At 41.5% G+C, this 144,179-nt stretch overlaps 2 protein-coding genes and 2 long non-coding RNA genes across 5 annotated transcripts; 1 reads left to right on the forward strand and 3 right to left on the reverse strand.

Annotated features, from left to right (window-relative positions):
• Positions 1-33,493: 33,493 nt before the first annotated feature.
• On the reverse strand, positions 33,494-38,622 carry LOC134447367 (ADP-ribosylation factor-like protein 6-interacting protein 4). 2 transcript variants are annotated; one of them, XM_063196815.1, is made up of 9 exons: positions 38,355-38,622; positions 37,626-37,674; positions 36,552-36,621; positions 36,259-36,363; positions 35,731-35,809; positions 35,517-35,626; positions 35,129-35,233; positions 34,270-34,535; positions 33,494-33,840 (listed from the first exon to the last, which is right to left on the reverse strand). In XM_063196815.1, exons 6-9 carry the CDS (start codon positions 35,518-35,520, stop codon positions 33,664-33,666), a joined length of 552 nt encoding a protein of 183 aa, XP_063052885.1. In that variant the 5' UTR covers positions 35,521-35,626; positions 35,731-35,809; positions 36,259-36,363; positions 36,552-36,621; positions 37,626-37,674; positions 38,355-38,622; the 3' UTR covers positions 33,494-33,663. The 2 variants fall into 2 exon arrangements, with proteins under 2 accessions (XP_063052885.1, XP_063052884.1); XM_063196814.1 differs by lacking the exon at positions 37,626-37,674.
• Positions 38,623-40,259: 1,637 nt separating this feature from the next.
• LOC134447368 (uncharacterized) lies at positions 40,260-76,889 on the reverse strand. The gene is made up of 12 exons (XM_063196816.1): positions 76,813-76,889; positions 76,586-76,696; positions 57,491-57,623; positions 51,168-51,268; positions 50,394-50,562; positions 48,718-48,840; positions 48,139-48,261; positions 47,559-47,681; positions 46,978-47,100; positions 42,707-42,816; positions 42,143-42,248; positions 40,260-41,610 (listed from the first exon to the last, which is right to left on the reverse strand). The coding sequence occupies exons 2-12, from the start codon at positions 76,640-76,642 to the stop codon at positions 41,543-41,545; spliced, it is 1,236 nt and encodes a 411-aa protein (XP_063052886.1). The 5' UTR covers positions 76,643-76,696; positions 76,813-76,889; the 3' UTR covers positions 40,260-41,542.
• Positions 76,890-76,920: 31 nt separating this feature from the next.
• On the reverse strand, positions 76,921-94,303 carry LOC134446734 (uncharacterized). Its single transcript, XR_010034470.1, has 3 exons — positions 94,264-94,303; positions 94,072-94,105; positions 76,921-76,987 (listed from the first exon to the last, which is right to left on the reverse strand). It is a non-coding gene; the product is annotated as an uncharacterized LOC134446734 (long non-coding RNA).
• A 12,574-nt stretch (positions 94,304-106,877) lies between these two features.
• On the forward strand, positions 106,878-108,852 carry LOC134446733 (uncharacterized). Its single transcript, XR_010034469.1, has 2 exons — positions 106,878-107,274; positions 108,393-108,852. It is a non-coding gene; the product is annotated as an uncharacterized LOC134446733 (long non-coding RNA).
• Positions 108,853-144,179: the final 35,327 nt, after the last annotated feature.

The raw sequence follows: 144,179 nt of genomic DNA on the forward strand, positions 1-144,179 counted from the left end.
GATTGGCCTTGTGCATTTCTGAAAAGCCAAGACCTTTGTCTACGAGGATATACCATATTATTTTGTAATTCACTTCGGTTTTTTCTTTCAAGATTACAACCTGTTTTAGCCACTTTCTCAAGAATCAGTGATGGTATTTTAACTTGGCTAAGGAACACTGCATATGATATAATTTTGAAAATCAACATGGCATGGGTGGGGTTCGAACCCTCAACCTCCATATCTCTAATCCATCAGCATGCATTCCCATTAAGCCAAGCAGCTACCTGTTATGCACAGTCCAGCAAGACTATATTACATTGCATTGCAGAGCTGAACAATAGACTTCTAGAATGGTTGCTCGCACCTGCTCGTTAAGAATAGAATCTTGAGACAGTGACAGTTGAAATGGAACCCTTCATTGACTGCACCTGTTCTGAATGACAGTTAGTATTGTGCTGTTAACAGGGGAGAGAATGAGAATGAGTTTTTTGTCTTTACAACATCGTTGTAAAAAAAACTAAAAGGAGTTGGCACGTGTCCTTTTCACAGATCGGAGTCATGCATGTGATCTCTCTAACAGTCTTTGAATGAAGTTTATAGGTTAAACGGTTCAGGCACAAATGGACCTCTTGTGGGACATGCGCTGACCTCTTGAAAAAGGCACTTTTGAGAAGACTGGGATTCTCCATAGACCCAGGCCTGTTTTTTTACAAACCTGCCATTTAAAAAGTATTGGGAGTTGGGAGATGAAACTTTGACAATTTGGAGACATCCCATAGAGCTCGCTAACAACGCGTCAACTAAACTTCTAGGTGAAAGTGTTGATGTTTTATGACCGAAAAAGCCTCCTACACTCTAATCTTTAGAGTGGCGGAACTTTGGGTCATGGAGGTTCCACCACTGTTTTCAATGGGGACCCAGGCTTTCACAAAATCGCCAAAAACGGGAAAACGACAAGAGACACGGAAAAGCCTATAACCATACGCGATCTCCAAGCCGAGCCGGTCGTTTTAGTGTTTGAACGGTGTCTCTATCTCGAAAGGCCTAGGAGGAGATCCATTTTCTATTTTACTGCCCGACACAAGAGAACCAATAATAAGTAATAATAATAACTAGAAATGCACTCACAGAAAATGCTGGAAGCGGGCTTGCCTTTTGGGGCAGAGATGAAACAAAGTACTATTGAGAAAACAAAGCTAAAAGAAATCTTGGAAAAACTCCATCCACCCAGTCAGAAGTTATGGGCCAAACAATTCCTCCAACCCCCATATCCCTAATTCAGCACATTTGCCATTCATACTAAATGACATACAAGCCGAGCCGGTCGTTTTAGTGTTTGAACGGTGTCTCTATCTCGAAAGGCCTAGGAGGAGATCCATTTTCTATTTTTACTGCCCCTGCACAAGACCAATAAATAATAAAAGAAACAGGACTTAGAGATTACTATAATCGGGCCTTGCTCTGCAAGGGCCATGCTCTGCATGGTCCTTGCTCCGCAAGCCCGCTTAATAATAATAACTAGAAATGCATTCTCACAGAAAATGCTGGAAGCGGGCTTGCCTTTTGGGGCAGAGATGAAACAAAGTACTATTGAGAAAACAAAGCTAAAAGAAATCTTGGAAAAACTCCATCCACCCAGTCAGAAGTTATGGGCCAAACAATTCAGCCATCTTGGATTCAGCCATCTTGAAAGTGTTGTAGCTCTGCGTTTTGGGGGTATACTAAATGACATAGATGGTATTTTAAGTTGGCTAAGGAACACTGCATATGATATAATTTTGAAAATCAACATGGCTTCGAGCGGGATTCGAACTCACAACCTCCATATCTGTAATCCAGCCCCTTTGCCATTGATATTAAATGACATACAATACATGATATTTGAAGTTGGCTAAGGAACACTGCATATGATATCATTTTGAAAATCAACATGGCTTAGACTGGGGTTCGAACCCCCAACCTCAATATCTGTAATTCAGCACATTTGCCATCCATACTAATTGACATACATGGCATTTTAAGTTGGCCAAGGAACAGTGCATATGATATAATTTTGAAAATCAACATGGCTTCGACTGGGGTTCGAACCCCGAACCTCCATATCTGTAATTCAGCACATTTGCCATTCATACTAAATGACATACATGGCATTTTAAGTTGGCCAAGGAACACTGCATATCATATAATTTTGAAAATCAACATGGCTTCGACTGGGGTTCGAACCCTGAACCTCCATATCTGTAATTCAGCACATTTGTCATTCATACTAAATGACATACATGGCATTTTAAGTTGGCCAAGGAACACTGCATATGATATAATTTTGAAAATCAACATGGCTTCGGGTGGGGTTCGAACCCTCAACCTCCATATCTCTAATCCAGCAGCATGCATTCCCATTATGCCAAGCAGCTAGCTGTCATGCACAGTCCAGCAAGACTATATCACATTGCATTGAAGAGCTGAACAATAGACTTCTAGAATGGCTGCTCACACCTGCTCGTTAAGAATAGAATCTTGAGACAGTGGCAGTTAAGATGGAACCCTTCATTGGGAGCACCTGTTCTGATACTAACTGACAGTTAGTATTGAGCCTTAAACAGGGGAGAGAATGAGAATGAGTTTTTTGTCTTTACAACATCGTTGTAAAAAAACTAAAAGGAGTTGGCACATGTCCTTTTCACAGATCGGAGTCATGCTTGTGATCTCTCTAACAGTCTTTGAATGAAGTTTATAGGTTAAAGGGTTCAGGCACAAATGGACCTCCGTGTGGGACATGCGCTGATCTCTTGAAAAATGCATTTTTGGAAAGACTGGGATTCTCCATAGACCTAGGCCTGTTTTTTTTTACAAACCTGCCATTTAAAAAGTATTGGGAGTTGGGAGATGAAACTTTGACAATTTGGAGACATCACATAGAGCTTGCTAACAATGCTCCAACTAAACTTCTAGGTGAAAGTGTTGATGTTTTATGACCGAAAAAGCCTCCTACACTCTAATCTTTAGAGTGGCGGAACTTTGGTTCATGGAGGTTCCACCACTGTTTTCAATGGGGACCCAAGCTTGTACAAAATCGCCAAAAACGGGAAAACGACAAGAGACACAGAAAAGCCTATCACTATACGCGATCTCCAAGCCGAGCCGGTCGTTTTAGTGTTTGAACGGTGTCTCTATCTCGAAAGGCCTAGGAGGAGATCCATTTTCTATTTTTACTGCCCCTGCACAAGACCAAGCTATAATAATAAGAAACAGGACTTAGAGATTACTATAATCGGGCCTTGCTCTGCAAGCCCGCTTAATAAAAGAAACAGGACTTAGAGATTACTATAATCGGGCCTTGCTCTGCAAGCCCGCTTAAATAATCAGTAAGGAAAGAAACAGGACTTAGAGATTGCTAGAATCGGGTCTTGCTCTGCAAGGGCCATGCTCTGCAAGCCCGCTCCGCAAGCCCGCTTAAATAACTAAACAGGACTTAGAGATTACTAATAATCGGGCCTTGCTCTGCATGGTCCTTGCTCCGCAAACCCCCTTAAACTAGATTGAACGGTGTCTCTATCTCGAAAGGCCTAGGAGGAGATCCATTTTCTATTTTACTGCCCGACACAAGAACGATAAATAAAGAGATAAATAGATAAACAAAGAAACAGGACTTAGAGATTACTAGAATCGGGCCTTGCTCTGCTTATTTTAAACCTCCCCTTGAGTTAAATAATAGGATTTTACCGTTCTCCTGTACTTTCAACCGTTCTCGGGTTTACCTCCATGCTAGCAGTTAACATTGAGTCCTATGAGACCAGCTCGCGGCTAACTGGTCTCATAGGACTCAATGTTAACTGTTAGCTTGGAGCCAAAATGTGCACTGTCATAACTAGAAAACAGTTGAAAGTACAGGAGAACGATAAAACCCTATTATTTAACTCAAGGGAAGGTGTAAAATAAGCTTATTTCCAAAAATGGGACAGTATCACTTTAAGGATTACTATAATCGGGCCTTGCCCGCTTAATAATAGGCTAATTACCAATTTCAAACAGATGATTGCATGACTAGGCCACTGAGGGAATTTCGCCCCCAGAAATTATTTAGACTTCAACTGTTAAACCCAGCAGCACATGTTCGTTGAGGTCGGACCACATAGACAGGGTTCAAATGACTTTTCTTTTATTGTCTTACACTTTCTTTTTAAAATTTACAAACAGTTGAAATAGATTAGGCCTAACGGCTATTGGACACCCGCACCCCCCACATGGGCCAAGGAGGCCAAGGTTTTTCCCACTAGTAGTACACAGCACTGCAAACCAAAGTTAAGTAATGAAATGAAAATACAAAGCACGGCAAACCCACACCGATACCACTGCACACTTGTGTTTTACGCACAGCAAACGAGATATATTTAGGGGTAACCCGCATGCACGCTGGGCGGCCCAAGTGGTGTGAGGTGAACCAAAAATAAACAAAAGAAAGATACAAATAAACAAAACAACAAACAGAGAGCTCTCACTTTCTCCTAAATCACACAGAATAAGAACTGAAAGCAAAGGGGGAAACGTCACACACTCACGCACACACACACAGTCACTCTCCAATATAAACAGCAGCCCGCAGACAGACCAACAGGTGGATCCACAGGTACCACGGACAGCGACCGACTGTCTCGAAGTCGCCGGGCAAAGTGCGCAGCGCAAAAAGCCTGGTTCCTATAACGGCAAGTACGAAGTTGGCTTAGTGAACCAATGTGGCCGCGCTTACAGTCGCATCCCCGTCATAGACCAAACTCCATGAAATTGTCCCTCTCTCGTGAAGCGAGGCTCTACACGGGCTCGACTCCCCAGCGGCACCACACACATAAACCAAAGGCATAATTGCCACAAGCACACAAACAATCTGACGGTTCCCTCCGACTCCGAGCAGATTGTGCCAACCTTTTAAAAGCGTGCCAAGTTTTGCCAATTGGTGCCTACTGATCACATGGCGCACCAACGCACGACAGACTTAATGATGCGGCTTAAGCTGGGCTTACATTGTGCGACTTTTGCCCCGATTTTACCCCGATTTGGCACTCGCACGACTTTTTGAGAGTCGGGCCGATTTCTTGCTCAATCACAGGTCAATCGTGAGTCTCGCATCGTGCAGTGTACATGGGGTAACGACAAGCGATTTCGCCTCACGATCGTGCAATCGCAGGGTCACAAGAAAATCAAAACGGTTTGAAATTCTGGTCGTGGCTCGTGCGTAAATCGCACAGTTAAAGCAGTGCTACGACCCGATTTGACACTTCACATGCACAAATTAATTGGGCCGTGCAATTCGCTGTTGAGCGCGACCTCTTCTTCACCTCAGGTGCGCATGTTCCCTCCTCTGCAGACCGGGGAAACATGCCTGTCGCGTCATATGGTGGAAGCATTTCGCTCGCATCCGACTGTCGGCTCGTGTAGTGTGAGGACGTGAGTCCTGAGTTGTGAACTTTTAAACAGTGAAATTCCATCATGCAGTGTGAGAAGAAGCTTAATACCCACAAGTGAAAACATCGCACAGTGTATGCCCGGCTTTAAAGGTACACATCCCATCATGTTCACCTACACTACAAGACACTAGTGTGCCGTCAGAGATCATCTGGTGTGCCATGGAAAATTAAATGGCTGTAGGCCTACCTTTATAGACAATACGGTTGTATTTTCAGTTAACATTTTCATTGGTGGTGTGCCTTGGAATTTCCCTTGATAAAAGGTGTGTCTTTGCTCAAAAAAGGTTGAAAACCAGTGGTAAACGGAGTGAAATTCTCACGTATTGATGTGCATTGGTGTAGAATGGTGGATGAGGTGCATGTGTGTGTGCGCGCGCGTGTGTGCTGGGGGGAGCGCCAGTATGGGTCATACTGGTAGAGCAGTAGTTCTCAACCATTTTTTGAACAAAAGCCCCCTGAACCTCATCATAAGCATCCCAATCCCCCCTTGATCCCTCCCAGCGCCCCTTGGTTTTAAAAATACAGTGGTGCTCATATGTTTACATACCCCAGCAGAATATACGCTTTCTTGGCAATATTTCACGAAATATGACGGATTACACAAAACGTTTTTTTTCACTCATTGCTAGTGACTGGCTTAAGATATTTATTAGCAATATTCTGTGTTTACTCTTTCAAAAGTATGATCACAACCCAAACTACCCAAATGACCCTGTTCAAAAGTTTACATACCCTAGTTTCTGATGCTGAATATGGCCCTTTTTAACATCAAGGACCGCTCTAAATTGTTTGTGGTAGTTGTGGATAAGGCTCTTAATGTTCTCAGATGACAAAACAGCACATTCTTCCTGGCAGAATGGTTGTTCCCTATACTATCTTTGGGTGTCTTGCTGGAACCTCACATTTGAGGTTTCCCCTGAATGGCTCAATGATATTGAGATCAGGAGAGTGAGATGGTCGCTCAAAAACCTTCATTTTATTCTTTCTGAAGCTAATGATGGGTTGATTTGGCTTTCTGTGTCGAAATATTGTCATGTTGGCACTGTTGGAATTTCAATTCAGAAATGCAATATGAGGGGCTTGGTTGGAATCAAGCCATTGGGCAAGGGAATCATTGCATTGCAATGATCATTGCAAGGGAAATTGTTCAGGAGGCATAGGACAACCAAAAAAATAACTTCAGGTGAAATGTAGGACAACATGAAAACATGTTTTAAACTGTACAGGAAAGAGGCACTTGAGGAAAGATGGGCTGTTGGGGGTTGCCAGGAGAAAGCCATTACTACAAAAATGCAAACATGTTATTTTGCATATGATACACCAAATAGCATAGTGAGAAGCATCAGAATGCATCTGACAAAGTAATTTGGAAAAATTAGATCAATATGGAACTTTTTTCAGCCACTATTAACAGTACCATTTGGAGAACAGTCAACGGAGCCTATGATGAAAGTTACACCATCCCTTCTGTGAAACATGGTTATGGACCACTGATGTCATGGGGACATTTGAGTTACAAATGCACTACACTTTTGGTCCATACTCACAGAATGATGAATACATTGCCCCGTGAAAAATACTGGAGGAAACTTGACACTCATCAGCCTTGAATCTGCACATGGTTCATTGTTGGACATGCCAACATGACAATATTTCAGCACAGAAAGCCAAATCAACCCGTCATTAGCTTCAGAAAGAATAAAATGAAGTTTTTGTGCGACCGTCTCACTCTTCTGATCTCAACATCATTGAGCCACTCAGGGGAAACCTCAAAGCAAGCTTCCATCAAGACACCCAAAGGTATTATAGGAAACAACCATTCTGCCAGGAAGAATGTGCTGTTTTGTCATCAGAGAACATTAAGAGCCTTATCCACAACTACCACAAACAATTTAGAGCGGCCCCTGATGTTAAACAGGGCCATATTCAGCATCAGAAACTAGGGTATGTAAACTTTTGAACAGGGTCATTTGGGTAGTTTGGGTTGTGATCATGCTTTTGAAAGAGTAAACACAGAATACTGCTAATAAATATCTTAAGCCAGTCACTAGCAATGAGTGAAAAAAAGGTTTTGTGTAATCCTTCATATTTTGAGAGAAATCGCCAAGAAAGCGTATATTCTGCTGGGGTATGTAAACATATGAGCACCACTGTATATAATGGACTAATTACCCCCGATGGCAATAAGCACCAACTCTATCACCTATCCTTCTCAACTAGGGCTGTCCAAAGAGGTTATAGCGCTAATGTGGAGAAATATTAGGGAGCGTGAACGGGGTGGGCATAGGGGGATATAAGGTGATCAATGAAGGGGTGGAATGGGAGGGCTATGACGTGTGTGTGTGTGTGCTGTGTCCCGCCACACCTCGGAAAAACTGTCCTGTCAATGTTTTAATTTGCGCAAGGTTGCATTAGGCTACAGCCCTTTACACCCGTTACGCTATGATTTTGGACTGCTTACAGCAAAGCCAGATCATCAATGCCAGTGCACTATCACCCTTCTGCCAAACTTGACACTTCTCTTTTGACAGTTGTTAGTCATCTCTGTGAGCTCTGCGTTAGATTTCAGCGATATCTCGTAGTGCTACAGAGTCGGAAACCATGGCACCATGGGCAGGGCCGGATTAACACTTTCTGAGGCCCGGGGCTAATTACCCGGATGGGGCCCTTAACTCATTGGCTGCCTTCGACGTCGCTATGACGTCATTTCGAATAGTGACGCCCCCTGCCTTCGACGTCGTTCGCCGATAATTGCGTTTTTTTACAGCCAGGCGTCGAGGACGGTCTGACCTATCTTCTGTATAAATTTCAAGCCTCTAGGCATTTTCTAACTGTTCCTGTAGGTGGCAGAAGTGTCCTTAGGAACAGTCAAGGCAGGGCTTTAGTTCAGAGCAAGATGAAATGTCAAGACAAAAAGACCCCTTTTTTACTATTATAATATAATCTCAAAAGTAGCATAGCAAAATTATTTTTGAAAGTAAAGCACCTGTGACAGTAGTCTACTTTCTTGCCCTCTGATTTTAACACAGGTAGGCTACTGATTTTAGTGTCAGAGCCTGTCCAAAAAAACCTTCCTCTCATGGCCAAAATACAACCCCCTGTTGCTATCTAGCTAGAAGGCATTGTAGCTAACTTGCCCAAAATACACCATGAGATGATCTGTGTGGCAACCTTTCATTTTGGATAATGTGATCAGCCTACACAACATCAGGATGATGCTTACAAAATATAATCTAACAGGAGAATGCACGGGACTAGTGGTGATGTGTCACCTCAGTTGGGAACTTGGGTATAAAGTTTGCTACGCTAGCTAGCTAGCTAGCTAGCACGAAATCGCTAACAACTTACAACTAAGCCTAAATAAAGGAGCCTTGGTAAGTCAACTATTTTTTACTCATTCTACAGTTATTTTTATGGATCTGTATAGTATGATCAGCTTACTGTATCGTCAAAAAAGACAGGGGGGTTGCAGATTCTTGGAACAGAGTAGCCTTTGTGTCTGGTCAGATGCATTCAGCTCACATTAGAAAGCATTGCACTTAGCCTCAGACCAGCTAGCATTCACCACTCCAATCGGCTTGTGAAATGTTGGATATGTGATCAGTACTTTATCAAAAGAAAATTCATTGAACAATATATGACAAGATCACTATAGCAGAACCATGATGACAGTAATCATCGATCTGCAAATTGTCCGCTCTGCCAAAGAAGCTGCAGTAAGCTACGCTAAGCGGTGCTGACTGCCTACCTGCCTCCCTCCCCACAAGACACAACACGGTACTATTTCTGGAGGAAATAAACCAGCTGTGATTCGTTCTCCAACGAGGGGAGAGAGAGGGCACAATCAGAGGGAGAGGGAGAGGGAGAGGGAGGGAGTTACCGGAGTTAGGGGCACCTGCTGTCATGATCCATGCTGTGCGCCAGCAACTAAACCAAAACACCCTTGTTTTCGAGTCCACCCCCGTTATATTTCAGTATATTAGGTTGAAAAGGTCATACAAACGATCTTTTTGTTCAGGCTACAGATGACAGAAGACTCTGTAATAGCAGCTGATAGGTTTGGAGTTGTTAGGACGATGCCATTACGGGCAAAAACGTTTGCAGTTATAGTTCTACTTCAAATGGCGTTTTCTCAGCTTTTTGGCTAGAAAGCAGCATTTTGGCGAATTCCACTTAATTTCAACAGATGATTATGAAAGAACGGAAAGGGGTAGAGAGACACTGTTTTTTTCTGATGACAGATGAGCGTCTAATCTGTGTTTTGATAGGTATGGTGTTGACATAGACACAGAACTCAATTTTCTGTGAGCCTCCAAAAAACGCCCAAAATGCTGAAAAATCTCTGGCACTCCGAGGTACTCTTTTATGAAAATGGCTGGCAGCCAATGAGTTAATATCATGTTCTGACGCATGACGTCACACAAACCCACTGACACATCAGCGTACACAGTAGGCCTACCAATCTATGACAGATACCGTTTAAAGTTAACTGGTGATATTATTTCTAGGGGTGGGCAAACATGAAAATCTTTAATCACATTAACTCAATGACTTTCTGTGATTAATCGCGATTAATCGCATAGCGCGCAAAACCCAAAAATAATAATAAATCATAAATAAAATAAATAATAAATAAAATACAAATATTTTTTAAATTAATAAAATAAAATAATTAGTAATAATTTGCATATGTACTGTGTAGATAACCTATGTAGGTCTAATATAATATTCCACAATGGAAATGTAGGCTATTTGCCAACCTATCTGTCTAAATGTAGTAGGCTATATGCCTATCCAATGTAGGCCTACTAATGAAACAAATTATTGCATACAATATTACACTAGGGCTATTTAAGATTGTAGGCTACTGAAACTGATATATTAGAAATTATAAACTCAAATTAGGATGGTCTACATGGGCCTACAAGAAAAAAAAAAACTTGTCACTTAAAAAAACTATATGTTAAAACGGCTTGCCATAGGCGTGCGTCTGTGAGATATGTCCCGCCTTCTCTCACTGTCAAAGACTCCCACCTTCTCTCTTATCTGTCGCTATTTTTAAGGTGTTCAGCGACTAGAAACTAATTGACTGTCTGTTGGCATTGACAGCAATTACATCTTTCAAAACAATAATGTTGACATGACTAACACTATCTTAAATGCTGACGAAGTTGCCGATGTCGCGAAATCATAGCCTACCATGTTGATGCAGCCTACTATGCACGCGCAGCGCCATGTAGATACCAAAACGTTGCGTGAGGAATGTAATATCTCGCTTTTTGATCAGGGCTTTAGTAAGTCCGCGTGGCGTTATTGACAGCTGATCGACAGCCAGCACAACAGTACCCTTTTCATGCTGACCGTACAATAGACTAACCTTGCGAGCTGCAAAGGCGAGCCACATGCTGCTCGAGAGTTGCGCAAGGAGGACCAGAACTGTGTACCGAAAAAATCTTTGCTGGTGGTAGCCGCTACAGCAGGCTGACTACTCCACAGGTTGGTTAATTTGGGTGTTTTCTGTAATAATTCTTTGGCTCTTTCCTTTTTTATTTCTACTAATTTTCGTTTTTTTGCTCCGCTCTCCTGTTTCCAATGGCTCGACATTTTCGCTCGTTTTCTTTTTTTTTGTTCTATTATTTTTTGTCATTTGACATTCCGCGACCGGAGGCCCCCCCTAGTGGTGATGCCCGGGGCTGCAGCCCGTTCAGCCCATTCTATAGAGACGGCCCTGACCATGGGGCACGTGGCGGTACGAGTTACATCCAAAAGTAATTTGTGTTCGCTAAAAGCCATCACTGTAAAACTGGTCAACAATTAAAAGCAAATAACTATTTGATTTCCTCCATTTACCTAAGACCCGATGTCATGTAGGCCTATAACAGGAGGAATTTTCTACCATGTCGCTTTCTATTCATTGAGCTACTGCGTGAAGTTCCGTGATCTGCCATCATGTCATGCGTTAAGAAACATTAATCCAAGTCTGACCGAGAAAACTATTAACCAATGCCCACTTTGGATAGTTCCAAATGTCGGAGTTGTTACAAGTCTAAGCTCTCTGCATGGCTAAGCAGTGATAGTGTAGTGGGCGAGACCGTTACAGGAGGTAGTTCGACTACGCCACCCCCGGGGGTGGAGCCCCCGGAGGAAATGAATTAGGGGTAGTTACAGATACCCCGGACCAACACACAATGTACCCGCACAATAGATTACCAGGCAAACACAGGTTCGTGCACAATGGAGGCAGAGACAGTGGTGACAATTAATAATTCAAATCTTTATTATTCTTTGCGTTATAAAAATATCTTTTTCTCACTCTTTGTAATAAAATATAAAAAAGGTACTCACAATTCACAAAGTGCAGTGGGGTGGGTGTGCTGTCGCAATCACCCGCAGATCGATAAACACTTGCCCCAAAGTATGTTCACGTTCACAGTAAAGTGCGGAGGGGTGGGTGTGCTGCCACCACACCCGCGGATCTGTAAACACCTGCCCCAAAGTATGTTCACGTTAACAGTAAAGTGCAGGGGTGGGTGTGCTGCCACCACACCCGCGGATCTGTAAACACCTGCCCCAAAGTATGTTCACTAATTCACAATAAACAACACACCTGGTAGGCCTAAGGCCTTAGAACCCCCACTCAGGTTGTCAGACTTTGCCACTAGGGGCTGGCACGGCTAACACAATAGGGCGAATGGAACACCTCAGGATTAACAAAAGAAAAAGTAAAGAAATAGTTCACAACAAACAGAAATAATTCACGGCAAACAGAAACAACAAGAAATCACAGCAAACCATGCAAAATAAATCAAAATCCAGTAAACACATGCAGTTAAATAAGAAATTAGATAATTGAATGAAATAATGAAAAAAAAGAAAATTAGGCACAGCAAACGAAAGAAAACGAAAATCAAACATGAGGTAAACCAACCCCAGAGGCTCAGCTCAGTGCAGTCCCCTAGGTATCCCCACACTCACTCGTCACTACCTACACACACACTCACACGCACCAACGTACGCACACGCACACACACTGTGGAATGGCTCACACACCAGCTCACACCGAGCCGAGCGCCCACACACACACACACACACACACACACTGAACTAAAGCGCGCCAACGCACACACACACACGAATGTCCAATTTCCCGAGGCCGGAGCAGCAGCCGAGATACGGGTTCCCGGCGTCCAGAGGCACCACACAACCGGGGCTAAAAGTCGCCGCTCGTGCACCTAAACGCGTGGTGTGTCTGACCACGGCCACACGGATACAACCCGGAGATGAGGGTGCACCGATGCGCAATTCTCACAGTCGGAGTGCCAATACAGAGGTACACGGCCGAGGCGCCGGTAGCGACCACACGCGGCGTGCAGGAGACGGGAAAAGCGCAAGGTAACCGTTGGTATTGTCCACCGAAGTCCTTGCCAGTGGAGAAGCAAGAGATCACTCTAGCCAAGTAAGAGACGCCAAGTTGGAATCACAACGAGGACAAGAAATGGTCCACATCTCCTAGATCTGAACTGGACACCGCACTCCTCTCGACGACGAGGGGAGAAGCAACCACAGCATTCGCCGGTGGCGATGAAACGCGCAAAGGGGGACTTGCAGGCTTCCGAATACTAGCCACTGGCAGTATTTATGAAGAGACTTCCCATAAGCCTCTACGAGCGGCGTGGTGACGTGTGCCGCAGCGTCAGACTTTCCCTTAAAGGAGCAGCGCTCCACTACAATAGCCTACTTGATTTAGCCAATTATAAATTAAAAGGGGAGAATCGCAACAAACAACACATTTCGTTGAAAGTTTCAAGAAAAAGAAAGAAAGAATACAGCGTGCTGCCTCAACGTCGAGGCCTATGTTAAAATTAGGCCTACATAATTCACATGTGGGTCTTGATATGACAAAATGATTTTCATAAACTTCTCATCATCTTTGAAAATAACCGTAGAGTAAACAGTTGTCCCGTCTGCCTTCCTTAATTCTGTCATACAGAGCTTCTGCATTGCAGACACGTGTCGTCCAACAAATCCTATATTTCCCCTTCTGTCCGTTCGCAAAGCAAGGTGCTACGGTGTCTCTCAAAATCTGTTGTTTATTTAACATAAAACAATGGATAAAATAAAATATCCTTGCACGTCCTTCCAGTGGTAGTAGTCTAATGTTTTTGACTGTCAGCATCCCTCTCGCTGTTATCCAACAACAGTGGTGGTTGAATTGAATAGCCTACCCCTACAACTGTGGCGTGTCAAAGCCGTACACGTGTTGGTTCAGACTGCCCCCCCCGTGACCAAAAAGTGTGCTGCAAATCAAAGTGGTGAACCCGCAGATGTAAGTTTTAATTTGCGTTATCTCGCAAAAGATTTGCGTTATCTCGCAAATGGTTTGCGTTATCTCGCAAAAGATTTGCGTTATCTCGCAAAATATTTGCGTTATCTCGCAAAGGTGTTAGTCTCCAGTGCACACATTTCCCACCCCCAAAAAAGTCCCTCCATGTCACCTCTGGGCCTCCCGTATTAAACAGATAGAGTAGTAATGTTGCAACAATTTCAGTACATTTGTGGTGGTTGGTCTATAGAATTAAAAGAAATGAGATACCCAATGCTTATCCGGCCCAATTTAGCTGATGGCCCAATTTACCTGAATACACCCTACTTAAGCCTAAGTAGTACTTAGGCTTACCTGACTATCTATGACTTATGCTAGACACAGCCACTATGGACCTTTCGCCTCTAAGAATCCTGGTCCTAACCTACGTTGACCTTCTATCTCTTCTTCCTCTGCCTTCCTGCTATTTCTGCCTCTCCTCTCTATCTCTCCTTTTAGGCTTTCCATTGCTAGACACCCAGTCATACTTTTGAATGGTCGTGCAACACTCTCTCGATTCCCCCTGAGACAGGAGAAATCCGTATTCACCTCTTAACACTTCCTCCTACAATGATGTAAAACAAAGAAGGTGGATCTAACAAGAAGCGTCATTTTATTTATTTTCCGGTATCCACTTTATGTCGGGTGAACGCTCCTTTAGGAGACCTTCGGTTAGGAGACCTTCGGAGTCCTCAGGTTGAGAATAAATCAAGTCCCCTTAGCGCTGTAGATGGCAGTAGCGCACGTCTTGCGCAAACGCCTCAAAAAGAGAAGAAGAAGGAGGGGACAACGCCCCCTTAGGAGACCCAACTTGAGCACACGCTTTTGCATTGAGTGGGCGTGTTTTACGCTATCTTTCTCTTATCCAGTATTTTTGTGTAAAACTCGTAATTTTGCATCATTGTAGGAGGAAGTGTAAGAGTGGTGGATTTCTGTTGAGACTACAAGCCTTTTTCCCACCCTTTCAACCCGGCCCATAGGGGGTTGGACCTAATGTGCTAACAGACTTATCACAGATCTGTGTGCCGGTGCTTTTGAAATCACTGGCATTGAGGCTCCAGTAAGTCACTGCAGAGACAGTCTCATACGAGACGGATCACTCATAAAACCTTCCATAGGAATGAACGAGAGCATTTGGCTACGCGAACATGGCGTTTGCCGGCGTCACTCTCACCTGTCCGGTAACGAGAGCCAATTGCTTGCTGAGCTGCGCTGTCACTTATCCAATCATCTCGACGCAAGTGCAAACGTAAACCTTTACGACTGCTCGTACCTAATCGGTTTGTTTGCTGGCGGCCATGTGGTTTGTTTGCCGGCAGCCATGTGGTTTGTTTGCCGTCCGTGGAAACTTGAAGTCTTTGAGTGCGTCTTAATATGCGACCTTGCCTCCTCCACTTGCGCTTGTCTCCTCGTCCCGCCTCCTGGCCCCTCCACCGTGGAGAAAACGATAAAGTTTCCCAGCTGTCAGCCTAGCCACAACAACTTTTGAGGGACTGTTTTTCATTCACCATCCCAATTGCAAATGAGAAAAAGACACTACAATTGAGCTTTTGCAAGATATTGAAATATAATGCTGTTGTCAGTGATGTCATCATGACGAGAAGCAAGTGGAGGAGGCAAGGTCGCATATTGCAACGCACTCTTTGTGAATTGGGCAGAGAGCGCAAATCGACCATTAATCACCTTTCTGCGCCCATCCAAAATGCAGGTGCAGGACAAAGGGACAGATAATCACGGAAACAAAAACGGCCGTGTGCATAGGCCCTACATGTGCACACCCGTTATGGTTTTTCTTATGGTTGAAAACAAACAAGTAAGAAAAAGCAAAACGGGAGCAAGTCTGCAAGACATTAAACTTTGATCCGTTTTGCTTTTTCTCTTATAGGCCTATTTTTCACCGTTGGTCATAGCTATTAGACCTATCAGTTTATAGGCAACAACATGATATCACAATTCAAAACACCAATTTTGAAGTAGGCTAATTTATTAATTTACTCAATAGCCTATTTTTTATTATTATTTATGAGCAGGGACGACCATTGTGCTTACTGCTTAGGCTATCAGAAAATAAATCCAGTGTTCTTTTCTGTACAATGACCGAAGAATGGATGCCCGTTTGACAGCCGGCCGGAAGAGGTGAAGTCGACGCAACTTGCTCCCACCGGCCGCAAAACGGAACGTTGTCGGGGAATGTTGCGCATGCGCAGTTCAAAAATAGCATAAAGGAAAACACTGTTTTAAGTGTTTCTTTCATGTATGCGGTCATTCTAAGACTGCCATTAGAACCAGTTTTTCATTGTGATTCCAGCCATATGAGTCGTGTATCGCTGTGTTGTCCTATTGTCACACACATTATTTCCCCCATTCATCCTGATATACCCCATCACTGACTAATCTCAAATAGTCAGTTTGAGGCGTAGCCAAGATGGCCGCCGAGTGATGGGACTTATGGGAACAGACTTTGGTCACTGGCAGAGCTGTCTGGGTGTGGTCTGTGGAACTTGAGCATTGCAATGCATTATGGGGATTGTTGTCACAGATCCACAAGCAATAAAAAGTCATTTTCTGCCTTTTCTCGGCCAAGAAGGCACCAAATTAGAAATCTATGCTACTATTCTACTATACATATGACCCATTTTCAATACATATTCATGTCTCCACCGGTGGAATGCCCCTTTAAGTATGAGGGGCCGCCTAGGCAATATACCACATCACTAAAAGTTTATGCATACAATCATTTTATAGGTCTACATACAATATTTTTTTCTCGCACATGCAAATAAAATGGTTGCGCCAAGTGCATGTGTGAGGTAAAATAGTGTATGTATAAACTTTAAGTGATGATGTGAGACCTATTTTTGATATATTGCCTAGGCGGCCTCTCATACTTAAGTACAATTTAAGAGTTTTTTTGGGAAACGCAGGGAGGGTCAGGTGCCCAAGGCACAGGGTACAGAATTGGGTCCTACTGACATTACATACTTTGTCCCCAGGCTCAGGTGAGCTGCTGCTACTGGCCCTGCATGCACTCAACTTGAGTCGCACGCTGTTCCTCATGCTGCAAGCTGATTACCTGCAGACTTGTGAGCTCTTCTAAATGTTTTGGATCTATAATCACGCTGGACTTGAATGGAGTTGGACTATGCTGATGTGAGGAAACCATTTATTTCCTTAAGTTTCTGTACGTGAGGAATAAGCCGGTTTTAAACTGAATGGAATGCAATGGCAATGCATTCGGTTTGGGCACTTATGTGGCTGTGTTACGAGAATATCCCTGTCAGAACTTCACACTACGCCTAATTGCTGGTCTGATGTGATGCTTGCAATAATTAGCAAAGCCATTTAACTGGCGAAACTAGGCCTATTGTCTTTTTTAGCATGTAACAGACTGCATCTTGATAGCTACTGTGGATTAATGGTATGAATGTTCACGCGAAGTCTGAGACTATTTACGCTACTGTCACTGGTGTAAAACTCAAGACTTATCTTTTTTCGTTGGGTACAATTATGGACAGTGCAATGAACTGCCTTTTGTGACTTTCTGACGCTTAGTAAAATTAACAAAAGTGTCCCACTGCCGCATGGTTTAGCCTACTGTTTTGACGAGCATGCTGATGAACTGAATGGCGTGGAACTGAACTGTTCGACGTTGCTTTGATTGTTTGAGACGAGCTTGAACGAAACTACTTTATTGTCTGTTGTTGATATGTCTGACAAGGAGGCCCATACAGAGCCCAGTAGCTCCTACATGACAATCACTGATGAAGGCAGATGCAGGTTACTGAATCGGAGACACAACCGGAGCCAGAGCCGTCATTTAAATCGCTGAGTGCAACGCGACGCGGCAAACTTGCCCATTGAACTCGCAAAATTAATGAAATGAAAAATATGATGAATGAGAATGCTGATCTTGCTGTTGTGAAGACTGAGTTGCTTACGTTTCAGATCATACTTGGTGACTTGAATTGTCTGAAATTAGGCTACTTATGCGATGTGTAGGTAGCCTAATCATGGTGACCTTAAATAAGTGTTCTTCTCATCAAACATATTTTCCGATAATGCCAACACAACGCAGTGATGTCATGAAATCAAATAGCGTTTGACTGACGAATATGATGCATGATATGTGCCCAGCACCACCCCCCCCCACCCCCCACCCGAGTCTTTTGGTGGAAGACTCGCCCATGCATGGAGGTGCATTGTGTTCTGTTGGTGTTCCCTATATTTTCGTTGGGCAGTGTACATTGTGTATACAGCATACTTACTAGGTGCAGGAGCGGCCTGAGACTTTCCAAACATCCTCCTCAATCCTCCAAGACTCCAGGTATCTTGTTGAAAAAAGTACAATAATGATAATAACAAGAAACAGTACAACAATACTACAGCTCCAGGCCACATTATTAGAATATCATGATTTTAAAAATGTATTTTCCTAATTCCATCAATAATGTTAAACTTGCATGGATTATAGATTCATTGCCCACATTTGAACTACTCCAATCATTCTTTTGTTTAAAAAAAACATATTTTGGCCTTCCAGCTTAAAAAAAACATGAAATGAGGATTTCACATTATTGGAATATTGTAATAAAATCACCATTTTCTTCTTGAAAAGAAGACATCAGCATCAAATCAGTTTAAATCTTTCCACAGCAATGGCAGCTCTCATGGAGCCTCACAGAGTGTTTTACATGTAAATCACCATTAACTTTAGTTCCTATAGAAATAGTTACTTAGTTCAGGAGGTGGCCGTAGAACACAGAAAGTGTGGTAAAGGTAAATGTAATTTGTTTGTAAGTAATCTTTGTTTGTACATGTAATGGTTCTGTGTTAGTCTCCAGCAGCAATCAGAAAGTTGCTGTTTAGAAATATTTTAATCTACGTGAATCATATCACCAACCAAGTTCCTGGTCCCCGAATGTCACAACTCTTTTATTAGACGCCTCTGGTTTTCAGTATCCACAAGCACACCTATATACTTTATACCCACACACACCTACACTGATATCATGTTAAGCGAATTTGGCTGTCTTGAAAGTATTCCACTTTCACTTTGACAAGTAAGGTTAGCGTGCATGTTAATTCTGTTAATATTAACTTAGTGCTGTCAAAATTATTGTGTTAATGCCGCGTTAACTCAACCCCTTTTTAGCTGCGATTTTTGTATCGCGAGATAAATGCTAAATGTGACCCTGTGACGTTTTTTTCATAAACTGACCGACCGCGGGTTGCAGCGATAGCTTAACTACAATTCCCAGCATGCCCGCTTACAGAAGACACTAGCAGAGCCCTGTGCACCCCTGCTCCTCCCCCTCCCCTTCCCCTTGTCTCTCCCTACTCGGCTTCCTCCTTCGAGTGCTTTCAGTCTGTGTGTGAGGTAGTCAACACAGACGAGACGGTATCAGTCACAGGGCTCCGAACCGGTTCAAGGAACGAAAACGAAAACCGAAAACGAACGAAATTTTATGGAATTTTACAAGGAACGGAAACGGAAACGAAAACGAAATGGTCTTCAAGTGTTCCGGAACAAAAACGTTATTCTGAAATCCACAAACCGGTTAATAACGTTTTTTTTTCCGTTCTCTATATTTCATACAAGTGCACGATTTTGTTTGAGGAGTAACCATGGCGACAGTCTTTTAGTTCGGCTACTGACGTGTATGAGGGGAAACATGCATACAGCAACAGCATTTTGCTTCACCTGAGCTCTTGCCGCCGATTGATTAAATATTGAGGAGCATTGGCCAATCAGAGTGCGACTGTGCATTGTATGGAGAAACTTCCTGGGTAAATTTTAGGATGTGCTTTTGATAGGAAACTAGAACTAAACCGTCTCTGTTCTCCTGGCTTTCTCGTAGTGATTGGAAGTTGGCTCTAATAAACCCGCCCTAAAGTTGTTGACCACCAATATCAAATAAGTTTTTGTAAGAGAAATGACACTTTACCCGCGCTGTTCTTCAGTCTCATTCACGGACAGTAGGCCTACAGAGTTTTATATTGACACCATGGAGAGCAAAAGAGAACATGTCTTGAGATCGGTGTTGGGATTCCTACAGGGACAGAGTATTTGGACCATACAGTCTATGATTTGCAAAGGAATTGGATAGGCGATTTGATGAACCTAATTCGCAGAGTGCTCTCGAGAGGCAACTGGTGGGTAAGTCATGTTTAGCTTACTACTTGTAATGGCACCGCCGAGTGCCTCGATGCGGTTATGGCAAATTATGTTGTCGTAAAGTTACTGAAGTACCTTTGTTGTGCGCAGCGTATCCCACTGTCGGTTGTAGAGAAGAGAGGTGAGAGCTGGTGTTTTATGTGCTGTAATCAAGGACGTCTTATTTATCTGTTGTTGTGGTCAATGCGGGATAAAGTCATTCGTGGCAGATGGACAGACGCTAGCTGACGTTAGCTGGCCCGCTCAATGTTTCGATGGTTTCCTAGTATTGCGCAATATTTCCTGGCTGTCATCACGAATAACAGTAGGTCGCGTGTGACAACAAGCAGGGATAGAGAAAGACAGCGCATTTGTTGTTGTTTAAGTTATTATTCTCTTCTGTCGTGCAGAGGGCTGGGCTGATGGGATGGACTACGTGGAAACTCTTACTATTTTGTGACGCTTGTCTGTTAGGCTACAAAAGGTCTCCGGTTTTGTGGTGATGGACTTGCACTGGAATGGTTGGTAGCCGATATCTGAGAGCATATCCGAGGTTTCAGACTATGCAACCTGTCCCTTCTCTAGTGAACTAGTGACCCCTTGCATCGTGCACATCTCAAAACAGTTTGGGATTTTTTTGTGGAGCAAACTGTGTCCCTTTTACTTACACGTTTCACTTGCTGCAAACCTCATCATGGCCTATTAAATAGAGCTAGGCAAGAACTGAAATCCATGCCTATCGACACCTCTTATTATGCTGACGTTTACCTGCGCTATTCCAGAGATTTTTTTAGGAACTCTCTCTGGCTATTCTGTATTGTGCCTCCCTAATCAACATCCACCCACCGCTACTGGGCTGGCATAGGCTACTTTTGATAAGAATTATAGGCATCTGGTTAAATCTGCCAGGATGGATAGCCCATCTGAGTGTTTTTGGGTGTGTTATTATTTTTGAGAATAGCTGTGTAAATCAAGGGGAAATAATGAGTACGTCTATTCTAAGATAAAGTCCACGAAAATAGACTTAATATGGCCGTTAAACACTGCAGGAACGTTAAGAACGAACGTTATTTTTCGTTCCGAACCGGTTCGGGAACGATATTTTTGTGGGGGAACGATTGCAGGAACGAAAACGTTAAACTGAAACTTGCCTGAACCGTTCGGAACGGAACGTTTGAAAAATAATTTCGTTTTCAAGCCCTGATAATGATAAATACTATGGGGAACATAATTTTTTCCTGCATTCAAAAAGCAAACAGAAGACCATAGCTAACATTTATTCCAATACTTCACTCTACAATAACTGACAGAGAACAGATGCAAAAACAGTCAGTGGTCAGTCTTAGAAATTGCATGTGCACTTGCACAGAGGTGTGCACTGCCTTCATGCACTTGCACCGAAATCTGGCAGGTCTATTTGTACAAGTATTAGTACAGCTGCACTTCACCTCTAGTTGGAATACATCTTTGGCAACTGCATTTTTGGTAGTGTAGTCCAAATCTGGGAACTGTTCATTTGTTACCAGATTGGCAGGCATTTCTGGCAAATGCAGATAATAAGAACAGTTTCCATTCCTGTCAACTATGCTGGTAACAAATGGAAAGTTCCTAGATGACAGATATGTCCTCATGACAGAAGATGATTGTGTCTACCATGAAATAGTTCTATAGTATTATTTAGTATGCTTGCCAAAGGCCTCTGCTTGCCCCCAGCAAGCATACTAATTATTCTCCAACAGTTGAATTAGTATGCTTGCGGGAAAGCATACTAATTGTTCATTGACAATTAATTATTATTCTACATTTTTCCATTCACCTCGGCCTATGGGAATCACCATTCATTAGTGCGGCGGCTTTGAATCGTTTCATCATTCAAGATAGAGACACGGTTCGAGTGCCAAAACGAACGGCTCGAAAAGGGCTCAGGGTGGTGTATTTTTCGCTGGCCTACCCCCTTTCATTCGTTCACCAGACTTGTTTTTCCTCAGTTTTTTCTCTATTTTGCCCCTCATTGAAATTAATGGTATAATGGTCAAGATGATGATGTCACAAACTGTGGCAGTTAGAGTGAGAAGTGAGGTGAGGTGAGAGTGAGAGGTCCTTTTTAACTGGGTATCAAGTAGGTAAATGCATTGTCAGAGAGGTACTGGCTCTGAGTACAAACTGTGTGAAGATCATAAGCCAAGTCTTAAAAATGTTTCAGAGAGAGCAGTTTTAAAATCCATGATGTGACCCCATTCACTTACAAAAAAATATGTGAACAGCTCAGCGCATAGGCCTGAATATGTCATTTTTTGACTGGACCATTTGGCGAAGAAAAGTGATCTCAGCTTTGACATGAGGAGCAGGTTTGTGCCATTTGTGTGTCAATATCATCTGACAACTTGCAAAACTTTTGGAGATATGACAGCGTAAAAATAAGGCTGCACATATTACTCAGCTATTGACTGCCAAACTGTCACCTTTAGAATCTTCATTCATACACACACACACACACACACACACACACACACACACACACACACACACACACACACACACACACACACACACACACACACACACACACACACACACACACACACACACACACGCAGCCTTGTAGAACTTTAGACCTCTGCTGTCACCTGGGCAACCGTGGCCTAATATGCTGCTGTGGCCACTCTATACAGTAAGTGGCAGTGGCCTACTGGGTAGGGTGTTGGTCTGTCAGAGGGTTGCAGGTTCGAATCCCACCCTTACCTCTCCCTACCCTTCCATTGCTGAAAGGCACCTGAAGCATCTCCATACACACACACACACACACGCACATACACACATGCACACAGCTCTCTCTCGCTCACAGATAGACAGACACACACACACACACACACACACACACACACACACACACACACACACACACACACACACACACACACACTCAGACCTCTATCTCTTTCCCTCGTGTTTCTGTGTGTGTATACAACAGCTCTGTGTGTGTGTGTGCATAAGCCGCAAGCATACTAATAGCATTGTCTCTCCGGAAATGCAGTCTTATTATTATTATTATTGATTTATTTTCTTCCAGATATAACGTTTTTTGTGATTTTATGTGTGAATAGAATATGGCTTGATTGAAAGAAAGATACTATTGAAAAAAATGATACTCATGATCCTACATTCATAAACTCAAAGTTGCAAGTTGGGTCCTAAATATCACATAGGCTTTATGCAGCCATATTTGCGTATAGGTATCCTAGGTATCTTTGTGCTTCAGGGATATTCTGAACAAATCAAGTTGAATGATATCCCAGGCTTTATTTACAATAACTTGTAACAATACATGATGTTTCATTGCAACTTGGAGGGCATGTCCACCCTTTATCTTAAAAAAAACCTTGAATTTTGCTGTCCATGGGCTAAAAGTGTGTTTATGATATAGTGTGTCTTTCATCCGGTAACCAAATACTTAGCTCACCAGCTCCTCCTCTTAATGCCGAATCCATGCATACCTCATATGTTAAATTTGGTTGAACTAATCAAAAGTTATAGCAGTTTATATATTTTAGAGCGCCCCCCGCAGGCCATTTTGTTATCTGTGTGTTTGACACTCGAACCCAAATTGTTCTATAGACCCTAAACTTCAACTTGGAAGTGAAAACCAAACTTTAACACCAATTTGAAATGACTGAGAAAAATTGCACATGCCTACGATCCCACTATTAGAATTCCTGGTAGGATTCCGGCCTATTCAAAAAAAAATCTGGTAGCTAGAGGGTTAAGCAACTTCAAGAGTTACCTATACAAAAATAACATAACATAACAGAGCATCAAATGTGCCGTTTTCTTTTTGACAAAAAAGGGTGTCGTCACAGCCCCTTCCTTGAAAATCCGTGGTGTCGTCTCCTCCCTGCGTCCACTACACTTGTAACTTCTCATTATGATTGTCAGAGCTGCTCAGCTGTCATAAGTAGGCTAACGTTCTAGCTTTGTTTGAAAAGTGTTATCCCCAGGCTTATTGGTTTCTCACTAAGAAATAAATCTTTATTAATGTAGGCTAGTAGTCTGCAGGTTATCAGATAATGTCATTTAGCCTTAAAACAAATGCCAAGGAGACCAAGGCACAATCCCTACTTCTCCAGGAAAATGTAGCCCTGCCGTATGAGGCACATTTTCTCCCCTCCTTTCACTGGAAACTAAATATCTGCTGTGTGTGTGCTTTGTGCAAAGGCCAATTTATGACTTATTTATTTTTTGGTGATTATTATTTTCTCCCCCTTTATTTGTTTAATATCATATGCCATTATGGCAGATGTCAGTGTCTAACACTCATTGTTTTCAGAGTATTTGCACAAAACTCTCCAATTTCATTTTTGTTGGCCTGCAAGTATTACAATGATATTCTATGAGACATAATTATGCGATTAAAATACGATTAATCGCGAGTTAACTATGGAATTTATGCAATTAATCGCGATTAAAAAATGTAATCGATTGACAGCACTAGTTAATATATATTTCATAATAAGCTAAACAGCTCATAATAATAATAATAATACAAATAATTAAAGTGGCAAGCGGCAATGACGGGCCCTCGAACCTACGTTGCAGGGTTGGGGCATGCCACCCATGCCCAAATCAATAGTTTTGTTTGTCTAAGAGAGATACACACAACTTACCAAAAGTATGAGGGCGTATCTTCAACTAGTATACGCCCACATTAGCACTAAGTCTAGCATTAACATAAGCCTTAGCCTGACTGGCATGACCTTACAAGAATGGAGAAATGGAGTTTGTACCTTTTATGAGATATTTGAAAAAAAAATAATTGGCATTCATTTGCATTAGTAATTAGCATTAGCATGACTGGCGTGACCTTACAACACCTCAAAACAAAAATGGAGTCTGTACAACCTTTGGTTTACGAGATACTGAACAAAAACAAATTAGCATGAATAAGTATTAGCAATCATCATTAACTTAACAGAGTCTCTACGAGGTTCGGGCAACAAGATATAAAAAATATTAAAGAATTCCATTTTCCCTGCAGTTCCTTTGCCTACTACGTGGTGGCGCTACACCAGATTGCCATTTCAGGCATATAGGAAAGTTAGTATTCATTGTATGCATACACATGTACGTTTACTTTGTTTAAAAACATTGGAAACTGAAATGGGGGCCAACTTCCTTTTTTAAAATCATATACCTAAATTCATCGAGCCGCCATCTTGTCAAACTTTAAGTTTTGCACAATCCATAACCGTCTATGTCTTGAGATCATTTACGACAAAAATTAGGCAGTTCTGGTGTGTGGTTTCCGACGAGTGTTTCAAAATCCAACGTATGAAAAATGCAAAAAAGTCCAATTATCTCACTTCCTGTTGGGCGTGGCCATATAGTTATATTTACCTTTTTTGTTCGCCCTTAGTGAGATACACACAGCAAAAAACTCCCGAGTTCGTAGCTTCAACTATTTGCCGGCCCCGAACATCTCTGTGCTAGGGGGTGCCTTCGGTGCTCGGGCCCTAATAATAATAATAACTTTGTTTTATATAGCGCCTTTCAAAACACTCAAGGTCGCTTAACATAATATCAGTGTGAGTGTTTGCAAGTATGTAGGTGCATACTTATGGACACTAGAAGCCCAAAAGCCTCCAAAAAGAGATGGGTTTAAGGTGTTGTTCACTGTAAAGATGACCAGTGAATGGGGCATTTTGAATGGGGCTGGGTAGGTTGTTCCAGAGGAGTAGGGCAGCTACATGAAAGGCTCTGTCACTGGTGGCCTTGAGTCTGGTGTGACGGATGGCAAGCTGGCCCTTGGAAGAGGACTGCAGTAATCTTAAGGGGGTATAGGAGTGGAGGAGGTCTGTGAGGTAGTGGGGTGCCAGACCTTTGAGGGACTTGAAGGTGATACGAGATTTGACGGGGAGCCAGTGTAGCTGTCTGAGTAGTGGGGTGATGTGCTGCTAGGGCCAAGTGCCTGTAAGAATCCTGGCAGCAGAGTTCTGGACATATTGCAGGTTGTCTATGGCCGTATTGGGCAGACCAAGCAGGATGGCATAGCAATAGTCTAGACAAGAGGCTTGCGTGAGGGTCTCTGCAACTGTTTTAGAAAGTGAGGACTGGAGTCTTGGGATGTTCAGGTTATACTGTGTTCCTAGCTACGTTAAGGGGAACGTACCTATGTTCCCGGGTCCTATGTTCCCTGGTCTTGGTATGTGACCGGTGAACTTAGGAACTTTTTTCTAAATAGGGTTCTATGTTCCCCGCATTGTATCTAACCCTTACCAAAACGATCCCTAAAGATAGCCTGTCAGTAATGCAATGTTTCTGGGTTGTACATTTGTGCTCGGACCCTAACCACCCCTAAACCTAACCTGTCACAGGTGCAACAACAACCTGTGCTTTGCCATGCGGCAACTGTCTATTTGGAAGCAGCGGGGAATATAGGACCCGGGGAACATAGGACCCAGGGAACATAGGGATGACCCCAAGTTAAGATAGCTATTTTTGGTAACACTTTATTTTAGGGACACATCTATTAGCACTAATACATACAATATTAATGCCTGTGTAAGTAACTTGTAAGGCATGTACTAAGCAAAATAAGACAGTTGTTAAGCATGTATTCACAAATGTCTTGTTCATGCCCAATTAGGGATTTATTACTAATATAACTTTTGTAATTCCAGTAAGCCTAGATTTCTATTAATTAGTAAGCCATAAGTGTCAGGATACAATGTGTTTAATCTCCCGTCCCGACACTGTGTGAACAAACACTGAACAGTGTGAAACAGATGCAGAATAAGGGTCCCTATTCTAAAGTGATGCATTGGTCAGCCCAGATGGCTCAGGGCCTCTGCACTACCAAAGTCCTAGGGCCCCCACACCACCCAGGCCTGCACTACCTAGCCCCCCCCCCACCCCCCGGATCTACAAAGTGTAAGGGAATATCAAATAATTAATACTTATCCAGCCAGGTCATCTAGTTTTCTCTTGTTCATATCAATGAGAGGGAGGTAACAAGAGCCTATATATAGCAAGGATTGAACGTACACTTGTCAATGGCGGTGGGTTGGTGAGATGTAATTTTTTTCATGTACCACTGAGTTTTAATTGTAAAAAAAAAAACAAAATAAATGCAGAAAATTAGAATAATAGTTTTGAAGCAAAACTAAACTACTCTTTTGTGATAATTAAGTGAATGTTTGAGAACATTAGCTTCAAGAAGTGCAGTGCATGATGGGTACGCAATCTAGGCCAACAGACAACCTACCCAGCTCTGAGCCTACGTCCTTAGCTCCTCCCCTCACTTGTGAAATGTAGTTGCTATCCAAACAATTTGCCATGTACGTAACAACATAAATATTATCATTGCTGCATTGGCCATGCATTGCATTTCTGACTAAGGGCGTACCCATCATGCACTGCACTTCTTGTAGCTAAGTTTCTCAAACATTAACTTATTTATCAGAAAGGAATAGCTTAGTTTCGCTTCCAAACTATTACTCATTGTTATATTCTGCATTTATTGCAGGGTTTTTACAATTAAAACTAATTGGTGTATGAAAAAATGACATCTCACCACCCACCGTCATTGATAACTTTACGTCCAATCCTTGCTATATAATGCTTCCAATTACTCATGAATGTAATGAGTAAGATAAGTGAGATCTTCATACCAACTGAGGATGATGTAGAATCTGAAATGTTCTTACACTTTGCTTCCCGGGGGGAGACGTAGAGTGGGGGCCCTAGGTAGTGTGAGGGCCCTAAGCCATCTGGGCTGAGCACCGCATCACTTTAGAATAGGGACCCTTATTCCACATCTGTTACATACCTGCCAACCTTTAAAAAAAATTTTGAGTAGCAACTTATCGCGGCGCGGCAATTCACGGCGCAACAACTTGGCATGGCAAAGCAACGGGGTCGCCAGCGGGCCCATCTGAGAGGCTACTTTGTTTTGCATAGTCTGCCCTACACCTAGGGTTGCCAAATGTCAACAGGGAAGATATGAGACACTTCATTCAGGCAGGGGGGTCCTCCCCTAGAAAAAAATGCTTTTCTTAGATGCAATTTCCTGCATTTTAATGCATTTTAGCCTAACATCCCGTGTATCTGGCAAATAGTTTATCTTGCTCTTCACAGTACTTTGAACTACCATAATTTAATAAACTTTCATGAAAGATGTTTTTTTTTTGTTTCACACCATAACACCAATAAAATGCTATGATATAGTGTGCTGGAATTCAGGCCTCTAAATTAACTTTATTGATCACCAGCCAATATGGCTGTTAATCTTACTAGTCAAACATACCACCAGTCTGGCTAGTAGGCCTAGGCCTAAGTGGCTATGTACCAGCCAAACAGAGCATTTGGTCACTTGGGGGGTGTTAAGGAGCTGGAATTGAGTATGAAATTGAAGCATTTGCTGATTACTTTTTTTGGCTGTAGAAGGTACATGTAGGAAAATGTATAATTTGATTATAAAATACAGAGGCATTTCAGTGATTTTTATGAACAAAAAGTTGAATTGTGATGATTCTTACATCATCTCCCCCAATATTAATAAATGGTGATGTTGTCGCCTTCTGTGAAGAAGCATCAGCAGTAGAGAAAAAGATAAAGACAAGTGTTATCTAAGCTAGGATAATATCAGGTTAATATTATTACCTTGGGGGCTAACATCAAAATCACACTTTCAGCATTCATTCAGTACAAAATGCGTCATGTAGTGGCTCTACTGAGGGACGGGGGCTAATGGCCAATGCTCTTGGAACTTCCACGGTAACTTGAGGGGCATCGCTTCTTTTTTTTCACTTCTCTGCATAATAGTAGGCCTATCTACCCTCATCTGCCGTCATGAGTTGGCTATTGTTCACTGTTCGGCACATATATGATGATAGGAGAATTGATTTTAATAATAGATTGCCATACGTGATTACGGATAGTAGTCGTGGAGTGATATTTGGTATGACGCACGACCTGTTACACCTGTTCATAGAATGGGCCATGACTCAGGGGGGAACAGTATTCCTATACGGTGTCATGGTAGGTTACGGATGTAGACCTACTCCGAGCCCAACCGTTAGAACTATCGCTTTATTTTCCCGAGTTAAAATGATCCGGCGCAAAGGGAAACCGAATTTAGTTTGCTGCTAATCTGCTAATTTATAGCGCGGTCACCGACACATTTTCTCAGTAATCTCGTTTCGGTCCAATATCAAAACAAGCAACAACATATTGCCGTCAACTACGGCGAAACATTGGGTGAATCATTACGACAGACCTCGGCCTAATGCAGAATTTGAAATGTTCTTACACTTTGCTTCCGGGGGGGAGGCTGAGGGGTAGAGTGTGGGCCCTAGGCAGTGTGGGGGCCCTAAGCCATCTGGGCTGAGCAATGCATCACTTTAGAATAGGGACCCTTATTCCACATCTGTTACATACCTGCCAACCTTTAAAAAAAATTTTGAGTAGCAACTTATCGCGGCGCGGCAATTCACGGCGCAACAACTTGGCATGGCAAAGCAACGGGGTCGCCAGCGGGCCCATCTGAGAGGCTACTTTGTTTTGCATAGTCTGCCCTACACCTAGGGTTGCCAAATGTCAACAGGGAAGATATGAGACACTTCATTCAGGCAGGGGGGTCCTCCCCTAGAAAAAAATGCTTTTCTTAGATGCAATTTCCTGCATTTTAATGCATTTTAGCCTAACATCCCGTGTATCTGGCAAATAGTTTATCTTGCTCTTCACAGTACTTTGAACTACCATAATTTAATAAACTTTCATGAAAGATGTTTTTTTTTTGTTTCACACCATAACACCAATAAAATGCTATGATATAGTGTGCTGGAATTCAGGCCTCTAAATTAACTTTATTGATCACCAGCCAATATGGCTGTTAATCTTACTAGTCAAACATACCACCAGTCTGGCTAGTAGGCCTAGGCCTAAGTGGCTATGTACCAGCCAAACAGAGCATTTGGTCACTTGGGGGGTGTTAAGGAGCTGGAATTGAGTATGAAATTGAAGCATTTGCTGATTACTTTTTTTGGCTGTAGAAGGTACATGTAGGAAAATGTATAATTTGATTATAAAATACAGAGGCATTTCAGTGATTTTTATGAACAAAAAGTTGAATTGTGATGATTCTTACATCATCTCCCCCAATATTAATAAATGGTGATGTTGTCACCTACTGTGAAGAAGCATCAGCAGTAGAGAAAAAGATAAAGACAAGTGTTATCTAAGCTAGGATAATATCAGGTTAATATTATTACCTTGGGGGCTAACATCAAAATCACACTTTCAGCATTCATTCAGTACAAAATGCGTCATGTAGTGGCTCTACTGAGGGACGGGGGCTAATGGCCAATGCTCTTGGAACTTCCACGGTAACTTGAGGGGCATCGCTTCTTTTTTTTTCACTTCTCTGCATAATAGTAGGCCTATCTACCCTCATCTGCCGTCATGAGTTGGCTATTGTTCACTGTTCGGCACATATATGATGATAGGAGAATTGATTTTAATAATAGATTGCCATACGTGATTACGGATAGTAGTCGTGGAGTGATATTTGGTATGACGCACGACCTGTTACACCTGTTCATAGAATGGGCCATGACTCAGGGGGGAACAGTATTCCTATACGGTGTCATGGTAGGTTACGGATGTAGACCTACTCCGAGCCCAACCGTTAGAACTATCGCTTTATTTTCCCGAGTTAAAATGATCCGGCGCAAAGGGAAACCGAATTTAGTTTGCTGCTAATCTGCTAATTTATAGCGCGGTCACCGACACATTTTCTCAGTAATCTCGTTTCGGTCCAATATCAAAACAAGCAACAACATATTGCCGTCAACTACGGCGAAACATTGGGTGAATCATTACGACAGACCTCGGCCTTTATTTATTTTCATAAGTTTAGGGATTTAGCAACTGGACGCAATTCACTATTCTCAAAGTCCATTTACCTTTGAAACGGTGATTTTGACGGTGCTCACTTGTAAAACTACAGCGACAGTACCAAGATGGATAATACATGATGACAGGAGGAGGATACTTGTTTCAGAGATTATAGGAGTACATTAACCAGTCTCTCTGCTTGTGTGATTTCGAAGCAAACTTTCTATCGGCAGCTGATGCCTCGACTCGAGAGGAGCGCAGCCACTGAGTATTCAAGTCAGTGAGCGCAGTACAACAAATGAAGACATCCAAACTAGCGCTCTGATTGGTCAATATTCCCCCCCACACGTTGCTGGCCAATGGAAAGGCCAGCGCGAGACAATTGCAAGCAGAGCCATGTCTACGGCTCTGTCTGGTTGCAAGTCTACAGAGCAATTTATAAGGGCCCATGAACACACTTTGCTATTGGTTTTTCCCGTATTTTGAAGTGACAGCGCCGTAGTTTGATGTCAAAATCCGTATCTGCTACACAAAATGCGTAATGGTCGGCAGGTATGCTGTTTTCACACTGTTCAGGGTTTGTTCACACAGTGTACCAGGAGCTTATACACATTGTATTCTAGCCCTTACTGCTTACACATAAATAGAAATCTAGGTCTACTAGGTCCTTACTAAGGTTATATTGGTAATAAATCCCTTATTGTGCATGAACAAGACATTTGTGAATACATGCTTAACAACTGTCGGTAACACTTTACAATAATGGTGCATGAATTATAACGGAATAATGTTGGAAGTAATGTATGATTTATGGTGAATTAACACATGATTTATGTACATAGTGATATTTAATCTATCATTAGTTAATAAGGAGTCATGACATGAGTGATGAGGACTTACCATTAAGTAAATGTGGTAGATCAAAGGGAAATTCGTGGTGTGAATTACAAGGTTAACATATCATGTATTAACATGACTGATGAAAATCCTGTCAGATCAACCCAGTCATACATGAATCCAACCTTAGTTAATGTTGCCTCCAGCAATAATGGAATAATGTTGTAGTCATTAAATGACACTCGGGATAAAGGTGGTAGCCTAGGCCAGCGGTTCCCAAACTTCCCCGCGCACCCCCTTGTACATTTCATTGTGGCTCGCGCACCCCCTTAGCGAATATTTTGGTGTGCTGATGGCCACGCAAGTATGGATTCACTGTACATTCACTGCACATTATGCACAGTTTTGAATAATCCTCTTTTCCAAGTCTTGGAGTTAAACTGCACTTCAAATGGACCCTTCCAGCATACAATTCACCGTACAATTAAAAACTACTTAAAGTTCATTGATGCTGTATAAAAACTCTCACCATTGCTCTATTCAGCTCGCGCACCACCTTATGGCAGGCTGCGCAACCCCAGGGGTGCACGGACCACAGTTTGGAAAACCCTGGCCTAGCCTACATTTAGGCTACTAGTGTGGATTTCTATGATGACCAGCCGAAATAATCAGCCCATTGCCAATGTGCATAACAATCCTCGCCGTGTGGAGCCAGTCATCTCAACCAGACCTTATGGCAATGGGCAACTTCAGAGAAGCTACAGAGCATTGTCAGGAACAGCGGCTGTGGCGTTCGTAGCTGGGGGTTCGACACTTCCTTCGTCACCTGCGGACTTGAAGCAACCTCTCCAGGCCATCATAGTAGCCTACACCCCCTTCCCGCAAACACAGGGAGTCACGTTTCATTCTAATTATACCTGCTCCCGTCTTAATGTAACGTTTCGTTTCCCACTATCTGCATTCTTTTAGCGGCTTATTTAGGGTGTCTCTCGTTCCGATGTGTGGTCATTAGCCAGCCATCACCAACGCCCTGAAGGGAGCCAGCCGAAGGAGTTTCTGTGGCGCTGCAGCGACGACTTCCACATTTAGTCAGTTTTTTTTTTTTTCACGATTTCAATGACCTTACTTCTTTATAATGTATAAACGTATTTCAGTTCAAACCATAACCAAATATAGGCTAGGCTATTATATTAATAGGCCCTTGTGGTAGGCCAAACGCCAAGTCACCACTTCTCAAAACTGATAATCATACTTAGACTACCCAGTGACGTGATTGTGCCCACACATGCATCTGATACCTTCTGGTTATATCAGCCAATGACCAGCCTAATGTTTAGCCTAATATATTACATATCATTGACATCGTAGTATACTATGAATTCATGTTGTCTTTGCCACCCCAAGTAAAGTCATTACATGATCATGTGTGCTCATGATTACTACAATATTCATTCACGTTTTCTTGGCCACCTTAAGTAAAGCCATGACATTATGATAGGTTAACACACTTGTTTTCAGTATAGTAATCATGTGTTAACTTAACACATGATTACTATACTGAAAACAAGTGTGTAATCAACCATTTCTATACAGTCAACTAATCAATCATTAACAACCTTCCCAATCATTAACTCCCCCGCCAAGTGAAGTCACAGCATTATAACACATAACTCATTACATAGGCCTATTTTGATGTAGTGTATTTTCTGAACTTTTAAATACAATCAAAGCACCAGACAGAGAGCAATAACTTTTTATTATTATGAAAGCAAGTCATAGACCTTCACATATTGTAACTAACACACACACACACACACACACACACACACACACACACACAATAAGTGTGGCAGTAACCCCTCTCAAGGTGCTGTGTATGGGCCCCACTGTTTGGATCAACAAACCATCTTGAATGGTTAACAGTGAAGTGAGTGTAGCCAATGGCAGCTAATGCGCCTCTGTATGCTCGCCACTCATCACTGATCAGGGTGGCTCCTGGACGCACATGCTTGACCACAATTGGGATAAGATTCTCCCGTCCTCTTCTCCTCACCAGCCACAGGATGGGACACCTCCGCTCGTTTCTTATCCCTAAAATGCCAAAGATCTATTTTTTTTCTTCGCCATGTAGCAGAGGCCCTTCCGCGGTGATACTGTAAAATATACAAACAAAATACAGATATTTTACAGACAGCTCCCGCTAGCCCCCCGCTATATGGAGGTGGTCAGGCTGGTGAGAAAGGGTTTAAGCAAGACGGCGGCGTACGAAAAAATTCCGATCGACAGAAATACCATCTGCAACCAAGCCCCTATTGCGGAGCTTGCAACGGTCAGCCCTGATGATTACATGGAAATTAGGGAGACATATCTTCCTGGTGATAGTTTATTTAACTTCACCAAGGACTGTGCCACACAGTGTGAATCAGGTGGGCACATGCAGGAGATACAGCAACTGAAAAGAAAGGGGGACCTGCTAGATATTTCAAAAAGATGAAAAAAAAAAAGGTAAGCAGGCAGTCCTTGTTCAGGTTCTAAAAATCGTTGTTAATCATTAAGCTGTTCAATTTTCTGCATGTGCCCACCTGAAGGCGAGCTCCGCAATAGGGTGCAAGTGTTCGCAAGTTCTCTCCTTCTGTCTGTCTGTGCTTGTCCTTCCTCTTCTTCTTCTCTCTCTTTTTCCTGTCTCTCTTGTTCCTCTTCTTTCTCTTCCTCTCTGGCTCCGAGTCACTTGAAGAGGAGGTGGAGGAGCTGGAGGTGGAGGAATCGGAGGGTCGAGCTTGTTGGGCAGCTGCTGCGCTGGTGGCGGTTGCAGCCGCTCCCTCCATAGCGGTGGCCTTAAGTTTTAAAGCTGCAAAAAGAGAGGAGCTACTAAATACACAATCCTGAGACATGACCTGACAGCTGATACAGTCGTCAATTCCAATCTCATTTTTTGTCAATTACAGACAGAACATGACACAATACTTTCAATAGCTTTGATATAGCCCCCAACGCAATGTTGCGTAAAATAGGGCGATATTGCCCCCGCCTGCGTTTCTCATCTCCAATTGGCCAATCAGAACTGAGCCATATGGGAGCTGCTGTGGCCAACTGGAGACGAGAAACGCTATACTATACTGTTAAACTAGATAATGAAAACACAGACCAAAATGAAATGCACATTCATGCATGTAAATACTCCATATATGTGAAAAATGGTGGACTGTTCCTTTAACATTAACACTCAACACTTACATATTAACAATTCAGGGAAGCTGAAGAAGGTGGTGTTTGTTTAAATGTGGCTGCCTTCAATATAGGTCTAAAGTGAAGGGGAAAATCCTGGTTTGTGTTCATAGTACGGCCCTTGGAGAACTTTTACGGCCCCTCGGATGAATTTGAATTGGCCCTTCGAATGAGAAAGGTTCCCCACCACTGACGTAGGCTATAGGTTAAGCTTACCCTCTTTCACTCTTCTGTGGTGAGACTGTGCCCATTTTGGGTTGACCTCCACACGCGTCTGTAGCACAGCACACAGGATTGCAGGACACAGCATCCTGCAGGACACTACAAAAAAAACAAAAAAACAAACAAGGGGAATGAATAAATTACCTGACCAGTTATTAAACAAATGAAAATTGATGTGCCAGAGCTGTGGTAAAAGTAACCTTGGGTCCAAATCATCTAGGCCTAGGGTGTGTGTGTGTGTGTGTGTGTGTGTGTGTGTGTGTGTGTGTGTGTGTGTGTGTGTGTGTGTGTGTGTGTGTGTGTGTGTGGTAAATCCAGTGTTCACATTATTCAGATATGAGAATTAATTCATTCATTCATTTTAACTGACATTAGTACATACCCATATCAGTGCCATTTCACCCTGCCAAGACACTGGACCTGGGTCTATTGGAGCTCTCTGCTCAGGGTGTCCTCATTATACTGCAGCAGGCACTGTTGTTTCTATAGTTCCTAGAAGCGAGACAAATAAATAAATACTTAACCATGCACCTCATATTGACATAGCAAATATGTCAATAAGCAAGACCTATTGAGCCCAACAGGGATAATCTTACACTATATCAGTTTTCTGTGGTCTCTTGTAAGATTGGCCCATCACCATTCTGCAGGACTCTACCGTCTCCCTGCCAGGATCTGTAGGATGTAAGAAAATAAATCAAAACATAGCAATGCACAGCATTGATTACTTATCTATAAAGTAGCACAAGTCATATTGACAATGTAGGCCAGGGGTGGGGAACCTATGTCTCTAGGGCCGTTTGCGACCCTTGAGGCAGTTTTATCTGGCCCCCCGATATAATTTTAATGCTATTCAGCTTCACATGAAATATGACATATTTTGTAATGGAATCTTAGAAAATACATTTGCAATACAATGAAGTTATATTCAGGGAACCTGAAGAAGGTGGTGTTTGTTTAAATGTGGCTGCCTTCAATATAGGCCTAAAGTGAAAGGGAAAATCCTGGTTTGTGTTCATAGTACGGCCCTTGGAGGACTTTTACGGCCCCTCGGATGAATTTGAAGCGGCCCTTCGAATGAGAAACGTTCCCCGACCCTGACGTAGGCTATAGGTTAAGCTTACCCTCTTTCACTCTTCTGCGGTGAGACTGTGCCCATTTTGGGTTGACCTCCACATGCGTCTGTAGCACAGTACACAGGATTGCAGGACACAGCATCCTGCAGGACACTTCAAAAACAAGGATAACGAATAAATGACCTGTCCAGTTCTATAAAAAAGAATACCCTGAAAAAGAACACCCTGTTGTTTCTACAGCTCCTAGAAGCGAGACAAATAAATTAAATACTTTGCCATGCACCTCATATTGACATGTATCAATGAGCAAGTCATATTGGTCACAAAGAAGTTAATCTTACATTCTTTCAGTCTTCTATGGCGAGTTAGGCCTTCAGGTGACTCGTCTTCGCCATATTATGAGACAGCAGCCTGTGAAAACATGGTAAATAGAATAACCCATTAACCTTGGGTCCTAATATAATACATGGACATAAACTAGCCTACATTATTTAGACAAGGTCAGTAGACCTCCACGTGAAACAATAAGAAAAAGTGACCATACATAATTTCAATTTCTTGAAGAGGCCATCTGAAAAAGTGAAAGTGAAAGTGAAAGCCCATTGGGAAACTCCAACTCCCATTGTCATTGTGACACAGCACTCCACAGCACACAAGTGAACTCTGCACACTGCACACAACGAAATTGCATTTATGCCTCACCCGTGCAAGGGGGCAGCCCTCAGTGGCGCCCCATGGGGAGCAGTGCGGTGGGACGGTACCATGCTCAGGGTACCTCAGTCATGGAGGAGGATGGGGGAGAGCACTGGTTGATTACTCCCCCCACCAACCTGGCGGGTCGGGAGTCGAACCGACAACCTCTGGGATGCAAGTCTGACGCCCTAACCGCTCACCCATGACTGCCCATACTACACATATTTGTGCAACAAGTGCTGTTTTGAGGACCCATACTTTTTAAGGACAGGTTGCCTACTGTTTGCAAATGGCAGGGTATTTCACATTGATTTCGGGGTGGCGTGCTCAACTTGACCACTCTGGTCGACATTGAGCTCGCGCTGATACATTGGGCTCGCGTTACTGAGAACGATTCCCTGATTGACGCTCCCAACGCAGGACGCTCCCCTGTCGGCTCGCTCCCACTAGCCAGACTATCGGTCCCACCGCATTTATAACGGAGCTAGTTATCTTTTTGATGTTAGTTTTTTGTTTCTAACCCTAACCCTAACCTTGACCCTAAACCTAACCCTAAATTGCTTGTATGTGGCAGTGTATGATAATACGTGAAATATAATCGGGTGGGACTACACGTCCGGGAGTGATAGAAACACCTGGGACTGCACGTCCGGGAGCGATCTCAGTTGGGAGTGTCCATCTACCACCGTTTCAAAGTAGCATGGAACTAAATTATATCCCACCTTTGACTTGATTTTACGCCGGTGGGTCTTGGAACCCCTGTGTGACTGCCTAGGTTTCAGGATAGAGAAAGTAAAACAAAAATCATTGAGTAAAATCGATGGGGGACAAAAACGTCGCTACTTGAGGAAAAATAGCATTACTACAGGGATGTTAGCTACTCGATACATAGTAGTGACGCTACGACCAAGCTACTAGAGAATGTAATTAAATTAGTCGCTTCGCTACTGCCCAGCACTGAAAACCAACATACCCAGACGGCACACCAGTCTTTCCAACGTCGCCTATGCATTTTTGCCGCTGTAAAATACATTGGCAAGGCGTCTAAGCGTTAGTTCATCAGCGAAATACCGGGCAGACGTGAAAAATGAGCAGTGCCCAGAATCTAGTTGATGAGCTAACGCAATAGCATGCTAACGGTAGCCTTTGTCTATCTTTAGGCAGGGGAAAGGCAACTGAGAACGAGCAATGTCAAACAATTTACCATCAACAAGTATACTTAACATATTCACCGTTTCACCACAGCATTTTGTCATTACGATGCTCGCAAGTCATCAGAATTTACTAGCGTACAGCAGCAACTAGTGTAGTCACATTGAGGGGACTTGAGCTACCAGCTATGTAAAACGGCTGTGCCATAACTTAGCAATGGCGGATCTGTGTTCAGAGGAGCTATTCAATCGCTCTTGAGTACTGAAACTTTAAACCACAGTTGAGTAAAATGTACTTACATGTATATGACGCCCATTTTCCGTTGGTATGTGAGGAACTTTTCCCCCATATCGCCAAGAAACTTGTAAACCACACAGACAACGCGTGGTTCTGTCGTTCTGTTCAATCAGGAAGGTGATGTTGACCGCGGCTGATGGCTTCTTTGTGGCTTGTGTGTGGAATTCGCATTGTGCCAATTAGTTTTACTGCCACCTAAAGGCTTGGTGTAGAACTAATTTAACCAGAGACGGTCTATTTTCAACTAACTTGAACAATCCTTGCTTTAGTTCAGAATACCATTTTAAAAAAAAACAGAGTGGCCAAGCACATTGATGTTTTTCCTCAAAAGCAGCAGAGGAACCTTTTTAATTCGAAGGGTCACTTCAAAATGTAGGCCTATGTCCAAGAAAGATCATTCAGATGATTCTATTTTGATAGCCTATTCTGTAGGTTCATTTAAATGTTTATAGCACAGATCGAATTGTTTGATCAACTTAATTTCTGAGCTTATAGTATCATAATAAAATGTACTGACAGCAAAGCTGTGGCTAGTAGAAAGGTTTATGCAGGGGTGGGGAACCTTTTTCATTCGAGGGGCCACTTCAAATTCCTACCATGGTCATAAAATCCTCCGGGGGCCGTACTATGAACACAAATCAGGATTTCCCCATAAAATTTAGGCCTATATAGACACCTTTAGGCCTATATAGACATATAGACATCTTTAAAGGTAGACACCTTTAAAACAGTCCCCACCTTTTCTAGGTCCCCTGAATATAACTTAATTGCATTGGAAATGTAATTTCTAAGATTCCTTTAGGCCTGCAAAATATGTCATAGGCCTATTTCATGTGAAGTTGCAAAACATTATAATGATATCAGGGGCCGGATAAAACCGCCTCAAGGGCCCTCGAGACATAGGTTCCCTACCCCTGGTTTAATGGTTAGTGATTCTGAAAAACACCACTGGGCAGCGTGAAAAAACATACACACACACAGACACACACATTTTAGTAAAAGGCCAAAAAATGCCCTTGGGCCCCCAACAATCCCGTTGCCTAGGGACCCCAAAATCCTAGAAACAGGCCTGCCGACCCCCCACTCCCTCCCACCCACCTGACCTCACCCCACCCCACCCCACTTGAAATTGACTGGGGCAGCTCCCGACCTGATCACTGGCATTTACATATTAAAGGCTCTTCTAAGAAAGGGATGGGAGGGGGGCATGGGGGAGCCGCAAATGCTGTGGCTTGAGGTATGAGGCAATTTAAGGTGCAAAACTCATCCACAAATTCCTCTTTTCATGCAGTGTCCCATATCAGCCAAAAAGTTAATCATAATTTACATAGTTACTCATAAATTGAACAGAATAACTATGCAGTTGTTATTTATTTAGTAAGGTGCCATTTCCACGTAGCAGGATAATTTTACATGTGGATATTTTGTTCTCCTTTTTAAGCGGAAACACGACAAAATTGTTTTTTTTTTTTAGGCAGGTTTTTTGATATGGCTACATGGAGATAGAAGGCCAATACCAATGCTTTTTCAGAAATAGTACAATACGTGGAAGCGGTTTCTAAATTCCTTTTTAAGCGGAAACACGACAAAATTGATTTTTTTTTAGGCAGGTTTTTTGATATGGCTACGTGGAGATAGAAGGCCAATACCAATGCTTTTTCAGAAATAGTACAATACGTGGAAGCGGTTTCTAAATTCATCCTCACTGTTGTCCTAGTTTTCTAGGCTCATTGGTGGTGTTAATGTGCATAGGCATGGTGTGATGTGACGGTGGAAAAAGGAATGGATTGGGGGGGGGGGGATCAGTTTATTTTCTCGTTGAGGACCCAGTGGCAGCAGAGGGGTTGAAGTACAGGGGTAGTAATGTCAGCATCTGAAACAGCACAGAAACAAGAGACAAACAGTACATAAAATGTAAAAAAAAAAAAAAAAACAAAAAAAAACAAAGCGACACTGCATACCAACCATTGACACACAGCTGCACATATATTATAAAAGTATCCAGTGAGGCTCATGAACTGACCTGTGGTGAGAGTGAGTGTCAAATGTTTATGTTAAAAAGCATCATGAGATTAACTTACAGTTTGAGGATCTCTTCTGACCCCTGTAACGGTAGATTCTTCTCAGGCCCATGACCTGAAGACGTGGGCTCATGGACTGACCTGTGACAAGAGCTAGAAAGTCAAATGTCTGAAGTGTCACCGTCTACAGGCTCTTCCTACAGCAGGGGTGGGGAACCTATGTCTCAAGGGCCGTTTCACCGGGCCCCCCGACATAATTTCAATGTTATGCAGCTTCACATGAAATAAAACACATTTTGTAAATGAATCTTAGGAATGACATTTGCAATACAATTAAGTTATATTCAGGTGACAAAGAGAAGGTGGGGTCTGTTTTGAAGCTGGCTGCCTTCAATATAGGCCTTACCTGCCTGTGGATGAAAAGTCTATCATCTATATTGACCCTTTTAATTTAAAAGTGTACTCGCTACTCTGTGGTATTTTTTATACAGTCAAGGATAAGTGGGGCAGTCATTGGTAAGCGGTTAGGGTGTCCTGTAGCCCAGGGCTGAACAACCCAAAGGTTGCTGGTTCATCTCCCAGCCCGCCAGGTTGGTGGAGGGAGTAATTAACCAGTGCTCTCTCCACCATCCTCCATGACTGAGGTACCCCAAGTATGGTACCTTCCCGCCACACTGCAACATACTGCTCCCTTGGGATGCCAATGTAGGCTGCACCCTTGCACAGGTGAGGCATAAAATGCAATTTCGTTGTGTGCAGTGTATACTTGTGTGCTGTGTCACAATGGCAAAGGTGGGCTTTCACTTATATACACCTAGAGATTTTTTCCCCTGAGTCCAATGTTTTTAAAACAGTTGAAACATGAACATTTCCAGTCAATATTTACAATGGAATAGTAGACCTCTGTGTCATATTCCCAAGGAATGGTAGCATCGCATCTGCTGTGCTGTGCTGAGTCAAAGTAATTCATAAGCCTACTGGTTGTGTTTTCCCTGCCCATTCACAACTTTGATGGCCTGCAATTTATTCAGATGTGTTCTACAACTTTTTGATGAAACTTCCATTTTACATTTGATACCACAAACTAGGCTTACTTGTTGTGCTGTGTGGATTTTTGTTGAGCAGGGATCTCACTTACCAATTAGCATGTTTTCCTCTTGTTACCAGCATCAGTCTGAACCTGACTGGACACCTGTGCACTTCACCATATGTGAACTCTGAGGGCAAGTGTAGAAGCCTGGCAAATAAAGACAGGAATAAGTCGGTCTCAGTATCACTGTGCAACTACATTCACAATGTAATATGTTGGTTGAATTCTGTCCATCACAATTTAATATTATGGTTTACATTTCGGCATACAACTTTCACAATGCCATATTAGTTACATTTAGCTAGCTAGTGTCCTATTTGGTAAGGACATGTACAAGTGATGTAGGCTGTACAGCAGGGGTGGGCAACTTTCATTATAAGGTGGGCCAACATTTTTAATTACCACAATCAGTGGGCCACATCACCACGCACTTGAATTTACAAAAGGATACTTCACTTTTTCTTTATTTATACCTGAATGCTTACACTATTGATTTATAGGGGGTTAAAAACTGTCCTGCGCCCGAGCCTCCAGTTGCCCATCCCTGCTGTACAGTATCCTAACAGCAAGGCTCTCGTAGTATTTCAAATAATGGTCTATATAAAAACTGGTTATAATAGGTACAGTGCAGCATAAACAGGGTTTGAGGGGGTGGTTTCTTTTATTTCGTTGTACCTACCGAGTAGTTTAGCCAATGTCTGTGTGACACGTTCATGCTGCCACCTCCACAGCATCCTCTTCACAACCGCAGGGGCAAAGCATCCTTTTTCAGTCCAAGATATAGACTAGAAAATGAGTGACAGCATCACAATCAGGTATGCAAGTGTAGTGGACCCCCCATTTTTGTCTTTTTGTTATTCCCTTATTCTCACTCCCTGTCTTTTTGTTGTCCTGTCAGAAGTTGTCTTTTAGTTTAATTATGCTGTTGCACGTTTTCGCCAATAGATGGCATCATAGGACCAGCAATGAGTGCAGAGACCCTCTCTGGTGCAGTAGCCAGTGACTTCGGTCACATAAGAAGAACGAAACGTGGAAGTGACAGGCTTTGTTATGATACAGAAGGCAGTGGTGTCAGCTGTACAGTTATGCTGAGGAAAATGTAAATAAATAACGAACTCTACACACTTGAGGATCTTATTTATTAAGTGTTCAACATAAGCATTCACGCAATAATGCCACCAGGTCACATTTAAGATTTAACTAGGAGTATTTTGTTATGGATCTTATGTAGTGATAGACTTACCATTTCTTGTTCTGGCATATCTGGCCTATTCCCAAGAGAAGGCTGATGTCCCTGTCTGTTGATCTGATTTTGACGTCGGCAAGATGCTTCGTGCTGTCTGGGTTTCAAACCTAGTGGTGAAATGACAAGGGATTTTATGTAAACAAAATGCGTATTTCTGTACATACAGTAAACAGATCTAAGAAGTTCCCAGAGCACCCTACGATAGCTGGCATGGTTGGCACAAAGACCCAAAGAGCAAAATTGTCCCAAGATTGTCTTCCAAACAATTCCACTCCAAACATTTTCCTTCTGAAATAAACAATGTCCATATCCAATCAAACCTCAGTAGGCAGCTATCTCGTCAGGTCGGCCTTACCATAGACACATCTAAGCTTATGGGCCTTACGAGTGGCCCGTAAATTTACAATCTCAAACGTCATCACCGTATAAGCCATGGCACAACACAAGCGTTTTTTTGAGAATACAATATATCTTGGCACGTTTGCGCTAGTTATCTGAACACTGATCGTTAACGAATGGCCGAAATAGTGTAGAGCTAGCTGTCATTTATGTTGTGCTAGCTAGGGTCAAGTCGTCTCATCCAAACTAGCCACAGTAGGGGGGGGGATTACGCTTCAAATGAACGTGAATGACTCAAAACTTAAGAAATATGTTGTTAGAATGTACCGTATACAAGGTTAGTCTATGAGGTTAAATAGTTTTCTAACATATACATATTTTATATCCCAGTTACGTACCTTATCTTCTGCACGAATCGAGGCCTCCTGTTTCATTGGGCACAATCACGTCACTGGGTAGTCTAAGTATGATTATCAGTTTTGAGAAGTGGTGACTTGGCGTTTGGCCTACCACAAGGGTCTTATCATTCTCTAATTGTAAGCTAGCCTATTAATATAATAGCCTATATTTGGTTACGGTTTGAACTGAAATACGTTTATACATTATAAAGAAGTAAGGTCATTGAAATCGTGAAAAAAAAACTGACTAAATGTGGAAGTCGTCGCTGCAGCGCCACAGAAACTCCTTCGGCTGGCTCCAGGGCGTTGGTGATGGCTGGCTAATGACCACACATCGGAACGAGAGACACCTTAAATAAGCCGCTAAAAGAATGCTATGGTGGGAAACGAAACGTTACATTAAGACGGGAGCAGGTAATAAGAATGAAACGTGACTCCCTGTGTTTGCGGGGAGGGGGTGTAGGCTACTATGATGGCCTGGGGAGGTTGCTTCAAGGCGCAGTCTGCAGGTGACGAAGGAAGTGTCGAACGCCACAGCCGCTGTTCCTGACAATGCCTTCTCTGAAGTTGCCCATTGCCTGGTTGAGATGACTGGCTCCACGAGGATTGTTATGCACATTGGCAATGGGCTGATTATTTCGGCTGGTCATAGAAATCCACACTAGTAGCCTAAACATAGGCTAGGCCAGGGTTTCCCAAACTGTGGTCCGTGCACCCCTGGGGTTGCGCAGCCTGCCATAAGGGGGTGCGCGAGCTGAATAGAGCAATGGTGAGAGTTTTTTATACAGCATCAATGAACTTTAAGTAGTTTTTAATTGTATGCTGGAAGGGTCCATTTGAAGTGCAGTTTAACTCCAGAACTTGGAAAAGAGGATTATTCAAAACTGTGCATAATGTGCATGAATGCACAGTGAATCCATACTTGCGTGGCCATCAGCACACCAAAATATTCGCTAAGGGGGTGCGCGAGCCACAATGAAATGTACAAGGGGGTGCGCGGGGAAAAAGTTTGGGAACCGCTTAGCCTGAGTGTCATTTAATGACTACAACATTATTCCATTATTGCTGGAAAGGCAACATTAACTAAGGTTGGATTCATGTATGACTGGGTTGATCTGACAGGATTTTCATACATGATATGTTAACCTTGTAATTCACACCACGAATTTCCCTCTGATATACCACATTTACTTAATGGTGAGTCCTCATCACTCATGTCATGACTCCTTATTAACTAATGATAGATTAAATATCACTATGTACATAAATCATGTGTTAATTCACCATAAATCATACATTACTTCCAACATTATTCCGTTATAATTCATGCACCATTATTGTAAAGTGTTACCCAACTGTCTTATTTTACTTAGTACATGCCTTACAAGTTACTTACACATGCATTAATATTTTATGTATTAGTGCTAATAGATGTGTCCCTAAAATAAAGTGTTACCCTATTTTTTCCTAAACCTTCTAACCTCTGGCCCAAAGGGCAAGCCCCCTGTATGCATTTTCTGTGAGAATGCAGACTAGATTAGGTTTGTCCTCCAAATTACACACTCTACCATGCCAGGAGACAAAATAAAAAAGGCAGTGGTTTAGCTATAATCGTGCCTTAACCCTTCTGTTGTGTTCGGGTCATTTTTGACCCGTTTTCAAGTTTTAGTGTGAAAAAAACACACTTTCCTTTATTTTCTTGGAATGGAGGGTTCATCTAATCCTCAGTCATAATCATTTACAGTAAACACAACAAAAATATGTTTTATCATTTTAGTAAATTTTAAAGGTCTAAAAAAAAAAAAGCTACATCTGTGGTGTTCGGGTCAAAATTGACCCAGCATAGATTTTTGTTTTTTGTATGCATTTCTGAAAAGCTGTTGGTTGCCCTTTGGTGATTCATGGTGAGGAAAATATATTTCTTGCCTGAAAAATTTTTTGCCAGCTTTTTCATATTACAAATCCAATATGGCCGCCCGACAGTCCCATACACTACAATACGTCATATCTCCTTTTGTGAAAGGAGTACAGATGTATTTCTGGTGTCTACTCATATGTTTTCATGGTCAGGGAATCCATTTCTGCATTATATAATGAGATTTTTTGCACATTTGTTTGCAAAATACATTTTTGCACATTATTTTTTCCAAAAAACGTATAAAAAATTCATAATGGCACCCAAACATGTGAACTGGTATTATACTTTCCATGAAGTTGATGTGGCACTGAGGTAATGGCCCATGTTCATAGCATAGTGGATTCATATGAATAGTGAGACTTTTTTCATGTTCACTGAGGTGTTCATTTCCTATATCTTTGCATTAGATTGGCGGAATAGCTGTGACTCTGACAGAATTGTTATTTTGTATATTTGCCACACTAAAATCATATAAATATTGAAAAACACCAAGTCAACATATTTAAACATTGATTTTATGCACTGAAAAACTAATTTAGTTGACATTTGGTCTTTATCTTGCTATAAATGTCTTTGGGTTGATTTGGACCCAAACACCATAAATGTCCCTATTGATGATATTTTTCAACATTAGAGAAAAACTAATAAAATAAATGTGGGGGTTGTTGTACTCACATATCAGCTGTAATATATGGACAACATAATCACTAATTGTATCACTTTAGGAGGTATTAATAGTGAATTTATGCAGATTTTGATAGTTTTGGTCATCAAAAACGATTTGCATAATGTAAGATAAAAGACCTGTAAAGTCAAAAAGATGAATACATAAAGTAATATTTTCATGGATATGAATACATACCAAGTTAGCCATGAGATGAAAAACAATATTTGATGATAACTAGTGTTTTTAGGTATTTTATGGCTGAGTTTTGTTATCACGGGTCAAAAATGACCCAAACACCACAGGTGTATGCAGCTTATGAACACAACACAAGGGTTAAGACAAGCCTAGGTTCATTCTCTTCATTTGAATACATGGAAATGAAGGTCCATGCAGACCATAGATTAATCCTTATTGTACTGTACTGTCCACCTAAAACTTTCCTCTCTGAATTTTCCACTCTCCTGTCTGAAGTACCCAAATTATGATAAAGCTATTGTTGCAGGAGATTTCAATATTCATGTAAACAAGTCAGATAAAACAAGCTGCCAAAGATTTTAAATAATTTAGATGCTTTTGACTTAGTCCAGAATGTGACAGAACCAGCTCATTGCAGAGGAAATTACTTTCGATTAAAATCACTGAGCACAACAAATCTGGCGACCTCGTAGGGGCCCATGTGACCCATTACGTTACTGATGTTAAGGGTTAAAAAAAGAGACATAAATGAAGCTAGTCCCATTCAAATACGGCTTAATAGACAAAATACACTCAGATATTCATGGAACCTGAACCCCGTTTCTCAAAAGTGTCATTGGCAACCAATGGGCAGATAGACAATTCCATTGCAATCAAATAAGTTGGTAAAATAGTTAGTAATGATGCGTTCAAGAAAGACAGCCCTGCGTGTTACAGCACAAAGAGAAAAGACAGAAAGGCGTCAACTCACTTTCTTCTGGACGTGTTTGAGACCCTTCTGGAACTTGATGGCCTCTAGCAGCAGCGCGATTAGATCCAGCCACTGAAAAAGATGGTCCAGAGGAGCCACCTTGGCCATCATGACTCATCATAACTGTGTCACAATATGAGAAGCACAGGAAATAATGGTTAATAATCTTCTTCAATCACAAGACAATTTGTCAAATAGTCAACGGAGATTGGGCACATGCAACACTGTAAAACCTCTGCATCATCTATACACATAAACATTCGGTAACACTTTATTTTAGTGTGACATCTACTAGCACTAATACATACAAAGAGCTTATATAAAGTAACTTGTAAGGCATGTAATAAGCAAAGTCAAACATTTGTCAGGCATGTATTCGCAAATGTCTTGTTCATGCACAATAAGGGATTTATTACCAATTTAACCTTAGTAAGGACTGAGTAGGCCTTAGCATTTGCTTAGTGCATGCCTTACAAGTTATTTATGCAGGCATTGGTAAAATAGTTAGTAATGATGCGTTCAAGAAAGACAGCCCTGCGTGTTACAGCACAAAGAGAAAAGACAGACAGGCGTCAACTCACCTTCTTCTGGACGTGTTTGAGACCCTTCTGGAACTTGATGGCCTCTAGCAGCAGCGCGATTAGATCCAGCCACTGAAAAAGATGGTCCAGAGGAGCCACCTTGGCCATCATGACTCATCATAACTGTGTCACAATATGAGAAGCACAGGAAATAATGGTTAATAATCTTCTTCAATCAAAAGACAATTTGTAATATAGTCAACGGAGATAGGGCACATGCAACACTGTAAAACCTCTGCATCATGTATACACAAAAACATTCGTTAACACTTTATTTTAGGGTTACACCTTTTAGCACTAATACATACAAAGAGCTTATATAAAGAACTTGTAAGGCATGTACTAAGCAAAATCAAACATTTGTCAGGCATGTATTTGCAAATGTCTTGTTCATGCACAATAAGGGATTTATTACCAATATAACCTGAACAAGGACCTAGTAGGCCTTAGCATTTGCTTAGTGCATGCCTTACAAGTTATTTATGCAGGCATTGGTTAAATAGTTAGTAATGATGCGTTCAAGAAAGACAGCCCTGCGTGTTACAGCACAAAGAGAAAAGACAGACAGGCGTCAACTCACCTTCTTCTGGACGTGTTTGAGACCCTTCTGGAACTTGATGGCCTCTAGCAGCAGCGCGATTAGATCCAGCCACTGAAAAAGATGGTCCAGAGGAGCCACCTTGGCCATCATGACTCATCATAACTGTGTCACAATATGAGAAGCACAGGAAATAATGGTTAATAATCTTCTTCAATCACAAGACAATTTGTCAAATAGTCAACGGAGATTGGGCACATGCAACACTGTAAAACCTCTGCATCATCTATACACAAAAACATTCGTTAACACTTTATTTTAGGGTTACACCTATTAGCACTAATACATACAAAGAGCTTATATAAGTAACTTGTAGGCATGTACTAAGCAAAATCATACATTTGTTAGGCATGTATTCGCAAATGTCTTGTTCATGCACAATAATGGATTTATTACCAATTTAACCTTAGTAAGGACTGAGTAGGCCTTAGCATTTGCTTAGTGCATGCCTTACAAGTTATTTATGCAGGCATTGGTAAAATAGTTAGTAATGATGCGTTCAAGAAAGACAGCCCTGCGTGTTACAGCACAAAGAGAAAAGACAGACAGGCGTCAACTCACCTTCTTCTGGACGTGTTTGAGACCCTTCTGGAACTTGATGGCCTCTAGCAGCAGCGCGATTAGATCCAGCCACTGAAAAAGATGGTCCAGAGGAGCCACCTTGGCCATCATGACTCATCATAACTGTGTCGCAATATGAGAAGCACAGGAAATAATGGTTAATAATCTTCTTCAATCACAAGACAATTTGTCAAATAGTCAACGGAGATTGGGCACATGCAACACTGTAAAACCTCTGCATCATCTATACACAAAAACATTCGTTAACACTTTATTTTAGCGTTAAACCTATTAGCACTAATACATACAAAGAGCTTATATAAGTAACTTGTAAGGCATGTACTAAGCAAAATCAAACATTTGTCAGGCATGTATTCGCAAATGTCTTGTTCATGCACAATAAGGGATTTATTACCAATTTAACCTTAGTAAGGACCTAGTAGGCCTTAGCATTTGCTAAGTACATGCCTTACAAGTTACTTATGCAGGCATTGACATTGTATGTGTTAGTGCTAATATATGTAACCCTAAAATAAAGTGTTACCCATTGGTCTCGCACATTGCTTTCCGTTAGGAGACTATGTAAAGACCGTTGTCTGCTACAGCCTGGGAAGGCACAACACCGTATGCCTAGCCGCCACTGCTCGTCTTCCAGTGGTAAATGTGAGGGTTGGCAGGCACAATTTCGAAGGGGCGTTTCAAAGGGGGTTTCTGTGGCTGCGGGTATGGGGGGGCTGTTTGCACCAGCACGACGTCATTTTGGTGTAAAAACGGGATTGGCCGATTTTTTGGCACTAATTCAAAAAAGGGGAAGTACTTGAAACAGAGGTTCTGACCATTTCTGGCACTTTGTGTGTACTCCCCACTGTGGGGAGACTCTGACCTAACAGTTAAAACGCAAAAAATATGATTTTGATTCTCCATCCCCTTTAATAATTGAATCACAGTTAACATTTTATGTAAAAACTGAATAATTCATCCCTCCAAATCTTTCTGAGTGACTCAGTTTCTCTGTGATGATCTTATATGTATTATAGGGTACATTAATATTGGCAGTTGGTACAACTAATTTTCAAATTTTCCTTCTTGTAACATTTTAGTCTTATTATATATTTGTTGTCTTTTACTGACCCACGAAAAAAGAAAATAAATGACAAAATAGACCAATATTCATGGAACCTGAACCCTGTTTCTCAATAGTGTCATTGGCAACCAATGGGCAGATAGATAATTGCATTGCAATCAACTAAGCTGGTAAAATAGTTAACTTAATGATGCGTTCAAGAAAAACAGCCATGCGTGTTGATGCAAAACGCAATTTTGCCTTTATATTCTGTTGAAGCCGGGTGAGGATTTGATCCTCACACGACTCCTCCTACACTAATTTAAATCCTTTTTCTTGGCTTTTTAAGGAACAGGGATATTTTCAGAATATTTTGAGACGCAACTGTGTTGAGATTTGTTGACATGGAATTACCCTTCTTGTACTTTTGTCTAAAGAACTTTGCCCATCATAATTGACACTGAGATTTATACAAATCGAAAGATGTTACAAGTTGTGATCTCTAGGACTTAGACTATGCATTTAAAACTATAATAAGGACATTATTGGCTTGATCATGATAGCACTACAAACCATGCTAGCTAGACAACACAAAATAACATCAGAGACTTACATTTTGGCTCCATGTGTTTCACATGGTTGTCAGCACATTTGATGATGTGTTGGAGAGCAGACAGAAGCAGAATGTCAACATTGTTATTCAGATCACTCTCATCATGGTAGTTCTTCACTGGGAAAACATAATCTGTGTGGTCACCTAGCTCGCTGGTGCACTTATCCACCTGAAAATATCCACGCACCCACACACAGAGAATATCTTAGGTTTCTGACCTAGTTTTATCCATCCAATTCAACCAGGTGATCATTCAACCTGCCTGGTTGAATTACACAGGTAAAGCCAGGGCATTTGGAAGATGGATAGACATCTCAATGCACAATACACAAAACACAATAGACAAACACAGACCCCACCCTCTCAAGGACAAAAAGACAGGTTGACAAAAAGCTCAACTTAACTACAGTACAATGCTAAAGTGCCGTTATCCAGAACAAGAGTGCAATGTATTACTCAGGAACAGTCTAACTGGAAGGTACTAGTGGGTGTGAATGATCTGCGGGCTCTATTTGTCTGAAATGAAGGCAGCCTGAACCTCCTGCCTGAAGGCATCAACTCATATGAATGATGTAAGGTTTCGTCTCCAAATCGGACCCTGGGGGCCAGATCTGGCCCAGGCATGGCAAACATGGCAAACATTTGGCCCGCCATGAGGTTGGAACCAATGAAAACAGATAGTATGTGCCTTCTTTACCACTAGATTTTTACTAATGAATGCAGGTTTCCCATCACCAGGTTGTCAATAACTTTGGATGTAGAAAAAAGGCATACATTTCTTTTAATTGTCTTGCTCCAGTAGATCATCTCCAGGTCATTCTTGACCGCAGGACAGGCTTCATCCACCTTTGTAATAACAACGACGTGAGGGATTTCTAAAAGAAGTAAGGTAAAAGTTATTAAACATGTTCAGTTAAATTGGGGTAAAGTTTGTTTTAAAGGTGCACAATGTAAGATTTTTAGTTGTTTATTTCCAGAATTCATGCTACCACCCATTCACTACTGTTACCTTTTTCATGAATACTTACCACCACCCAATTCTAAGTAGGCCTATTCATTATGACGGGAAATTGCACCTTTCATACAATTTCCAGAAATAGCCATTTTTAGCTGCAAAAATGACTGCACTTGGGCCGTATTAGAAAATATTAGTTTATTACTTAGTAAAATTTCATGAAAAGATAAAAATTGGCAACCCAGTTTCAATGAGCAGCATAGTTGCAGTACCTTTTTTGACCATTTCCTGCACAGTGTACCTTTAAGGGTGTCCATTCACAAACATTTTTTTTATTTCAAGTGTTCATTAAGACTGGGAAAATGACACATGGTGTAGGGTAGATGCCCGTCATTTTGAATTTCCAGTAATATACATCTAAAGCTGTGAAACGGATACAGTTCAAACCATAAGTTTACACAGACTGTATGTAATGTACAGTATAAAGACACACAATATTATTTTCCCCAAACCTGTCCAGGTTAAGGTTTAGGCTTATTGAAATTATATCCAAATGCCAGATTTATTTCCTATTCAAATAAGGGAGATAATTTTACTCCACATTTGTATTATTTTTCCTCAAAAGTCAAATGTTGCATTTGATCAAAATGCCTTTCAAACTGTATCAATTAGGTCTTTCCTTGTTTTATGTGACAAACAAAGTGAACGGTCTACTGGTTTATGACCGACAAACACTACTGAACATTCGGTCAAATTATGAAGACCTGTTGCGCTGTGGCTTTGCTGAACACAACCGCCCTCCCCCTCCACTGCTGTCGGATGTACCTGCGTGCATAGTCCGCGGCCCTGTTCCCGAACATCGGACCCGGAGGCGCAAACGTCGGGGGAAGCGCAGTGGCCGACTGGTGAAGCTAAAGTTGCATCTATCGACGACTCCAGGGATCAAGGCCCGGGAAAGCCGTCGCGATCGCTGCAGCTTCATCTCCTGGCGCTGGCGTGAACCGGCGTACACCTGGCTGAGAACTGTCATCTCTCCCCCGGAGGCCGCCTGCCACACCCAACGCCCTCGCACTCTCCGGCTCCACAGACGAGGAGTGAATCATTAGGCTCAGATGACTTTGATGCTGTCAATCGATGTAGACAAAGCATGTGAGCGAGAACTTGTCACGATGTGGGTGGTATTAAATACAGCGCATTTAAAGTCGGCCACAAATATGCACGAGACGATGAGCTCGCACCAGTTTGATCTACTAACACACCACATGTGAGGTGTGGGGGAACAGGTGTAGAGGAGGAGCTGAAGTGGGGAGCAGTGCAAAGTTATGTAGGGGTGTGAGACAAGACTCGTATACACATGTGAGTGAGTTGTTGAGCAACCAGTTCATGGGAGCGTGACCTCGGAGGCGGTCTGCAGACGAGCATCGACGGGGATAAGCAACTGCAGGGGTTGCAAGATCCAACTGCAGTCGCATTCATCCCGCGATAGTTTGACACCATGTGACATGTCACCTCGTCGACGCAACATGACTGAAATTGGTAAGTTGGACAGGAAATCTAACCATCATGCAGCATTTTCATCCAGAGTGCATTGCTGTCTACATGCAGCCGTTGATAGAAAATCTAATGAGCCATCTCCGGCCAGTAGGTCGGGCTCCTCGGAAGGAGTGCGAGCTACCCACAGTCAGGTTTGCATTGGTGAATGCATGTTCAGTGGGTAACAAGACCTTCATCCTCAACGACTTTTTCGAAACGCACCAATTGGAGGTGTTATGCATCACAGAAACCTGGCTGCGTCCTGGCGATCTGAGCCCCAGGGCTAGACTGGATATCTGGCGTACCGCGTCTTTCGGGCCCTCGAGGGCCTGAAATAATAATACAAAATTAGATACATTACTTTTTTATGTCTGTGACGGTAAAAAAATGACACATCGTGGCTCATTGGATGCTTCTCTTGAGGCACATTGGCCTAGTCCAATGATTTTTTTCTCGAAGGCCCGGCCCGCCCCTCCCTGCAGGCCCTAGCTCGACCCAACTAGTCTGTCAGCATCATCCATCATTTGAAGTTTCGTTGACTTGGATTGTGGCTATTAGGTTAATAAAAACTCTGGTGGTGGAGTGGAGGATACAGTGGAGTGGAGGATACAGGACGTGATACAGAGAAAGAAAGGACTGGCTATGGACTGGCTATGAAAAGGTCATGGAAAAGCGAAAGCAAAAACCAAAAGAAGATGGAGCAAAATGTGCTTACTGACTTTATTGACTTGTTCAACGCTATAAAGCACCACCAGCTCAAGCTACGGACAGATAGCTCTCGTGTGGCCGTGGGAGGTGGTGAATCACACAGCTCGACCTCAGGTTGGGACAGTGGGGCCGCCGGTGCATCAACGGCTGCAAGGTGCAGAATGAGGCGGAGGAGGAGGCGGCGGGGGGAGATGGTTCGAGCAGGGGAGGTAGAGACGGATACGAGACGTGACCCAGAGAGAGCGCATTGAAATGGTGACAGTCGAGGTTTGGACGAGACTCTCCCTTTGATGATTGAGTTATGATCTGTCATTGCGCACGGTGGGGATTGAACGCGGGCCTCTCAACTGGAATGCGGTTCCGTTACCGCTCACCTACAAATGCTCGCATCACATCATTGATAAAGACTTGATTTGACAAGGCATGCCCCAGTCTACAACATGATCGCATTTTCGACAATCGTTGATATGGACTTCCCCTGTACACCGTGCACGAGCGCAACGCCAGCTCTGATGAGCGCGGCTGAAGTGAAACTAGCCAAGGCGCAGCTGATCTTCTGTGGTGGAACGGTGTCAGAAGCCGTTGTTAATTGAAACTCGGCTTTTGCGCGTAAGCGCCGCTGAATTCAGCGCCAATGATGGAATGGTCCCCTGGTAAGCACTATGACTGTTGTTTAACAATAGGCTGTATTGACAAATCGTTCAGGTGTGTAGTTTTACAGCAGGTTAGAAGATTTCAACCTGTACTCGCTAGCATCGCGCTAATGTTTATGGGTTTGGCCCCATAAAAATTGAGTTTTGATACCCAGTATATAATAATCCAGTGGCGCAAAATAATCGAAACGCTACTCAAATGAGGTCTTATTATTTCTAGCTTCTAACTTAATATTAATATTTCAGGACAAAAAATTATAAAAAATCACAAAAATTATAATGGTAGAAAACTCCATTGACACCCATTCATTTTGTGGTTAGGGTTAGCCAGTTGTGGCTAGTAGCTAGTTCCGAGAGTGAACACCCCCTGAGACTACAAGCCTTTTTCCCCACCCTTTCAACCCCGCCCATAGGGGGTTGGACCTAATGCTCTAACAGACCTATCACAGATCAGTGTCCCAGTGCTTTTGAAATCACTGGCATTGAGGCTCCAGTAAGCAGTGTTGCCAGATTGGGCTGTTTCCCGCCCAATTCGGCTGCTTGGGATGGCCGTCTGCGGGTAAAAATGACATTTTGCAGGAAAACTCGCCCAATCTTTCCCATAGACATCAATAGAATTGGGCGGGATTTAGTTCTTCCAGGCGGGTTTTGAGCATTTTTTGGGCTGGAAATCATCAGCCTCATCTGGCAACACTGCCAGTAAGTCACTGGCATAGCTGGAAAGGAGAAGCTGGAGCACACTGCAGCTTAGTTTTCAAGCCTTTATTTTGTAGACACACCTGACCAACGTTTTGGTGTTGCTACACCTTTTTCAGAGTCAAATGATAGCAAGAGAGAGACACACATTTCAAGACTTGACATTCACAGGTGATCCCACTTGGTTTGGCTAAATTGGTCTCATCTCATTGCAGGTCATCTCTATATAGTACATTGGCTTGATAATGTGGGGGCTGTATGTCATTGTGTAGCAAAGACTCTATGACTAGGACTCATCACTGCAAAACCACTCCATTGCTTTTGGTACATCTGCAGCAAAAGTACCATGTAGTGCATGGTGTTACTGTATGTAGTGTCTAAACATGTAGTGGCCAAATCACTGAGGAGGAGGAGATTGATAATGATTGGGAATAGCCTAGCTATCAAGAAATAAAATTCTTCACATTGACATCAACCTGTCTTTTGTTCCACCTTTCACCTTTCTACCGTTAAAGAATTCAATCTGAGCAAGGCAATACAATCAGCAGACAATAACTTCCTAATGCAAAACAAATAGATATTTAGATGTAGGTACATTCAAGCATACAGGCTTATCTGTGCATAGTTTTGGATGAGGTGGGCTGAGGAGGAAACATTTCATTGTGTTATAATAAGTAATTGAAATAGAGAAAACGTCTCAATAGAAATTGGCCTGACAGAAAAAAAATGTTGAAAGACAACGGTTGTAAACATGAATTCAGACTACACTGAACTGATTACACTGACTACCTTTGATTGTAATTTTGAATTTGATTACAGAAATGAATTCCCCATGTATGAAAATCTATATCTACATAATGCTTTTAAGACTTTATCTTGTTTAATCAAAGAGATGTATACTGTAGTCTGGTGACGGCAGCCATATTGGATTCCTTCATTATGAGAGACTGTGGGTCTTTCTCAAATGCAAGGCCAGTGTCCTTCCAAGTGTATCAGCCTAATTAGTCACGCCCAGTGATTGGATACCCTTTATTAGTCATACCCAGTGATTGGATATTCTGTAGAGTTCACCAAAAAGTATCCAATCACTGGGTGTGACTAATTAGGCTGATACACTTGGAAGGACACTGGCCTTGCATTTGAGAAAGACCCTATGGGATTTTTTTTGAGCCTGGTATACAGCAGATTTAAATTGAGCATCTTTCAAAACTCATGGAAATGCTGTGTACCAAACATGAACACAATAAAAGGCACTTTGTCCTGAATTTAAAAAATATGGACACAGAAGAGTACTATTTTTGGGTCAGAAATCAGGGCTTTTTTGGTGGCGTCATCTTATGTTCTACTGCCAGTAACTAAAGAATGGAAATAGGTAGACACAAAAAAAAAATCAGGTGAGAATAGACAGTTCAGTGCAGTTTTTGGTAGTATTGGTGTTCACAAAGACATCAGACATTAATTTCTGTGGATCTTGAAAATTTGATCAAAATGCTAAAAACTTTAAAATGCTCTGCTTTAAAAAAGCTACCAGCTAATGATATTAGCATTTTATTCAAATCTGATCTTAAATCTGATGACAGAATGGGGTTCCCTATATATGAAAACAGAAAAACAAGTGTTGTTTTCATATTCATACCTTGTTTAACCAAAAAGAAAATGGATTGTTAGGATTTTGACCTGCTGTCGGCTGCCATATTGGATTTTGCCTGTTTGAGGCATTTCCGTACATTTTTGCACCCGGTATACAGCAGATTTGGATTCAGCACCCTTGAATACCCCTAAATCAGATGTATACCAAAAATTAACACGATTTGCCTTCAGGGTTCATCTTTTGGGAAAACTGACACTGACTATTAGGAATGATTGAGGGATTGATTTGAAAAGAAATGTGAGCCAATTCTTAACTGGATATGCCAGGATCGCCATATTTTTGGGATCATCGTGGAATTTTCCCTTCACTTCTTGCTTTTTCCCTTAAATTGGTAAAATTGGGTTTTGCAAAGTGAAGGTTTTCGCCACGATTTAAGAATTGATAGGCAGGCCTATTTGATAAATCTAAAAATTGTACCCCTATGAGTCAGTTTAGACTCAAAACGGGGAAATGTGGTGATATATTTTTAGATCCATGTATGTTTGTATATGTATTTGTCTATATATATAATTTCCAGTTGTGTTCCTGTAAGAAGTATTTTAATCTGAGCTTTGGGTTAGGCTGTGTACAGTAAATTGTGAACTGCTCTGAGAGGGGTGTGACTGGGCTAATTAGCATATGTAAAGGGCCGCTTGGCTGTGGCAGACAACTTAACCAAGGTCAGAAGGGACCTTGGCAGGCCTCCTTCCCAGGGACACCACCAACACAGGGATGTAACTTGCAAAGACGCCTCCTGTTCCATTCGGAGCAGTAAGAAAATAATCTGCAGAATCCCATCAGAGCAAAAGTGCCTGTCTGATATAAAACCCACAGTACCTCCATAGCGGATGCACGGCAGAGTTTTTTGCTGTGTGGGCTGGCACCTTTGGTAGGTGTCTGCATAATAAGACAAAATACTTACCCAGTTTACGTGCTTCGTCTTTGATTTTATTGATTTTCTCTATGACAGCATGGCGTTCTGGAGTTTCCAAGGCAGGTAGGACGGTGACCAAGCAGTGGACTTCATCATTCAGGGCCGGGCAGCCAGAGCTGGACTGAAAAATATAAAGAGACAGTAGGCAGTGTTGATCTCAGAGAACATTTCAGCAACACACTATTTCTTGTGGAAATGTACTCACTTTTCAGAACACATTATCCCTTGATAAGGCATTCATTAAAATACTTTGAAATGCAATGGTTCAACCCTATATTCTAAGAGGAGGATAGGGTAGTAATATTTTCCATTCAAAAATTTGCAAAATCCCTCATTTTCATGTAGAAATTGAAAGGTAACGAAATGACCATATATGTGTCCTTGCCCGTTTAGGGTCAAACTTTTCTCAATAGTACATCTACAGTTGTGTTCATAAAAATATCAGTGCCTTCACAAAGATGAGTAAATGTCAAAGTTCTTCAAATAAACTGCACTTTGATGATGAAAAATGCTTGACACTGTAAATCCACTGCACACTGTATTTCAAAGAAGAAAATTAGGAAAAGTAATTACATTTCAAAGTATTTAATAGAAAGTGGAGAAATGTCATGTTCAAATGAATAGCAATGTCGACATCTGTCTTTTAGAAACTCAAAGATGTTTTGACAAGAATGTGTTAGTTTGTGCGGAACAACTTTGAGTTTCTAAAGGCAGATGTCAGCACTGCTATTTTTTTTAACATGATATTTCTCCACTTTCTATGAAATTCTTTGAAATTTAATTGCTTTTTCCAATGTTTTGCTTTGAAATACAATGTCCAGTGGATGCGCAGTGTCCTCAAGGCATTAAAGTGCAATTTATTTGAAGAATTTTGTCAGTTAGGCTACTCATCTTTGTGAAGGCATTTCTATTTTGATGAACACAACGGTACATGTGAATATAACAAAAACTGCAGAAAAAAACAATTGTTTTAGTCAATGTTCTCCAATATCCCTTGGGGTAAATACAGTGACACCTGTCATACAAGAAAAACATGTATTAAGGTGTATTCAACACTATCTTTTGAACATTTTCCCACATTTTTTGATTCAATTGTATTCAATTAGGCAATCAATCCCGCAACTCTCTGGGAGTCATTGCAGTGACGTAAGCCCTTGCATATTAAGACCCTGAGAAATCATTCTGAATTATATTTTCAGTGCTCTGAAACTTTCAGAGGCTACTGGCATGTAGAATGTATTATGTCCAGGGGTGCACATAACTGGTAGGCCTATGCAGGTGCACATTTTTTCTGAGAAGTGGCTGCAAGACGTTCCCTGGCTTGAGGCTAATGATGAGTGGACTGAAATGTGGTGCAAAATTTGCCATGCCCATCCTCAGCTAGCAGACAAGACAGGTGCTTTTTATAAAGGGTGGAAGAATTTCAACCACCCGTCATTTGACAAACACGAAAAGAGCAAGGAGCATACCGCAGTAACGCAAGCCATTACTAATAAACAAGCTAGCCGAGAAGACATAGCAAGTCGTCCACTTAGCAGATGGCGAGATAAACTTACTGAGGAACAAAGGCAAGCTCGTTGTAATGTCTTTCTCCTGGCTTTCCATAAAGCCAAACACGTACGCCCCTTGTCTTCATTTGCGGAGGGTATTCCGTTGCTGAAGCAGCTAGGAGTTCATGTTGAGACTGCTTATCATTCACTTGAAGGGGGACAAACTATCAGCGGAGAGATACGAGCAAAGGTACAAGCTGCTCAATTTTGGGGAATGTTTTTTGACGGGATATCACTAAAACTGGGCAGGAAATCGTGTAGGCCTACATTGTGTCAGTATCCACCAACGGAGAGTTTCCGTCAGACATTCTCGGATTGATTACATTGGGTGCCGACCACATAGGCAATTACAGATGGGCTTGTGAAACTTTTTTGTGACTCTGCCTTGGACGACTGGAGAACAAAGGTGGTCGCTGTGTGCACAGATGGAGCAGCTGTTAACGTCTGGGTGTACAACGGTGTTGTGCCGAAATTAAAGGGACTGGTTGCGATCGGAGACTCTCTTGTGCACATTCTGTGCACTGCACACATGCTAGAGAATTGCGCAAAATCAGCTGATCACAAGGTTCCATACTGCAAGACGTCCAATCAGTCAGTGGTCCGGCTGCTGCAGTTTAATTTACAGAGAGGTGGTGCAGAAAAAAAAACAGCTGCATTGCAGAAGCTATGTGAAGAAAATGGGATCTCTTTTGTGAAATTGGCAAAGTTTCATAATATTAGGTGGTCTGCATGGCGGCATGACGTACTGTTAAAAATATCAAGACTATTGCCAGCCATTAAAATGCAATTGGCTACAAGTGATAACCCTGACTTGCAGCATATCTGTACAGAGCGTTTTCAATGCTTTCTAACACACATGCTTGACATTGGCAGCATTTTGAAGACCACATCAATCAGATTTCAGAAAGAAAAGCTGACTATTGGGGAATGTAAGGACGAACTCATGGTGGCCATTGGGCAATTCAAACTTAGGGGCAAAACATACCAAAGCCGAACGGAGCGGTCGCGAGACGAACGCGGTCTTTCTGCTTAGTTTCGGCTGGTGTATTTTTCTCTGCCTTTCACACTGACGGCGTCGGCGTGTGCGGCCAGTCCTGTTCAACGCGGAGCCGGGTCCCGCGTCGCTGACGCTCGACTACCGCCAGTTGGTGTGTAAGGACAGATATGTACGCTTTACCGCCCTGGTGTGTAAGACCCCTTAGGCTGGATGATGAAGACCACAGTGCACTGACTGTTTCCAATACTGAGGCTGACAGAGACAAGGCAAACTTACTCAGTGGGTTAAAGGGGCATTCCACCAGTGGAGACATGAATATGTATTGAAAGTGGGTCATATATGTAGTAGAATAGTAGCATAGATTTCTAATTTGGTGCCTTCTTGGCCGAGAAAAGGCAGAAAATGACTTTTTAGTGCTTGTGGATTTGTGACAACAATCCCCATAATGCATTGCAATGCTCAAGTTCCACAGGCCACACCCAGGCAGCTCTGCTAGTAAGGGCATTGGATTCGTCATCAATGCATGCATGCCCATTAAGACAGCAATGCACTCTGGATGAAAATGCTGCATGACGGGTAGATTTCCTGTCAAACTTCAAAATTTTGGCGATTTTGCGTTGACGAGGTGACATGTCACATGGTGTCAAACTATCGCGGGATGAATGCGACTGCAGTCAGATCTTGCAACCTCTGCAGTTGCTTATCCCCTTCAACGCTCGCCATGCCTCCGAGGTCACGCGCCCATGAACTGGTTGGACAACAACTCACTCACGTGTGTATATGAGTCTTGTCTCACACCTCTACACAAGTTTGCAAAGGTCCCCACTTCAGCTCCTCCTCACTGCCTGTCCCCCCACTCCTCACACGTGGTGTGTTAGTAGAGCAAACCGGTGCGAGCTCATCGTCTCGTTCATATTTGTTGCCGACTTTAAGGGGTCTTACACACCAAGGCGGTAAAGCGTCGCGGAACGGCCGCGTTTTTTACCGGCGTCGGTGAAAATACATTGAAACCTATCTGTCCTTACACACCAACCGGCGGTAGTCGGGCGTCACCAGCCGGCTCCCGCGCCGCGCTGCATTTGGAAAATAGAACTCAGGCGTATTTTTCACGCCGGCAACCGGCGGTGTCTCATTCAAATGAATGGCAAAGTAGCACGCTAGCTTTAGCTGTGGGGAGGGTTTTGAACAGGACTGGCCGCGCACGCCGATGCTGTCAGTGTGCAAGGCAGAGAAAAGCACGCCGGCCAAAACTAAGCAGAAAGACCGCGTCCGTCCTGCGACCGTTCCGTTCCGCCTTGGTATGTTTTGGCCCTAAATGCGCTGTATTTAACCCTATCGCACTGGACGCATCATATTTGTTTCATCAAATTCAAAGCCCTCTCCCCGCTATCACAGAAAAAATTTGATCTCAAAAACATCTTGCGTGTCATTTCCAAACGTCCTGCAGTACACGGAAACCGCCACAAGAGAGCAGCGCTCAACAACAAGTTGACCACAGCTCGGCAAAGCATGGCTGAACAGGGGTAGAAGCGGTTTCCCTGACCGACGCTGAGATATCGTCAAATTGCAAAGGGTTTGTGTACAAATTTCCGAAATATAACTCTACATCCTTTAATTTGAACACTTGCTTTGTGCAATTAATCAAGGAAGAGTTTATATTTTTTACACCGTGTTGCAGAGAGATCGTGCTAAAGAGTGATTCTACGAATCGTCTACGCTTTTGGCAAAAGCAAAATGTCAATTATCAGTATTTTTTTTTTTGAACTAAATGACCTAGATGTTTACATAGTGTATATATTTAAGTTTCCAAAAAACAAATTGCCAAGCTTAATCTTAAATCATTTGATAAATACTCTAATGAAGCTTGATTATTTTGTCAACAGTGTTATGGACAAATACTATGTCATTTCAAACATATATAAAAATACTACAGAGTTGAAACAACATACGTTTGAAAGTGCTTATGTCCCTTAGCAATAATGTTGACATTAATCTGTGCAACTGATATAGAAAATGTGATTGCTGAGCTTCATAAGTAGGATTTTATGATTCACTGTGATACAGACTGACACATTTTTCATTATAAATCCCTGTAACGTCTGATTTGAATTTAGTCACCCTCCTTACACAAGACTTCCTTCTGCAGAGATAATCCCTATTGTCTGTTCATAGAATTTTTCCAACACATAAGGGATCAATAGCACAAAAACACTTTCAAAACAGTCAACCGTGTTACTCAACTGTGTTACGGTCAACAGTGCAGGGGAACAAGTCGACACTTTTTTAGGAGAAAAAACAGAGCAGACAAACCCATCTCCCTAGAACACAAATTATTTTGTTTGTTTGCCTGTCAATATGGAGATAAATTGGCAAGAATATACTACTCCTCAACTGTCATCAGTGTTGCCAGATTGGGCTGGTTCCCGCCCAATTGGGTTGCTTAGGATGGCCGTGTGCAGGTAAAAATGGCATTTATCAGAAAAACCCGCTCACTTTTTGCCATAGAAATCAATAGAATTGGGCGGGATTTTGTGCTTCTAGGCGGGTTTTGAACATTTTTTGGGCTGGAAATCATCAGCCTCATCTGGCAACCCTGACTGTCATAGCTAATTGTAACACCTTTGACGGTAACACGGCTTGATATTTCAGTCATTTTTATGGTGTTGTGCTAACTGAGGACCTCAGAAGTTCCACCACAACACCTTAATCAATTCATGTATTTGTATGCTTTATCTGTGTTTTTCTACATGTGATTTCTAATTCAGATTCTTATGAATATGTTGATAACACAGTTGACAGGCAATTTTCCCGCTATGAGAACATGATAATGAATGGATTAAATTATTGGAGGTTGGAGCTCAAAACTTACCAAAAAGTCTTCCCATATCCTGCCAAAGAGGTTATGACATCACGTGATGTTATTCGTATGGCCTAAGACCAAACCATTACTGATTTATGGAAGGGGTTTCAGACCGTGACACGGTTAACAAAGTTTTCGTGGACACACACAAAATGGCAAATTTCATGTATAATGGAAAGGACAGTGGTCTTTCTGACAGTTTTGTCATATTGTGATGAATACTGTGAATCAAAATGTGCAATCATCTTGGGCAAAACAAGTTTCTTTACATGCTAATATGAAGACTGAATCTGACATTTGGAAAACGGGACAGCATGAAAACGCCCAAAACCAGTATTAAAAATTCATTCTTGCTGAGGGAAATAATGCCATGTCTACACTTACTGTATTATATGAAAAATAAATGTGTGCTAATGTCCAAAACATCATTGGATGCAGTTAATAGTTAGTGGAATTGGCAAATAAAATCCATGGACTTAAAAGCGTAGCCGATTCGTAGAATCACTCACATATATATCTTGCCACTTTGAAATATCCAAAGGAATGTTGTCAAATGATGGAATTGCACAAACACAGTGGACTGCTGAAAAAAGGCATATTGTCCTGCCAAACTGTGTGTGTGTGTGTGTGTGTGTGTGTGTGTGTGTGTGTGTGTGTGTGTGTGTGTGTGTGTGTGTGTTAGTGCGTGTGTGTGTGTGTGCGTGCGTGCGTGCGTTTGTGTATGTGTGTGTGTGCCTGAGTGTGTGGCCAGTGTGCTTCTTTACATACACTGACATAGACACAGTAGACCGGGTGTGTGTGAGTAAGACTGTAGAGTAGGGGGAGACAGATGGGTGGGGTAGGGGGGACAGAATGATGTGGAGGAGCGGGGGGGATGAATGAGGGGGTGAGCGCGGTTGGGGGGACAGTAGTGTGTGGGGGGTGGGGAGAATGAGTCGGTGTTGAATTAGGGGGTGGGGGGCAGAATAGTGTGTGGGGGGATGAGTGATAGTAGGCCCATACGACTTTGTTGCTGTCGACCAACGTTGACGGAAGCACGTGAGCGAGAACTTGTTGTCACGATGTGGGTGTTATTAAATACAGCGCATTTACAGTCGGCCACAAATATGAACGAGACGATGAGCTCGCACCGATTTGCTCTACTAACACACCACGTGTGAGGAGTGGGGGGACAGGCAGTGAGGAGGAGCTGAAGTGGGGACCTGAGCAAACTTGTGTAGAGGTGTGAGACAAGACCCATATACACACGTGAGTGAGTTGTTGACCAACCAGTTCATGGGCGTGTGACCTCGGAGGCAGTCCGCAGACGAGCGTTGAAGGGGATAAGCAACTGCAGAGGTTGCAAGATCTGACTGCAGTCGCATGCATCCCGCGATAGTTTGACACCATGTGACATGTCACCTCGTCAACGCAACATCGACGAAATTTCGAAGTTTGACAGGAAATCTAACCGTCATGCAGCATTTTCATCCAGGGTGCATTGCTGTCTACATGCGCATGTATGCGTTGACAACATCTCGATCGCACCTTGTGTCTGTGTGTGTGGGGCTGGATAAGTTGAGTCTGGGGGGTGGATGTTGGCCTGCCAAACTTTTCTCATTGGATGGGGGGTGGGGGCGAATATTTTGTGGGGGGTGGGGGGAGAATGCGTCAGGGAGAGTGAGTGTGTGGGGGGGGGGCAGAATGGTGGGGGGTGAGTGAGGGGTTTGGGGGGCAGAATAGTGTGTGTGGGAGGGATGAGTGAGGGGTTTGGGGGGGGGGGCAGAATAGTGTGTGGGGGAGGGATGAGTGAGGGGTTGGGGGGGGGGGGGGCAGAATCGTGTGTGTAGGGGTGAGACACTGTAGAGTAGAGGAAAGATGAGCGGGGGATACATGTATGAAATATCTTTGTTAGCGTTTGTAAAGACACCTGCTGGGCCACAAAGCCAACACACACACACACACACACACACGCAGGGGCGCCGCCAGGAATTTTGGGCCCTATGAAAGATTCTAATTTTGGGCCTACCCCGTTTTCCTTTCTTTGTGCCTATTGCATTTGGTTAGTGGTCGCCTGAGTCCGCGACGCAATTCCATAGGTTACACTCACAGAGCTTATTGGTAGTCGGCATCAGACAGGTAACCAGAGATAGACTGCGCAATGCGCAGATCATCCAAAATGCTTTGATGACGGCAATACCTGCAGCTGTGTCGTCATTTTCTGCATCCAAGTTTTCTGTCAGACTGAACCCAAACGTGACCAACAGCAGATTGACGAGTTTGATATAGTGGTGCGCTGTTGATCAGCACCACGCTGACCGTAGTCTAATTTAGATGTCCGATAAGCATTCATTCCGTGCAACTCTGTGTTGTTGCATTGTTGTGATGGGCTAATTGTAAAATAGGCACCGCTTGTCAGAGGCATCCTCTCCTGCGCAAACATTAATTCAATGGCTGATGACAGCATCCAAAACGTACACGTTGTTTGTCAAATCTGCGTTCATTTCTCGCACTTAAGTTTCAACTGATGCTGTCGGGTGACCAGAGAGAACCATAACTTTACTGATGTCAAATGGTCAAAACCAGTGCTTTACACTAACTTTTTCGCTTACCAGCCATTTTGGCTAGTGGTTTTCCTGACTCACTAGCCATTGGGCCTTTTCAGTTCTGTTCTCAACTGGTCGGGTCAGCCCGACAAACCCGACGGGACCCCTGGGTTCGGGCCGGGTTCGGGTAGAAAATATAAGCATATGGCTCGGGTCGGTTCGGTCCGCGGGCTCAATCTTTTCCGCCCAGTGAAAAAAAAAAGTCAGTTCTGCTGTTTACCGTGAATCATGGCGAATTTCCCCTTGATGGGTCAGTAAAGCTAGGCCTATCTATCTAAATATATGTAGGCCTGCGTAACGGGAACCCAGGGGTCCCGTCGGGTTTGTCGGGCTGACCCGACCCGTTGAGAACTCTGGGCCAGAAGAGGCAGGCAACTGGTCACTCATTTTTTTCTCCAAGAAAGAAGGTATGCCCACTCAATGACATTGCGTTTTTAAAAGCTATCAAATGGTGATCAGAATGCTTGGATTAGCCTCCAAAAGAGCGTGTTACCATATTTCCTATTTAAAAACTCCACCTTTATTGCCACCGCGCACAAATGGCAATAGTGGATGATGAACGTCCGTGATTAAGACTTAGCCTCCAATACTTTCCCGACGACCATAGCCTATGCCGAAGCGATTGCATCAGGGCTGACAGAATCGCTTGCTTCGTGGGGATTAAGTGAAATCTTAGCCACAGATTGTGGGGCAAATATAGTGAAAGCAACCACCCTTGCCCTGCTTTTGTTTGTGTTTTGACCCTCTCATCAGTAAAGTTATGGTTCTCTCTGGTCTGGCAGGCTGCTGCATGCAACGTTGCGCAGTGCTTAATTTGTAAATCACAAGGTACCGGAACGCAAAACAAACATGACATCACAGCGATGATGAGTTGGACAGAGGTCCCGGAACGCACAGAAAAACTGGTTACAATTACGCAAACGAATAAAAACGGGGGGGGGGGATCTTAGATGCAATTTTAACGACATTGAGTCCCATGTCAGCTCATGGAACCATATTTTTGTTCCTTAATACAAGGGACGGTTGGCAATCCAATGGCTATTTTAAACAACAGCCATAGTAGCCTATTAAATGCTGTAATGACAACAACCAATATTTTTAGTTTGATCGCTAACTTTATGCTTAGTAGTCTCAGCAGCAGTGCATGGAAATTATGCTTTCCCCCTGAGGTGAAACGAAACCGAAGCGGTCTTCTAGGAAAGGACAGTGGCTTTCCAATTAGGCTATCCTTTCCCCGTATTCACACAACGTTGGCATATGCATATTAAACGTTAAATCCACGCTTTGTTGGCGACTTTGTTGCATATAATTTGGCTAATCCGCATATGCTGTTGCGATATGCCACTTCATTATTTCAATGGCTTGTGCACTGATGGTAAGCGAGCGGCAACGAATACAGCGATTTCCCCGGTAGACTTGGCTTTTCACACTGACTGTCTAGTCAGGTTCATTACGTTTGGATCTGAACCTTCGCTGGATTTTTATGGGGATTTGGAAAACTATACATTTTTGAAAAGTATATTGTATAAGCAATCAGAAAAAAACATGTTTCCATTTGCACAAGTGTCTGCATGGCGGCCATCTTGGATTTTTCAAAATGGCATCCGAAAAAACATAATTTTGCAATATCTCAGCCTCTGAATAAGCCAAAACATTGATTTAAACGGCTAAACCTACATTTTCAGGGTCACCGAATCTACTGGTGGTAGTTGTAGCTTAATGTTCTCAGGCAGTTTGTTACCATGCTAATTTATTTGAACTGGTGATTTACTGTATAGTATCTGAGTAATTTCACGTGAAATCAGACACTTTGGCACCCGACCGACCCGGATTTCAATCATACTTGGTGTGCCTTTTTAGTAGCAAGGTAGCACCCCAGAACTGCATTGGTTTGAATCTGACATGAATATTAAGGGAGAAACAGACTAGCAAAGGCTTACAAATGAGGGTAGGACACTATACATTATTCGGCCTTGATTATATCAGTAAGTGTTAGTCACAAAAAGATGTCTGTAGTGTTGTTTGAAAGCTCTTTTCTGGCTCTACATATTACACAATCAGCTTGGAATACAACAACCCTCAGAATATGAATTTTGATAAATTGAAAAATTAAAAATTGAATATCTAAAAAGTTCATATTTTAAAAAGGCCAGTTCCTTGCCCAAACGTAGCCGGCAATGTCATGAACAACACCTGACGGTACATGCACACAGGGACGGCACGTTTCCTTAACGTCTCCGTGAGCAGTGCGACTCCGAGAGCATCGCGGGCTGCCTTACACACAGCACCGAGAGTAGTCTGTCTACCTGTACTGTCCAACTCTTCAAATCAGCTGCCTGCACACACGGTAGTCGCGATCCCTCAGGGTTTTTATGTCAGTTTCGTCCACTTCTGATGCTATTAGCCATTCCCGTAATATGGCTGGTTTAGACAGTGGCAGTCGGTGAAAACGGTCGGGGTTCCAGCTTTTCATTTTACGGTCGCAGCCGGTGTAAGAAGCCACCTGATTGAGTAGCCTGCATCCGGGTCAGAGAGTTGCAACAGTGAGACACCTCTGAAAACACTGGCCAGTGAAAGACTGTGTGGTCCGATGATCTTCTCTGTGCCTCGGTTTGATTGACGAGACCTTTGTGATGAAGTGTGTAGCGTTTTTGAGGTTGTTTATAGTGGGGAAACATCAGAAAATAATATTTACAAATTGGCCCCGCCGTGATGCATTGGCTGCGTTTTTCGCCAAAAAGCTTAAAATAAGCTAACTCCATAACGGCGCGGCATTGCCCGGAATGGCTCATCATTAGATACATTATGTGGCATGGGAAATCGATGGTGAAACTTTCATTTTACGCCGGAACTATCCTTTAAGAAGTCCTATCATCTATGTGTGAATTCTTGCCATTCAAATGTTTTGAGAACATACTTTTTAACACATTGAGTACCGACGACGTAATAATGCGTTTCTCACGCCCATGCGTTGTATACCAAAACGTAAAAATACGTTTTTGCATTTAAATATCATATTTTGAATCTACACCCTTCAATGGACAATATATGTGATTTTGGTAGCTCTGTGATGGACAGAAATGACAACATTTGCAGTCCAAAGTTGTTTGATTGTTATGATGTTTGAGTGTTATGATTTGGATATTTTAATTTAACTTACCAAGATGTCTGGATGCCAACCCATGTCGCCTATCGCGCTGCCTGCATTGATTTCCCTAGTACGGTCACTGTAGCATGTGTTGTCTCTGACTTCACGCAATAGGTAAACACCATTGTATAGTGCCTGGAGTGTCTTGAACTTTCTGGACTTGCTAGACCTTTTTCCAGATCCTTGGATCCAAATGGCACCCGATATGTAATTGCAGTAATGCGCTCCGATTTGGACGTTTGATCGCCAAAAAGATAAGTTTCTGTGTCTTCCTGTATGTGAGAAGCCAGAAGCTAGCATGGCTACATATCATGATTCCCTGAATGTCGCTCCCAACGCAGGACGCTCCCCTGTCGGCTCGCTCCCACTAGCCAGACTATCGATCCGGGTGGGACTACACGTCCGGGAGTGATAGAAACACCTGGGACTACACGTCCGGGAGCGATCTCAGTTGGGAGTGTCCATCTGCCACCGCATATGATTCGGATCGGATGGGCTAGGCTACATCTAAGCATCATATCATTTGGATTTGTTGTCAATGTTGGGCTATTATTTCGGGAGTCATCGGGAGCTATTTTAGCAAATGTCTCACCCTCTGCATGTGTGCAAAGAGTTTGTGATCAGTCCACGTGAAAAACGGGGATTTCAAAGGGCATCGATTGCTGGTGTCGTAGTGTGACAGAGCAGGAGGTGTGCTGCCGTATTCGTGAATCGTGCTATGTTGTTGTTTCCCTAGTAGCCTACGATCGGTAGCGTGTATTGTGTCTGACTTCACGCAATAGGTAAACACAGAGACCATTGTATATCGTGCCAGGAGTATCTTGAACTTTCTGGGCTTGCTACCTAGACCTTTACCAGCTCCTTGGATCAAAATGGCACCCGAATTGTAATTGGAGTAATGCGCTCCGATTTAGAAGTTTGATCGCCAACCAGATAAGTTTATTTGATTATTCACCCCTATGTTGAACTGTCTTCCTGTATGTGAAAAGCCAGAAGCTAGCATAGATGGCTACATATGGATCGGAAGGGCTACATCTAAGCATCATATCATTGGGATTTGTTGTCAATGTTGGGCTATTATTTCGGGAGTCATCGGGAACTATTTTAGCAAATGTCCGACCTTCTGCATGTGTGCAAAGAGCTTGTGTTCAGTCTGTGTGAAAAACGTGGATTTCGAAGGGCATTGATTGCCGGTGTCGTAGTGGTTTAGAGCAGGAGGTGTGTCTTGACGTGCAGGAAGATGTGTGTCAGAGCTAACCTTGCACCAAATTGTGATTAAAACCAACTCATCCCCTTTCAAACTCGTCACATTCTGAAGAAGCGCACCCTTCACAAAAACCTCAATATCTCCGATTGTAGCTGAATTCCATGGATACCCACTTCGGTTTAGCGTCGGTTTACTCGGCAATAAAAGCTCGTAGAGACACACAGTTTTCACCTACTAAGAGGGCAGCGTCTCCACTTTCAAACGAGTCATAACATATTTCAGTGGCCCTATCACATAATAAGCTGTGCGTCTACAAAAAAACGTAAAAAAGGGCTTAGAACGCTGGTATTCTACGACATAATTCCGTGAGCACCGCCGGTATTCAATGTGTTAAACCTCTATAAAATGCATTTTGCAATTCAATGGAAAGCCCAATACAAAAATGTAAATTTCCCAACATTCGATAAAATGGATATATCTCATTTTGAAAAAGAGCTCTTCATTTGTTTTAATGTATTCTAACAGTTTCGGACTGATAACGGACACGTTCTGTGGACATACTGTGGATGTCTGCGCCGTTGGTGTGAATGCAGCGTCAAGTGCTGGTGTTTGGTTCTTTATTAATTTCAGAGATAATGGGACTCAAGTAATATGACATCATACAAATCACCTAGTAATAATATGGTAATATCATAGTAATATCACATGACAGCATGTCTATCGGAATATGTAAAGGATGGAGATGGTCCATGAGGATGCAGGAATTTCAGTTTCACCTCTCCAGTGCTCGGCATACATTCCTCAACACATGCTAGCCACTAGTTGCCATCATATATAGCTACAACATACCCTTTGATGCTTGAACATTTAGAAAATTCCTTTACTGAGCTTATTCTTTCAACCCTGCCTTCTCTGAATGCTGAAAATGGTCTAGCTTCCACTGTGTCCATTGACAATGGGCAGAAGCTGTGTACTTTTTGAGCACCTGGAATAGGGACCAACGAGTGTGCAGGGCAGACCGGGAAAATGCCCGTTATGCCAGATGGCCAGTTCAGTCCTGTCCCTGATACTACTCTATTACTACTTCATTACAACTCATTTCAACCTTTATGTCCCATTATCTCTGAAATGAATAAAGAACCAAACACCACAATTTCAGGTGTTTTTGCATTGCAGGCTACGTTAAGACAAGGAACTGGCCATTTTCAAATTTGAGGTTTTTAGATATTACATTTTTTATTTGTCAATTTATCATAATTCATATTCTGAGGGCTGTTGCATTCCAAGCTGATTGTGTAATTTGTAGCTTTCAAACAACACCACAGACAGCTTTTTGTGTCTTAATTGTAATTAAAAAATGAACCCCTGTTGACACTCAAAACATTCACTATGTGGCGCTGTTCCTGTATGCTGGATACAATGTAGCTGTGAACTTTGCACAGGCAACCCTGTAAATGTACAGCAAAATGGTGGACATGTAAACTGTACCAGTTTTGCACATTCCAGCTGGGATGTTTTATATGGTGGGCCATCTACTCATAAATACTATAAATCAATAGTTCAAATAAATTGGTGTGGTAACAAAATGTCTGACAACAATACAACTACCACCAATACATTCAGTGACCCTGAAAATGTTGGTTAAGCAGTTAAAATCAATGTTCTAACTTATTCAGAAGCTAAGAAATGACAAAATATAGGTTTTTCGGACGCCATTTTGAAAAATCCAAGATGGCCGCCACCTGTGCAAATGGAAACATTGTTTTTCTGATTGCTTATACTATCTACTTTTCAAAAATGTATAGTTTTCCAAATCCCCATAAAAATCCAGCAAAAATACATAATGAACTGGACTAGTCTGCTCGCGCTGCGGTCTGGTTGAAAATCCCCCCCAGCCAATGTTTTATTTGGAGCGTGTAGGCCCTGTTTGAATGAAATATCACCTTGTCTTTGCTGTTTTCGTGCTCAAATTGACTTGTAAGCAACTGTCAGGTCTTAGGAGGGAAGGGTAAATGATAATATAATAAAGAACTGACGAAAACGTTGGAAATTGACAGTTGTGTGTTTAATAAGTTTATTTCCAATTACTATTTCTTTGTAATTAGACATTTTTTAAAAAAAGGTAAGAATATTAATATTATTTTAGGCCTCTTATTAATTGCCATCCACTGGCCGACGGCCGTGGTGCGTTGGGCTGGGCCGTTAGAATCAGTACCACCTTCCCCCCCCCCGGCGGCGCCCCTGCACACACGCGCACACACACACACACACACACACACACACACACACACACACACACACACACACACACACACACACACAGCCTTGATTTATTGCAAAAAAATGTCTGAAAACCTTTTGGTCACTAATCCAATGTGAAAAGTTTGGCAGGTCAATTGCCTTTTCGCAGCAGTCCAAGTGTACTGTATGTGTAATTCAATCATTTTCTGACAAAAATCCTTCAAAGGGGCAAGATATATATTTACATATTTCTGTTGCCAACCTTTCTACTCAAGTCTGTGGGAGATAGGACATAATTTAACTGAAAATAGGTTATATTTATTGATAATTATGGCCTTACAGTATTGAGAAAAAATGTATGAAATGTTTGAATTTTGGAACACATAGATGGCCCCAAGTTTGAATCTTTTTCAATAGGCCTTCTGGTCTGTAATCCACTGTGAAAACCCTGACAGGACAATAGGCCTAATTTTCCCAGTCATAGACTCTGTATGTGCATTTCAATCATTATTTTCAGCACTTTCCTTTGGATATTGCAAGGTGGCCAACTCAATTTTCATTTATTTTAGTTTAGTCAACCTTTGGAAACATGTATGTAAGGCAACAGGACAGAATAGTACAGACAATAGTTAATCTTTCATGAATATTACCTTATAGTACAGTGTAATAATGCATGAAAACAAGTCATTTTGGAAAATGGTGGCCATATTGAATTTTGGGCAAAAACTGAGATTGACCCATGTTTTAATCTCTTCCAATAGGCCTTCCGGTCATAAATCCACAGAGAAAAGTGCGGTAGGACGAAAGGCCTAATTTTTCCAGCTGATTAATAACCTGTCAACAACAACCTGCGCTTTGCCATGCGGCAGCAGTCTACTAGGAAGCAGCGGGGAACATAGATCCCTTTTTTGAAAAAAGGGTCCTAATTTCCACACATTGTATGTTTCCGAGTTTTAAAATTGTGCCCTTCCCAAAACCATCCCTAAACCTAACCTGTTGTAATGCAGTGTTTCTGAGTTTTCAATTTGTGCCCTGACCAAAACTATTCCTAAACCTAACCTGCCACAGTTGCAACAGCAATCAGCACTTTGCCATGTGGTAGCAGTGTACTTTGAAGCAGTGGGGAACATAGAACCCTTTTTTGTTGTTGCAAGACATTAAACTACTGACTGGAGTGATGACATCGCCAGGAATACCCGTGTCCGTGGTGCCCACTGCATATCTGAGGTTAGTGCGAGCATCCGTTATCTTAATTCGGAAAAAACACCTGTCGAGTCTCTGTACAAGTGAACGGAGCATAGACGGTTTTGAGGCAGTGGTGCACATGCAGCCAAATGATGTCATACCTGTTTACAAACTATAAAGGGGTCTATAGCCTGGTTGTCACTGACGGTGCTTGTGTGTAGCTCTGGAGCCCCCTGGTTGAGAGCTACACACACTACCGTATGGTAGCTCTGCCATTAACATGCTCTTCTCAAGTAGCCTAGTAAACTAGCACCACCTGCTGGCAGAAAAAATGTTTTGCTTGCGACTGGTCTAGCCTCGATGTGTCGAAGTGGTCTGCCACATTGCCCTGAATCTGGCAAACCAATCACAGCGCAGAGATTTGTTTTGAATCAAAGCGGGCGGGATTTTGAGGGAGTGACGACGAAGCTTGCGATGCTGGGGAAAGCACAACAATAAGAATGATTGAACAGCTCTTGTTTGACGTCAGTTTTGGAAGAATTAAACTCAAGGTTTTTGTTGAAACATGTTCAGGAAGATGTTCTACGCTCATTCATTTTTAAGAAGGACTTTTTCGCCATTTTACCGACAGGCTATAAAACGTGGATCCACGTTCTTTGATGGTAGTAACTGTCAGTTGCGTTGATTTGTTGGCCTGTAGGCACAGACACGGATTGAAAGACAACGGGTTGTTGTCATCAACAATCTTCGGATGTATTGTTCATCGGGGCCAGACTAAATTATACATCCAATCTCACATTTAGTCTGGTTTATCAGGCTACTTCTCGAGTAGAAAATAAACGGAGCATGTATTATTAAAGTGATGCTGTCCCATTTTTGGAAATACACTTATTTTACATCTCTCCATGAGTTAGATGATTGAGCTTTACCTTTCTCCTGTACTTCCTGCCGTTCTCTGAGTATGGCAGTGCAAATTTTACCTCCAAGCTAGCAATTAACATTGAGTCCTATGAGACCAGCTGGCGGCTAACTGGTCTCATAGGACTCATAGGCGAGTACATTTAGGGTTTAACCCCAAAAAAATTGATACAAAAGTTTTTTTTTCATACACTCTATTGCTATTGGACCTCCTAAATGACATATCAAAAATCTAGTAAAATCTGACTTTGGGAAATGAGTCATTTTCAACATGGCTGCCATAGGCTTATTATGAGGGCCGAGAGACACTCCAGGTGAATAGGCCAAAAAAATTAGCTTGCCAATATCACCATGAAACTGTGATTAACATATGTGTGAGAAAAAAATGTATTGCAAGTTTTCTGAAATGTTATGTTTTAATATGGTAATTAGACTATGTCTAATTAAATATGCATTGCATTTCAAAATGCAAAAACTCAATATTTGAAAAAGCCAGGCTCAAAATTACTCTTTTATTTTGTTTCTAAAGCCAAAAGATATCTTCAGTAGAGATTATGGACATCTCTTTTTGTTTTGTAGTAAATCTAAAGATCTTTGTGCAGACACGCCAGCTAGCAATTTCTTTCAAAACATGGTTATTTAACACCTCTCTTGGATTTAAATAATTGAGTTTTATGTTTCTCAAGTTCTTCCAGACATTCTATGAGTCTGGTAATATCATTCTTAGCATGTATCATGGCAAGGTCAGCTGTCCTCAACTCATAGCCTCTCCACAGGGGTGTCCTAAGGGCTGGTACTGGGGCTCCTATTTGCCATGTACACCACGTCACTGGGTCATGTCATCTGTTCTCACAGATTCTCATACTACTGATACACTGATGAAGCACAGTCATATCTTTAATTTGTGCCAGATGACTGAAACGTCTACACACACCTTACCGCTTGCCTCTCTGAACTATCCACAAGTATGATGGAATGCAGTTGAGCCTTGCTAAAACAGCACTGCTGGTGATCCCAGGCAAAGATTCAGGCTGCCATGATATTAAACTCTGCTGTTGCCATGATATCAGACTCTGCTGTTGCCTCAAAGAAGGCCACAAGAAACCTAGGTGTCATTATTGATGACCATCTATCATCCTCTGACCACATAGCCTCAGTTTCCCAGTCATGTCGCTTCTCAGTAACTTAAATATACATACAATCAGACTGTGCCTGACCTAAATGACTCCACTTCTGGTAGGCCTACTGTCCATCTGACCTCAACTACTGCAACTTCCAGCTTGTGCAATAATACCTTTGCAAATGTCACTGCATGTCACTCCTCTTTTTCATGCCCAAATTGAATACAAGGCCCTGACCCTTGCCTACAAAGCTACAACAGGCCCTACTCTGGCGTATCTGAAAGCTATGCTAAAGCCCCATGTTCCTTCCAGGACATTGTCTTCCTCCAGTACCAACCATTTCATCTTGCCCTCTACTTACACAAGTAGTGGCTCCTGTCTGTTCAGTTCAGCTGCTGAAAGACCCAAAACACCCAGTGACACCATGATTCATCACTGATGATGTGCCCTGACAAACAGCACATGGATATTACCATAGCAGTAGTGTCTTTATCCACCCTAACAGCACTCCAACCAAACAGATCCTGAAAACATGTTAATTCATGCAAATAGCAAGACATAGTGAAGTTTAACAATATAAGAAAGTCATCTGGCAATTTTGACAAGTAGCCTATATATTGCTGACAAAAACATTTCATTTCATTTCATTTCATTTTCACAAATACATTTCTGGGTTTCAAATATAAAATGAATAGATCTTTTGAAGTTAGCTAATAATGTAATTACCATGTAATAACCTTTATTTTGAAATATTTGCTCTTGAAAATGACACCTTTCCTGAAGTTAGATTTTCCTAGATTTTCAGTATGTTAGTAAGGACACCTGGATGTATTGAAATCAGTTGAAAAACCTTTTGTAAAAGGTGTAAAAAAAAAAAAAAAGCGTATTTCCTAACATGGGATTACTTTAAATATCAAAGCCAGCTCGCATTGATGAGTCACAGGACAGGTTATAGACTATATTGACTCTTTAGAGATTAACAGAAAACATTTTGGGAGGAATTTGTTAGTGGTCAGTTGCACCATTTATTTTCTGACTCGAGAAGAGTTTGTGCTACCAGACGAAGGAGGAAGAGGAAAGAACTGAAAAATCTAACATGGAAAAGTGTAATGCTACCAGCTAAGATGCTGGGTGGATCATTCCAATTCAATGATCCATGCTTCCTTTGAGCAATGAATAATACAGACTCGGAAAACTATTATTTACTTAGGTAGGTGTGCGTGCGTGCTGCTTTTAGAGGATTGCAGCCATCTTTGAGATGACCCCCTTACCCTTTTCAGAGCCTCAGAGTCTTCGGTGTGAGCCTCTTCCAATCCCATTTCACTCATGACAAAGGGCAGGACCACCTTCCTGTCTTTACCTCTGAATGGGTTTTGTTTGCACTGGAAAAAAAGAAACAAATAATCAGAAACATTGCCAACAGTTTAGAAATGTCTCCATAATTAAATTTAGGTTGTTTATGAAATTATCTATGATGTCCATTAGAATAATATCTCACCTTTCTAGTGAAGTCAACCTCTTGAACTATGCGACCCCTAAATGCACTTGCAATGGAGTTGATGAAACTGGACTTTCCTGCACCAACTGGGCCATGCACAAGAATGCGCAACTGACGGAAGTTTGGATTGGAGATTTTAAATTTGATCAACTCCTCCATGATATTTTCCTTGCTACTGTGGACATGTGGAAATTAAATAGAAAAAAGATATAGCATTCGAATTAGGCTTTAAATAGGCATGCACAGATACTGATACTGGATCGGCCCGATACTTGCTCACCATACTGGTAATATTAGGCAATGACACTTCTATTGCACAACATAAAGCAACATCCCGTCACGTTCTGTTGACTTGAAGCAGTATGGGAGGTATGTTACTACGTTTGATTCAAATGTGCGAACAAAGATTAATCTATGCGTCTATGTTTTACTGTTAAAGACTGCTGATGAACTGTGCTGATGAGTATTTTGCTTCCCAAACTGTCTATTCCAAGTCAAGTCAAATAAGCTTTTATTGTCTCTTTCTTCATATGCACAAGTCATACAAGGAAAATTAAATTATGTGTCTCTCCTTATGTGTATTCTTCTGTGATTAGGCCTATCCTACAGGAAACAGTACCACTTGATTGGCACCTTTACCTGGCTTCAGGTTAGGTTGAATGGCCAATGTGCCTTCCACATATGTGTAACTACCTAGGCTAGCCTATATCAGGGCGTGTCTTTTCATTTGAAAAGTTTGGCACTGATGATAGTCTGAATGACCGAAAACCTTTTGCACTTCACTGAGTAGCACTTTGTTTATTTTCCTCAAGCATTAAAAATTTGCATCGGCATCAGTGGTGTGCGAGTTCCTTCTTGCTGCTTCACATAATTCATGCTGCCCATTCACAAATGTTACCTTTTTCACAGATACTTTGTACTTAAAACCACCATCACAGAATGACTAGAAAAATTGCACTTTACATACATGGATCCTGTCCATATCTTCTCCCTGAAATAGACATTTTAGCTGCAAAACCTTTTTTTGGTAAAACTCACTTGTTTACCACCACACATGCTTGACACCATCTAAAGCAGATTTGTTTATCTTGGTCTCAAGAGAGATGAACAGACCAAGGATATGGATCACTGGAACCATGTCGTGTGATCTGAAGAGACCAAGATAAACAAATTTACTTTAGATGGTGTCAAGCATGTGTGGTGGTAAACAAGTGAGTTTTACAAAAAAAAGTGTATCCTCTCCTTTCAATCCCTTTTCATTTCGAGACGATTTAAGCCAACACAGCCCCTTCTCTACTGGATTTTAATCTGGGGTGTACTCATTTTTGTGAGTAACTTATATGTTCAAACATTAATGGCTGTATTTTTTTCTGAGTGAACAAGACATTTAAGCGGTTAAATATGTTGTTAACAGGTCACTAATAATTGTGTCGAAGTGAAATTTCAGTAATGCTTTCCTATGAAAATATATACTCACAAATCAGCAAAAACTATCAGGGGTGTACTCACTTTCATGATATACTGTACTTTCGTTATACTGGTAAATATTCGTTTATTACTTAGTAAATAAAGTTGGAAGTGGTCGCAAGACTCGTCGTTCACTCACAAATTAATTGCATAACCATCAGCTGACTAGGGACAGTGATCAATTATACTTTTAATACTACTGACTTGACTGATTAGGTGTTTTTACTTGAAAATAGACAGAAATAAGCTTTTTGAAAAATGTGGGGCCATCAATTGTGCCGTGTTGACATTGCTGTTGGACTGCTGCTGGAATTGATATTTTTTGTTGAGCATCTATCTCTACACGTGTTCATGTACAGTTTTGAAACCCTTTGTGTAAATTAACATTAAGCTGTAAATAGTCACAGATATAAAGACAATGCATTGAATGAGAAGTGTGCAAAAACTTTTGGCCAATACTGTATGTGTTAATTTGGTTTAAATTTACAATTTATAATGGTCATGATGTTCACAAGTATAATTTTGTTCCCAACCCCAATGATTACAAATGATCTATTAAATTCCATGAATTTCTAATAAAAACATTATTGACTTCTGCAACTCCCTCCTGGCAGGTCTACCTGCTCCTGCCAGGCTCTGCCACCTGCTCACTCTAAGCATTCATAGTCAAGACTGTTCTCCATCATTGTTCCTCAGTAGTGGAATGTTCTCCCAGATAGGCCAAGAGTATTAGCTCAAAAATAGGCCCAACCCGGAACAAATTAGTAACAAGCTGGATTTCTCAGATTATGTTCAGAATACCTTTAGGAACATCAACATACCAAAAGTCCCCGGGAATTCACCTTGGGCTTTCCGAGATATTCAAGATGGCGCCCAAATTACATGATATTAGTGTTAAATGCAATAACTTCTGAATGGGTGCATGGATTGTTACAAAATTTGGTGTGCTAACACTTTGTAATTACTAACTGATGTGATTTAATTTTGGAGGCCACCACTTTCAAGATGGCCGATATTCAAGATGGTCAACATGTTTGGTGGAAATTCGTTCAACCTTTCGGAAATTATGACACAAATTTTGTGTGCTCTATAGTACTCTATACACTCTATAGTAGGTACATGATCTGCCAAAAATTTGGAGACCAACGCCTTCAAGATGTTTTTGGTTCAAGGTCCCAGTGACTGAAATATTACAACACGGTATACACATAATACATATAGATATTGTTATGATAAGTAGTGGAGTCTGTTACGGGAGAAAAAGGCCATTGCCGTTACGGAGCAGACAAAAGCATCAGATATGCATATCTTAAGTCCTGAGTATACTATGGAGTGATAGAGGCCTTTATGCTTAGGAAATTATGTAAGGGTTAACGTTCGGCGAGAAGGTCGCTACCGTGGAATAGCAGCACGACAGAGAGAATCTTTAGACCCAGACGCGGAGCGGAGGGGTCTTGTTCTCTCTGAAGTGCTGCTATTCCACGGTAGCGACCCGCTTATTATATGGATATACTTAAATGATTCACACATGGCGGGGACATTTCTTTAGGCCTATTTAATGTTAAGTTTATTATAGTTTTTCATGTCAAAAGATTGTTGCTGCGCAAAACAGTGCCGTTGTGGAACACCGCTAGGCAACAGCTAGGTAGCCAGGACAACAGGTGTTGTCTATCACAGCAGCTGATTAGAGTCTTGTTGAAAAGTCGCTTTAGCAGTGAAAAGTCTTGTTGCCATTGACAGCGGTCTGATATAGACCAACCCGTCCGTTATCGAAAAATAACAGACGTGCGAACGTTGGGGAGCCCCATTGAAATGAATGGAGCATTCGACCGATGACGTCACACCATATAATAAGGATAATTAATATGCAATACAACATACATAGAGTATATTGACAAATACTTTATGATTAGTTTTAAAACAGCAAAATGGTAACATGGCTACCTAATCACTTAATTTATTGATTGCTCAATATTTCTTTGTGGGTGTGGGCCTTTGTTCAAAACATGTCTGTCTGCCGTCCCTCACACACACACACTAGAGTGTGGTTCGGGCCGTTTTTTTTCTGTCCGAGCCCGGCCCTCAGCCGGCAGAAACGTGTTCGAATCCAACCCCAGCCCGAGACTAATTGTGGTGTGTTAAGCCGGGCATACACTGTGTGATATTTTCACTCGTGGGTCTTAAGCTTCTGCTCAAACTGCACGATGGAATTTCACTGTTTAAAAGTTCACAGCTCACGACTCACGTCCTCACACTACACGAGCCGACAGTCGGATGCGAGCCAAATGCTTCCACCGTACGACGCGACAGGCATGTTTCCCCGATCTGCAGAGGAGGGAACATGCGCACCTGAGGTGGAGATGAGGTCGCGCTCAACAGCGAATCGCACGGCCCTATTCATTTGTGCATGTGAAATGTCAAATCGTGTCGTAGCACTGCTTTAACTGTGCGATTTACGCACGAGCCACGACCAGAATTTCAAACCGTTTTGATTTTCTTGCGACCCTGCGATTGCACGGTCGTGAGGCGAAATCGCTTGTCGTTACCCCATGTACACTGCACGATGCAAGACTCACGATTGACCTGCGATTGAGCAAGAAATCAGCCCGACTCTCAAAAAGTCGTGCGAGTGCCAAATCGGGGCAAAATCGGGGCAAAAGTCGCAAAGTGTAAGCCCAGCTTTAGGAATCACACACACGAAAGTGTATCTCGTTTAGGAGCTTTAATGAAAACACATTCACCTCGCATGGACACATGTACAAGAATGATTGCCTCGCTGTCATTCTACTCTAGTTATGATCTCGCGTGTGTCACTATCTTAATCTCGCGATAGGTTACTATTATTCTCAGAACACTACATCTTCCCTCTTTTTAATAATGAAATTCCTGGAGGTAGAATTAAAGAAAAATCATATCTACATCACTGTAGCTGTACTGTATTAACTCAACTTAAGTGTTCTTTCTTTTTCCTAGATCAGAATGAAAAAATAAACATCTGTTTAGACTAAACTTAAAAGTAGTTCACCCTTCCCTCTTTTTAAACAACAAAATCATTTTTTTTTTTTTTTTTTTAAGCAAAGTTAGAGTTCAGGAAGACATCACATAGTCCTTCTGCCACGCAGGTGGGGACCTGACACGAGTAGACTTCACAGGAACATCAGGTGACGGTTCTGCTGTCACGGGCTCTGGATCTATGGAAGGGGAGGAATGGGTTAGTGTGGTATTGGTGATTGGGACAGACTCAGCCGGTGTGGTGACTAGAGTCGGACTGGAGGGGGCGCTGAGACTGACATCACCGTCGAACTCCTTGACATGAGCGGCGTTTCTCATTTTGGGTGGGTTGTTGGGTTGTTGGATGATGACTGCATTTCCTTGTTTACTGATGACTTCATATGGCTGTGAATCGAAGTTGGAGTCTAGCTTGTTTGACTTGTGTAGGTTCTTGCAAAGAACGGTGTCTCGTTGTTGTATTTCCTGATCCTTGGCTCCCCTTCTCTGATCCGCAGCAATGTTGCGTTTCAACTTGTGCAGAGCGTCCTTGTCATGAATTTCCTCTGAAGCAGCGGCATGGGGTTCATCACCGTCAGCAGGCATACCGGTGAAGCTTGGCAGTTTGTCACGGAGCTCTCTGTTCATCAACAGCTTTGCCGGGGTTACTCCTGTGACTGTATGGGGAGTGGTCCGGTAGTGGAACAGAAAACTTTTCAGTGCAACTTTCCAATCTTTGTTTTCAATCTTGGCAATTTTGACTGATTTCAGAATTGTTCTGTTAAACCTTTCCACTTCTCCGTTCGACTGAGGCCAATATGGTACTCCCTTCAGCTGCGTGATGCCATGTGTGGTAAGGTAATCATGGAACTCTCTGGACGCAAACGGTTGTCCATTGTCGCTTCTCAGATACTTGGGATAGCCATGAATTTGGAACATCATTTCGAGAGCATTAATCACATTGGTTGCATTTGTGACTTTCATGTAGGCAACTTCGGGCCACCTGGAGTAGTAGTCGACTACGGCAAGCACGTAGTTACCTTCAGAGATGCTCAGCAGGTCAATTGCAAGGTAAGTCCAGGGTTGGTCTGGCAATGGCGTGCGCTCTAGCTCTTCTGGTGGAGCGTTCTTGCCACTTACTTCACATGGGTAGCATTTCTTAACTTTCTTTTCGACCATTTTGTCAAGTTCAGGCCACCAGACTTTTGTTCGCAGTCGTTTCTTTGTTTTCCCGATTCCTTGATGTCCTTCATGTCCTAACCGTAGCACATGCTTTTGCAGGGCTTCGGGAATCACGATCCTGTGTCCTCGCATGACCAGCTGTCCAGCCGTCCAAAGTTCATCTTTGACCGCCTGGTATACTGTGCCTTTAAAGCAGGTCCAGCCATTTTTCTGTATGGCTTGACGTAGCTTGGAGATGGTCGGATCGTCCTTTGAAGCCTGCTCGAGCTCACGGGGGGTTAGAGCATGAGGTACGGAATCTTTGATGATGCTGTAGATGTACTCATCGGCCTCCCTCTCCTCAGCTTCATCGCGATGACCAACGGGTTGACGACTCAGGGGGTCGGCCTTGTTGGTTTTGCCGGGAATGTGGAGGACTTGGTAGGTAAACTGTTGCAGGTACAGCAACCACCGTTCCACTCTGGCTGATGGGGGTATTGAGTTGGGTGAGAGCACTTTCACAAGCGCCTTGTGATCGGTGAGGATCTTGAACTCACATCCGATGAGGTACAAACTGAATTTTCGACAGGCCCAGAATACTCCGAGAGCTTCTCTTTCGAACTGAGAGTAGCGTGACTCAGTAGGTGTGAGCTTCCTGCTGGCGTAGTAGACAGGCTTCCAGACTCCGTCTGTCTGTTGTTGCTCTAAGATGGCGCCTACGCCGATTGGGGAAGCGTCACAGGTAATTCTGGTTGGTCTGCCAACTGAGTAGTAGGCCATGACGGGGGCGTCGATCAAAGCGATCTTGAGCTGGTCAAACGCACGCTGTTCTTCCTTCTCCCATTTCCACTCAGCATCGTGCTTTGTGAGTTCCCAGAGAGGCGCAGTTATTGTGGCGAACTGTGGGACGAACTTTGCACAGAACTGGGCCAATCCGAGGAAACTACGCATTTGTGACGCGTCAGTTGGTGGGGGAGCATGCGTGATGGCTTTGACCTTTTCATCTGACACCTTTAGGCCGTCTTGTGACAGGACGTGGCCCATGTACTTGATGGATGTCAGTTTGATCTGGCATTTCTTCTCATTGACTGTCAGTCCTCTTTCAGCTAGCCGTTGCACCACGGTAGCCAGCCTTGCGTCATGTTCAGCTTCTGTGCTGCCAACAACGACTATGTCGTCAGACATGTTGTACGCACCTGGACAGTCTTTGATAACTTGGCTGATTATCTGTTGGAATTTTTCCGAGGCCATGTTCACTCCGAACAGGAGCCTTTTGTATCTGTAGAGTCCTCCTGGCGCAGCGAAAGTTGTGATTTCTCTGGAGTCGGGGTGGAGCTCTACTTGATGATACGCCATGTTGAGGTCAATTTTGGAAAAGTATTTCCCTCCGGCCATTTCCTGGATGGTTTCGTCGATGGTAGGCACCGGATGACGCTCACGGACGATGGCCACGTTGGCTCTTCGCATGTCAACGCAGATTCGCACATCTCCATGTTTGCGGTCATTTTCTGGTCTTTTCTCCACAGTGACTAGTGGATTCACCCAGTGAGCCGGTTCGGACACTCGCTCGATGACGTCTAGCTCCACTAGCTCTTGTAGCTTTCCGATGACGCGCTTCCGTCGGTTGAATGAAATTCGTCGCACTGGCTGAATGACTGGAGTGACGTCAGGATCAATTTTCAGTCTGAGCTGGTAGTTTTTGAGTTTCCCCAGCCCAGTGAAGACTTTTGGGAACTGTGTGCGTAGACTTGACCATACGTCGGCTCCAGAACAGCTCAGGATGTTCGCGTCGATGCCAACTCTCAGCAGTCCTAGGTGTTTGCTGGTTCTGCTGCTTAGGAGTGGTGCTTGTGCTTGTGGCACCACGAAGAATGAAGCAGTGGCACGCCGTGTTGTGTTTGGGACTTCAACTTCAAGTGTGCATTTGCCTGAGAGCGTGAGGGCTTGTTTACTGGCATAAGAATACAGTTTGGTAGAGGACGGCTGTAGACTGACTTGGGGCCTGGCCTTCTGTAATCTTTTAAAATCATGCACTGACAGCGTGTTGTGGTGAGCACCAGAGTCTATCACCATAGGTAAGGTGAAACCGTTCAGGTGCAGGTCTAGGGTGTCATCTGCTGTAGATAACCTGAATAGGTAGAGATCTTCGGCATCACTCTGTGAGTCATTGCTTTCTCCTTCTTCTAACCTATGTTGACCTTTTGTTTTTCGACCTTTGCTTTGCTTTGGATCATCCCTGCTGCGACCTGAGGCTCTGCTGTGACCCTGTGAGCCCGGCTTGTCATGTTGGTTTGACTTGCTCTTGTCTTTGTGGAAGCAGAGATCATCAAAATGACCCTTTTTGCCACAGTGGCTGCACTTGTGGTTCTTGGATCGGATGCATTCGCGACCTATGTGTCCTTGTGCACCACATTTGTAGCACCCTGACTGTGATGGTGACTTGGGCTTTGGTTTGGGCCTTGCTCTGCCAGAGACATGGTTTGTGTTGGATGGAGGGCTGAGAATTAGTGCATCTTTGTGGTGGTATGAGCCAATTACTTGGATAAGGCGATCCAGTGTGAGATTATCTTCTCTGTATAATTTGGCTTTTAATTCAGAATCTTTAATGTGCAGTAGTACTTTATCTCTGACATGGTTATCAGCTTCAGCATTGAAGTTGCATGTTTTCACTAGTACTTTGAGGCGAGTGATGAAATTATTTATTGTTTCACCAGCATTGGGCTCTGTTTCCCAGAATTTTGTACGGGATTTTGGAATGTTCTCCCTTAATGCCATCGTGTTGTCGAAGATTCCGATGGCTACTTGAAATACATCTCGTGCAGCTCGCTGATCATTCGCGAGTTGGTGGGCTTTCTGCTCGTCAGTGAAATTTTTCCATATCTCACGCAGTCCCTCTCCCCCAGTTAACAATAAAACAGCTCGCTTTTGTGCTGCATTCACAACTCCTGATGCTATGATATATATTTCAAGTTCACTCTTCCACATTTCCCATCGTTGATGTAAAGTTTCAGGCTCGCCAACTGTGTCCAACGGCTTCGGTGGTGTGAGACCACCCAGTGCAACAGCATTGGCCATCTTTACTTTCGGTTTTAAACAGGTCTTCTAACAGGTTTTTCTAGGCAGTAATTCTGGCATATGCACGCTCAATTTTGGTTATTAAACGTTTTGGCATCACACAGAAAACTTTTTTTTTTCACTTCCCTGAAAGAGTGTCGTCGAATTTTCCAGTGAAGATCCGGAATCGTAGCTCCGACGTTAGTTGCAATGTTGCGAGGTCGTGACTTGCAGATTTCTTTTTTTCTGCTCCGGGTCCGTTAACAGCTTCGAGGGCTTTTCATTCCGTCCGTCTATGCTGTCGGGGACATCCTCGTCGCCAGTTGTGGTGTGTTAGGAATCAAACACACGAAAGTATATCTGTTTATGGAGCTTTAATGAAACACATTCACCTCGCGTGGACACATGTACAATAATAATTACCTCGCTATCATTCTACTCTACTTATGATCTCGCGTGTGTCACTATCTTAATCTCGCGATAGGTTAATCTTATTCTAAGAACTCTACACTAATTAAAATGTTTGTGTCCGAGCCCGTCCGAAGCCCGAGACCACTGTCATAACAACAGAACCATGTGCGCAAGCAACATTTTCTATGTGGGCTCCATATTCAATATAACACGTGATAAATAGCCAGGATAGGCAAAGACGTTACGATGAGGCAATTTGCAGTAGCCTAATTTAGTTACACGCGCATAGTAAGTAAACGCACACGAACACACACACACACACACACACACACACACACACACACACACACACACACACACACACACACACACGTGACGGCGCACCTTATGTTTCTTTCGGTTAGACTAACCAGAGATGTTGGGTGCGGTGATCGAATGCATGGGAGGGGCGTGAGAGGATAAGAAAGGCGAAAACTAACAAATAAGTTTTGGATGCAGTCAGCGTGGCTACCGGAGCATCTGTTATACTGCTGGTGCAAATAAATCCGCGCCAGTCCCGTGAAGCTGCCGCTGTCGTTAAGAAGGATAGGCTATAAGTTAACCCCGAAGAACAGTAGCCTGTTCGGCCCTCCCAGAGAATGCAATTTCCCCTTATCTCCATGCGGTCAATATAATATCAGGAAAGGTTGCACGCGCATAGTTACAACTTACAACTGTACAGTAAAAGTGACAACAATTAAGATCCTATGTGAAGGACATGACATGTCACAGTGGACAAAATAGTAACAGGAAACCTCTTCGCCCCTACCTTACTCCACATAGCGTGTGCGTCATCTTAGTTATCCACATTATGCTCCTTGCTAGCCCATGCTTCGAATGTAATCCTTGGCGAATAATACAGTGACAAACTTTGTCATTTTATGTTCAACCTTCAAAGACAGTCTTGAAGGCATACTAAAACATGGCCTACACTACAACAAAAGACCACGCGTTAACTGACAACTGTTGATTTGGCGCTTATTAAGAAAGCAAGTTGACTCGGCATCCTTGCTCAGCTGACTCTGAGTGAGCGTCCAAATGTTGGTAACTGGCGCGTGCATACAGCCAATAATAACTAGTCTAATAGCTTAGCTTCAAAATATAAAGGAATCGTTCAGTTTATGATACAAGCATGAAAATTGGTACACATATAGCCAAAGGCATTCCAAAAAGAACTGGATATGGAGCCATTGTGAATTTTCAACATGGTGGCCATGGCAGCCATATTTCAAAATGACCGCCAGCCACAACAGTTTTCTTGGATATAATATATTTTAGACATATTTACCATTCATACCACTTGGTAAATGTGATATGGATAATAGAAAAGTTGTCATGAATATTCAAGATGGCCCCCATTTTCAAGATGGCAGCCGTCACTTGGTGATATCGGTGTCAAATCAGTCATTTTTCATGATGCAGAATTCAAATTTGTAACTTTGGAATTAACCAGAAGCTTCCTTTTATCTCATTCTATACTTAATATACAGTATAGTATCACTGTTTCTTTCAAGATGGCAGCCCATGTCAGATAATCATACAATAGTGGAGTCTGTTAAGGGTTTTACCGTTACGGAAGTTAGAAAAGCACTTTGCATGGTGTTTCTTTAGGGTATATGCTGTAATTCTAGCCTAAGAGCCCTCAGATGTTTCTTCTACTGTCATATACAATATGTCATGTTGTGTAATGCATTACATTGTTATTAAATGACATTATAGTAGCTGACAATGTTAATATAGTCCGGAACTCAGCAGAGATGAAAGGGCAGTGGTAGCCTGCTTGACCAGATTGATGAAACTACAAAAATGTACATAGTGCATTGGCACTGCCCTCAAGATTCGATTTGATTACGATTCGGGAGGTAGCGATTCGATTCGATTTGATTCAATTCTACAATGCATTGCAATATATTACATTTCTACTGACAGCAAAGCAAATGTTTCATCAGTCATGATGAGGCAATACAAGTAGTCAGATACTGAACAACATTTTACTGGCTGTTTTCTGAATCTGAATTCAAATGAGCATTTCCCACACTAAAACTATGGTGAGAATAGACGACTGCTGCTAATGCTTGCTGAGCAGCATCTGAATGGGGAAGCGTCAGTGCAAGATGATGTCCAAGGTAGCAGGTTCTCCATCCTCTAATTTCCCTGACAGATATTTTTTATTTGTATGAGAGAGGGTAAAGGACAGGACCTCTCCATATGTATGAAGAACCCATAAGATCACCTAATTCTACATTCTCACAAGTAGCATTGTGCATATTGAGTGCATTTCTGCCATCTTTAGAATGGCATTACAGATTATTCAATATACATATAGGCTACAGTATGTCTTCAGTTCAAATTAAATGGAAATGTTTTCTAAGTAGGTGTTGAGGCAGAGGTAAATTGTTTTTTCCTGAATTTGCAAACAAGTCCTCACCAAGTAATTGTGTCACAAGTTGCATTACAGTTAACTCAGTAATCATTGAGTACTTCAATTGGTACTTCAAAACTGACAGTTGATGGACAACATGTACCATAGGTCTTTGCCACCATTACATCTATATAAAACAACAACTCTCATATGGTATACAGGTATACTATAAAAGTAAGTCATTACTGTACTCATTTTCTTGATATGCAAGGCACACACATAGTCTGGGAGGAAGGATAGTCTACCATACCCCCCACCCAAACAAAATGCCACATGACTTTTTTTTAACCTTCACGAATTTGAGTGGTAACAGTAACATAACTAATTCCCACACATTACACTTTTTTGCTTTATACATGACCTCAGAATGCTCTACATAGTTGTTCTATAGTTGTACAGTACAGTACAGTACAGTACAGTGCAGTGCAGTGCAGTACAGTATATTACAGTAGTATACAGTACGGTGCAGTATAGAAAAGTACAGTAGAGTAAAGTACAGAACAGTATAGTACAGAACAGTACCATTCAGTACGGTGCAGTACAGTACAGTACGGTGCAGAATAGCAAAGTAGAGTACAGTACAGTAGCATACAGTGTAGTGCAGTATAGTAGCATACAGTATAGTGCAGTACAGTACAGTACAGTATTTCACATTACAGTACAGTAGAGTACAATACTGTACAGAAGTATACAGTATAGTACAGTACAGTATTTCACATTACAGTAGGCCTACAGTATTTCACATTACAGTAGGCCTACAGTATTTCACATTACAGTAAAGTACAGTAGAGTACAGTACAGTATTTCACATTTTAGTACAGTATAGTATAGTACAGTGCAGTACTGGGTCCTAAGGAAGCATGTTCTAAATGTCACGCTTTTGTCAGCTCCGTAACGCTAATGGCCTTTTTCTTGAAAATGGCGGCCATCTTGAATATTCATGACAACTTTTAAATGATCCATAAGACATTTACCAAATGGTATGAATGGTAAATGTGTCTAAAATGTCATATTATATCCATTACTCATAAGAAAACTGTTGTTGCTGGCGGCCATTTTGAAAAATGGCTGCTATGGCCACCATGTTGAAAATTCACGATGGCTCCATATCCAGTTCTTTTTAGAATGCCTTTGGCTATATGTGTACCAATTTTCATGCTTGTATCACAAACTGAACGATTGTTTTGGTTAGCCGCTGCACTAAATCTCTCACACGAGTAGCCTACCAACATTTTCATTTAGCCTATTCAAATCCTTATTTTTAAATCACAAAACTGCCGTTTGCATGAACTGAAACGTTTCATCTGGTTGCTTACAATTTTCACAATGTCCGACAGATATTCTATTTTTTTTGTCCGAGTCCGGCCCGGCCCGTCGGGTTCCGACCAGGCCCGTCAGATTTTGGTCGCGTTGCCATGCTCTAACACACACACACAAAAGTCTTTCAAAAACTTTAAACAACAGCATAAAAATCGCATTGGCTTTGGAGGGATACAGCTGTCAAAGTAAGTCATCGAGACTATACTGTACTGTACTGTAGTGTAATGAACTGTAATGTACTCTACTGTACTGCAATGTAGTCTGCTGCACTGTACTCTACTGTACTGTAATATACCATACTGTGCCTATTCTATTCTAGTGTACCGTACTGTACTATAATCTACTCTACTCTAGTGTACTGTACTCTACTGAACTGTACTGTACTCTGCTGTACTGTATACTGTACTATACTCTACTGTACTCTACTGAACTGCACTATACTGTACTGTACTTTACTATACTGTACTATACCGTACTGTACTCTACTGTACTGTACTATACTGTAGGCCTACTGTACTATACTAGTGCTGTCAATCGCATAAATGCCATAGTTAACTCGTGATTAATCACATTTTAATCGCATAGTTATGTCTCATTTAAAATATCGATGTAGGTCGACAAAAAATGATATTTTTTCCCTTTTTTTTTTTTTTTAAATTAAAACAATGAGTGTTACACACTGACATCTGCCCTAATGGCATATGATATTTAGAAAATAAGGGGGAGAAAAATGATGAACAAAAACAGTGACAGGAGGGGAGAAAATGTGCCTATACAGCAAGGCTACATTTTCCTGGAGCAGTGTGGGATTGTGCCTCCTTTGCTTTTTTTTGCTAAATGACATGATAAGATCATCTGATAGCCTACATGCAGACTACTACATTCATAAAGATTTATTTCTTAGTGAGAAAATCAATAAGCCTGGGAATAACACTTTCAAACAAAGCTAGATCGTTAGCCTACTTATGACAGCTCTGTCATTCATAATGAGAAGTTACTGTAGGTTAGTGTTGTGGATGTAGGGGAGGAAACCACATCTGTTTGTTAACAAGAAAATTTGATGCTCTGTTGATCATATGCAACAGCCAATAATAACTCTTCAAGTTGCTCAAAACTTTGTAGTCTTAAAATGGATGTAGGATTCAAAACGAACTATCTGGGGGCTGTTTAAAAGTATGCAATGTTTATAAAATAGTTTGTTGAATAGCACTACTTAGCTGCCAGCAGACTCAGAGTCATCAACAGTCACAGTGTTAGCTATTGTTCAGCCAATTCGAAGTCCTTCTGCACACTGTTTGCAACAAATGTTAGTCCATAACTTTCAAAAACGAGGCGGCATAGAGAGCTTTGTCAATCATTTGTTCACAGGCTGATACTGTCTGTGCTCATTCACTCCCTTGCACAGACTGAAAGCTTCCGATTCCGAATCCGAATGAGCAAGCCGAGGAGGCAGGGACACAAGGGGAAGGGGGAGGAGCAGTGTTGCCAAAAGAAAATCAGTCAAAGTCTCTATGGGCTTGCTGAAATTCGATATAAGTCACTAGATGACGTCATGACGTTACGTATGACGTCACAATGTCACGCACGCCGCGCTGATCTACAGAAAACGTGCCCACATGCCTTCGTCTACAGTACAAATGGGCGGTGCTAACTACGTTACGGAGATCAGAGCTAATCTGCAGCCCTGCGTAACCGTGGCAAACGCTTCTGATGGCGGCGCAGTCAGAATTATGTGGAAAAACGATGAATTTGTCAGTGAAAATGCACGTTTTAAAAAGTGGCCAAATGCACCAAAAAGTCGCTAGATGAGTTTTTTGTCGCCATGTGCCCGAGATTCACTGCGGTCGGTGCGGACAGCCTGTTAGTGCTCATTTAAATTTGTCATATGCATATCCCAAGGAGCCGTTGTGGTAGCTTTTGTGATACGCACTGGATTCTCATGCCCCCTGTATCTGCTTGTAGGGTAGACCGAGTAAAGTTAAGTACAGGGTACAGTTTAGGTAAATCAAATATACCTGTGTATATACAACAAGACTCTGATCTAATTCCAAAGTGTAGGCATAACAAATGACAGTCCCAAAACATTTGCTGACCATATCGAAGATTGTGTAATCTCGGTTCATGTTGACATTCGGTTCCTGCCATATCTTTGACCCATATCGCTTGCCGTAGCCTCATACAAGCAGATGTATATGTGCATGAGAATTCCTGTGCGCATCACAAAAGCTGCCACACCGTAGTACATCTTGTCTCACGTCTGTCTCTACCCGCCACTGAAAATGCATTGTGTGGTGTCCTGGGGAGGGAGTCTGATTTGCCTCTCACAAGACCAGCGAAATAGTCGCTAGATTCGGCCAGATCGAGCCTGAAAAGTCGCTAAGTCGCTAGATGATTTTTTTTTCGCCAGAGGTGGCCAAAAGTCGCTAAATCTAGCAACAAAGTCGCTAAATTGGCAACGGGAGGGGGAGGAGCAGGAGGAGCAGGAGGCTCTGTAGAGTCTTCTGTAAACGGCATGCTGGGAATTGTAGTTAAGCTATTGCTGTAACCCGAGGTCAGTCAGTTTATGAAAAAAAAAAAACTTCATAGGGTGAAATCTAGCATTAATCTCACGATAAAAAAAATAGCGGCGCTAGAAAGGGGTTGAGTTAACGCGATAATAACACAATAATTTTGACAGCACTATACTATACTGAACTGTATTGTACTCAGCTGTAACATAGGCTACTCTACTGTACTGTACTGTGCTGCACTGTACTGTATGCTACTGTACTATTGTACAACTATATAGGACTGAAACATGTACTATAAAGGTGAACCATTACTCATTTTCTTGATATGCAATGCATACATATAGTCCAGGAGGAAGGATGGCCTACCATGGCTTGGTTTGGCTAAATTGGTCTCATCTCATTGCAGGTAATTGACCCCACCCCCCAACACCAGGACAAGATTGAGACAGAGAGGCTTCGTAGAAAGGCATTTTGGATTCATACTCTAAATTCAGTGGAGTCTCAGGGCATAAATGAGTTGCCTTCTGTAACATTTGTAACAATTGCTCCAGCATCGCAGCTGTGGTCTTGTAATAATTGTAGCTGTGGTTTTATTGACAATGTTCTTTGTGTATTGTTTTTTCCACTTTTTTGTTTTGTTTTGGGAAGTTGGCAAGCTGTCTAATTGTCTTGTCCTGGTGTTGGGGGGTGGGGTCAATTACCTGCAGTGAGATGAGACCAAGTTTTAGCCAAACCATTTAGCCCTCCAAAAAATCAGCTTTTTCTAATCCAAGAAGGCACCAAATTAGAAATTTATACTACTATTCTACTATATTATATGACCCACTTTCAATACATATTAATTTCGGTTACACTCCGCCATTCCGACACACCGCCATTCCGACATTGATTTCTTATTGCATTTTGGGCCATTTCAGGGGGGAAAAACGGGCATGTAGCCGATGAGTCTGCACCAGTTGCTGCACTCATTGTCTCCACTCCTTTGCGCTTGTAAACACTTGCAACAATGTCAAAAAGACATGAAAGGTGATGTTTGAGTGTTTGCTAACAAAACAAGCTAAAGGGGGCTTCTAACCTTAAACAATACCTAGCACAAGGAAGGCATACAAGGTGCGGGGACATCAGGTGTTGCAATCTTGTTAGCCTACTGTCGGAATGGCGGTGTGTCTGAATGGTGATTGCCCCCCGTTCGTCTCCACCGGTGGAATGCCCCTTTAAGTCGTTAAGGAATTACACGGCATCAAAGTTGGGACCTTTTGGGATGCATGTGGACATTTTTATGGAAATATTTTCATTATCTTACTACACAGTTTCTGCTTAAGTGACTTACTAGCATAGGATATTTGATTGGTAGAAAGTTAGTTAAATGGCCTACTCATTATTTTCAAAATCCATAAGGGATCCTCATCAGAACAACGTCACAAACAGTTATTGGTTGTGTGGTGACAGTGAAATGGCTATATGTAAGAAGTGAAATTGTGAATTGTCACAATTTTAAATAGAGAGGAAAGTGAGGATGATGGCTAGGCCTACTGCACAGTAATTCTCATGTTTACAAGCAGCTTCTGGAAATAAATGAAGAGCTTTGTTGCAAAAATGACCTAAACACCATTTTATTATTGGAAATAACTATTCAGAGGTCTAGACATTTCATCTGTGTGAATTCTTGGCATTGAAATATTTTGAGAAAATACTTTTTACACTCTATATAAAATCCATATTGCAACGCAATGCCCAATAAAAAAAATGTCACGAAGCTCTTCATACTTAGTAGTATGAAGAGATCAAATGCAAAAAAAAAAAGGGTAGCAAAAACAACATGCTAGTTTGGTATGCTGGTAAGAGTAGGCAAGTATGATTACATAATATGGACTTTTAGATACTTACAATGCTTGAATATCCCTCCAGGGTTCATGTGACACTACCATTAAGCAGCAACAGAGAAAGATAGAAGAGAGTGGTGTTATTGTTACAATACAAACAAAACAATTAAAAACATCTGGGTGGATATAAATAAGACGTGCACACACACACACACACACACACACACACACAAATCGTTATTTTGACAGGACCTACATTCTCCAGCAGGCATATGAACGTGCTTTGTTGTTTCCATCGTTACTGCAAATAAATGAGCAGAAACATGCATTAATGTAGTTGGGAAACATGATAACTTAAAGGCAGGGGTACTCCACTAAAAGTCCCACAGCGCCAGTTTCTCCAAATTTCCCCCAATGAAGCCCCCCCCCACCCCCAAATAAAATTAAATAAAATCAAATTATAAGGCCTTTGTAAGCATACAACACACACAGTCACACACACAGCAGATATTTAGTTTACAGTGACAGGAGGGGAGAAAAATTCTCTCATACAGGGCCTACAGCAGTGTGGGATGAGGTGCCTGCCTTGCTCACATTGCCACCCTTCAGTATTTTTTTTTTAAATGACATAAGATCATCTGATAGCCTTTCTTTGCAGATTGCGTTCATAAAGATATATTTCTTTGTGAGAAAACCAATAACCTTGAAGATAACACTTTTCACACAAAGCTCATATGTTGCTTATGACTTTGTCAGACATCCCAAAAGTCCCCGAAGGTCCGAGAGTCTCACTGAAATCGATAGTTTATCACGGATCCCCGCAAGTAAGATAAAATATCCCGGATTTTAGACTATGCGAGACACAGTGGGTTTAAAAAAAAATGTTTAAACAAATGCGAGTGAAAGTGCATGGCAGACAACTTGCGCAGCATGCGTGGATTACTTCTATTAGATTGCGGAGGCGAGAGAGAGAGAGAGAGACAGACTGATTGAGGAACCGCATGTGTGCTTGTCTGTTCAAAGCGAGGGAGAGGGGGTTAGATCATTTAGTGGCATGTGGCATGTGCCAGTGAATGAGTTTATATTAGACCACAGACCTATACTAATTATTTTTAATAATTATAATTATATTATTAATAATAATTACTAATAATTATTAAAAATAATATATCTTTTTTTAAAAATATTTATGGATTCTAGATCTGTAATTACAACAATTCTTGGGTTGCAGTTGACGTCATAGTGCTGCCCCCTGGTGGTGATCTAACGCTGCTGATGGACAACCCCTGGCTTGGAGCCATTGGAACCCATTCAAAAGTAAATGTTTTCGATCTCCCACATACTATTTTTAATTAGACCTAAAGACACACCATTGGTCTTGTTTAAAAGCTGGGAACCTCAGCTTTCCAAAACTGAAAACGGTATTTCCCTAGCATCTACCAATCCGAAGGCCTACTTTAAGTGCGGGGTTACTTTTCTAAAGATAGCGTTTTGTTTCCTTGGAAACGGAACGGAGATGAAGCCAGACATACTGACGAAGCGATAAATGTATGTCATTTGACTCGGTTTTGCATTATTATGGATGAATGTCTAATGTTGACATTCTAATGGACAATCTGTGTGAGTTTCAAAATGCGTTTTTATGTAACATGAGAGTAAATGTGTTAACAGTAGGCTACGCCCGTCTGGGATTTGTTAGCTAGTCCGGTAGTTAGCTAGCAAGTAAGATAAGATATTTGAATCGATCTGTCTCAATGGCCCAAGCATAAACAAAGAAACACCAGGATTTGGACGTTTAATCTCAGCAATTTATCAAAGCAAAACATTTTGAAAACATTCACAGGACCAGTTCATTGGTCTTGAGTGTCTGCAAATCTTTCCACTTTTGACGTAGTGAAGAGACCTATCACTTGCTAGCTAACTAGCGGGCCAGCTAGTTAACAAATCCCAGACGGGATGTAAACACATTTACTCCCATATCACATAAAAAAAACTTTATAAAATTCGCATAGATTGTCCATTAACATTCCAAGGAAACAAAACCCTATCTTTAGAAAAGTAACCTCACACTTAAAGTAGGCTACCTTCGGATTGGTAGATGCTAGGAAAATACCGCTTTCACTTATGGAAAGTCCCATGGTGTGTCTTTAGGTCTAAATTAAAATATTCTGTGGCAGATCGAAAAAATGTCCGTTTGAATGGGTGTCAATTGCTCCAAGCCCAGGTAGTCAACCATTTCAAATTTGCACCCTCCCGTGATGGGGGATTCTGGCGTAACTGCAACCCAAGAATTAACGGGCATGTCAAGTGCCGTCACGGTTATGGTTACTATGGCCCCATGGCTACTACGATGTCGAACTCTGCCTAAACCAAAACTCATTCCTAAACNTAACCTGTCAGTGAAAAAAAATGTGTTTTATATAACAGTATGCCAGCTGTGATGGGCAGTAGCTTCGTCGTAGCGTCACTACTTTATGTATCGAGTAACTACTTAAGCTATTTTTTGTCTCAAGTAGCGACGTAGCTTCCACAAAAGCTACATTGTCCCGCAATGTTGCTCGAAGAAAAAAATGTTGACTCTCTTTCCTGAGATATAGGCTGTCACACAGGGGTCCCAAGACCCACGTGCATGAAATCAAGCCAGAAGTGGGATATAACTTCATTCCATGCTACTTTTTAACACCTTACCATAGCAGCAATCCCCCCTGGGATCCCCATTTAGGCAGACCTAAGGACTGTTCTATTCAATAAGCTTATTCGACTTAGATTTTTGTCGATCGATGAGGACAAAAGCATGTGAGCGAGAACTTGTCACAATGTGGGTGTTATTAAAACAGCGCATTTAAAGTCGACCACAAATATGAACGAGACAATGAGCTCACACCAGTTTGCTCTACTAACACACCACGTGTGAGGAGTTGGGGGACAGACAGCGAGGAGGAGCTGAAGTGGGGATCTGCGCAAACTTGTGTAGAGGTGTGAGACAAGACTCATATACACACGTGAGTGAGTTGTTGACCAACCAGTTCATGGGTGCGTGACCTCGGAGGCGGTCTGCAGACAAGCGTTGAAGGGGATAAGCAACTGCAGAGGTTGCAAGATCTGACTGCAGTCGCATTCATCCCGCGATAGTTTGACACCATGTGACATGTCACCTCATCGACGCAACATCACCGAAATTTTGAAGTTTGACAGGAAATCTAACCGTCATGCAACTTTTTGAGCCAGAATGCATTGCTGTCTAAATGCGGATGTGCGCGTTGCGGTATCTCGAATAAGCTTATTGCTAGGAGTATTATGGCACGCTCTTTTAGGCAGACCGGAACCTGGTCATGTTAGGTGCCCATAGCAACCTATTACATTGGTGAATTGCAAGGGCACGCAGGTGGCGAACAACACTTTGAACAGAGAGAGCGCTGAGCAAAACAAGCCATTAAGCTTCCGGTGTAGGGGGCTTCGTTTTACCCTCTCTGATCGGACCGTCATAGAAGTCAGATTAATCAGTCAGTGCCGCCCGTGAGATGGCAGAAGACGAACTCTCTAGTAAGACACAAAAATACTACAAGACTCACACCAGAGAAGGCCTATGCTAAAGTATATCCCTGAATAATGAGAGGTGTTTGCAACTGTAACTTCAGGTAGGCCAACACAGGGTTCTTTGCAGGCTGGAGGATGGGCATAGCAAGAAGATTTTTCATAGCACATTAGTAACTATAATTCCGTGAGAGGAAAGGGGAAATAAATAGAAGAGAGACTAGAAAAATAATAGAATAGATAGGCTAAAGTAGAGAGTAGGCCATAGAAATATAGAGTAGATTACTAGATTAAATGAAATTGCTTTTAGTTTTTTAAAGCCACTTTTAGGGGTAGTCATACTTTGAACAGGAAGCTTTTGTCAGCATTTGGTAACCTTTTTGTTTAGAGCTCTTGCCATTTAGTTTTTTACCCAAGGCACAACCAGGAGACTCTTGACACTTGACATTTTTTGTGATAATAGGCTATTGCTCTAGCATAGGATACTGCAAGCCTACAGTATATTTAGTCCTAGGCCATTGAGTGACTTAAAGGCAATCAAAAGCGTCAATTCAAGAACTTGATTCTAGACCTCACATGGGGCCATTATCACTGTCTATGATCACACCATTCTTTTGTGTGTGTGTGTGTGTGTGGGGGGGGGGGACTGTTTAAACGTGTGAAAAGTTTAGCAAGCAATTTTTTTTTTGAAGTACCAGTTGTTAGCTGCCAGCAGAGCTCAAACACAAATTGCCTTAATTTCTATTAGCAACTAGCGACAGCTACTGTTAAACCAATTCAACGTCCTTCAACACACTGTTTGCAGTCAAATGTTTGCCATTACCTTCAAAAACAAGGCATGTAAATAATTTATTATCTGACTGCCAGATCAACAGTAACTCATCCCTTTCGTGAAGTCTTTAAGCCTCGTGGTGCCTTTACGAATAGCCCCATTTCTCGTGGTTGGCCGTCGAAAAGGGGAACTGACAATTGGGGTAGTTTGGTTCTGGGGTGAAGAATAATGCGGACGGATGTCAAAAATCAAGCACGAGTGAAAGCTAACTGGAAACGACGGTAATCAAACATTTCAAACAAGTGATTTACGGTTAAGTTTAGGGTTAGGGTTAAGGTCAGGGTTAGGTTTAGGGTTAAGGTTAGGGATAATGTTGGAGGAAGGGAGACATGGCATGAAGCTGACACAATGACAGCGTTCCCCTCTCGGAATGCACGCTTCTCTATCTCACTCGCTCTCTCTCACCCACTCTCTCACCCACTCTCGACGACAGCGCACGTTGTCCAACTACGAAAAATGAGGCTATATCATAGCGGCACCACAAAGCTTGTAGTTGATTTTCCACGAGAATGGGCTGTCTGTCAGATCCAGTTTGGATGTGTGAAGCTTATCTGCAGCGTGTCTACCAAATCCGCCAAACTGTCAGATCCATTTCAGCTGTGCAAAACATGCGCCTCGCCTCCGAGCAGGCGGACACAGGGCACATCTGAATATTCTTTCAGTTTCCCAGATTTTAGGCGGACCCACAGTGGATACCATTGAGGATAATATAACAGACTTTTTTGATTTGCTTTGCTGGGGCAGAGACACGACCGAACAACTCTCTCTTGTAACTATTGATTTGTTGATATACGGTGATACTACAGAGTAAACAGTACCACAGAGTACAAACAGTATATCTGAAGCTTTTATTACTTATCAACAGTTTAAAAAAATAATGATACGATTTTGTTTTATGACCAGCAACAATCTCTGGTTGTGCCCGCACTTTAAAAGGTTCATTTGGCCATGTTAGCCAGGCAGGCGTTTGCTAACTGGCTGGCATAGAAGCATTACAAAGGGTTACAAGTGCTCACTGTGTTTTGAAACGGTTATATTAGTCTGAAATGAATGACAAATAACTGAACTTGTTCTTCATCTTGTCACACAGCCAGCAAGTGGAGGCTACCTCTGGGTCGTCTGTGCTAGCCTGCTGTTGCCTGCTGTGTTAGGGGTCTCAGGGGTCTTACACACCAAGGCGGTAAAGCATTGCGGAACGGCCGCAATTTTTACCGGTGTCGGTGAAAATACATTGAAACCTATCTGTCCTTACACACCAACCGGCGGTAGTCGAGCGTCAGCGGCGCGGGAGCCGGCTCCGCGCCGCGCTGCATTTGGAAAATAGAACTCGAGCGTATTTTTCACGCCGGCAACCGGCGGTGTCTCATTCAAATAAATGGCAAAGTAGCACGCTAGCTTTAGCTGTGGGGAGGGTTTTGAATAGGACTGGCCGCGCACGCCGACGCTGTCAGTGTGCAAGGCAAAGAAAAGCACGCCGGCCAAAACTAAGCAGACCGTTCCGTTCCGCCTCTGTATGTTTTGGCCCTTACCTGTTGACACGGTGCCCTCAGGACTCCTGACCCGTACCCAGGGTAAGTCAGCATAAATTCATTACATTTCTGTCACGGGGCTGGATGGGAGCGAGCAACTTATAGATAGAGGTGCTCAACTCGAATCTTTGAGGCGTCCGGATTGATTGGATCATTCCAAGGAGGGGATCCGGATTAGACAGATCACTCGGATCACTAATTTAAAATAAATAAAAATAAATAATAATAAGGTATTTTTTAAAACGTTTCTGCCGTTGAGTAGCTATGCGCCTCGCCTTTGTTGTCCCTTTTATCAATTCACTTTGATATATCAAAGAGTAAGACAGTTTGATAAACAAAACTGACTTTATGAATCGTCACAGTTCCTAATCTCATGCTGCGATCCGACCCACCTGGGTCTCCTCACTAAACATGCAACCACGACTCGAAGAGCCTTTGGCAGCAGTGAAATGGCATGTTCCTGATTTTGCAATAAATAATGTGTGTTTTTGTATTTAAGAAGACTAAAAGTCAAATATTTGGGAGCAGAAGTCAGGTGGCGAGCAGCAGATGACCACTCGCTTCTGCCTCCGAGTTGCCGCCTTGCGACTCGCACACTCGTTGCAAAAACGAAACTTAAGCGTTGATCCGATCCGTAGGGGATTTGCTGCTACCAACAACTCAAGTCAGGATTCGTCTCATCGAGTCGCTGAGGGTGCCGCTGCTGACTCGGATGAGGGGAGTGGCAGCAGTGGCTTTAAAGTCTGTACGCTGTAACGCAGTGAGTGATAGTAGAGTCACATCTGATTGTAGCATTGTTAAGTTTAAGACTAGTGTGTTATCTGTTAGGCTATGTGTTATTTTGATTATCTGCAGAATTTAATCCTGTTTGAAACAAATGCTTAAATGGTTTAGTGTAACCTTTTGGGGTGCGCCGGGCATACTACCAGGCAAATATGAACAGAGTCCGCGGATCTGTAATGATTAAAACAAGGGTCCGGAATAGATCCGCTGCGAATGTTTTTCCTTTTGGTGGATTCAAATGAAGTTTGCGGCGGATGCGCCAAATCAAAGGTCAGGTTCGCGTGTCCGTAAGAGATCCGCGGCGAATGTGACGGTTCTTGGGCGAATGTGATGGTTCTTGCTTGTGCTGTCAGAACAGATGAGGGATGCGGACCCGGTTCGTATGCGCGGCGGTGTGCAAGTGGACTCCGATGCGGACCCGCTTCCCGTATCAGTGGCTGTCCACCGCACAGGTTTCTCCGCAGCGGATGCGCTCCGGAGTTTTTTGCTGTGTGGGTAGTCTTTCCCACCCGCCTCACACTTCATTTGTTCTGGGTTTTTTTTGTGAAGATTTCACGAATGGTGCGAGATACGGTTGGATAGCAGGGCCGGTTTTAAGCATAGGCCGCCTACGGCGCCATGTGAGGAAAAAGTGCCGCAATGGCGCCCTCCGATGCGTAATTTTGCAATAGGCTATCAAGGTTTTTTGTGAAGTCGCGAAAATCAACAAAACGTGGAGAAAGGGCTCCTCACTGCAAATCGCCAATAGTAATATTGCTCTCTCTGGGTAGAGGATAAGTCTATGAACCAATAAACAGACAGTGCTGAGAGAGGGGGCGGATGACAGCATGCAATACTCATGAACGGAGTGACGTTTTCCATGTGTGTTACACCCATTTGTGGGGGAAAACAGGCAATGCAAGTCAATTGGTGGTGTTGGGGTTTAATAAAGGAAAGATAAGGACCTGTAGACAAGCGTTGTTCACGCGGAACATGCCCGCTGTTCAAATAATATTGCCAAACAGCCATGACTGAAACATGTTGTACTAATACCTGTCAATCATCCCTAATTTCCCGGGAAACTCCCTAATTAAGCGGGCTTGCAGAGCAAGGCCCGATTCAAGTAATCTTTATGGAGCGTACCTATGTTCCCACGCCCCATTGGTCCCACGTCACTAAGACTTTTTTTCATTTTTTAGGCCCATTGGTCCCACAGTCCATTGGTCCCACAGCCCATTGGTCCCACATAGCTTTTTTATTTGATTTTTTAGGCCCATTGGTCCCACAGCCCGTTGGTCCCACAGCCCATTGGTCCCACATCACAAATACGTTTAACATGATTTTTTAGGCCCATTGCAGCCCAATGGTCCCACAGCTTAGGCCCCATGTTCCACAACTCCATGTTTCCACATTTCTGAGTAAACTAATGGTGAAAAAGGTGTAAAGACATTTAACCCGATACAATGTGGCCTACACATTTTGTTAATTATTTTTTTGTATTATTTCCTCAGCTTTTTTTAGCTTCTTTTCCAAAAGTAAAAAAAACACCTACAACTGCACTGGTACTACTTATACTACTGCTACTACTAATAATACCAATAATGATGTGCCTTTTATGGCTGCAAAAATTGGCCTATAAAATATCATGTAAGCTGCCAGAAAGTAAAATGTATTTATTGGATATATACAGTATTTTCCTATTGTACCGTAGTTGAGGAAAATTCCCATGCAGGCTCTACATGGGCCTCCCTCACTGTGCTAAGTTACAATGAAGATGCTGAGTGAAAACTTGCATTAAATGTCTAATTCGGATCTTCTTTCTTTTTCAAGACAAAAGAGTCAAGTCAAGTCAAGAGTACTTTATTGTCAAAAATCTATGTAACAGGGTCAGCACAGAAGTTTGAAATTGTGTTTGACCGGTCTCCAATGTGCAGTTTGACTAAAACATTTAAATAAGACATCGAAAAATCTAAATTTGAACAATTTCGTAGGAATGTGGGAACATGGATCAGCAGGAATATGCTGTGGGACCATTGGGCTGTGGGACCAATGGGCCTAAAAAATAACGTTAAAAGTGTTTGTGATGTGGGACAAATGGGCTGTGGGACCAATGGGCTGTGGGACCAACGGACCTAAAAATAAATAAAAAAGTCTTAGTGATGTGGGACCAATGGGCTGTGGGACCATTGGGCCTAATTTTGAAAAAAACACAAAAGTCTTAGCAATGTGGGACCAATGGGCTGTGGGAACATAGGGCTGACCCCACTTTAAGTCCGTTTATGCTTGCTTGCTTGATAGCTTGCTTTGTTGCTTTCTTGTGCAGGGCAGTAAAAATAGATAATGGATCAGACACCAGATGTCTCTCCATCAGACAGATGGAGAGACACCGTTCAAACACTAAAACGACCGGCTCGGCTTGGAGATCATTTGTACTGATATAGCGTGTCCGTGTCTCTTGTCGTTTTCCCGTTTTTGGCGATTTTGTGCAAGTTTGGGTCCCCATTGAAAACAATGGTAGAACCTTCATGAACCAAGGTTCCGCCACTCTAGAGATTAGAGTGTAGGAGGCTTTTTCGGTCATAAAACATCAACACTTTCACCTAGAAGTTTAGTTGACACGTTTTTAGCGAGCTCTATGGGATGTCTCCAAATTGTTAAAGTTTTATCTCCCAACTCCCATTACTTTTTAAATGGCAGGTGTGTAAAAACGACAGGGCTTTTACACTGGTTTTCCCATTGAGACTTGAAGTGCCTTTTTCAAGAGGTCAGCGCATGTTCCACAAGAGGTCCATTTGTGACTGAACCGTTTAACCTATAAACTTCATTCAAGGACTGTTAGAAAGATAATCTAAAGCCCTAGAAACTGTTTTGGATTCTGCTCTCTGCCTTAGAGCACCATACTAAGTGCCATTCAGTCAATCAGAACAGGTGCAGCCAATATAGGGTTCCATCTCAACTGTCACTTTCTCTCAACATTCTATTCTTAACGAGCACCTGCAACTACAATTCTAGAAGTCTATTGTTCAGCTCTTCAATGCAATCTGATATTGTCTTGCTGGAATGTTTAAGTCAGCCAGCTGCTTGGCTCAATGGGAATGCTGCTGGATTAGAGATATGGAGGTTGGGAGTTCAAATCCCACTCGGACCCATGTTGATTTTCAAAATTATATCATATGCAGTGTTCCTTAGCCAACTTAAAATGCCATGTATGTCATTTAGTATCAATGGCAAATCTGCTGGATTAGAGATATGGAGGTTGGGAGTTCGAATCCCACTCGGACACATGTTGATTTTCAAAATTATATCATATGCAGTGTTCCTTAGCCAACTTAAAATACCATGTATGTAATTTAGTATCAATGGCAAAGGTGCTGGATTACAGATATATCGGGCCGATATTTGCGTTTATTAAGTGTATCGGCATCGGCCGATACGCAGGCATTTTTTGGCCGATACGCCCACCCCGAGATTTTGATTACAGACGGGCAGCTCTGTGTTGCTGGCAGACCTGTAATGCACGCTGCTGCGTCACCCCTCCCCCTCTCATTGAGTAAAGTAAACAGCCTTGCAGGCTGCCACAAAGTTTTAGACTTTCAGACGCATAATATTTTAATGTGGACACTGAATGACATGGCATGTGCATGTAATAGGCCTAAAGGGAGAATGTTTCAGCTCCATCCATTTTCTGTACTGATTTTAATTCCCTGGTTCATTGTCCAGTCAATAATCACCATTTGCCATCTTTTACCTACTGCTGTAACTGTCTACTGGCATATGTTTCAGTGTCTAATTTCCACCGCCTTTAAAAACGCGCATTTCATACCGTCATTCATTTATCAACTTCAATCTGTTTTAGCGACATCTAATAGGTAGCAAACACCACTTGCAAACTGGCTAAATTACCATATTGGGTAACGCTTTATTTTACGGTACAGTATTTACTATGTACTTTCTGGGTAACAACTGGGTAACAGAGAGAAATTACATGGTACCTAGAATGTAAAAAGGTGGTAATTATGATGTAAATACTATGTAATTACAGGGGAATAGCTCAAAACTTACCATGAAACTACACTGCGTATTTTCTGGGTAACAATTGGGTAACAGAGAGAAATTACCCAATTGTTATCCAGAAAATACACAGTGTAGTTTCATGGTAAGTTTTGAGGTTTTCCCCTGTAATTACATAGTATTTACATCGTAATTATCCCCCTTTTTACATTCCATTTAACTTCTATATGGTACAGTATTTACTGTACTTTCTGGGTAACAACTGGGTAACAGAGAGAAGTTACATGGTACCTAGAATGTAAAAAGGGGGGTAATTACAATGTAAATACTATGTAATTACAGGGGAAACCTCAAAACTTACCATGAAACTACACTGTGTATTTTCTGGGTAACAATTGGGTAACAGAGAGGAATTAGATGGTGTATAAAATTTAAAAGGGGGGTTACTACAAAGTAAATGCTATGTAATTAAGAAGAAAATATCTCATGAATTACTATGAAAGTACGGTGTATTTTCTGGGTAATTATTGTTTGATGGCAATTTAAAAAAGGATGAAAGTACTACCTATTTACCTGTTTGTTTTACAGCAATACCACATTTAATTACTAGGTTAATGTGCTGCTCTGGATGGTCATTACACAACTCCAAAGTCAGAACTTACAAGGAACAGTATTTCATTGTAGTTACTGTGTTTATCACCATACATACCCATTTATTGCATGGGTAAATGTGGTACTTACCTGACAAAACAATTGCTGATGTCACACATTGCCATGGGCTTTATCTTCATTCTTGTAGCCGTTGAGTCAAAAGTGTTTGGTAAGTACATGGTAGGTTTCTGCACTGTTACCAAGTAACATATATTTATTTTACCAGGTAAAAAAGGGGAAACTGTACTGTAAAGTAAAGTGAATGCTCTTACCAAAGTATTACCAATTTCTTACCAAGTAATTAAACTTGTTTCATAAATCATGTAAGTGCATGGTAAGTTTCTGCACTGTAACCGAGTTACAAATATTCAGCTACCAGGTAAAGAAGGGGAAACTGTACTGTAAAGTAAAGCGAATGCTCTTACCAAAGTATTACCAATTTCTTACCAAGAAAATAAACTTGCTATGGTAAGTATCTGCACTGTTACCAAGTAACAGATATTCAGTTACTAGGTAAAAAAGGGGAAACTGTACTGTAAAGTAAAGCGAACGCTCTTACCAAAGTATTACCAATTTCTTACCAAGAAAATAAACTTGTTATATATCATGTAAGTACATGGTAAGTATCTGCACTGTTACCAAGTAACAGATATTCAGTTACCAGGTAAAGAAGGGGAAACTGTACTGTAAAGTAAAGCGAACGCTCTTACCAATTTCTTACCAAGCAATTAAACTTATTTCATGTATCATGTAAGTAGGCCTACATGGTACGTTTCTGCACTGTTACCAAGTTACAGATATTCAGTTACCAGGTAAAGAAGGGGAAACTGTACTGTAAAGTAAAGCGAACGCTCTTACCAAAGTATTACCAATTTCTTACCACACAATTAAACTTGTTTCATATCATATAGGCCTAAGTACATGGTAAGTATCAGCACTACCAAATTACAGATATTCAGTTACCAGGTAAAGAAGGGGAAACTGTTCTCATAGGACTCTGTGTTAATTGCTAGCATGGAGGTAACATTTGCACTGATGTAGTCAGAGAACGGCAGGAAGTACAGGAGAAAGGTATAACCCAATAACTTAACTCAAGGGGAAATGTAATATGAGCTCATTTCCAAACATGGGACAGTATCACTTTAACATCCGAGTTGGCAGCAGATATAAAGACTCATCAGACCAGGCCTACATTTTTTACAATACAAGACTAGAGAAAGTATTGCCTGGACTGTTTCTGCTGCCAACTCGGATGGCTGCCTTGTTCCACACACACACAGGTGCATATATTTTATTATTATTATTATTATTTCATTCCAGAATTCCTGCTGCCCGTTCTTCATTTCCATTTTCATGAATATCACTTTCCAATTTCTAGGTATTATGACAGCACACATTGCAATTTTCATCAATGAAAAAATGAAAAGGGGGATTTTCTCCATGATCCTCAATTTTTAATTTAGAAACAGTCATTTTTAGCTGCAAAACTTACTATGTTCATGTAACCCAGTTGACAAATGCATATTAAAACGTATTAGTTGATTAAATAGCATAAATAGTAAAATGGGATAATAAATAGTGATAATACTGATAAGGCAATTCATGAATGAAGGTTTGGTATCGTTAAAAACACGATTAACATAGCAGGACTTTTACTGTGACAGTTACGTTATGGGACTTTTATTTTGACATGCGTTTCCACGCATTCAGCTTTCCGCGGAGCCGTTCCAGTCAGTTGAGCTGAGAAGAGCTCGAAAGCTGAAGGAAAGACTTCGTTTCTTCGGCTCCACCTTGGAGCTAGATATTGATAGAAAATTAATTCTAAGTTAAAGATACCTACTTCTAAGTTTCATTTTGGACCACCGAGCGACCTGCTCTGTAAATCTTTTGTGTTTTGAAGAGCAAGAAGCTGCGCTTCGTCGTGTATTGTTTCTGTTGAATCGTCTCGGTAAGGCAACCACCTGTATTTTCCCTACGGATGTAACTTGAGTGTTATTGCTTATCACTGTGAAATACTTCGGTGAAACCTCAGAATTGTATTTTGTTTTGTTAATACTTGTTGTGTTTAGTGTGAAAAGGGTATATTTTGGTTGAATTGAGTATAAGTTTAAAGCTTGGAATGAGCGGCCTGTAATTCACATGCTTGTGATCACGCACCCAGCAAGTGCGAGGGGAGAGGTCTGAACAAGTCCTCCTGATCATTACTGTGCTCGGCAATATCTGTGTGTAATTCCCGCGGTTTCAGTACCGAGTGATGTTTTTCATAGTATTCATCCTGTTATTTGATAATGGTTATGTAACTGAATGGTATGCAATGCTTTTCAGTATAAGTGAAGTGTATGCGGTTTGCATATATTTTCCTTTGAGAAGATTGATATTAATGTTGTACAACCAGAGGTGGAAAGAGTACCGAAAATTGTAGGCCTACTCAAGTAAAAGTAGGCTATCTTTAGGCTACTTTGCCTAAATCCTGCTCGAGTAAAAGTAAAAGTAGGCCTACCTATCTAAAAATCTACTCAAGTAAAAGTAAAAAGTACTTCACTTAAAAATGCAATTTGAGTAAAAGTACTTAGTTACATTTAATTAGCTTTTCTAGACAATGTAATGTTTCTTTTTCTTGAATATCGTCCTCCATAACCTCTATCTCTTGCTTGGCACCAGCCATCATCCAATACATTGATCCAAGATAGTACAATAGTGAAAATGCTGTGTGCCATCCTGCATCATCTTTCATTTCCGGCAGATTGTGGCATTATTTTGCGTGGCATTTTGTCTATTTTTTTACTCAGTACTCAGGCCAGGTTCCAGTGTAATTGAGTTAACAACTTGGGTCAAAATGTACTCAAGTACTAGTTAAAGTATTAATTTTAAAAACTACTTAAAAAGTTCAAAGTACTCATAAATGCTACTCAAGTACAATACTTGAGTAAATGTAATTAGTTACTTTCCACCCCTGTGTAGGCCTACAACTACTTTAAGTTTAAACTGTTTGAACTGATATTTGATAAGAAATGTGAACATTGTCCTGTGTACATGTGTAGCTTAACTAAGGGTATGGTTACACAGGTGAAGTTTTTTGGACCTGGATTCCGCTGTGGATTGATGACTGCGTTTGATGGCGAGCCACCCACCCCATTGAGTCGGATCCTGTCCTGTGTCATTGTACGTGGCGCATATGTGGTAGGGTTGTGACCTGCCTGTGTCACAACAACACTGACTGACTGACTTGAGTTGTTACTTTAACGGTTTACAAACTGAACTAAGGCCTTGAACTGAACGGAACTACTATAAAGGAACTACTTTTTCTTTTCTTTTTCTTGAACAACTGAAAGGAACTCTTTTCTCTTTGAGGATTTAAAGGACTGATTTAAAGGACTGTTCCCAACTTTTGGAAAATAGACAATTACTCACTTTTGAAGGACAATTCATTTTATTTTATTTTAAAGGGTCAATTTTTTTCTTTTATTTTGGGAATATGTACATATTTTCTACCTTGCAATTCATAACTAAAGAAAGAAAAAAAGTATATCCTTGTGTGGTGTCTTTTAATTGCACTTATCTTTTTGCACTCTCCCAGAGCCTAGTGTCTTTATTCTCTAGCTATTGAACCTGGCCTATCATCGACATGTACATACCTAGTAGTGGGTTACATTCATACTAGTATATATTAGTTTATCACCTAAACATAATAAAATTTGGCAATAAGCAGCACAGTTCCAATGAGCAGCATAGTTGCAATACTGTCGTTTGCCACAATATACAATAAAAAAAAATGATTTCCACAATAATGCTTTGATTTGCTTTTGATGTATTTTTTTCCCTTCTTTACCTGGTAAATGAATATCTGTAACTCGGTAACAGTGCAGAAACCTACCATGTACTTACATGATATATGAAACACGTTTACTTTCTTGGTAAGAAATTGGTAATACTTTGGTAAGAGCGTTCACTTTACTTTACAGTACAGTTTCCCCTTCTTTACCTGGTAACTGAATATCTGTAACTCGGTAACAGTGCAGAAACTTACCATGTACTTACATGATACATGAAATAAGTTTAATTGCTTGGTAAGAAATTGGTAATACTTTGGTAAGAGCGTTCACTTTACTTTACAGTACAGTTTCCCTTTCTTTACCTGGTAACTGAATATCTGTTACTTGGTAACAGTGCAGATACTTACCATGTACTTACATGATATATAACAAGTTTATTTTCTTGGTAAGAAATTGGTAATACTTTGGTAAGAGCGTTCGCTTTACTTTACAGTACAGTTTCCCCTTCTTTACCTAGTAGCTGAATATCTGTAACTCGGTAACAGTGCAGAAACTTACCATGTACTTACATGACAGGCCTACATGAAATAAGTATAATTGCTTGGTAAGAAATTGGTAATACTTTGGTAAGAGCGTTCGCTTTACTTTACAGTACAGTTTCCCCTTCTTTACCTGGTAACTGAATATCTGTAACTCGGTAACAGTGCAGAAACTTACCATGTACTTACATGATACATGGAATAAGTATAATTGCTTGGTAAGAAATTGGTAATACTTTGGTAAGAGCGTTCGCTTTACTTTACAGTACAGTTTCCCCTTCTTTACCTGGTAACGGAATATCTGTTACTCGGTAACAGTGCAGAAACTTACCATGTACTTACATGATACATGAAATAAGTATAATTGCTTGGTAAAAAATTGGTAATACTTTGGTAAGAGCGTTCGCTTTACTTTACAGTACAGTTTCCCCTTCTTTACCTGGTAACTGAATATCTGTTACTTGGTAACAGTGCAGATACTTACCATAGCAAGTTTATTTTCTTGGTAAGAAATTGGTAATACTTTGGTAAGAGCGTTCGCTTTACTTTACAGTACAGTTTCCCCTTCTTTACCTAGTAACTGAATATCTGTAACTCGGTAACAGTGCAGAAACTTACCATGTACTTACATGATTTATGAAACAAGTTTAATTACTTGGTAAGAAATTGGTAATACTTTGGTAAGAGCATTCACTTTACTTTACAGTACAGTTTCCCCTTTTTTACCTGGTAAATAAATATATGTTACTTGGTAACAGTGCAGAAACCTACCATGTACTTACCAAACACTTTTGACTCAACGGCTACAAGAATGAAGATAAAGCCCATGGCAATGTGTGACATCAGCAATTGTTTTGTCAGGTAAGTACCACATTTACCCATGCAATAAATGGGTATGTATGGTGATAAACACAGTAACTACAATGAAATACTGTTCCTTGTAAGTTCTGACTTTGGAGTTGTGTAATGACCATCCAGAGCAGCACATTAACCTAGTAATTAAATGTGGTATTGCTGTAAAACAAACAGGTAAATAGGTAGTACTTTCATCCTTTTTTAAATTGCCATCAAACAATAATTACCCAGAAAATACACAGTGTAGTGTCATGGTAAGTTTTGAGGTTTTTCCCTCTAATTACATAGTATTTACATCGTAATTACCCCCCTTTTTACATTCTAGGTACCATGTAACTTCTCTCTGTTACCCAGTTGTTACCCAGAAAGTACATAGTAAATACTGTACCGTAGAGAGAAGTTACATGGTACCTAGAATGGAAAAAAAGGGGGTAATTACGATGTAAATACTATGTAATTACAGGGGAAAACACAAAACTTACCAAGAAACTACACTGTGTATTTTCTGGATAACAATTGGGTAATTTCTCTCTGTTACCCAATTGTTACCCAGAAAATACACAGTGTAGTTTCACGGTAACTTTTGAGTTTTTTCCTTTGTAATTACACAGTATTTACATCGTATTTACCCCCTTTTTACATTCTAGGTACCATGTAATTTCCCTCTGTTACCCAGTTGTTACCCAGAAAGTACATAGTAAATACTGTACCGTAAAATAAAGCGTTACCAAATATTGTAAACCATTTCTGTAGCATTTAACCAACCAGCAACGAGGGTAAACTACTGTTTTTATTTCCCTGGTTCATTGTTCGGTCATGTATCACCCCCATTTGCCATAACTCGTAGCGAGTGCCTTCCAGCATGTTTCAGTGTACATTTCCACCGCGATTCAAAACGCGCATTTCGTAGCGTCATTCATTTATCAACTTCTGTTTAGCGATCTCCAATGAGTAACAAACATCACTTGCAAACTGGCTATTTCAATTCATAGAAGTTTATTTGGTTAGAAATACTGTGTAAAACATTTCTGTAACATTTAACTGACCAGGTCACCGGCATGCTGCCACTTCCTCATTCAGCAACAAGTGAATGTTCCAATCTGAGTCAAATAGAGGAGTGTCCGCCGTTTGGCGGACCAAACCATTTTGAACAGGGGTGTTTTTACTGGTGGGATTCTTTGCAATGTATTTTATAATATGAAAGTAACATGGTTTTACTTGTCTATGTGTTTTGTTTGCATTTCTTTGGTTTGTTATTTTGGGCTTTTGTTTGTTATTTAGTTGATTTGATTTATTTTGTGAAAGGCCCTAGTAAATCAAGTACACCTATACAGGTGAAAAAATAGGCATAAATATTTAAACCCATAATAATCTTGGGGTCAAATTTACAGTCAAGCTCTATGCTACTGTACCACTGTCAAGCCACAGTCCTTTGGATTTTTAATGCCTTATGTATACCTTTTTAGGTGGCTATAATGAAAAACTTGAAAAACCTGTTATTCATGTTATGGTGTGATGAAAAGGTGATGGGATAGGATTTTTTGTTTTTTTAATTATACAGTACTGATTTTTGTCATTTTTAACACTTTTTAACAATATCGGCATCGGCCGTAGCGGGTATCGGAAATCGGGTATCGGTCAAGGGTGATGGAAAAAATATCGGTATCGCATTGGTGATTAAAAAACCTGTATCGGTCGACCCCTAGTTGTGAGTTTGAATCCCACTCGAACCCATGTTGATTTTCAAAATTATATCATATGCAGTGTTCCTTAGCCAACTTAAAATACCATGTATGTCATTTAGTATATCCCCAAAACGCAGAGCTACAACACTTTCAAGATGGCTGAATCCAAGATGGCTGAATTGTTTGGCCCATAACTTCTGACTGGGTGGATGGATTTTTTCCAACATTTCTTTTAGTTTTGTTTTCTCAATAGTACTTTGTTTCATCTCTGCCCCAAAAGGCAAGCCCGCTTCCAGCATTTTCTGTGAGAATGCAATCTAGTTTTGACTCATTTCCCGATTTGACATTTTTTCCCGGAAATATCCCGGATTTTTCACATTATCAAAAAACACAGTCGGTCCAGTAATTATACCCACGGCACTGTCCGACGAGCCACACCCCCTCTTGAAGAGAGAGACAGAGGGTCTTGCTTATCAAACTACCTGCCAGAAGATTGTATGCCAGATATGACACCAATCGACCTCGTAGCGCTTGTGCTCTCACTCTTTTCCTTAGAAACCGTCAGTTCGCAACGCAAAACAGCCTCGGAACAGCGAATCATGCGATTAACCTAATCACAACCTGTAGGCTACCAGCACGAAGTTTTGCACGAACAGACAACTTATGCGACAAAACAACAAGAAGAAACTCATTGCGCTCATTCCATTGTTTTGTTTTCATTGCATTGTTTGCACGCTGAGGGATTTTAGACAGGACTGTCTGCACGCGCACTGTTGTGAAAAGCAGAGTAGAACGCACCGTCCGATCCGTCTCTGTCATCCCGTTGACTGTCAGAATTTGGCCTTTAGAAAATTTCCCGGATTTTGGCTTAAAATATGGGAATTTTCCTGGATTTTGGGAGCTCAAAGTTGACAAGTATGATGTACTGTGTTCATTTAGGGTAGCCGATGTAGCATTTAAGTCGATTACACATTCGGTTTGTTTTCACCCATAAAGGGGCATAACGCACATTTAGGAGCAAAGTACCCGGATGGCCATTCATACCTATTGGTGGAGCAAGCAGGCAGTAGTGCTCTGCTGGTGGTCTGGAGAGCTGTTTTGTTCTCATGCTGGATTTCAGAGAAATTAAATCATTAAACCAGTCATTACATTGCCAGACATTGCATGATGCAGGAGTTGCTGATGGTGTTTTGGAACTACGTGCTTTAATCAACAAATGTGATTATTTGTGATTATGGAAAGCCTAATAGTTTTGAAGTTGCTGTTTGGAATTTGAGGGGAGAAGAGCTTTGTTTCTGATCTGTGAACTTGCTACTTAGCATGCTAACGTTAGCGAAGTATGCCAAGCAATGAACCCAAAACTAGGGCCTACAGTAAAGTAGCTGACTCCCTACTCATTACGGTTTTCCTCAATTGGTTTTGTACATTTCTCACAACAGAATAATGATTTTCAAAAGTCTTTGTTCAATTGCCACTTCCTGGTGTTACCGGTGCACATGATAAAATCAGTTTCTCATAGTTTTCGGCATATAGCAAATGTTTTCGTCCACCATGCCAGTTGTGTAGGCTACAATTCTCAGTGGTTTCGTACATTATCAATTGCTTTTGTCATATCACTCAAAAAACATTGTCACTGAATGCATGAAACTATCTCACCCCCAAAAACATTTAGGCCCTAGGTCATAGTTTGTCTTGACATGCAAAATCATTTAACAAGCTGGCACTGTATAATTTCCATTGGATTTGTATCTATAAATGTGATCTGAATTGGTAAATTGCTCACACAAAATGTATTTTGCTTTACAGTTCTATATTTATTCACATGGGCCTACAAGACAAGTAAAAAGGGGTGCTAAAGGGTGCATTTTGACACCTCAACCAGAGTAGGCTATTTTTTCTATTTTGCAATGAGAAAACCTGTCAATAAATGCTCTAAATGTATATACAGTACAATCTTATCTGATCAATGTAATATAAAGTCGAATTTATAATATGTCCTATCCAATCTAAACAACATTTCGCTTCAGAAAAGATCCTCAAGAGTGTACTAGTCAATTGACAACATGACAAACCGATTTGACTAGCTTGTCTATGACAACATAACTAACCATTCTGCTGGCACTGACACGTCCATTGACACAAAGACTTGCTTTTGAGCAAGAGACTTGGTTTTGCAGGTCATCCATGGTGATTTGCCATTTGTTAAAGATGTTTTGAGAATGAATATTATCTTTTGCAAATTGCGAGAGAGATTCGAGAAATGTACAACACCAAATGAGAAAAACTGTCACACCCACCTGATATCGTAATAATACTTGCTTAGGTTGACAAGCAATGTAAAGTATGACTGATGCAATGTGTTAAATTACAATGTTTTTTTTTTTTTTTTTAAAGCACTATTTCCAGTACAGAATGACATACATGAATCATGTAGGCTAACAGAACCTTAGGCCTACACAAATATACACAGCATGTTTTCATGCGGACTGATGTATTGCAGACAAGTGCATAGGCTATTTTAGTCCAGCGGATTGGTGAATTGATCATGCACTTTTGAGTAAAAGCATGAAAATTGGTACACATATACCTCTTCCTATGCTTATTAATATAAGCGTTGGAGGCGTCGCGAAAAATGAAGAATTTTCAAGATGGCCGCCAAATCCAATATGGCCAACCCAAATTAATAAAACTACTTGACACGTTGTTGTAAAAGCATGAAAATTGGTATATATATCCTTCTTGATATGCTGATTAATATTAGCATTGGAGGCGTAGCGAAAAATTATGAATTTTCAAGATGGCCGCCAAATCCAATATGGCCAACCCAAATGAATGAAACTAGAATTTCCAAGACAAATCAAACATGTTTGACCCATATTAGTGTAACCACCATGCACTTTGTGGCAGGAGCATGCAATCATCACACATATACTTATTGATATGTATAATAATGTAGAAGGGTTCACGTGAGAAGTGCGTGCACGCACACAGACACACACACACAAGTAATAGTCCTAAAAAAGATGACTCTGGAAGTGATCCTAACATAGCCTAATTTCGAAACATCAAACCCTAGCCTACTAATGTTATATAGGCCTATATATATATGTAGTGTTACATATTGTGTTACAGTACATTAGTGAAACCAGGGCACAATTTGCAGTGAAAGCATGAAAACACATGTATCTTTGTATTGTATTAACATCATGAAAAAATAAAAAAGAATTTTCAAGATGGCCCCACATCAAATATGGCCAACCCATAGATGTATAAATGGGCATAAAATATCCTATATTTATCTCAGTATAAATTTCTCTGTACTTGTAGTAGAAACATATTTGTAGTCTTTGATGAGTCAATAAATATTTTAGTCACATTTTCAAAGGATTTGAGCCATTTATCATTGAAATAAATGTGCACAACCTTCACTCAAGTACTGTAGGTAACAAAACAAAATCTTGTCCCCCCTCAACATGGGGGTTAAATCAAATCTTATCAACTTCACCTTGCATATGATGCATAGTTTGCATACCTTGAACTACAAATACAGAAATGGGGGTTCACCATAAGCCAAATCTTGCACACCATTATTATAGCCAAAAAATGAATCCTAATACTGTCCAAGTAAAATTTCACTCAAGGTTACTCAAATTTACATACCCCGAGTTGACTTTGCACCAACTGTGCCATTCACCATTTATTCAAAGTTTATGTGTATCTTTAAATTAGGCATTGTTGGCAGTTTGATTGATGTTGGCCATAGGATATATTACAACCTGGGGAATCCCATGCTGCTTTGCACAATCGTTCTGATCTGAAAGACAGCATGGATTCCATCCCTCAGCAAAGTACCAGATCTTGGTCTCCATTCAGAGAGCAGGGAAGGGTGGAAAGGCGACGACTGCAGTTTGTTTGAAAAGATACAACTGACACGATTGGCTTTGGGCTATGCATATGCCAAATGAAACATTCGTAACACCCAATTAACGTCCATGGGCAATTTTAAACCACACCTTTCCTATGAGAAATTGCATATGTAACCTTCAGAGTATCTCACTTGTGAGATCAACTAGTGTTAACCAGGCAATACAACCCATACAAAACGCATGGGACAGGATTGCAGTTCGTTTGAAAACCTTGAAGTACAGCTAGAAGTAGTAATTAATTATTGGTTTCTTTTTTTAACCATGTCTTAACCATGTCCATGAATTGACAAATCAATTGAACTTCCTAGCAACCTTGAAATCTTGATCCCTTTGAATTTGTAGTCATGAGAGGCATATTAAACACAAGGCCTATGCAGTCGTCACTAACTTCTAGAGGTACTGTATATCCCACAATGTGCCTGGAGGATTAATTAATATGGGCTGGCTATATTTGATTTGGTGGCCATCTTGAAAATTCTGGTTTTATTTGCTATGCCTCCATGTGTGAGGTAAGCGTACCCAATAAGCCCATGTACCCTTTAAGCCCACTTTCAACTTTGAGGTCAATTTAAAGAAAGGGGAAAGGTGGATTTCGTTGTTCATCACCCTATCCAATTAAAGGGTTTAGTAACTGACAAAATGTTTTTTATTGCAAACAAATCACATTTTTTATCGTTGAGTTATCCCCATCCAAGTGAATCCAGTCTCAGGACTACTGACAAGAAGTTGCCTCAAAACTTTGCTGTTTTGGGACATGTCAGAAATCATAGAATTTCAGCTAGTTTAAGTCAAATGTTTTGAAAATACTTTCATATTTAGTGAACTAAGAGGTAAATGTAATGATTTTTATATACATACATGCAGTGTTTTGCTAAATTATAGCATTTCCCTTCAAATGGAAAGATGTGTTTGATGAGCGAGCAAACGCCGATATTTTCTTGATACAACCACACACCATCTTTATCTTACTCTACCGTAAGACTTAAGGTGGTTAGGTATGAATTCTAAGCATATTCCAGTTTGTTTGGCATTGACCTTTAAAGAAATGCAACATGAAATGTTTTGTGGAGCTGATTATTTCCATAAAATAGCTTTTCGTATAGGCGGGCTTAATGGGTACTAAATGGTACATCCCATTGAAATGCATGCAAACTGGCATGCAGGCTGACCAAAAATGCCTTTGAGGAACATAAAACGTGCTGTACAATCTCAAGTTGTATGTTAAAAAGGCGTAATGTAATGAACTAACAATAATCATTAACAAAAAATAAATTTCTCTGTTTGGATGAAGTATTTTATGAAGTATATAAAGTAAGATATGCTGTAATATTTAATTAGGTTTTATGCATTATTTTTTGAGCAAATCTTACACTTTGGAAGAATATTTTGTTCTGAAACCATTCATGCCATGTAGGCTACACTGTTTAAACTCAACTGACACACCTCACCAGGTATTTTGATAGAGAAATAACGATATGAGCTTATTTGGAACACAAAGGGTACCATTCACACTTTTCACTTTTCTCCTAAAAAATCTTCATATTGTACTTTCAAATATTAATCAACTCAGTGATAAACATTGAGAAGAGAGGTAAATCTTACTATTTAACAAATCATTTCACAAAAAAATTATGTGAAGATGATTGAAAAATAAAGAAATTTAGATTTTGGTGGGCTTAATGGGTACGCTTACCTTACCATTTTTCGTGCTTTTACTACAAAGTGGGTGTTAAATTCATCAATGGTTTCATTAATATGGGTTGGCCAGATTTGATTTGGCGGCCATTTTGAAAATTAAACTTTCTTGCAATGCCTCCATTTCTTTTATTAATCAGAATATAAAGAAGTAACTGGGCACCCATTTTCATGTTTTTACAACAAAGTAACAGGTAGCTTCATTAATATGGGTTGGCCATAATGGATATGGCGGCCATCTTGAAAATACAGCATTTTTCGCAACGCCTCCAATGCTAATATTAATCAGCATATCAAGAAGGATATATGTACCGATTTTCATGCTTTTACTACCAAGTGTCAGGTAGATTCATTTATTTGGGTTGGCCATATTGGATTTGGCGGCCATCTTGAAAATTCTTCATTTTTCGTGACGCCTCCAACGCTAATATTAATCAGCATATGGAGAAGGATATGTGTACCAATTTTCATGCTTTTACTCAAAAGTGCACGATTAGGCCCTTTTGTGTGTCTAATCTGTCGTACTATTTACTATATTTTGCATGAAATTCAAAAGTGAGACAGCTCTTAAGCAAAACCATCTTCTCCCTTTTTCTCACCCTGTCTTTCTCCAGTTCGAACACATAGCCCCCTTCTCATTCTCCTACTCACAAATGCACCACTATTTCTAGTCCAGAAATGATATAAGTTTAGAATCATAGACAACACAAATGTGTAGCTTATTCAAATTGTTATGCTGCCATGCTTTGTGATGCTGTAGGTAGTGTAGATAGGCTATCATTTATACAGACCTCCTTGGTAGGCCTATAGGTCTGCACATTTTGCATGCAAATGTATCACTCACCCTCCTCTGACATTCCATACTGCAATTCAAAGACATTGATAACTTCCTTGATGATTCTGAGAAAAAGTCCGCTACACGACCAGGATTTCTTTTGCTCCCAATATTTTATTTTTTCGTGACGTTTCGGGTTTTACCCCTTCTTCAGACGTCTGAAGAAGGGGTAAAACCCGAAACGTCACGAAAAAAATAAAATATTGGGAGCAAAAGAAATCCTGGTCGTGCAGCGGACTTTTTCTCAGAATCATCTAGTCACTTGTGGTCCTGCTCCCAGGTCAGACGTTCCTGTGGATGTGCGAGCTTTCCACCATTATCTCAACATTGATAACTTCCTTCTCATCTGAGGGTGAGGGCACCACCACCACATCCATCACACCACACAGTGAAGCTTTAATGCGACTAAATCGTGTTAGTCGCCTGTCAAAAAGGACCACATATCCATTTGATGCAAAATAGTTATTGTTCTTGGTGTTATTTAGTTAAGCTTACAGTTACTAATACACTTCAGGGATTCTTGAGAGAAGGGACAAAACGCGTTTTGAAAACCTGATTTTGAAAATGCAAAATATGTTGTTGATGGTTATATATTCATGTAGATAAAGATGTGTAGTTTTCAGGCATGTAAAAATACAGGCTCCAGGTAAAAAGGCATTTTTAACAAATTAACATGTTTACCTTCACACCTAGATTTTCGTCAACTCCGTCAGACACAAGAAAAGTACATAATTAAATTATTATAATAGTCCAGCAAGAATCTTTAGCTCTGATTTGTATTGTAATGATACTTAGTTACCTTGATGTACAATAATATGTAATATATATATTTATTTAAGACTGTTATTAACACACAGAGTTCGAAAAATTGGCATTTTCAGACTTTATCTTTTATTTTGCAACCATGAGGAAAACACCTAAAGTGGTTAAAATACATGGTGGTATAGATCTAATGACCCTTTATTGCCTAAACAAAAAAAAAAGATTAAAGAATTAGCTTTTTCCCCAAAATATTACAAAAACACCCGAAAGTGCTGAGGAAAATCTTACGGAGTTGACAGAAAAACTGACGGAGTTGACAAACTGGTCTGATTTTTGTAGCCTATTTAGAGCAAAATGTTATTTCACAGTTTATTTTGTAGTTTTGTTATATTCTTAAGCTTCTCTTTTTAAAAAGTGTATTCGTTTTGTATTAAACTTTAGTTTTAACTTTTTTGTCCATATATCGAAAATGTATATAGTTATATGCATTATATGCACATTAATATACATATAATATCATAGATAACTTTTCCTCCTGTTTCTACGTTTCCAAGAATATCATATTAGCATATTGAGCAGTTTTTGGTGAATTTGTCAACTCCATAAGATTTTGCATGTCAACTCCATAAGAAAATCTTACAAATAAACCTACTTTTCATAATAACACGTGATTTTCTAATAGAAATATTCTGGTACATCAGCAGTCGCTTAAGGACTTGCCAATAAAGTTAATCTAAGCTTTTATTATACAAAATACTGAAATAACCCTTATTTTTATGCATTATGGTGTTGACACATTATGGTTGTGACATAGGTGGTCTTCCTAAAGATGCATTGATAAAATCAAATATTAAATGTGACCTTAACAGAACATTGTCTCCATGGCATGTATACCAAACAGGAAGTAGTACCAGGCTGCTTAGAGTGTGAGCTGACCACAATAATGGTAGATTTTTTTGTATTTTAAAAAAATCTTACGGTGTTGACCAAAAGTCCGGACACATGTTCAATAGTTTAAAAAGTACATAAAAAGCTTTATGAAACATTGTACATACATGTAGTTTGATTAATTATCCAAAATACTTGATGACAGTAGCTATACTGTTTGTTATATTTCATTTTAACCAATTATTATGGTATTGTCAAATTCTAAATCTTGCTTTCGGACATGGGGTTTTGAAGGTACTGATGACACACTGCAACGTGAAAAATAAAAAAAATAAAAAACTATATAAATATGAAATCATATTTTAGTGTACAAAACTTCTTCTATCATTCCAGCTAATTTTGTTGCAATTTTTAATTACATTTTAAGCACAAACATGAGTTTTATCTCCCGGACATGTTTTGTCCCATCTCTCAAGAATCCCTGTCTTGTGCTCTGTCTTGTAAAAGAATCCACAAGCAAGCATTTTTTTTTTCAAAAGGTTACTAGATCTGGTTATGGAAAGTAAGAAGTCAAACTTGCCTCGGGCACCAAATAAGCCAGAACCGGCCCTGGCTGATAGACTCTTACCCAAAAAAGATTGAGTGCTGTAATAGAAGCCAAAGGTGCTGCAACAAGGTATAAGTTTAAGGGTGTGCATATTTATGCAACCATGTTAATTGAAGTTTTTTTATTGTCTATAATTTCCTTTTAAAGCTTTGAATTCGTGTTTTAATAGCATTGTGCTGGATAATAGTTTGGATTTGAGTGGGAAAAGTTTTGAAATTATTTGTCTTTCTGCCATTTTCTTTATGTAACAAAACCCTAGAATTTGAACAGGAGTGTGTAGACTTTTGGGAGGCACTGTATGTGCCGAGTTAATAAGGCGATATAGGAGAGATAGCAGAGAAGACAACTGTCTATGGGAGAAGCAGACAGCGTGACCTCAAGTTGAAGCTGTATTGGCATACAAGACCCCTCCCTTGCATCATTAAGATTTGATAACACCTTTCAGATAAGTAAAATAAAGACTTACAGTGTTCCTGCGTTAGTAAGCTAGGTGTTGATGTTATAAAATTAGGCTAATGTTACGAACACTTACAGAATCATCTTTCTCTAGGGATATTGTTATTGTGTTTATGTTTGTGTGTGTGTGAATGTGTGTGTGTGTACATGTGTGTATGTTGCAGTTTCTCACACGAAACCCGGACAATTAGCGCCGTGCGGCAGCCTCCAGAGCTGGTGTGTGTGTCTGCTTGTGTATTTTTATTACAGGACAGTGTGAGAGCAGACAGGAAATGATTGGGAGAGAGAGATGGGGCAGGGCCAGGAAATGACCCCGGCCAGATTCAAACCGGGGTCCCCATGGGCAATGTAAGCCCAAATGTGGGGGGCTTAGTGAGCTGTACCACAGACCCCCCTGTCATGTTTAATGCAGGGCCGATAGTAGGCTTGGTTCCTGATTTCAGGCTTGACTAGAGTTTGTTTGCGAGAATTAAATAGTCATTGGGTTTTTCTTATTTCAGAAAGGGGCCCGCAGGCCAATTTTTTCCATACATTCATACATTCCGAAACATTTATTGAGGTATAGATAATAGTCCTAAAGTGACAAAATAACAGGTGGAACATCCCTGCACTTTTCCATGACGCACAGGTCGGAACGGTATTGGCACGAAAATGCGCGTAATCTTGTGCAAAAAAAGTGTCCGGTCTCCCTCCTCCAGTGGACAAGGTTAGAAATAGTCTAGGTTTCATTAAATTAACAACATAACAATGTCTGCTCTAATGTGAAATCCCAATTAAAATAAAACAAGAAAGAAGTGAAAGCCCAAATAAGCTAACACACGCTGCGGCCGCAGCAAGACACTTTTGATTCTTTTAATTCCCCGAAGTGTCAGAAAGTCAAAAGGCCGTTCATTGCACTGTCCTCTCTGACAGCTCAAAGTTTGCCTGACAGCTCTTGACTTGCGCTTTGTAATGAATCTGCAGTTCAGAGATTCAAGACGCTTTTCTATACATGTGGGAACAACAGAAATTCCAGAGCCGGACGGAAAACTTTCCTGTATCAAGCAACATTCGTGAAAGGACTGTCATTTTGGGGAGACTTGGACAAGTACAAGGGATACAGATTCAGTAACTAGAATTATTTTGAGTAGCCTAACCGTTGAACACCTATTTCTAATTATGCTACTAAAACATGAGGGTATTAGTACACAGAAGACGTCGCCAAATCAGCTGGGAACCGTAATAGGCCGAAAGGCGAGAGCCGTAAAGTGCTTTGGAAACCTAACTTCGCTCCACAGCCTCTCGAGGTGCAGTTATTCAAAAGTTGCTACCCACGGAATACCAGGTTTTGAGGGATCCTGCCAGAGCAGAATCAACAGTAAGTCATATCTTAACTTAACACAAATACACATACAAATACACATACAACGGTCTGCCCTGTGTAGGCCTATGAGAACAACACACATGTACTTTATAATATATTATTTTCTAAGTAATGAGACAAATTAAGGAATACATATTCGCCTGGTACAGTCAAGTGGAGTTGTTGTATGTTTCAAGCTACAGGTGTTTGCAAGGCAATTTATTATTTGTCAAAATAAAGGCAAATTTCATACAGTGTGTGACCATTCATCTTGCCATCTGTATTATTTTGTAGTAGGAAGGCAGTAGTCTTCTTGACAGTGTGATGCTACAGTAATGCTTACAGTAATTTAAAGACTAATAGTTTACCTTCCTTGAAGCAATGTTGGGCTATATGCCTTGCTCAAGGGCACTTTAGGCATGGATGGAGGTGTATGCAGTGGTCAGAGATTTGAGTCAGCAACCCTCTGATCTTAAGACCACCTCCCTAATCATTAGGCCACACTGCCCACCATGTTAACTAACTACAATATGAAGCCCCCTTTGCCGGTATTCATGACTCATGAATTGTTGTGTTTGATTTGTTGTTATTGACAGGATACATTGAAGAGGAGACTCCGACATGACCGCCGGCAGCTTGTGTTATTCACCCCCACCAATTGCAATGCTGTACCTGAATTATTGTTTGCTGCTCAGACTTTGTCAACAGATGAGGTTTTCGACATGTTACCCTTAGGTGTGGAAACAGATTGTGAAATTCCAGCAAAATGAGCCAGACAGATAGCAACTCTGAAAAAGGACAATGTTGTTCCCATGACCTCCCACAACAGAAGACTACAGAAGTTCAGTGAAGCACAAACAGCTGTTCCTCTTGTACTTAATAATTTAGTCAGCTGGATTGTAGGTGACACTAAGGAGCCAATAGTGGATCATTTTGTCAACATTTCCATGGCATGCATTAAAAGGGCAGTCTGTAATTGTTTGCCTTGCCACCAAGGGCTGTAGACCGATGCCTAGTCCTCCTGTTTAGGTACAACCATGCATTTAGGCCAGTCTATTGAAGCATATACTTATGACTGTTTGTATGTGTTGTGTATCTAGTAATGGATAAATTACCACATGAATAACTGCGAGTTCATTATATTGATAATTATAATTGCTTCCATTAATGATTAAAAAGGGATCTACCACAACTTGCATTATTGTTATGTTATAAATAAAGCACTGTTAGGAATCCATTTAGCCTACTTTAAATACATGAATATCACTGAAATTGGAATTGTTTCCATTTATTTGTAAACAATATATATACAGTCAATCCGGAAAGTATTCACAGCGCTTCATTTTTTCTGCATTTCATTATCTTACAGCCTTATTCCAAATGCTACAAATGAATCTCTGTTGTCAAAATCCTACACAAAATATTCCATTATGACCATGTGAAAAACAAGTTGTCTTGACAGTTTTGAAAATGTATAAAAATAAAAAACAAAGAAATCATTTTTACAAAAGTATTCACAGCCTTTGCTTAATACTTTGTAGAACCACCTTTGGCAGCAACTACATTCATTTTTTCATTTCGAAATGAAAAGGGATTAAAAGGGAGGTCATCTGTGTGTGTTTCAACCTTTCAGTAGGCCTACATTGAAATTGTACATTTTGAGTCTGCACCTGGCTAAAATAGATGGGTGTGAGTTTTGAATGAAATCCTATGGAGAGTATCATGGTCTGCTTCTGTAGTCACAGTGCATGTTGACATGCATGCTTCTTTAGATGTAATTCAGATTTCCAATGTTGACGGCATTCATACATCCCCAAACGATGTCAGTCCCACTACCATGCTTGACTAGCCAGATGATGCACTTTTTTTTGGTAAAATTCACTTGTTTACCACCACACATGCTTAACACCATCTAAAGCAAATTTGTTTATAAAGGCCTTTATCCTTTTATTATTTTTAGAAATGTTTATCTGATGATGTGATGTTGTATACTTGTGACAAATGGGAGCACTTAGACTTTCCCTTTCCATAATGCTGAATGGCAACGCCTACTTGTATTGTTTATTTTACTTTATTTTCATACTATGGTTAAAGCACTTCGTGACTGTTTTGTCTGTGACAAGCGCTATATAAATACATTTTACCTTACCTATAGGCTATATGAATTCAGGGAAATGACAAAATAAGTGGGACAAACATACGTACATCCAGATGACCAGGAGCACTTGTAGAATCCACAGTTCCCCCCATCAGCTCAGTTTGACAGCTGTCAGAACGCACCCAGTGGGCGGAGTATTCAGAGGGTAGCCTACACTATTTGTAAGCACATGGCAATGACGGTGATTGAGAGACATCATGCCTGCAGTTAGGGGCGCTGTCGAGACGAGAGCGCAGCCCATTCATTCTGAATGTAGTCTGCAGTCCTCCGTTGGCGCCCCTACAGTGCAGTACCCGGAAGAGTGGCGAGCAGAACCTCTCGTAATAGAACTTCTCCGGGAGCGCTTTGACCACAGACTTCTATTATAACTATTATACTATACAAGTCAGTGGTTTTGACAGATGTCAAACTGAGCTGATGCGGGGGGACTGTGGATTCTACAAGTGCTCGTGGTCATCTGGATGTACGTATGTTTGTCCCACTTTTTTGTCATTTCCCTGAATTCACGAGGCAGGCTGTGAACTTTGAAGGAAGTTTCCCCGGACGATTACAAGTTCAAAACAGCGAGTTTTATCCTTCAATACGCTGGCTTCTCGTTCAATGCCATTCATTTTGAGGCTGCATGTGACCCGAGTGCTCCGCCTCCCTATTTTGCATATGAACCGTCTGCCTCAATGACAGAGTTGCGTTTGTGGAAGACGCACACTAGTAGTCTATTTGATAACTAGCAGTCCCGCTGCCCAATGGTGCAAAACTGAAAGTTGACTGGAGGTTGTGAGCGCGGCTTTGGGACGCGGCCCTATGTTTAATAAGAATCCCTGCGTAGTAGCCTATAAGCGTCGGGAAGCTGAGAACGGCATTTGTTTCACTGAGTCTATCACTCCATCCATTGACTTATCAGTAACCAGCTCCTCCAAAACAGTCACCATCACTTCCTTTAAAAAACCCTGCGTCTGTAAATGGTTTGTTGTGACGGGTAAGAACCCATGCTGCTCTAAGGGACACACTCGTAACCCTCTGCTGCTCGGTGAGTGACCTGTAGTTTGTTGCTGTGTACATATCCAGCCTCCAGTGCTTTGGTTTAATTCGTTCGCACCTCTCTTTGTGATTTGTAACCTGTGTGTATTTAAGGTCTCGCCCTTCAAACGAGCAATAACGTGTTTCAGTGACCCTATCACATAGGCCTAATGTAGCCTACTGACTATCAAAAACGCCAAAAATGGTTTAGAACGCAGGGATTCTACGCAAGCATTCTGTAAACACCGCCGGCATTCAATGTGTAACAAATATAAGTTTGTTTTCAAATAAAAGCTTTGTTTTAACAGTTTTCAAGGTACAATGTTATAATTATTTAAGGTATAGGCCTAAGCCATGGTTTTGAGTTATTAGTGAGGGAACAAAGACTTGAAAAATAGGCTACATTACACAATACCTGTATTAAAGTTAATATAAAAATAAAGTGTGAATTCAGAAAGTTTCAAGGGGAAGGCGAAGTCATTCTTTGCACACAACAGCTGAGAAATTTGTCCGCATCTTACCTGTCAGAAGTTTAAGGCTGTAGTTCACCACAATCTGCTGATAAGCTCTCCACACTGAAGCTTTATGGAACAATCATCCACTAGTAGGCTACCTAACAGAGACAGACACCGCACCCTTATATGGCCACAAAGAAGGCAGGGGAAACTGTTTTGATTGGATAATACATGCCCTACATGCAAGTCTACGTGCTGCACATTTGATGAAGTAATAAGGGCCCGAGCACTGAAGGTGCGTAGGATCCCACTGTTTTTCTAATGTTTTTTTCTTCTTATTAATATGCTTGCCATGCGGCAAGCATACTATTGTTATTCCCCCGTTTATTAGTGTTATTCGACCGTTTATTCTTCTTATTATTAGTATGCTTGCCATGCGGCAAGCATACTATTGTTATTGTACCGTTTATTCTTATTCTTCTTATTCTTATTATTATATTTTTTTAATCTACCACCCATCATAATGGCAAGAAATCTTCGAAATAGAGAGTCCGTTTTAATCCTTGGGCACCCTATGACGTCATTTTCCGCCTGGAAAGTTTTTCCGCCATTTTGAATTTTGTAAAAATCAATAAAAATGATGCCACGCCAACAATTTTAGTCCCATTGTCACGATTTTTTTGTGAGGGCATCTTCGGACTGAGGCACATCTACCCCGAAAGTCCTGGAACAATTGATTAAACCGGCTCCAAACAGGAGCCAATCAAATTTGGCGGCGGAGACGCCAAACAGGAAGTGAGCTAATATCTCGGCAACGGCTACTTGTATCAGAACCCAATTTTATACACATAATCAGAACTATCACCAGAGGACACGTAACAATTTTTGTGCAAATGCGCCACTAGGGGGCGGTACAATAAACAAAAATGTGTTTTTGTCCATATTGGCCTGTATTGACCTCAATTCATCAAACGCTTGGTATCGCTGCAATCCTTGGGTCAACCCGAATCCAACGCATACTATGATGTCATATTTACAATCATGGATTTCCCGCCATTTCGACATATTCAAAAATCAATAAAAATCAAGCTCTGCCCACAATGTTTGTCTGCTCGTCCTACAATTTCTATCAGGCCACCATTGGACTATTCTGCACCTATGCTGAAATTTACAGAGCAATAGCTGAAAGCATCGGCGCACAGCAGCCAATCAAAATTGACTACAAAGACAAACGCACCGTCCAAACAGGAAGTTAGCTCATATCTCAGCAACGCCTTGACAGATCTTAACGAAATTTCTCACACATGATCTCCAGGACACCCAGAGGGTACCTACCAAATTCAGTGCAATACGGTCAATGGGGGGCGCTAACGTTAGTGAATATGTGTTTTTGCCAATATGATACATACCAAACAGGAAGTTAGCTCATGTATAGATGGTTAACTGTATGCAGTGTACGCATGAAGGGCAGCATTTGCATGAAGGGCAGCATATGCATGAAGGGCAATTCATGCATGAAAGGCAAGGCATGCATGAAGGGCAACGAATGCAAGACGGGCAAGCATACTCCAGCATTTTCTGTGAGGAAATGCAATCTAGTTATTATTATTTTTTTAATTCTACCACCCATCATAATGACAAGAAATCTTAATAGAGAGTCCGTTCCAATGCCAAACTGTTCGGTTCGGTCCGAGGATGTGTGCTTGTACTCAGTTTTTTGATAACTCGAACTCTCTAGCGCCACCGGCAGGTCAAAGTTGCAAGTACATTACATGCTGTAACTTTTGAACCATTGGTCGGAATTTCAAAAACTTGGTATCCCTGGAATCCCTGGGCCAAGTCGAATCCAATGCACCCTATGACGTCATTTTCCGCCTGGAAAGTTTTTCCGCCATTTTGAATTTTGTAAAAATCAATAAAAATGATGCCACGCCCACAATTTTTGTCCCATCGTCACTAATTTTTTGTGAGGGCATCTTCGGACGAAGATACATCTACCCCGAAAGTCTTGGAATGATTGATTAAACCAGCTCCAAACAGGAGCCAATCAAATTTGGCGGCGGAGACGCCAAACAGGAAGTGAGCTAATTTCTCAGCAACGGCTACTTGCATCATAACCCAATTTCATACACATAATCAGAACTATCACCAGAGGACACGTAACGATTTTCGTGCAAATGCGCCACTAGGGGGCGCTAAAATAAGCAAAAATGTGTTTTTCTCCATATTGGCCCGTATTGACCTCAATTCATCAAACGCTTGCATTTACAAATCCAATAGACTCAATAGAACCCCCTGCAATCAACATTTCAGCAACATTTGGAGCTTAAGTTCAGAGGACTCTGTGTGTGGGTGGCGGCCATGTTTGTTTTCTGCGCCGCTGTGGCTGGAGGAGGTCTCTTTTTTGTGTTTTTTTTTTTGCTGGAAGAGGTCTGTCCATGGAGGGTCTGATAGTAGAGGGGCGTGGTCAAGCGGGGTCTGACAGTGGTGGAGACAATAGGCGGCGCTATAGCAAGACTCTTGGGGAAGCTTAAAAAAAAAGGGGGGGGTGGGGGGGTTGCAAACGTCATCGGAGAAACTGTGGTGGAAGGTAGGAGGGTCTGGGGGCACTGTATCAGTCGCCACGCGAGGCCCTAACCGCGACTTTTGATATATTATCTGCATGACATTATATGATGTTGAAACAAAATGATGAACAAATAAAACGGAACATTTCCATGCGCAACTATGGGTCTTCATGCTCGTGCGCCAATGGAACTCTCAAACGCGACAGGCACACACACACACACACACACACACACACACACACTGGAGGCAGGAGAGGAAGACGGCTATTTGCCAGACCATGGACTATTATCTCCCAAAAATGTCTCGAGCAATCAAATCATACACCCGACTGTCCACACCTTTGTTTCTATTGACATTTTCATGCGCTACGTCACTCTACCTCAGACCGGTATCAAAACTCGCAATCAAACTGGCAAAACTAATGACGAGGCAAAATGCGCACACACGGGGGGAAGACAGGAGAGCAAATAAGCCAGCTGATTGACCATACCATGCCCAAAAATATCATATGGGGCTCTCATATCCAACAGGCTGTCTTCAGATGTCAGTTTTGCAGCCCAAATAATACAAATATGCTGTAATTTTGAATTTCTAGTTGAAGTAGCTTGTAATGTAGTTCGCTACATTTTCCAGATGGTTGTAACTAGCTTAATATTTCTATTGGATGTAGCTTGTCTAGTGGAGCTAAATGTTAGCTTACTAGGTTCTACAAATAAGTAGCTTGCGCAGCCAGACACTGTTCTCGCTGCCCCGCACTGTACTGTCCACTCCAGTCACACGCAGATGCCCAACAAACACAAGCGAATAGCCTATACACACATCACATTACATATGGTAACTAAACCACCCTGGCAGGCCACCATGAATTCAGGAAAGGTGTGCATTTTTGAAAGTGGTGTTCGCTTGGTGACAGGATAGCACAGGTGTTTTGCGTTGAAGTGATGGCTAGTTAGACGGAAGACAAGTAGACAACTACATCGATAACAACATTGACAACAACATTGCCACCAAATAGTAAACTTAGCGCTTCGGCGAGCACATCAGGGGGGGAAACAGATTTCCTACCTTATTCTGTCCTGTTAATTCCTGTTACTTGAAGATAGAGGCAAAATATCCATTTAGATTCGCCAAATAGGCTATCCATTTGATAGATGTAATGTGGTTGAATAACGAATGCTAAAGAGGAAAATGTCAACATTGTGACCTATGGCTGGTGGAAAAAAACGAATGATCTATAAATGAAATGCAGTGGAATCCCAAATTATTCTAGAGGTCATTGCTTTATCAAGATATTTAACATTCCAGATTTTATTTCATAAGCCACGAGCCCGCCTCACCGCCTGGCTCTGTTGAAGCCAGTAGAACTGACACCTGATTGGTTGACCGCAGCATGACATCGCCGCAACGAGGCTAGATCTACTAACAAGGTGGATAGGCACTTCAGCAGGAAACCCTCGTTCTGTTTCCTTGTGTGTGCCTGCGACACTCCATCGCTGGATATTAAAAAAAACATGATTTTAAATTTTCATTTTATTTATTTCTTATGACAACTTTGGGGAAGCTAAGCTTCCCCTAGCCTCTTAAAGGGGTATGCCACTATTTTGGGGCTTAATACAGTTAAAATCGTTGGCTGGGGTTTATAAAGGTGGTAAAGTGTCTCATTTTTCATGTGAAGCGTTGTCTTGCTTTAAGACAAGTTAAAAGAGGGAGTATGTCGCTAAGCTAGTGAAAGTCAATGCATCCATGTAGCATTGCTACATGCTACACGGATCCATTGACTTTCACTAGCTTAGCGACATGCTCCCTCTTTTAACTTTTAACTTTAACGGCTTACATGAAACATAAGACACTTTACCCACCTATATTAACCCTGGCCAACGATTTTAACTGTATTAAGCCCCAAAATAGTGACATACCCCTTTAATAGCGCCGCCCATGGTGGAGACAATACGATTTGTCTGCAGCCAGATACTCTTGTCTTGCGGAGGGGCGTGTGACGTCATTTTGAGTGCACGCCATCGTTGCGAGGGAGGTATGAATGAGGTTAGCGCCTGTTACGCTAAGTATGAATCCGCCTTTATTGAAGGAAGTACATGACATACAATTTCGACATGGGAAAAAACCTGTAAGGTTATCGAGGCGTTGCGCTGGAGTTCTTTCTGAATACTCGAACTGAATGCCACCCCCCTACTGCTTTTTTGGTTGAAATGGCCAGGCTAGTGTTGACAAAAAACTATTTTTTGTTCAATAATGACTATTACTTACAGATCCGTGGCACCGCCAACGCCAAAGGCCAATGTCATGCGGAATGTTAGTGTATAGGCTGGTGACATCCATGGTGACCAGTAAAATGTTGTCGTCAGCCAGATTCACTTTGTTACGGCTCAAAGAAGCCAGTGACTGCAGATGTGCTTGTGTACAGTTAGACCATCTGTGATTAGATGTGCCAAAAATTGAATCAATGTCTTTTTCAACAAGTTTGCAAAAAGTGTCTATGGCAGCATTATTCACAGGTGCGGTAAAGGTGCTCTTGGGTTTGAAGGTGGTCTTACGTGCTCCGTCCAGTCCTGTCTTTGTGGAAGAAGTACTTCAATTTGATGGTGCGGAAAAACTTAAACAACTCAACTTTGGTCTGGAATGGACTGGCCCGTGGACATATTCAGTACATATTTCAGTACATATGACCTCATTTTTGCCTGAATGTGAGTGTGTCACAGACTGAGCTGTGACGCTTACGCAGCCTATAGCGTTCAGGCAGTAATTAGCCGGCAAGTAACACCATGCTGCACTGACGCCGACTGTAGTTCACTCTCCATTCATCCGTATGTACTGTTTTCATTTCCCTGGTTCATTGTTCAGTCATTCATCACCTTCATTTTCCACTTTAACCCAACATCGTAACTTAGAGTGCAGGGAAAGGCCTACCGGCATTTCTAATTTTACAATGCATCATTCTTACCGCGTTTCAAAATGCGCATTTCATACCGCTAATCATTCATCATCTTTCATCTGGTTTAGCGATCTCTATGGTTAAAACATCATCACTTACAACAGGTTATTTTAAATCTTGAAGGTTTATTTGGTTAAAATCATGTAACAAACATTTCTGATCCAGTTTAAACTCACCAGTTTACCATCAGCAGTCACGTCCTGGTTTGGGGAAACCGAGGGTATGGTCCAAAGTGCCTAAATAGTGGGGTGGCTGCGGTTCAGCGGAGACATACAATATGACATAGACAATTAGACGTAGACAGTTAGCTACATTACACCTAGAGTACCAATACATTACCCATACAGACATATAAAGTGCAAGACGGGGCAACAGCAGATATCCATGGAACATATATTAAAAAGAGGTAGTGTTGTGCATTTCCAGTAAGCAATTGTGATGTGCAATATTTACAAATAGTTGGTAGCTAGTTTTCCAGTACAGTGATTCAAGACACAATATTCTACACATTTGGCTCCTATGTAAGGAGGCTGTGAATTATTTGCAGTCTGCTTTTCACAAAGTGCAAAATTCCTTGGTAGGACTTAAGTTAGTGCTAAATGCTAAAAAAAAACTAAATTCATGGTTTTCACACGTTCACGCAAACCTTGTAATGATGCTATTTTAATTGCTAATGGAACACAGCTAGAAAAGGTGTTTTCCTATAAATACCTAGGAATATGATTGGATGATAAATTGTCATTCAGTAGACATATTGAGTGCCATTCCTCACAATTACTACTGAAAAAACTAGTCCTATATCATTCAGCATTGCGTTTTACTGGAGCTGCAAATAGGACCCACCACTGTTTGAGATGGTAAAACGGTCCTCCCTGTCTATCAGGAGAAAGTTTCATTTGTTGATTTTTACTTTGAGAGCATTAATAGGAAAATTGCCAATTTTCATATCTGCTGACTTATAACATCAGTAGGGCCTATTCACTGCATAAGAGCTTACAGAGCTGTGTAGTTGAATATGGTGCTCACGGGTCTATGTTTCTTTTACCATTTTATTACTTAGTTTTAATCTTAGACATGGGAGTCTTGCCTTCTTATGTTACATGTTACAGTACGTTTTGTTTTGTTTTGTTGTTTTGTCTTGTGTTTTGGTAGTGTTGTTCCTTGTCTTTTGTGTTTTTCTTTTGCAACTTTTAACTTGCTGCCTCTTGGCCAGGACTCCCTGGAAGAAGAATCACTGTGACTCGACGGGACCCTTCCTGGTTAAATAAATAAAGGATTTTTTTTAATCAATAGGGACAACTTTCAGGAGTAAACCATGCATGTCAAGGATATAATCATAGGTGAGCGTTTAGGGCGTCAGACTTGTAGCCCAAAGATTACCAGTTCGAATCCCGACCTGCCAGATTAGTGGGGGGATAATTAACCAGTGCTCTCCCCCATCCTCTTCCATGATGCGTGCTGCTCCCTTGGGGAGCCGCTGAGGGCTACCCCCTTGAATGGGTGAGGTATCACTTTGCTTTTGATATTCATATAAGAAAAAATATAGAATGCCATTATAGAATACTTATATGATACACATAAAATGCATACATTTCACACAAAAAATGTACACATTATTTGTCAATGCCATACATAATTTGTAATTTATTTCTACTAGGTTCACTTAATACTTTGTCTGAGATATTTTTTATACCAATACTTTTACAAGGATTAACAAGTATTTACCAAAAAGACAGTGGTAAGTTCTGAACACGCTCTTTTCATAAGGAATGCATATGAATTTCATATATCATTTCCGTATGGGCAGTGTTCTTCTTACTTCTCCCCCATCCTCCTCCATTACTGAGGTAAGCTGCACTGCTCCCTTAGGGAGCCATTGGGGCCTTGCACGGGTAAGGCATCATTTCACTTTCATATATAAAAACATGGAAAACACCTTTAGAATACATCTACAAACAGGAAACGTGTATATTTGTGGGAATTTACATATAACATGCACATACTTTTGACACTGAAAAATAGAATAAAAACTATAAACACCATATAAAGTATACAAAGAAAGTTATTGTATCATACACATTATCTGTAAATCCCATATACAATTTGTATTTCATTACTAGTTTCACCTAATAATTCCGTTTGAGGAAACAACAAAAGGGGCCACTTTCATAACATAAATTGCATATGTGTGAAATTCTTATAAGTTCTTTACCTTTTTCCATATGGGACAGCATAAGATTATTGGGTGTGGTTGATCATGTAATCATGCACTCTAGCTCAATTGGTTAATCATTGACTCAGTTTTTCAAAGATGGGCTGTGGCCTTTGGCCTTTTTAATCACGAGTCATTGCATTGTGGTTTTAAGGGATGTAATGTACAGTAACGAAGTAAATGTAATTCGTTACTGTACTTAAGTAACATTTTCATACTTTCATACTTTACTCAAGTATTTTTATTTGGTAAGACTTTATACTTTTACTTCACTACATTTCAAAGCGAAATTTAGTACTTTCACTTCCGTTACATTTACAGAAACACTTGTTCCTTTTTATTATTATTATTTAAGGCAATACACGGCAGGTGAATTCATTCATTTTTAATGCCCTGATCAAATGAAATCTGAGATTTCACGCTTGTGTGAAGAAAGTGAAACTGAATCCGATTGGCAGACTCAGAGATTCGCCATTGTGATTGGTTGTAATGTGTCACGTGACAACAAGCTCTACTGTACAGAATTAGTTTTAGAAGGAAAACGAGCAGAGCAAGACCACTGATGTGTCCACTGTTGCGACTTGCGAGACGAATTGAAATAAGAAGAAACGGTACTTTCTAGTAACACGCGGAAAGCACAGCAAAACAATAAAGCCGGCGACAATAACGTTGCTAGAGTGTATTAATCTGCACGTCGTATTCGTTATGTGAGGGGGGAGAGGTTTAGCTCGCAGGCTGCACTCGCCTGACAAGACGAAATTTGTCAGATAGGCGTCGCGTTTGAACTGAATAATCAGCGAATTGATAATTAATGTAGGCCCTACTGCTTATTTGACTTACTGTGCTATATCTTTGTTGTGGCTTACAATAGAGTCACATAATTGCCAGGGACGCAGGAACTCATTTTGACCAGGGGGTGCTGTGGTCGGCGGAGGGTCTGGGAGTCCTCTCCCCAAAAAAAATGTGTTTTTTAGATGCAATTTCCTGCATTCTAATCAATTTTAGGATGAAGAATGGCGAATCCCATCTGACTAACTTTTTCATGTTTTATGTAGCCTAACCAAGGATGACTACCTTTACCTTTTTTTTGTTTAACATTTTTTAGGCCTACTTCAAAATTATTAAGTTCTTCTTGCGGAAGGGAAACGCGCACCTAATGTGGAGGTGAGGGCGTGTTCAAGAGCAAATCGCGCTGCCGTGACAGTTTCTCTCTTCTCCATGCAGTCTACAATGTGTGACATTAGACGGCCAAAGAGTTTGTGCTGTGATCGGCAAGACCTAGCCTACCAATGTGCTACTACGAATCCAATCTCCACCGCAAGAAACAAGTCACTTCTTACCTGACACGATGCACAATTTTGGTGACATTCCCTTCTTCCGTCGCACTTTAAATTCACCTAATTCCTTGCTTAGTTGGTCCGTTTTTGATCACCAAAGTGATGAGACTTCTCTTCACAACAAGTTAGCTCCTCCAATGGGTTTAAGACCGTGTATGTTGATGCATGCCCAAGCCAACATATCGCTGTTAATACCACTTTTATTACTACCTTGACACCACAAGCTAAACAAAACAAACGTCTCTCCCGCCGCGTCACTGGCTGCACCGTTCTACACCACTGTTCCGGTCTGGTTGGGGTCTAAAAGTTTATCACTCATTTCAAACCAAAATTGCATTCACATTTCAAACTACTTATAAGTATTAAAAAAGTAGTTGTGTTTTTATTTTAGAATAATAATGAGAAAAAAACTATGTCTGAATTTAGGGTAATACCAGTGATGCAGCTGCGTCTGTTGTCCAGTAAGGGGGGTGCTGCAGCACCCGGAGCACCCCACTTCCTGCGTCCCTGATAATTGCCGCTTTTGTAGCGTGTTGGTTTCTTGAGTCAAGTACACAGGATGCCTAAACATGCTGCTTATTCCAAACCATCCAGGCACACAACTCCGTGATAGCATTCTTTCCCCTCAATACATTGCAGTATTTTCTGAAGTAGTTGGATATCAATTACTTGTCTAATAGACTCCCCTGTCACCAAAAAAATGATTTGCTTCAACTTTATGGAAAAGAGGCTTGTGTAAAGGGTTTGTATCTTTACATGAGGATTGCCATGCCCACCATATGTTGCAAAGTGAGGCTACATGCAACATGTATCCTTGCAACATGTATCCTTTCCCTTAAGTCAGGTCAGTAGGCTACAGTGGATATGAAATGCAATGGCAATACCACCAAAGTGAGGTTGTAAAAAACAACAGTAACAAAGTAAGTGGACTTTGGCTAAATATGTGCACAGGCACAAAAGGCTTTTTCATGATCAGACAGATAAGTGTTCCAATTAAGTTGTATCAAGTAGGCTATTGCAAATCATTGGCATCTAGCAAATAGAGACCATTACAAGTATATGAAGATGTTCCTATCTTTAAAGGTAGCTTAGAATCGCAAGAAGTCTGTTTGTTCATACATAGGCCTAAGCCAACCTTAACATAACCAAACACTACATAATAATAATAATAATAATAATAATAATAATAATAATAATAATAATAATAATAATAATAATAATAAGAAGAAGAAGAAGAAGAAGAAGAAGAAGAGGTCTACCAAAACCATAATTATAACAAAAATTAAACATAAAGTACTTTATTGGCTACTACTCTAACTCCTTGCTCTCACAAAAAAGTAGGCCTATACTGGACTGTAGGCCTACGGCTGCCGTATTATAGTAGTTGTTCTAATAGGCATATAATCAATTTCAGCCTAATCATTCTTACTATTAATGGCCTTTTGGACATGTTAGGGTCAGTATTAAATGTTTAGAGAGGTAAAAATGAATGTCTGATGCTATAACATCCATGGACTTACTCCACAGTGTTTCTGAGGTTCTAACATGTTGGTATAGCCTATGCAAATCAGAGGATATTTAATTAGATATGACCAAACTAGGCCTACAACACTTAAATATTAAAATTGCACCAAAGGCTTCATTTTTAAGTTTTTACTTTTTACTTTTAGTACTTAAGTATTTTTGACGGCAGATACTTTTGTACTTCTACTCAAGTAAAAAAGTGAGGTGAATACTTTCACTTTTACTTGAGTAGTTACCTTCGCCGAGACAAAGTCGGCGAAGGTTATGTTTTGACCGCTGTGTATTTATTTATTTATTTATTTATTTGTTAATATGTTTGTTTGTTTGTTTGTACTTCGTATAACTCAGACAGAACTGAGCCGATTTTTATGAAATTTGGTGGGATGATTGGTCATGACCCAAGGAACAATCGATTAGTTTTTGGGAGTGATTGGGTCAAAGGTCAAAGGTCAAGGTCAAAATGTTTGTTTGTACTTCGTATAACTCAGACAGAACTGAGCCGATTTTTATGAAATTTTGTGGGATGATTGGTCATGACCCAAGGAACAATCGATTACTTTTTGGGAGTGATTGGGTCAAAGGTCAAAGGTCAAGGTCACGAAAAGGTCAAAAACGTACATTGAGCCGATTTTTATGAAATTTGGTGGGATGATTGGTCAATGCCAAAGGAACAATCGATTAGTTTTTGGGAGTGATTGGGTCAAAGGTCAAGGTCAAAATGTTTGTTTGTACTTCGTATAACTCAGACAGAACTGAGCCGATTTTTATGAAATTTAGTGGGATGATTGGTCATGACCCAAGGAACAATCGATTACGTTATGGGAGTAATTGGGTCAAAGGTCAAGGTCAAGGACATGAAAAGGTCAAAAACGTACATTGAGCCGATTTATATGAAATTTACTGGGATGATTGGTCATCACCCAAGGAACAATCGATTACTTTTTGGGAGTGATTGGGTCAAAGGTCAAAGGTCACGAAAAGGTCAAAATCGTAAATTCAGCCGATTTTTATGAAATTTACTGGGATTATTGGTCATGACCCAAGGAACAATCGATTACTTTTTGGGAGTGATTGGGTCAAAGGTCAAGGTCACGAAAAGGTCAAATGCGTTTTTCTTTGCCAAGTACTATATGCCAGAACAAGCATGCGGAATTGAATAAGAGGTGAAGACTGGGCCAAATATGTAATATTACGATATTCCGGTCCGATTTCAATGAAACTAACACCAAAATTTGGAGAATATTACGCCCCACACTCTGAAGATGGCCAGACAATAAGTGGCGTAGGCGAAGGTTTGCGCTCTACCGAGTGCCCATTCTAGTTTTCAATGCAAGGTAACTGTACCTGTAACTGTACCTGTACCTAAGGTAAGTACATAACTGGTGTACTTCGTCCACCACTGGTAATAAAAGAGAGAGAAAATGCGTTGTGGTAGACGTTGCATTCGTAGACGACTGTGTCTGATATGTTTTTTTGTTATCTGATTTTGAAAAAGGCCATGTCGCAAGTGTTTCTTTTGTTGTGCTCTATTTGTTCCATTGTACTAAAAGCATGAGAGACAGTGAAACTGTGGTAACGGTAGGTGATACGTGTTGACCGATTGTAGCTGGAAAATTCTGCTGCCCCGGCTACCCCCCGTGTTATGTTCCGATGCACGATGAAGAGACACTGACACCGTTCTTTACTCATTTTTCTTCAAAATAAAACGCAAGAGCACAAGGAAGAAGCACTTCAAGCATGCTGTCCAACAAACCTCACCCAGCTCAGTTGAATAGAGACTCTGTTGTAAAACAAAATAAGAAAAAGGCCATGTTGCAACTGTTTCTTTTGTTGTGCTCTATTTGTGCCATTGTACTAAAAGCTCGAGAGAAAGTGAAACTGTGGTAAGGGTAGGTGATATATGTTGACCGAGTGCAACTGGAACATCCCTTGTCTCTGTGGATCCTTCTGAATACTGTTGGGAAACTTTTGGTGAACTGAACGCCCTTCACCAGTGCTTCCCAAACTTCTTGACATCACATACCCCTTGGAGCATTTCATCTCCATCCGTGCACCCCCCACCCCCCACCCTCCCGAGATCGACTGTAGTGTCATGTTTGGATTTTAAAACGTTGTCCAGTGGAAGGCAGGAATGTGATTCTAACCATTGGGAGACAAATGGACCACACGTCTGTTATCAGATTATTCTATTTGTAAGAGCCAGTTTTCCTTCTATTTTTTCTTTTTGTTTCATGTCATGCCGTAATCGTCCACTGGGTGGCGCTTGCATTGTAATTGGGGTCACAGCAATATAAGGGGGAACCTTTGTTCAGGTGACAGGTGTTGCCTGACGGAGGTGAGCACATACAGTTTTGACCGCTTCGTCTCGGTGTTTGTATGAGAACTTTCTGTCGTGCTTAACTTTCGTTTCATGGATTATTGTGGACTTTGCTGACTGGGAATGTACTGCTACTGGATGCACCTTAACTGTGGTGAGACGCAATAAATTACGAAAAGTAAGAAGACGTCAAGATTGTTTATTCATGCATACTCATGTCCACCTGCTGAGCAAGCGCGTCTGATTGGTGTTAAGTCAAGCAACACTTCAGGAGCTTCAAGCGGTAGGCTTAGCTTCTATATCTCAAGTCAAAACTGGCTCTCGCGCCATCGAGACGGATCAAAATTTTCCAAAGTGGATTAGCTGTTCATCGTGCGATTGGATGGATGTACAGGAAGACCTGACTTGACTACGGAGCCGGGGGGCGAGGGCCCGCTTCAACATCGCAACTTTGTATACAGTGGAGGAAGACCTTTTCGCCTTAAAGCGATGGTTCGGAGTAGAATCACCCTAATGCCATTTGAACCGTGACACCCATCCACCTTTACACCCGAAGTGTTTTCTGCCGCAGGCTTACATCAACAGAGTTGCCGTGTTATTCGATGTTTATTCCGGTTAGCTTGACTCAAGCGCATATGGATACTGGGCACCGTCTCCAAACTTTCCCCACAAAAATAACATGTCATGACACCAAACTTCTACAGTAGCACAAATATGGTCTGTACTCACGAAACGAAGCATTTGGAAGTTTGGAAATAGTCCAGGAGTTTATTATTATCAACACAAGCCGAATAGCTTCTCTGCTGCTAAAGCTGCGCCAACGTTACTTCCGTCATCTAAGACAAGCATGTAAGAGTCCTCAACGAAGCTCATAATATGCACAATGAAAAGTGAATTCAGCATCAGTATTGATAACGAAAATCCTTGTCTAATTGATAGTAGGTAAGATTTGAAATATCTTTTAAGTATTGCTTTGAAAATATAAGCCTTAATCACAATTCAGTGAAAACTTTTTTAACACTCTCGTCTGGAAGTTTGTTGAAGACTTTTACGGGCTTGTCTCATATGACGGAAGTAACGTTGGCACAGCTTTAGCAGCAGAGAAGCTATTCAGCTTGTGTTGATAATACTAAACTCCTGGACTATTTCCAAACTTCCAAATGCTTCGTTTCGTGAGTACAGACCATATTTGTGCTACTGCAGAAGTTTGGTGTAATGACATGTTATTTTTGTGGGGAAAGTTTGGAGACGGTGCCCAGTATCCATATGCGCTTGAGTCAAGCTAACCGGAATAAACATCGAATAACACGGCAACTCTGTTGATGTAAGTCTGCGGCAGAAAACACTTCGGGTGTAAAGGTGGATGGGTGTCACGGTTCAAATGGCATTAGGGTGATTCTACTCCGAACCATCGCTTTAAGTCTGCTAGTAGATCTACATGCTTCAGAGTGAAGGCGCCCGACGAAAGGTATGTGTAGCGCTACCTACGAATGAATGGCCATTCAGGTTGTGTGCACACATTGTGGGGTAAAAGTCCAATGCATTGGTGACAACCGGGGTTGGGGTTAACGCTGGTCGCGGACAGTGTTGGGTAAGTTACTTTTTAAAAGTAGTTAGTTACTTTACTTTAGTTACTGCGTTCAATTGTAACTGAATTACTTTACTTATTACTAAATTTAAAAAGTAACTTGTTACTAATTACTTTACTTTACTTTTTCGCGGGAAAAGGGATTTTAACCAGCACACCTCATAATACACCTGCTTCCCAAGGTTATAGGCCGGCTGTGTAAATGTCCTAATATTTTAATCTGTGCACACTGTAGGCCTACCTCTATGGAATCCCTCATATAGGCCTGTCATTCTCACATCTAAAATGCATTTCATGGTTGCCCTGTAGGCCTGTTTATAAAAGTGTCAATACATTTGAATCTAGTCTAACATTACACCATAGAATAGAATATTGTCTTTTATTGTCATGTCAGCATTAAAATTACTTTTGGTCTCACAGAATAAAAACAGAATGAGTAAGGTGAGGTGGCCATACCAAACAGAAATGTTGTAGGTAGGACACTCTGCTTACATGTTGCAGCTTAGGCTACTCCAAAGCCTTTCAGTTTCCTGCGCATTGCATTGCATATGCATCAACATTATTATTGAAGATTGTGCCGAATGCAGAATCCGTTCGTGCTGGAAGACGGTTTGATCAGGCACATTTGAATAGCCTGAAGAACGTGGCGGCCTCATCGCCATTTAGGGCAGTCATGGGTGAGCGGTTAGGGCGTCAGACTTGCATCCCAGAGGTTGCCGGTTCGACTCCCGACCCGCCAGGTTGGTGGGGGGAGTAATCAACCAGTGCTCTCCCCCATCCTCCTCCATGACTGAGGTACCCTGAGCATGGTACCGTACCACCGCACTGCTCCCCATGGGGCGCCACTGAGGGCTGCCCCCTTGCAAGGGTGAGGCATAAATGCAATTTCGTTGTGTGCAGTGTGCACTTTTGTGTTGTGGAGTGCTGTGTGTCACAATGACAATGGGAGTTGGAGTTTCCCAATGGTCTTTCACTTTTCACTTCACTTTATGGTGTTGCTTGCGCTGTTGTTCTCACGTTATTATTCCCAATTACTTGACTCGCGCTGGCTGCTGCTGCGGACGGAGCTACCCAAATTGTTTTGTTTTTTTTGGCCGTGTAGCCTATTTAACTGTCATCAGTGAGCACAAAAGAGGCTATGGCATTTGCGATATGGGGTACAGCTGTTTTAGAATGCATTTGCGTAACGATGAACTCGGAATGACTATAGATTTAACTGCGCAGCGAATCACTTTCACTTTCCCTCTATGGCGTAAATTAAAAGGTTAGAAAAAAATGATGGTGGAACTCCAAGTATTTCAGTATAGGTTAACCACATCACAGCGCAATGGGCTCATGAAAGTCCCAGTGAAAGACCTTGCATGCACGAGGAAGGAACAGCAGTCTGCGTGCGCGCGCTCTCACACACCCACTTCCGAGAGCTCGAGAAGGGCTGGGGAAAACAGCCCAGACAGAGCTCTTCGTGCATCTAGAACTACTAATAACAGCAGACCTTACGATGATTTCAAGGCTGAAATTTATAACGAGTAACGACCGTTATGGCAGCGCAGTAACTGCAATTAAATTACTGAAAATTTAAGAGTAATGCGTTACGTTCCTACGTTAGTGCCAAAAGTAATTAAATTACGTAACGATGTTATTTAGTAACGCGTTACCCCCAACACTGTTCGCGGATTATTCCACTTTGTTTGAACTCGTTGACTTTGTTGCGAACTTTGTTGCGAACTTTCGAACCCGTTTGGATTCATTATGGAAGAGGATACCGCTGTCGACAGGCCCGTGGAGCCGTCTGACAAATCGAACATTGAAAATGTCGATGCGCAAAATGACAAAGAAAAAAGAGTGGTCAAATTAACTCCCAAAGCGCTTGCTGAAAGACTCGGACGTTTACAAAATGACAGGCGAAATGTGTTGAATAATGCTTCAAGGCTTAGGGATGTGTTGCAATGTTTTATGGAGAAAAATGACAAAAAACAGGTTGAAAGTGTTTTTAATGATTTGTTGAAAAAATGTGACGAAGCAAAAGGTTTTCATGCATCTTTAATGAGTATGTTGCCAACTGAAGAAAAAGACAGACATGATGTGTGGTTTAAAGGCAAAATGATCGCTAATAATGATTTTATTCCTAAAGTACAATTATGGGTGTCAAAGTGTGATGAAAATGTAACATGTGATGCTGCCAATGGTATTGATGATGTTAACCCCGAAGATAGCATCTCCAATGTACCCAGCAGACGGTCAGGGAAAAGCGGTAATAGTGGTAGACTTAGCACTGCATCCTCTACAACCAAGGCAAAGGCGGAGAAGGCAGCACTGCTCACTCGTTTAGCTGCTTTAAAGGACAAGCACACCCTTGAAGAGCAAGAACAGCAGATAAGAAGGAAAAATGAGCAACAGGAATTGGAAACCATGATTGCCGAATCCACTGCTAAGCTTGCAGTTCTCCAGTCCTCTGACAATCGAAGCTGTGCTAAAACGTCCAAAGCAATGAATTCCTACTTGAAGAAAAATACCAGGAAAGCTTCACACCAGTTGAACTCAATGGCAGATGAATTCATGTACCCATCCCAAAGGAAACGCGCACAAGGAACCTGTGCTTTCAGCGCCCCCAAAGGTACAAGGTGCGCCACAGCAGAAAGGTGGAGCTCAGCCCACAGTTAAGCCAAAGCAATACACCAACCCCAATACGCAGACTCAGCGCACCCCGGGCAAAGGACTACAATCCACACAAGCCTACAACCTACCAGCACCGAACCTTGTCTCAGTAATGCAAAGGCAAAATGAAATAACATCTGCACTGGTCAAACAACAACTACTAGCATCACTGCCACCAAGAGACATCCCTCTGTTCGATGGAGATCCTCTTCAGTACATTTCATTCATGCGTGCATTCGAGCAAGGAGTGGAGGAAAAGGCCAGCCAAAGTGACTGCTTGTATTACTTTTCAACAGTTCACCAGGGGGCAGCCTAGGGAGCTTGTTCATAGTTGTCTGCACATGATGCTTGACCAAGGATATGCAACAGCAAAGCACCTGCTAGAGGAGTAGCCTGGTGAACCAGCGCCACCCGCTGGACGGCAAAGTGTTTTGTCTACGGGTGGGTCTGGCCTCACATAATGATTCAATGAAGCCAGAATGCCATGAATCTGGCATACCAATTACAAGGCAAAGATGTGTTTTGAATCAAAGCGGGCAGGGTTTTGAGGGAAGGTTGTTCTCATCAACAATCTTCGGATGTATTATTTATCGAGGCCAGACTAAATTAGACATCCACATTTAGTCTGGTTTATCAGGCTACTAGAGGAGCACTTTGGCAACAAGTACAAAGTCGCCACAGCGTACATTGAAAGGGCTTTATCGTGGGC

Source organism: Engraulis encrasicolus, chromosome 4, assembly GCF_034702125.1.
Source record: "Engraulis encrasicolus isolate BLACKSEA-1 chromosome 4, IST_EnEncr_1.0, whole genome shotgun sequence".
NCBI lineage: Eukaryota > Metazoa > Chordata > Actinopteri > Clupeiformes > Engraulidae > Engraulis > Engraulis encrasicolus.

What these genes read in the sequence shown, in the direction of transcription:
- LOC134447367 (XM_063196814.1), bottom strand. An exon ending in CCACAGAAGAGTGAAAGAGG is followed by an intron (nt 34,536 to 35,128) that starts GTAAGCTTAACC and finishes CTCTTTTTGCAG; the next exon opens with CTTTAAAACTTAAGGCCACC. An exon ending in ATTGCGGAGCTCGCCTTCAG is followed by an intron (nt 33,841 to 34,269) that starts GTGGGCACATGC and finishes TATATTTTACAG; the next exon opens with TATCACCGCGGAAGGGCCTC.
- LOC134447368 (XM_063196816.1), bottom strand. Translation starts at nt 76,642, where the DNA reads ATGAGTGAAATGGGATTGGAAGAGGCTCACACCGAAGACTCTGAGGCT. An exon ending in TCAAACACGTCCAGAAGAAG is followed by an intron (nt 48,262 to 48,717) that starts GTGAGTTGACGC and finishes ATTGTGACACAG; the next exon opens with TTATGATGAGTCATGATGGC. An exon ending in TCAAACACGTCCAGAAGAAG is followed by an intron (nt 47,101 to 47,558) that starts GTGAGTTGACGC and finishes ATTGTGACACAG; the next exon opens with TTATGATGAGTCATGATGGC.